The sequence below is a fragment of the Neoarius graeffei genome, chromosome 1 (genome assembly GCF_027579695.1).
Source record: "Neoarius graeffei isolate fNeoGra1 chromosome 1, fNeoGra1.pri, whole genome shotgun sequence".
Taxonomy (NCBI): Eukaryota; Metazoa; Chordata; class Actinopteri; order Siluriformes; family Ariidae; genus Neoarius; species Neoarius graeffei.
The window spans coordinates 21,493,813-21,628,108 of record NC_083569.1 but is presented as its reverse complement, the minus strand read 5'-3'; the positions used below and the strand labels follow the sequence as shown (position 1 = coordinate 21,628,108).

The 134,296-nt window shown below is 41.2% G+C and overlaps 1 protein-coding gene, 20 non-coding genes, 3 pseudogenes and 1 gene segment (V, D, J or C); 16 read left to right on the top strand and 9 right to left on the bottom strand.

Annotated features, from left to right (window-relative positions):
• Positions 1 to 20,693: 20,693 nt before the first annotated feature.
• On the bottom strand, positions 20,694 to 22,720 carry LOC132883945 (T cell receptor alpha variable 12-3-like). The segment is given in 3 exon segments: positions 20,694 to 20,888; positions 22,278 to 22,570; positions 22,678 to 22,720. Coding segments are annotated over 3 exon segments (531 nt in total).
• A 1,516-nt stretch (positions 22,721 to 24,236) lies between these two features.
• On the top strand, positions 24,237 to 24,309 carry trnat-ugu (transfer RNA threonine (anticodon UGU)). The gene has a single exon. It is a non-coding gene; the product is annotated as a tRNA-Thr (tRNA).
• A 3,061-nt stretch (positions 24,310 to 27,370) lies between these two features.
• Positions 27,371 to 27,443, top strand: trnat-agu (transfer RNA threonine (anticodon AGU)). The gene has a single exon. It is a non-coding gene; the product is annotated as a tRNA-Thr (tRNA).
• Positions 27,444 to 32,990: 5,547 nt separating this feature from the next.
• Positions 32,991 to 33,063, top strand: trnat-agu (transfer RNA threonine (anticodon AGU)). The gene has a single exon. It is a non-coding gene; the product is annotated as a tRNA-Thr (tRNA).
• A 3,915-nt stretch (positions 33,064 to 36,978) lies between these two features.
• LOC132898759 (U1 spliceosomal RNA) lies at positions 36,979 to 37,142 on the bottom strand. Its single transcript, XR_009656579.1, has one exon. It is a non-coding gene; the product is annotated as a U1 spliceosomal RNA (small nuclear RNA).
• A 4,092-nt stretch (positions 37,143 to 41,234) lies between these two features.
• Positions 41,235 to 41,349, top strand: LOC132899166 (U5 spliceosomal RNA). Its single transcript, XR_009656654.1, has one exon. It is a non-coding gene; the product is annotated as a U5 spliceosomal RNA (small nuclear RNA).
• A 190-nt stretch (positions 41,350 to 41,539) lies between these two features.
• LOC132898083 (U2 spliceosomal RNA) lies at positions 41,540 to 41,713 on the top strand (annotated as a pseudogene).
• A 9,218-nt stretch (positions 41,714 to 50,931) lies between these two features.
• On the top strand, positions 50,932 to 51,122 carry LOC132897061 (U2 spliceosomal RNA). The gene has a single exon (XR_009656230.1). It is a non-coding gene; the product is annotated as a U2 spliceosomal RNA (small nuclear RNA).
• Positions 51,123 to 51,467: 345 nt separating this feature from the next.
• Positions 51,468 to 51,582, bottom strand: LOC132896191 (U5 spliceosomal RNA). Its single transcript, XR_009655963.1, has one exon. It is a non-coding gene; the product is annotated as a U5 spliceosomal RNA (small nuclear RNA).
• A 1,502-nt stretch (positions 51,583 to 53,084) lies between these two features.
• LOC132897116 (U2 spliceosomal RNA) lies at positions 53,085 to 53,274 on the bottom strand. The gene has a single exon (XR_009656245.1). It is a non-coding gene; the product is annotated as a U2 spliceosomal RNA (small nuclear RNA).
• Positions 53,275 to 58,902: 5,628 nt separating this feature from the next.
• On the top strand, positions 58,903 to 59,079 carry LOC132897225 (U2 spliceosomal RNA; annotated as a pseudogene).
• A 7,452-nt stretch (positions 59,080 to 66,531) lies between these two features.
• LOC132883928 (uncharacterized) lies at positions 66,532 to 68,490 on the bottom strand (the record flags this gene model as incomplete). Its single annotated transcript, XM_060918022.1, has 2 exons — positions 68,456 to 68,490; positions 66,532 to 67,267 (listed from the first exon to the last, which is right to left on the bottom strand). Coding segments are annotated over exons 1-2 (771 nt in total), but the record flags the coding sequence as incomplete, so codon positions are not given.
• Positions 68,371 to 68,442, top strand: trnaw-cca (transfer RNA tryptophan (anticodon CCA)). Its single transcript has one exon. It is a non-coding gene; the product is annotated as a tRNA-Trp (tRNA).
• A 13,679-nt stretch (positions 68,491 to 82,169) lies between the features above and the next one.
• Positions 82,170 to 82,252, top strand: trnal-caa (transfer RNA leucine (anticodon CAA)). Its single transcript has one exon. It is a non-coding gene; the product is annotated as a tRNA-Leu (tRNA).
• A 140-nt stretch (positions 82,253 to 82,392) lies between these two features.
• On the top strand, positions 82,393 to 82,474 carry trnas-uga (transfer RNA serine (anticodon UGA)). The gene has a single exon. It is a non-coding gene; the product is annotated as a tRNA-Ser (tRNA).
• A 1,014-nt stretch (positions 82,475 to 83,488) lies between these two features.
• On the top strand, positions 83,489 to 83,571 carry trnal-caa (transfer RNA leucine (anticodon CAA)). The gene has a single exon. It is a non-coding gene; the product is annotated as a tRNA-Leu (tRNA).
• A 130-nt stretch (positions 83,572 to 83,701) lies between these two features.
• Positions 83,702 to 83,783, top strand: trnas-uga (transfer RNA serine (anticodon UGA)). The gene has a single exon. It is a non-coding gene; the product is annotated as a tRNA-Ser (tRNA).
• Positions 83,784 to 97,102: 13,319 nt separating this feature from the next.
• Positions 97,103 to 97,175, bottom strand: trnaf-gaa (transfer RNA phenylalanine (anticodon GAA)). The gene has a single exon. It is a non-coding gene; the product is annotated as a tRNA-Phe (tRNA).
• A 3,996-nt stretch (positions 97,176 to 101,171) lies between these two features.
• On the bottom strand, positions 101,172 to 101,313 carry LOC132896945 (U1 spliceosomal RNA; annotated as a pseudogene).
• Positions 101,314 to 102,769: 1,456 nt separating this feature from the next.
• Positions 102,770 to 102,841, bottom strand: trnad-guc (transfer RNA aspartic acid (anticodon GUC)). The gene has a single exon. It is a non-coding gene; the product is annotated as a tRNA-Asp (tRNA).
• Positions 102,842 to 103,235: 394 nt separating this feature from the next.
• On the top strand, positions 103,236 to 103,350 carry LOC132899201 (U5 spliceosomal RNA). Its single transcript, XR_009656663.1, has one exon. It is a non-coding gene; the product is annotated as a U5 spliceosomal RNA (small nuclear RNA).
• A 188-nt stretch (positions 103,351 to 103,538) lies between these two features.
• Positions 103,539 to 103,726, top strand: LOC132898463 (U2 spliceosomal RNA). Its single transcript, XR_009656522.1, has one exon. It is a non-coding gene; the product is annotated as a U2 spliceosomal RNA (small nuclear RNA).
• A 10,211-nt stretch (positions 103,727 to 113,937) lies between these two features.
• On the bottom strand, positions 113,938 to 114,010 carry trnaf-gaa (transfer RNA phenylalanine (anticodon GAA)). The gene has a single exon. It is a non-coding gene; the product is annotated as a tRNA-Phe (tRNA).
• A 5,735-nt stretch (positions 114,011 to 119,745) lies between these two features.
• trnat-agu (transfer RNA threonine (anticodon AGU)) lies at positions 119,746 to 119,818 on the top strand. The gene has a single exon. It is a non-coding gene; the product is annotated as a tRNA-Thr (tRNA).
• A 7,790-nt stretch (positions 119,819 to 127,608) lies between these two features.
• Positions 127,609 to 127,681, top strand: trnat-ugu (transfer RNA threonine (anticodon UGU)). The gene has a single exon. It is a non-coding gene; the product is annotated as a tRNA-Thr (tRNA).
• The last annotated feature ends 6,615 nt before the right edge of the window (positions 127,682 to 134,296 follow it).

Below are 134,296 nucleotides of genomic sequence, written 5' to 3'. Positions count from 1 at the left end.
ACAGGCCGAGTGCTTGGGCTACACAGGTCGCTTGAGACTCAAACCCAATGATGTGCCAACAATATTCCAAAAAACATCCACAGGAAATGGATTCAGGCAATGTGAGCTGATTAGCTAGAATTGTATAGACATATATAAGGCCGAACACGTTGACTTGCCTCCCTGACTTTATGCTTGCAACGCACCACTGATTTCATCATTAGAATCATCTGGTGATTTGCTGCTGAAATCAGTTCCCAGATGTGGATAGTCCTTTTTGTAGGTTATGTAGGTTCATACAGATATCCAGTTTCTCTGTTATCCATACTGACTTGAAGATAACTCTTTTTCATCTGACTAAATCCAGGCCAACAAGTATGTTTACATCGGCCACACTTAACTCCCGGTATTTGGCTATCAACAATTTACATCACATCCTGGATGCCATATTTGTTGCCCATGTGCAATAAAACTTGATGTGCTTTTGGACTTTTAAGCTTATGATCATTAATCAGGTCACTGCATTTGTGTACATTATTTATAATAAGGGTTTGTAGTATCAATATCAATAATGTGTCAATACTTTAATGGAGCTTTACAGAAACCAGAAAAAATTACAGCTTTGATCTATAAATTGCACTAACTTTGAGCTAAAAGAAATCAAACATGAGCAAATTGTTATAGTTGAAGTGTAGTGCTTTCCATATGCATATAGTAGCAATATATTTATGGTCTTGAAGCCCATAAGCAAATTGCTTTAGATGTGGTTTTTGCCTGTAGGTCACATCATGTACCTTTTGGGTTTTTCTGTACAACTTTGAACATTAAATAGTCTGACCTTGGAATGCATTTGCTGGGACACCCACTCCTGGGAAGTTTGGCAACTGTCTTGAAGACTCTATATTTGTCAACAATACTCACTGTAGAATGGTGAATTTCAAATTATTTTTTGATGGCCTTGTAACCCTTCCCAGATTAATGCTCAGCAACAGTTGCTTCTTTGAGGTCATGGCTGATTGTTCTTTCTTTTTGGTATGATGTAGACACATATGAGTGATACAGAACACCAAACTGTTAACAGTTGTGCTTTTATGGAAGTGGTCAGTGTTCTTGATGATTGGTTAATCTTGTGGATTTTCCATTCCCTCCATCTCATCATCATCCTTTATTTGGCCAGGTAAAAACTCATTGAGATTAAAATCTCTTTTTCAATAGTGATCTGGCCAAGAAAGCAGCAACCATTGTTATAACAGTAAAATTAAAAAATACAAAATCATACAGCCTTTACAAATATAAGGGAATATCCAGTTTCTATGCAAAAAAAGATCATGGATACAGGGGCGTCAGAAGCATTTTTAATGGGGGGGGGGGGGGCACACTGGCAGGGGGTCCTCCCCCAGAAAATTTTTAATTAATTAGATGCCATTTCCTGCATTCTGGTGTATTTTTAACAGGTTGTTAAACACCTAATTTTACCTACAAAAGTCACTTAATTGAATGACTATTTTAGAGACTCAACAATAAGTCCTCATTCAACTAGTCCATATATTCATCAGCCACCACTGAATGTGAAGGGGACATGTCCCCCTCACATTTCATAATTCTTCGTTTGGACCCCCCCATATTTAACATAAAATATTAGTTCACCCAGCGCCGTTTCTATTGCTTCGTGAAAGAATCCATTCCACTTGATTAATAAGAGAATACACATACCACTGAAAATCCACTCCGGGTTTTCCGGGCATTACCTACAACAACTCACCGCACGTAAGTGAAGTGAATCTCAGTGCAAGCAGAGACATTTTGGTGCAGCTGCTCGAAAGTGGAGGAGGTGACGTCAGCCCCATTGCCACCTCACAATGTCTAGCTTTTGCTAAAACCTTATTCTTTTGTTATATGCCCTCAAAATTAACCCTAGGCCATGTTAAATTAATGTTCAACTAAACAATGAAATAAGCTTAGCCTAATAGGGTATTCTTGGTTGATGATGAATTGTTTGCAGTATTTGCTCCCTCCCTAAACACAATGGACATGAGGAAATTCTTTACAAAGAAGCGGAAAGTCAGTCATTTCCCCACAGGGCAGGTTTTTTTTGTCCCATTGGAAATGTTAGTGCAGTTAGCTGACTAGTCAATGTTAGGAGATGTATCAGCTAGCTTAATGTTAGCTATCATTTAATTCAAAACCAGTAGGCCTCCCTTACTGTAATGCCAAGAATGAGGTCAAGTCTGCTCTGATGATATTTATTGATTCCCTGTTTTGTCTGGTCTTTGCCAGTTTTCTGGAAAGTAATATGGGAAATCAGTGTATGGGGAAGGAATAGTAGAAAGGAAAACAATGGAGAGAGATGGATGTTATTCCAGGTGGATTGTGAAGGAAAGGGGGATAAAAGTGATGAAGTGGTAGAAATTGTGGTGGCACCAATGTAAGAAGGAGTGATATCTATAAATCTATTTGTTATACTAATCTGTAAATGTTACTGTAGTACCACCATTGCATGTAGGTTGACAAAACTGCACTTGTTCATTGTGTGAAGTTCTCTTTTATGTGTCATTACACAGTGTAATTTTGTGTTATGAAGACTGCATGATGCCGTGTCATTTTTGTTATGAGTATCACTAAATCGGAAAAAAGTAAAACACACCCACTAAAGTCACTGTTGGTGGTGAACAAAATTGCACCTGTTCATTGTGTGAAGTTATTTTTATGTCTCACCATTGCTTGACACAGTGTGATTTTGTGTTATGAAGTTTGCATGATGCCATGTCATGCCTGTTGATTGTGTGAAATTATGAATATTCTTATTTTTAAACACACAGTTGAGTGTCACTATCGCTTAGCACAGTGGCATGTTGTGTTACATCTAAAACTAAATAAAAAAGGAAACACAAAATAAAAAGTAAAATGTACTCATAAAGTCATTGTTGGTGATAAATTGTGTCACATTCATCTCATTATCGTAGGCAGAGCAGTGGGTTTAAAAACAGGCTGATGAATATATGGACTAGTTGAATGAGGACTTATTGTTGAGTCTCTAAAATAGTCATTGAATTAAGTGACTTTTGTAGGTAAAATTAGGTGTTTAACAACCTGTTAAAAATACACCAGAATTCAGGAAATGGCATCTACTAATTAATTAAAAATTTTCCGGGGGAGGACCCCCAGACCCTCCACCAATGTGTCCCCCACGGGCAATTGCTCTAAGACAACGAGGGAGGCTCAGCCTCCTCTAAAAATGCCCTTATAACTTTAATGTGTGCGTGAGTTTTTCCCCCTCGTGACAGCACGATGCAGCGGAGCCTCAGTGGACTTCAATGGCATTTGGGAGCTCTGCGCTTTTCAATCTCAAAATGCAAGACAATTATTGGACAAATACTGCGAAAACACGCGCCCACGGACTCCCACGGACTCCCAGCCTCAGTGGACTTCAATGGCATTTGGGAGTGCTGCACTTTTCAATCTCAAAATGCAAGACGGTTATTGGACAAATACTGCGAAAATGCCCGCCTACGGACTCCGAGCCTCACATGGGAGGGACATGGCAGTTTCCACGAGGAGACTGGTGATTGGTGAAAGCGGCCGGATATTTTCTTTGATTGACAGCTCGTCAATTAATGGTCACCATGCAATAGTATTGCACCCATGCAACAGTGGAACAGCTGTGCCCTACTCTTCACGGAGACATGGCTAAACGCTAACATCCCCGACTCGGCTATTCAGATTGCCGGCTGGACTGTATACCGGGCCAACCGAACTGCTAACTCCAGCAAGGACAAAGGTGGAGGTGTGTGTACTTATGTGAGTAACTCTTGGTGTACCTCTGTTATTATCACAGAACAACATTGCTCTCCGGATTTGGAGTTTATTTCTTTGCAGTGTAGACCGTTTCATCTTCCAAGAGAATTCACCGCGGTGTTTCTCCTCACTGTTTACATTCCTCCCCAAGCTAATGCTAAGATGGCACTGAGCAAACTTTATGACAGCATCAGCGACTTGCAAAACTCTCACCCCGACGCTGTGTTCATTATAGCTGGAGACTTTAACCATGCTAAATTGAAGTCTGTTCTGCCTAAATTCTATCAGTTTGTGGATTTTCCAACCAGAGGAAAGAATACACTAGATGTTGTTTACTGTAACATTGCCAATGCATACAAGGCATCCCCCTCCCCCCACCTCGGACGCTGCGACCACATTCCTCTGTTCTTAACCCCTGCATATACTGGTAAGCCTCTCATTGCCAGGTCAAAGCCCACTAGCCAGATCATCAGAGTCTGGCCTGAAGGAGCTATTGAATGCTTGCAAGACTGTTTTGAGGACACTGACTGGGAACTTTTTAATTCGATCTCTACCTTGGATAGAATAGACAATCAGACCTAAATACATATGCATCTTCTGTTCTGGATTACATTAGCTTCTTTGTAGACAATGTTACCACCAACAAGACCATTTGCACCTTTCCAAATCGCAAGCCCTGGATGAACAGACAAGTCCAGAACCTGCTGGCAATCAGAGACAAGGCTTTTCACTCCGGCGACCAGGCAGCCTACACAGTAGCCAGGGCCAACCTGAAGAGGGGCATCAGGGAAGCTAAGCACTCCTATAAAGAAAAAATAGAGCAGCACTTTGTGGACTCTGACCCCAAACGCATGTGGCAGGGCATCAAATCCTACACCGACTACAAGAGCACCAACCCCTGTCTGCCCAGCTCTCACAACCCAACCCTCCCTGATGACCTCAACAAATTCTTTGCACGGTTTGATGAGGGACCCATTCCCCAACCCCCCACTGAACTTATGGACACTGCATCACATGCACTGGTGCTAAGCGAACACAAAGTTAGGCGGGCCCTCGGCAGCATTAACCCTCGCAAAGCACCAGGACCAGACGGAGTTCCCAGAAAGGTCCTAAAATACTGTGCAGGCCAACTAAGCACAGTCTTCACTAACCTGTTCAACATCTCCCTGGACCAAGCTGCAGTCCCCACCTGCCTTAAAACCAGCGCCATTGTTCCTGTCCCCAAGCAGGCAGCCATCAAGTCCCTGAATGACTATTGCCCAGTAGCACTCACGCCCATTGTGATGAAGTGCTTTGAACGACTGGTGCTAGCTCACATCAAATCCAACACCCCCCCATCCCTCGACCCACATCAGTTTGCATACAGGACTAACAGATCAATGGATGACAGTATTTCATTGGCCCTTCACACTGCCTTCTCACACCTGGAGGAACCAAACAGTTATGTGCGTATGCTATTCATTGACTATAGCTCGGTGTTTAACACCATCCCCCCTCTCAAGCTGGCCACTAAGCTGTACAACCTCGGCTTCAGTCCCCAGCTCTGCAGATGGATACTGGACTTCCTCAGTAACAGACCTCAGTCTGTGCTCATGGGCAAACTCCACTCAAGACCCATCACCCTGAACACAGGCGTGCTGCAGGGATGTGTGCTCAGCCCCCTTCTCTACTCCCTCTTCACACAAGACTGTGTTCCTAAGCACAGCACGAACACAATCGTGAAGTTTGCTGACGATACAACTGTGATTGGCCTGATTTCCAACAACAACGAGTCAGCCTACAGGGAAGAGGTGGAGCACCTGGCACATTGGAGCCAAGACAACAACCTGGCCCTGAACTCCAAGAAGACGAAGGAGGTGATCTTGGACTTCAGGCGGCATGGCCAGGGTGACCACCACCAATCCATCAGCATTGGACGGGGGTCAGTGGAGGTGGTGCAGAGCTTTAGGTTCCTAGGAGTTTACATGAGCCAGGACCTGTCATGGGCCACCAACACCTCGGCAATAGCCAAAAAGGGGGCCCAAAGGCTGCACTTCCTGCAGACACTGAAGAAGGCCCAATTACCACAAAATCTGCTCATCAATTTCTACCGCTGCACCGTTGAATCAGTCATTACATACTGCATTACATCATGGTACTCCAACTGCACCTCTGATAACAAGAAGACGCTACAGCGCATCATTAAAACAGCACAGAGGATCATTGACAGTCAACTCCCCACACTTGAGGAGATCCATCACACACGCTGCACAAACAGAGCAATAAACATACTGAAGGATCACACACACCCCGGTCACAGGCTCTTCACCATGCTGCCATCTGGCAGACGCTTCAAGACGCTGCGCAGCCGCACTACAAGACTGAAGAACAGTTTCTATCCTACTGCCATCAGACTTTTGAACTCCATGCATCACCTGCCCCCCCTCATTACTTCAGGATGTGCTGAACTGTGAGATGCCAGTGGTCCCCCCAGGCTGGGAAACCTGGAGGTATGACTGTGTGTGCCTGTAGCCGCAGGCTGTGTGTGTGTGTGTGTGTGGTGGGGGTGGGGGTAGGGGGGATGTCTGTCCAATAGTGTGATCACTGTACTAGGACATTACTGATACTGACCCCTGCTTTCCTGGACTGTGTAGTGGGGACTGTGCAATAGGACCCTGTGCATTGGTCTGGGTAACTATACTGCATTCTGTGGCTACAGCTTTGTAATGTAATATGATGACTCACTTGCACCTTATTTATTACTATTACTATTTATACCTCTATTTTTAACTTACCAACTGTGTGTGTGTGTGGGTATGTGTCCCATACCAACATTAATCTACCTCTACTGCGCTGCTAACTTGGTCAGTGAATACCTGAACCCTGCATCTATTTATTATTTATCTTAATTTTATATCATCACTTCCAACCTTACCAGTACATTTGATTGTATATATTTATTGTGTATCTTATATTTTCTATATATATTTTAAATATTGATGTACAGTACCTATATTGTTTAAACTACTTAATTTACTTATTATTTTTATGGGCATCTGTGGGCTGTTTCTAAATGACATCTCACTGTACTTGTATGGTGACAATAAAGTACTACTACTACTACTATCCCCGTTGTCAAGCCAGTCCATAGCAACAAAAGAAATGTAACTTTGCGCCATCTGGTGGTTATTTTGGGTAAAACAGTCCAGGGCCTTTTACCCCACGGGGGCGTATTACCCCACTCTACTCTAACTGAATATCTGAATATAAGCTGTGTGTGTGTGTGTGTCAGTAGAGGAGAGTGTGTGTGTGTGTGTGTGTGTGTGCACCTGTCTGTTTATGTGCCCTGCTGTCGGTGTGCCCATCTATCAGTCTGGTTCATGCTCGTTGCGAGACGAGTTAATTTGTGATGCTGGTGGTATAATATCGATATCTCTACGACTACCACTGCAGCTAGCATTGCTGTTGGCAAAACCCAGCTCATTAGATGTGCTGGCCCTGGGTTCTTCTTCGGTGGAAGAACTTGTGTGGAAGAAGGTTGTTAATTTCAGTAGCTTTTCAACAAACTGCTCGCTATCCTTTTTCCTCTTCCTTTTCTCACTGCCACTTAGAAATCGTTTCATTCTGATTTTACTTTAACAAAAAATTTTACGAGGGCTCTGCAGCTAGAGCTAGATGGTGGTGCATGTATTCAGCCCGCTCGCGTCGTTGCCTAGGTTACTTCAGACACTACGGCTCTGAGAAAGAGCGAAGCCAGATAGCTGTGCGGGACATCACGTCACATACTGGTGGTTTTGCTTGTGAATCTAGCTGTAGGATTACACGTGAATCCTGCTTTATTGCTTTTATTATTTTCGTAGCAATATGGTTCATGTCGAGTGGAAAATATGTATAATCACAATGAATTATTACATAGTAAATGATGATGTATAGCATGCAGGAAAACAGGAATACCGTAACGCGACGACGAGGCCCCTGATTGGACGAGGTTCAGGGCAATTGCCCAACTTTGCCCAATGGAAAGACCGCCTATGGCTGTAACCGATGAGTAATTTCATTTCTATTAGGATTTCTCAGTGTGGTTGGCAGCTGCAGCAGTGTTGCGCTTCTTTCAGAAAACATATTCAAACTCGCTGTATGAGCGCATTAAAATCTTATGGCTTTTTAACTCCCGGTGAAACTCCTCCGGGTTGAATTAACTCACTGAAATCAGCTGTTCTCAGCTTTTGATAAACCTGCTTTGTGAAACGGACAATCAACTGCGCCTCCCCGTGGACAAATGAGGGATAGCAGCTGGTTTTCACACAAGCTGCTTAGGGGCGTCACCAGTCAGGACTGCATTGACTACGTCATTGTGGGGATAAATTATCTGCACGGACCAATCGGCAGACAGTCACGAACCAGTCAGGTGCTGGCCAAGGGCCTGCTGAGGGCCAGTCATGGAAACACGGGAAAAAAAACAATGGCTCCTAATTAGAAATTAAAAAGCAGGAGTCATAATTATTTAAATCAAATCATTAAAACAAATATTGAATGTAGATAATACAGTTAATCACATGCAGGTTAGGTTAACTGGTGACTCTAAATTGACCGTAGGTGTGAATGTGAGTGTGAATGGTTGTCTGTGTCTATGTGTCAGCCCTGTGATGACCTGGTGACTTGTCCAGGGTGTACCCCGCCTTTCGCCCATAGTCAGCTGGGATAGGCTCCAGCTTGTCTGCGACCCTGTAGAACAGGATAAAGCGGCTAGAGATAATGAGATGAGATGAGTTCATGAGTATAAGGACCTTCTGTAGTTTATGTGATATTAGCAGACAGTGCGATAATTTTTTTCTCTATGGAACATTATAGGCTCATTAATGCTACACATGCATTGAACTAATAATTAAATAATTCAAATATACAGTAACTGTTTATTTTCACTTTATTTAACAAATGCATTCCATTGCATTTCAGTGGAATTACATGGAATTTCCTAAGGTATGACATGCATTAATCACAAACAAACAAATAAAAAAATAAATTAGGAAATGTACACTGCTTGCTGTTGAGGTGATCTGCTGCATAATAGAATTTAACTACCACAATTTAACTGTTCAGTTTTATTTTAATGAGCCTATTCCACTGTATATCAAACTCACTGCATCAATATTCCTAAAGTGTTTCCTGTGTTAGTCAACTGGGTTGTGATTAAATACATGGTTAGAGTTTGATCAGCCTGCTGACTAGTTAAACTGTTTATTCTAAAGATTAAATATGATTAAAGATGATTTAAAATGCTGATGAGAATTTTCATCACCATTCCTGTTTTGCAGTGATTCAGGTTTTCCAAAACATCTGCACTCTCATTTATTAACCTTGTGGACACATAGTTTTGTGGATAAATAGTGCATACATTCCACATAGAATGTGCTTTATCAAGTTGTTCTTGTGTGTGAAGATGACCATGTGTATGCAGGAACCTCTAGTGGTAGAGAAATACAACTGTAGATAAACTGATTAAAAGCAGCTCATCCCATTTACTGTCAAACAGTGTAACTGTCATAATCCAGTACAACCTCAATTCCAGAAAAGCTGGGAAGCTGTGTACAACGTAAATAAAAACAGAAAACGATGATTTGCAAATCATGAAAACTCTATATTTCATTGAAAATAAAGGTTGACGGCTAATTTCACTGGTACTTGTGACTAGTGACAATAAAGGGTTCATTCATTCATTCAAAATAGTACAAAGACAACATATCAAATGCTGAAACTGAGGGTTTTTTTGTTTGTTTGATATATATATATATATATATATATATATATATATATATATATATATATATATATATAACAAACCAGGTAGAGGACCCGAGCTTGAGGATGACATGGATACCCCCAACCCCCCCCCCCCCCCCCCCCCCCCCTTCTAAGGAAGAAAATAATATTTTTGCTTCTGAATTAAGGTTTATTAAACTCCTTACTGCTCAGCCTGAACAACACACAAAGTTAAACATCATTAAATATGAAAAATTAAACTTTTCTCTACTAAAGGTCTCATCAGAAGAAGAGAAAGATCAGTAAAGAAAGAGTTACAGACAAGTTCACTGTTTCTGACACAGCAAGTGTTTTATCATAGAAATGGAATTAGATGAGGATTTATTCTCATGAAAGTTTAGTCATCCGTGGACAGTTATGTTGTTTTATTAGAATGGTGTCTCTGAAATTAGATACTAAGAGTAACCGGAGCAGGGGTTCAGATAATATATATGCAGTGTGTATGATAGAAGAGCAGGTATACTCTGTCACAGAGGTTTTATTGTGAAAAGTCGTGTTCTTCATCAAAGAACTGAACATCTCTGGAGGATGTGAGCAGGGCTGTGTGGTTCTCAGTACTTTGCCCACAATAAGATAACTGACTCCTCCATCTAGTGTTCACCAAGGAGAGAAACCTTTATACATTCATCAATGTTTACAACACATAGTGTATACATTACAGAAAGACAAAAGAGTTATGAGCTTTCAAAGATTATTTTAATTTTGCAAATTAATATCTGCGCAAAAAAAAAACAGTACAAATAAAAAAAATTGGACACACCTTCTAATTCAATGTTTTTTCTTTCTTTTTTTTTTTTTTTACAAATTAACATAATCTCTTAAAGTAATGATGGACTGTCATTTCTCTTTACTTAGTTGAGCGATTCCTGACATGATATGGATTATTACCAGTGTTGACTTGAGCTAGTTACTGTATTTTTATTATTTATGATTTACTGTTTGATCTCAAACACATTAAGAAGGCAAGAAATTCCATGAAATAACATTTGATGAGGCAACACATGTTAACTGAAAAGCATTCCAGGTGACTGCCTCATGAAGCTGGTTAAGATAATGCCAACAGTATGTAAAGCATCATCAAGGTAAACAGTGGCTACTTTGAAGAATCAAAAATATGAAACATGTTTGTTTTTTAAACACTATTTTATTTACCACATAATTCCATGTGTCATGTGTTATTTCATAGTTTTGATGTCTTCAGTATTGTTCTACAATGTAGAAAAGAGTTAAAATACAGAAAAACCTACAGTATTTATAGGAGTTGGTGTGTCCAAACTTTTGACTGGTACTGTGTATAAAAATTCATAAGGAAATAGTTGTTGAATACAATTGTAAACATCAACAACTAAAATTAAATATTCACATGATATACTTTCTGATCTATCTGGGGATTAAAAATGCAAAATTCTTTTTCCATAAATTTACTTAAATGCTTGATCATTCATACTTTTAAAAATGATTTTTAGTCTTTGCTTCATGCTTCATACTGAAGACTGTGTGGAACAAACAATGCATTAATAAATAGGCCAGTTCTATTCATTTGGTGAAAATACAACTAATTGGTTTGTAGTGTTTATACTAGCTGATACGTGAATAAGAAGATGTGGAGTACAGGCCAGTCATTGGTTTCCTCTGTAAAGCTTTAATATTTAAAACAAACAAATCAAAGTACATGCCATATAAATTAATGTGACAAAACTTTAAATCACACACACTGCAGTGGTAAATTACACTGATAAACTCCATCCCAATAGAAGTGCCAAAGTGTGTGAGGTTTACCCATCCAGTGGCAGTTCTTGCTTGTATGGTGCCCTGAGCCAAATAGTAGAGCAGCAATCATAATCCGGAAACGAGCGAGGGTCAGTCAATCAGCAAACAATGCAACAGAGAGCAAGCAAAAGACAAATCAAAAAATCAAAGTCCTTCCCACGCCCAGTACCTGGTATTCCTAGGCAGTCTCCCACTCAAGTACTAACCAGGCCCAACTCTGATATGGCGCATAGGGCGGCGCCGATCTCCGTTTCCGTAGCCCTCGGCCTCTCACATAGCTAGGGTTACAGTGGGGGGCTAGTCCTCTGGTAACCACGAGAGTTTGACTCCCCACTCACATCTGTATTGCAGCGTGCCTTGCCAGATGGCAGTAGGTACCATTTTTAAGATGGTCTTTGGTATGACCCGACCGTGAGTAGAACTCGCAATCTCCCGATTGAGAGGCGGACACGCTAACCACTAGGCCACTCCCCGGTACAAGCAAAAGACAAGGTCAAGGATAAATGTAAACACGGGTCATACACTGGAAATCAGGGGTAAAACAAACAGCTCGGTAAAATTAGACATGGGGTACTAGACAATACTTTGCGAAGTGGAGAAGTGAGAGCTAAGTATATGTAGGAGAGAGGAGGGTGTATGGGTCTCTCACCCATAGTCAGCTGGGATAGGCTCCAGCTTGCCTGCGACCCTGTACAGAATAAATGGCTACAGATGATGGATGGATTAATGGATGATAACAGTGACCCAGTGGGCAGCATTGCTGCATCACAGCTTCAGGGTTCTCAGTTGGATGCTGAGGTCAGGTTGCTGTCAATTTGTGTGCAGTTTTACATGTTTACTCCGTGTCTGTGTTAGTCATATATAATAATAATAAAAAACAACAACCTTGCAGTTGGAAGTTTGCTTGGAGAAATTGCCTGAAGGTGTGAATGAGTGTGTGAAAGGGTTTGTGTATGGTGCTCTATGAAGAACTGACAGTCCATCCAGGGTGAATTCCCACCTCACAGCTGGGAGCCCCAGGACAGGCTTTGTGTTCACGACAACACTGACCAGAATACAGTGGTAACCAAAAAAAACCCAAAACTGTTTACTAATAATGGAATATGTGTCAATAATATAACTCTTCATAAATTTTGAAAAAGAGAGATTCCCACAAAAGTGTATGTCAGTTTCTTAAAATCATCAGCAGAACAACCAACAATACAACAAAACTGTGTGAAAGTTTTTGTACAGTGCAGTTGGATTTCCTGTCACTGTGGGCTGCAGAGCACAGTAGTATAGTGCAGAGTCTGATACAGCAGCAGAGGAGATGAGCAGATCCACTTCTTTCTTCTTTTCATCAACTTCAGCAGACATTCTTGGAGGAATGTTGGGACTTAGATCTCCACTTTGGTAAATATAAAGAAGGAACTCAGGTTTAGATTTTGGATATTGTCTGTACCAGTGCAAGTAGTTGTTTATACCACTTGAGTCATAGCTGCAGGACAGAGTAACATCACTGCCTTCATATCTCACTGTCTGAGTGAAAAGTGGCTTTATTGACGCTGCCATGGAGTCACCTGTCATAGAGAAGAGAACATAATGTGTTTAACCTTTACACCATCAAACCAGAACTACATGTCAGACCCACATTCTGATTTTTCTAACCACCACACAGACTAATTAATCACTCATTCTACAATTAATATTTCTGAAATAACACAAAAATAAATAAATGGATAACTCACCTAGTGAAAGCCACAGACCCATGAATATAACAGTGAACATGATGAACGGTCTCAGCTGAATGAAACTATTATTTGTGTCTCCAATATTGTTCACATCATGCAGGTTGATGAAGCTCCGCCCCACAGCATCACATGACAGTGACACCGACAGAATGAGACAGGCTGATTTTGGGGGTGTGCCTTTCAATTTAAATATGTAAATATATCCACTGTGATTGGCTAACAGAATCCGTGTGTGGATGGCAGAGTTGGATATTAGCCAATCAGAGTGAAGCTATGTACTTACTTTGAGAGTTCAAGCTGCAGCTGCATAATCAGCCTGGAGTGTTTCCATCCCATGATAAAACACAGCATGAGGCAAAAGAACCAAGGTGCTTTTTCAATAAAAACAATATCACAAACTTTACAAAAGCACCTCAGAGAATAATATAAATTAATTGAAAAGAGTATGGCATGTCCCTTTGAACACTCAATCAATTTATAATAATAATAATCAGCATGGTCTTGGAACATATGAGACACTGGTTTTGAACCTCCTGTGTGAAGAATAAACATGTCAGGGTCTGTCCATTCTTCATCAAAATTGATTGATTTTTTTTTGGTCCATGTTTCTTTTTTCAGAGCACCATGTGAAATTACTTTCCTCTGTTTCTCTGACTGTCTCTTGTCTTTCCCCTGTGTGTGTGTGTGTGTGTGTGTTTCACTGACTCGAGTCCTTGACTTGAGGACTACACAGATTTCATTGGCCAAAGAAACACACAGCATAATTATTTTTATATCCTTATCAGAAATTGCTGTGAATAAGTCATGATAAATAATTTAGTATAACAAGTTATTATTACTATTATGAGAATCAGGGGCGATTCTAGCATCTGATCTTTGGGGGTGCTTAGCCCCCAGAGCTGACAGAGGCACCTGGCTTGAACGACAGTGTTTCCACGTTTATTCCGCATTTAGACTAGACTTAACTAGACAAGAAGACTAGACTAGACAAGACTAGACTTATGCAATGTTTTAACAGAAGCTGACCCAATAAACTATGATATCTACACATTTACAACCACTGACACAAATATTTACGTTATATTTTTAACTAAACAAGACCTACTACTGCATTTGTAACGTTGGAGCTATTCATTTTGAACAGTGGTAATTGTTAATTAATGTGTTATTGTGTATTGTGTAATAATAGTGTGTATTATTATGATTTTACATTAGTTTACATTAGTTTATATTTTTTGTTATATTTGTTATATTTTGGTCGTGTTCTTTTGATAGTCATTTGTTTAATTGTTTGCTTCGTGCATGTACGTTTCAGTGTCTGTTTTGATTAATTTGCTAATTATTATGATGTTATTTATGATAAATATATAAATATAAATATATAAATGATAAGCAAACGTAAACGCTATGTTACATTAAATAAAATTGACTAACACACGGTGGTCTAGCACCGTAGCACTTGTACAGCTCTGCACAAAAGTATCTCGATATGGATGATAAATGTCGTTTTTATCATTCTGTTCATAGACCAGGGAACATCAGTATTGCATTATGCATATTATTGTGTTGTGTTTAACAACTGTAACTCCAGTCCGTACCTTCACATCTCGCTATGCCAGTAATACTCAGGTGCTACTTCGAGTTCCTCATCGGCGTGGAATCCAGTTAAAAAAACACCAAGCACTCACGCAGACAGGCAACCCAATCAGAGGGGAGGCAAGGAGGAGAGGGATTTTACTGCTCATAGAACTATCACCTAACAGGTGAATTCAAGAACACACACACGGCCGCGCACACATTCATTGCGCAGTGCGCAAGGGCACTTATTTCTGAAAATTACATCCAAAAGCAGTGTTTTTGAGGGTGCTGAGCAAGGGGGTGCTGAGCTCATTTTTGGGGGTGCTTGAGCACCCCCAAAAATAGGCTAAACACGCCCCTGATGAGAATGTGATTGATTTATTGACTCTGTAATCACAAAGCCTGTTATTTCACTGAGGTGAGGAACAAACCAGCTGCTGCTCTTGGTAATAATATTAAAGATGCCAGTAAGCCATTAGGCCTTAAGGGAGGTGATGCATTTTGTGTGTGAAGTTTGCTGGATCGAGTGAAGGTTGCAGAGAGAGAGAGAAACTGGGTGTTTTATTTATTTTGTGTTTCTCATTTCCTCTCTGTAGCCTCGTGTTCTGCCTGGCCTACCTGTCCTCTTTCTCTTTTTATTTATGTTATCAATTTGCCTCTAAAAAATAAATCTCATGATTGCTCATTGTCATTTAAACATGAAACAATGTAAGCACAATAAAGTATTTACATTATCCAATCACAAACACCTCCATTACAAGTGAACCTGTCCAGAGCCCATTTTATTCACTGCAGCTGTAATGTGCTTGTCCATGCTGGACACAAATATATTACACATCACACATTAGTAAGAAACTGTATTTATAGCCCAACTGCAATTTCAGTTTTCTTCATGAATTAAGAGAAACAAGTCATTTTGTTGATGATGAGTTGACAATTATACTTTACAGCTCGATCGAATAATCAGATCTGATGCTGAAGCTCCAAAGATTGGAACACAAAGTTCCAATAAGTGCAATAAGATCTCACATTTGGACAAAGTGTTTTTTGTACAGTACTATAAATACTATGTATGGTTGAAGAGAGTCTATATTATAGTAAAAAGTAGTACTCATAATCAAAGAAGTTGAACTCTTTGGGGATGTGATCAGGGCCCTCGTGCTTGGCCCACAGTAAGATAACTGACGGTGTCATCTTGTGGAGAAAGGTGAAAGACTTTAACACACCAAGGTTGTTTTGTTTTCTTAAAATGAACCTTGTCCCAGTTTACCCTGAAAACAAAAGTGTTGCTGGGAAAAAGAAGTCTTTTTTTTTCAATTCACAAATCATTACAGCAAATAACCTAACTTGAAAAAACTCATGAGCTTGTACAGATCCTCAGCTCCATCACTCAGGTTCAGTATTGGTCTCAACCACAAACCCTGTGGACCTTTCTGTAAAGCCTTCTGTCTACTGTAACTGAGTAAGCTAGAAAGTCTTCATGTGTCCACAAAACCAGGAAATCTTTATGATTTTGACAGTGAAAATTGGTCCATGCGGACATCAGAAGTTATACTTGAAAGTTTTGGCACAAGTCTATAAAAATCAAATTTCTATATTTTGTTTTAATTGTATTAATATATTTACATGTTTACACAGACAACTACTTTACACTTAAAGTGTGTAAGTCAAAATGTGCCATTAATCCAATCACGCAAAAAAATGTGTTAACCACCATGAGATAAAAGTGACGCATTTGAGATCAGTTATTGACTGACCTGAGAGTTATATTCACTATAGATCATCCCTGAAGCTTTTAGCAACCTGAGACCTTTAGCTGTGAAATGTTACCATCTAATAAGATAATCTGCTTTGGAAATCCTGAGTAATGTGTATTCGTTTTTCCACAAAAAGGATATAATTCATAAGTATTGAAAATGTGTCTAATCTAGTAGCCTGCTGAATGTGTGTACATGCACTGAATATGGCAATAATTCAACTGGGCATTTATATGCACAGCAATACCATGATTAGAATAAAAAAACAAACAAACAAACAAACAAACAAACAAACAAAGTGGATCAGTGAAGTAGAGTGGCGGCTACAATTATCGACACCTTAATGATCTTTTGACTGTTGCAAAAGTAGAAAAAATTTTCAATACATAAATTGTGCATGAATAGTTACTCAAACTTCCACTGGAAAAAAAATGAGTTGATTCCCGATTACTTAGCGTATGAGATCATGTGACACCATTCCACAAGTACTGACACCTTTGTCCACAGTTATCGACACCGTTCCACAATTATCAACACCCAGATGATTATTTATTTTAAAAAATAATCAGTATGTGTTATTAAGTTAACAAAACATAGTTCTTATTTAAAATTTGTTTTACATAGACATATTTCGTACCAAATATATATTTATATAAATATATAGATGTCGGTGCTTACACAAATGAGGAAGTAATTCTAATGTTTGGAAACAAATGAACTGATAATGTTTAACCTGTCAGAAAATATTTTTGTTCCACTTTCTACCCACTTTCTAAGTATTTTCGTAGATCACATTTTGTTCATCATTTGTTGTTGTTTGTATTAATTTCTAGTTTTGTAGCTTACCAATAAATGGCAACAGGCAATTGACATTGTAACTGCATGAAACTCCAGGTCAAAGGTTGCATGTCGTTCCTCGAACCAAAATATAAAATGTTTACTGATATTGTAATATGTGGTAGATATATACTGCAAAAAAAAATTTTCTGAATGGAATAGAAAAATCTGAACATTTCAAGCATGTCATCTTTTTTTTATATGCTAGGAATTTAATTCTGGTCTAATTCTATTTATTGCAATAGGATTCCAAATACTCTATAAACATTCCATTCTGTTATGAATCAGAAAAAAAAAATTATAAATCACAGCACTTTTTTTTTTAAAGTACTTCATCTACTTCAACAATGCTACATGAAGATCGATCCATAACAGTTGTAAATGTCACTTAATTCCACAGGGTGTCGATAATGGTGGACACCAGTGAAAGTGATCACTATTATCGAAACATCACGTGACTTCTCAAACACGTGTTTAGATACAAAATGGCGACTGTCAAATGAAAGAGTAAGAAATAAAGTAGGTTTAGACAGGATATCATGAAATATCTGTGAATTTGATGAGTAAAAACATGTCCATGATCTTTCCACCATGCTTACCTGTGATAATAACATCCAGGTTTTTCTCAACTTGCTGATCGCCTAAAAAAATTCCATCTCAGGTAATGAGCATGTCATCAGATGACAAGATCAAAGGGTGAGGGGTGTCTTCCGGTTGATTAATTAACCAATGATACCTGTTGTAACTGAAACTCATCTCATCATCTGTAGCCGCTTTATCCTGTTCTACAGGGTCGCAGACAAGCTGGAGCCGAGCCCAGCTGACTACAGGCGAAAGGCGAGGTACACCCTGGACAAGTCGCCAGGTCATCACATAGACACAGACAACCATTCACGCCTACGGCAATTTAGAGTCACCAGTTAACCTAACCTGCATGTCTTTGGACTGTGGGAGAAACCAGAGCATCCGGAGGAAACCCACACAGACACGGGGAGAACATGCAAACTCCACACAGAAAGGCCCTCGCCGGCCACAGGGCTCGAACCCGGACCTTCTTGCTGTGAGGCAACTGCGCTAACCACTACACCACCGTGCCGCCTGTAAAACTGTTTTTTATTGGTAAATCTGAAGCGGCGTCAATACTTATGGACTGTTTATAATTTTAGCCATAAGAATAACAACACAAAAAAGTTAGGATAGGGAAAACAAAAGACTGGGAAAGTTGTGTAATGTTTAAAAATAAAAATTAAAAATAATAATTAAAAAACGAATAAGGTTAATTGGCAACAGGTCAGTAACATGATTGGGTATAAAAAGAGCATCCCAGAGAGGCTGAGTCTCTCAGAAGTAAAGATGGGGAGGGGTTCACCGCTCTGTGGAAGACTGTGTGGGCAAATAATGCAACAATTTAAGAATAACATTCCTCAAAGTTAAATTGCAAAGAATTTGGGAACACGTCCTCCACGGTACATAATATCATTAAAAGATTCAGAGAACCTGAATAAATGTTTGTCTGCAAAGGATGAACATACGCTCATCGTATGGTCAAAGGCATCAAAAATCAGGCCAATGCATTACCATATTCTCTTAAGTCTGGGGCTGCGCTCTGCTATAAATGAATAAAAGTTGATTGGAATAAATCATGGGGTAAACTGGGCAACAAAGTAAACTACAATGAATTTAAAACAGGATGCAGCAGTAACACCTGACACACTCCCTCTTTAATTTTATTTTCTGTTATTCAGCTGCATCTGTTACCACAAATGTTTATATCTGTGGTTAACTGATAACAAGTTGGTAAAGGAAGTATCTTTGATAAAAACCTTTTAACTTCACATGTACTGTTCTTAGGTTTTTGTACAGCCTCTCATTGACTCTGTATTACTGTGAGAATCCTGTTCTCAGTGCGCAGTGATAGAGTGCAGAATCTGAGATCTGTAGATCTTTAATAGTAAGTTCAGTCGAGTCTGAGGATGTTTTTGCCTTGAATCGAGCGCCAGAAGGGTTGCGCCCATCAGAACTTCGTGACTTTGCGCCTTTAAACAGTAAAAACTGTGGTGCGCTGTTAGGATATTGTTTGTACCAGTAAAGCCAAATGTTATTGCTGCTTGACTGATATGAACATTTCAGAGTAACAGTGTCTGTTTCTTTCCCCACAATGTTGGTATCTTTGTCCATCGGCCCAATGTTATCTGCAACACTGCCTGTTTGCAAAGAAGAATAGAAATAAATAGATCTGTGAAATATTTCTGTCAACAAAATACTGACTTACAAAAATAAGAAGTTAATATATTAATACACACATGAGCATTAGTTAATACAGTGAATGAGCTGATGAAGGTTAATTACCTGTTGCTACAGTGAGAATCAGTGGGATGTATCTCACTGTGTACAGTAAGTTGTATAGTTGAGCCATTTCTGAACACAGCTCTGTGAGGATTCTGTATAATAGTGCTGTATGTGCTGAAGCTGAGGTTGAAACAAGGTTTACACATGAGGGAACATGTGTCTCTAGAAGGCCACACCCAGGAAGTGCAGCTGTTGTAGCAGAACGTTACACAGATCATCACTTCACAGCATCAGTGACAGTGAACTGAGTCACCAGTACAACACAGAACAAGTCCTGCTGCTGATTAACCCAAAACATGCTTTTTTTCCCATCGCAATTGTAGTTCATGATGATTTTATCCATGAAATTGATGGATGATCATGATTTGACTCTTAAACAGCATTATTTAAAAAAAAAGCACACATCCAGAACTGAATATCTCCGCCTCCATACATCCCTTTATCTTTACTAAGTGCACAGTGGATCTGGAACCTTTTCCTGAACACACTGAGCGAGTCGCAGGAATTATCTTCATTTTATTTCAGAGTTTTTGGAGCTTCACAAAAGAAGACTTTTTTGTTGCAACTTGAGGCACAAGCACCTCTGCCAGTTTCTCTGAAATTAATTTTTCCGAACAGGACTTAAACAAGGTGTGGAAAAAGGTTTACACACAGTGGGTTAGTAAAATGTATATATTTTTTAAACAAGTCAAAATATTCTTGGCAGTTCATCAGTAGATATCGCCGATGGGGAATAAACACCAATAAACAAGATTTCAGCAGATAATTATTGTACAACAATCCTAAAATACCCTAATGATACCCTGAATATGCTGCTGGTGTGAAATTATTTTTCTTGTACATTGCATGTACATCAAGTTATTTATTAAATAAATATATGCAAAACATTATGACTATATTTCAATGTGTTATGGAATTATGTATGAATATTGTAATATCACATTGATATCACCACATTTTAATCAAATTTAACTCCATTAGCCAAGTGATTATCTCATTTAGTGTCAAATTTCTGCACCTGTAACATTGTGTGTGTGTGTGTGTGTTTATATATGGGAGACCATTGCCAACTTGGCATTGTGAATAACAGTTGAAATAATCATGACTCCGTGAATCCACTCTGAAGCTCCACTTCTCTGACCAGCAGGTCTAGTTTTGCCTGTTTAAGGCCCATCCGCTCCTGATGGTGCCACTCATACAGGTCTCGGAGTAACTGGAGCCGCTCCTTCTCAATGCTGATCAGCTCCCGGGTGCACTGACGCTCTCGGCCAGCTGTAATCTGGCTGCCTGCAATCTGGGAAGCGGCACTGCGGTCTGGGGAAGTGATGAGATCGATACTGTACTTCCTTCATATGCCAAACACCACTCAGCTGCAGGCCAGTGTATAAGGGACATGAAGCTCTTGACTGGGTAACAATGAAATGAGCAGGCAAAAGAAAAACATTTTACTGAACTATTTAACTTGTTATTTGTTCATAAATTTGTGTGAATGTTTGCTCATTTAATAAAAAGTATAAAAATAAAAATACAAGTTATTGTCCAAAAATTTAAAAAAGTTTCAGTTATTCATTCCCACATTATATATGTAATGCTTAACAACAATACAATATATTAACATATTTTGACACTTTATATCTCATTGTTTTTTTTTTATTAAAAACAAATACCACGTGACCTCATGGACTGGATTTATCAACTACTATAATGCCTTTAGCAACTACAGTACAAATACCTTTAGCAGTTACTAATGCCTATTGCGAGGATGCGCATTGCAAAGATGCTCTGGACAAAGTTGCACTTAAGATTCCTTCTTACGAGTGAGTTCAGGAAAACCACTTACAGAGACAACGTTCATTGCTTAAGAATGTCTTTAAACTTGCTCTTTAGCTCTAAAGTGCAACGTTATCAGGAAACCCACCCCAGATCATTAGATAAGTCTATGTTACTGGTTTTAGCAACATAATTGTAGTCTTTGTTCTCTTGTACCATAGCCACAAAGTGCACAGAATTAACAAATTAATGGATAATTAACATCCAAACATGAAGAGGAAAGGAGAATCTTTACCAGTTTCTTCTCTCAGTTAGTGTTGCTGTTGCTCTGCCCCTCCTCTCTCTCTCTCTCTCAGCTCTCTTTTTCTTGCATCCACCAACAAAAAAGAATGAAGACATTTCTGCAGAATCAATTAATAAATAAAATGTGATTTTTTTTTTTAATCAGAAAAAATTATCCTTGGGGCATCATCAGTATATCTGGAGCATGCAAGTCTCACCTGTGTGTGAGAAACACTGCGAGGCTTTCAGTGGATCATTACTGTGCTACAACTTCAAGAATAATTTTACAGGCTATATGGTGGCCATGAATATATTTTGCACATAATTATTGTTAATGAAGTAAATAATCATAAAAAAGCAAGTAAAGTTTTAACTAATCATTAATATTTTTAAGAAGTTAGATGTGAGGATTAGTATTTAGGTCTAAGTCAAAATTAAACATTAACAGTTAATAATCAGGACAAAAATGATGGTTGATCATCCGAAAGCGAATTGACATACAGGCAGTTAGAATGTGCATGTGAACATATAAATAGCTCCATCTTATGAGAAAAGCACAGCTCTGCTCCAGTCATGTGTAGTGCTTTTTGTACAGTGTAGTTGGGTTTCCTGTCACTGTGGGCCTCAGAGCGCAGTAGTACAGTGCAGAGTCTGTCACTGCAGCAGGGGAGATGAACAGATCCACTTTCTTACTCGTTTTATCAAGCTTTATGGAAAATTGTGGACGAGGCGGTTGAGGCTTTGTGACACTTTCAGTAGCTTCATCAATCAGCATCAGAAACTCTGGTCTTGATCCAGGCTTTTGTTGATACCAGTGGAGACGCCAAACTGATCCAGTATATGTGCAGGACAGTGTGATGTTGCTGTATTCAGTTATAGACATGGTGGTTTGGTCTGGTTTAATGCTGTTGTCAGCAGCCTCTGCTATAAAGATGTTAAAATAATCATGACCATTTATTTTAATCATAGTTTCAAGCGGAAACTGTGTTTTCTTTTAATAAAAAGAATCATGCATAATGTATATGACTTACCAATATCAGCAATAGTGAAGAAAAGCAACAAGAGGGGTGACATTGTTATCCTGAGTGTTTAGTTCAGACCTCGAGCTTTAGAAATAGCATGGAGCTCACAAGTAGCTCCACCCACTCCACGTATATTTATTCATATTCATAACAGCTTCATCACATACTACAAACTTATTTTCCATGAATAATAAAATATCATCCTAAGAAGCCATGGATTTACATATTTCCTTGACTCAATTTTCCTCTTATATTAAGTTAAATTTAATTTCTTTCAATCTGAAGGTATTTATTTCATTCTCAGAACATAACTGATTCTTGTTGGAACCATTTTCTTGAGATCTTGACAGAATGAAACTTTTCATTATGAGATCGCACCATCATTTGCGATCATATCATTCTGTGTAAAATTCAGCACAAAGGAATTAATGGTTTAAATCAAAAGAGTTGACTGTCTACATACCACATTCATCATATTTTACATAAATAATAAATAAGGGACTCTGTTACATCTCTGGACGTATTTCTCTCTCTCTCTCTCGATACCAGATAATTGGATTTGCTGTGAATGTTTGGAAACTGTGGGTATAACTGACATTTATTTTGGGACGTTACTCCTGGATTTCATAGACATTTCTCTTCATGAAATGTAAATAGCTTTTATTCTGTGTTGGATTAGAGTGTTCCCCCCGTTTCCCAAGACACAGGAGAACAATTTTTCAAAGCCAAAAACCTTTTTGGGAGCAGTTGGGAGTTAGGTGCCTCGCTCAAGGCCATCCCATATTAACCTAACCGCATGTCTTTGAACTATGGGGGAAGCCAGAGCACACCCACGCAGACACCAGGGGAACATGCAAACTCCACACAGAAAGGCCCCCACTGGCCGCGAACCTAGAACCTTCTTGCTGTGAGGTAACCGTGCGAACCACTTCCACGCTGTCCAAAATTAAGCCTACTCAGATAGCTTTTTTGCCATGACGCAGATTCAAACCGGGGTTGCTGCAGCCATAACGCAGAGTACTAACCACTATATGATCACGGCAAACTACCCAGAGGTAGTCACATATTAACTTTCAAGACTATATCACTCATAGTTTTCAAGTTCTGCTCCGGAAACAAAACCTCCCCCTCAGACTAACCTGAGAGACTAAGTCTGAAATTGTTTCCATGGAAACATGAAAAATTAAAATTTCTCAAGTTTCTTTGTATGAAAAGGCACATCTACATCACCTTGTTAATATGTATACCAAGTTTCAAATCCGTATCATGAATAGTTTTGGATATATGCTCCAGAAACAAACATTGCTCTTAGAAACAAAGTCAAAATCTATTTTTTATGTAAAAATTTGAAAAATACTTGAGAAAGTAGCCAGAATGTACAGTCCACAGCCCACTCTACGATTAACACACTGCATTATTTAAAATGCGTGTCCTTTTTTGTGAGGCAAATAGTAAACAGAAGCAAACTACAGCTAGGAACTAAAGTTGTGAGTGATGTTACAGCAGTTTCTGTGGGCTGTTTTGAGGATCAGCGCAGGGGCTTCAAGGTTCTGCTGTGAAAGATTTAAGGCTCCATAGCTCAGTGGTGAGAGCACTGGTCTTGTAAACCAGGGGTCATGAGTTCAATTCTCATTGGGGCCTATAAGGGACTTTTTGAAAGTGGAAAGATGATCCAGAAGTAAACAGGGTTTGACAAAACTTGGGCCCTGTACTACGAAGCGGGTTTTCTGGCTTACCAGGGTAACTTCAAGAGCAACTTGATCATGTGCAGCGTAACTTCCCAATTAACCCATACTACGAAAGTTGGCTATGTTCAAACCGAGGTATGGTGCCATGGCAACTTACGCTGCATCTCAAACCTGCTCGTCTCAGGTTATGTTCTTGGTTAACCCGAGGTTTCCGATTAACCACACCCTTTTTAAACACCACCTCTCCACCGACATTTCCTCTAGAGACAATGCCAGCGTACCTGGATGACCCGTGCGATATCGGAGCGCAGATTAGAGATGGGATTTATGGCTCTTTGATGGGATCCGCATCTTTGTGATCCATTCTTTGAAAAGAGCCGTTCAAAAGACTGGCTCATTTGGCTCTTTTTAAATATTTATTCAGTTTTAAGAAGACAGCGTCTAAAGAAGCCAGATCCCTCTGCTTACACAGTGACATCAATATTTCTGGACATACCTTTTATATAAAGCAACCTAGACTTACATTATTGTAACCCCTAAACGCTCATAAATAACCATTAAAAAACAATGAGGGCTTCAATGAATGTCCATGCAGAACGGCTTTTCTGTAAAAAAAAAAAAAAAACACTCAAGAACATAGTTATCAAGAACGCAAGAATATCTCATCTCATCTCATTATCTCTAGCCGCTTTATCCTTCTACAGGGTCGCAGGCAAGCTGGAGCCTATCCCAGCTGACTACAGGCGAAAGGCGGGGTACACCCTGGACAAGTCGCCAGGTCATCACAGGGCTGACACATAGACACAGACAACCATTCACACTCACATTCACACCTACGGTCAATTTAGAGTCACCAGTTAACCTAACCTGCATGTCTTTGGACTGTGGGGGAAACCGGAGCACCCGGAGGAAACCCACGTGGACACGGGGAGAACATGCAAACTCCGCACAGAAAGGCCCTCGCCGGCCCCGGGGCTCGAACCCAGGACCTTCTGAACGCAAGAATATTTTATAGAAAAACACTTGTTTTACAAAAACATTTAAGTCTGAGATACAAAATAGATACAAAAATATAACACAAGAACTAGTTATCACACAAGAACATTTTAATAGAAAAAAACAAACTTTCCATATTAAAAATATTGAAATTGTAATAAAAATAGATACAATTAAACAGTCAGATAAATAGATAAAGTTATAACAAGAACACAAGATTATTTTAATAGGAAAAAACAAACTATTAATGCAAAAAATATATTATTAGAAAAATAGATACAACTAGACAAACAGATAAATAAATAAAATACACAAAAATAGAACAAACAAAATGACGATAGAATAAATTAAATGAACGTCCGTGCAAAGTAGTTTTCCCACAATATTATCATTAATATCACACAACAACATTATAAACTATATACAAAACAATTTGAACTATTAGGCAAACAGATAAAACTTGAATAAATAAAAGGCAAATGAATGCTTGCTTGCACGCGCGCACACACCCCATTATGAATGATGTTTTTATATTTCATTTTCACCTGTTGCCAGGTGCGTTTGGCACTGCTGTTGCCTCTGAAATGTTCACAGGACATACACCAACTTAATCAAAGGGACTGAACAGTCAGTCATCCTAATTCATGTGACTCTGTGCACATATCAGCTTAAGTAGGCTACTGCATGAATTCACCATACCAAATTTTATTCAGGATTTTTCGGATAGGGTGGCACGGTGGTGTAGTGGTTAGTGCTGTCGCCTCACAGCAAGAAGGTCCTGGGTTCGAGCCCCGGGGCCGGTGAGGGCCTTTCTGTGTGGAGTTTGCATGTTGTCTGCGTGGGTTTCCTCTGGGTGCTCCGGTTTCCCCCACAGTCCAAAGACATGCAGGTTAGGTTAACTGGTGACTCTAAACTGACTGTAGGTGTGAATGGTTGTCTGTCTATGTGTCGGCCCTGTGATGACCTGGCGACTTGTCCAGGGTGTACCCCGCCTTTCGCCTGTAGTCAGCTGGGATAGGCTCCAGCTTGCCTGCGACCCTGTAGAAGGATAATGAGATGAGATTTTTCGGACATTAAACAAGCTATATATAACTGGGGCCACGTCGAAGGACCATTTTCTGTGACTTGTGATTGATCATGAAGCTTTCTCTCATCCTATACTTCTGTTCTGGAACATGTAGAAGGGAGAATGTACTTACGCATTTACCCGATCGGCAATTCGTTGCCAACATGCTTGCCGCTCCTTATTGGCAGCCGCTGTGTTAGATTTTGCTCTTAATGTTGTTTTGAACTCCTCGTAGCTTTGCATTATGACAGCGCATTCTTCCTCCGTGAAGTACGGCGACCGTGCCATTGTGAACAGTGGTGATTTGCGCTGATAACCTCTCCTTTAACGTGAACGCGCATTAACCCTGATTAGGTTAAACCAGGTTCAACAAATCAACTTCATAACTGGCGTCGTAGTACCGTTTAACCCCAAACAAGATAACCAGGTTTTGTCAACCCCGGTTTAGCGGGGGAACCCTGGGTTACTTCTGGGTAGGTTAACCGCCGTTCGTAGTACAGGGCAATGAGAGACTAAGTCTGAAATTGTTTCTATGGAAACATGAAAAATTTAAATTTCTCAAATTTCTTAGTACGAAAAGGCACATCTACATCACCTTGTTAATATGTATACCAAGTTTCAAATCCGTATCACTAATAGTTTTGGATATATGCTCCGGAAACAAACATTGCTCTTAGAAACTAAGTCAAAATCTTTTATGTAAAAAATTTGAAAAATACTTGAGAAAGTAGCCAGAATGTACAGTCCACAGCCCACTCTACGATTGACACACTGCATTATTTAAAATATGTGCCCTTTTTTGTGAGGCAAATAGTAAACAGAAGCTAACTGCAGCCAGGAACTAAAGTTGTGAGTGATGTTACAGCAGTTTCTGTGGGCTGTTTTGAGGATCAGCACAGGGGCTTCAAGGTTCTGCTGTGGCCCCAAGCTTCAGCAGCTGTGAAACAGGTAAGGCTCCATAGCTCAGTGGTGAGAGCACTGGTCTAGTAAACCAGGGGTTGTGAGTTCAATTCTCACTGGGGCCTGGAAGGAATGCTTTGAAAGTGGAAAGATGATCCAGATAAAAGAGGGCATATTGAGAACACTGACACCAGAAGGTGAGCAAGTGCTGCTTATGATATCTTGTCACCTGAAGACCACTTTCTACTGGTGAGAATGGTCTCATATGGACTGGTTGAAGCTCACTGAGGATCTGAAGGTATCTTTGGTGTGCAATTTCTGTAAAGCACTTTGCCCTCAAGTCTCCATCAACACCCATCGTCAGGTGGTATTTGTTTATATTTGGAGGCTACTTTGCAAAATTTACCAAGTCTTGTTTTTGGTGGTAATATACAAGTTCAGATATAAATTCATAAATCTGAATGTCTACTCTTAAATAAGTGGAATATTGGCTTAAAAATCAAAATGTATTTATCTACATTATTATTTATCATAACTTTTTCTTTTAGTCATCTTTACCAGGGGTGCCAATAACTATGGAGAGCACTGTACAAATCTTTTCACATTCTATGACATGTCTGAGTTTCTATAAATTGAAGATTTTCATACCAGATGCTTTGTATAAGAGCCATCCTCCTTTGATTAGCTTCAGTTTCGGGAAGGCTCTTTCAAATAAATTGGAAACCTAAAAAGTTTACATAATGGGTTTAAGTGGGTTCTTTGATCTGTGTGTCAGACTGTCAGGTGTCAGAAATCTGAATTGTACCTCTGAGTGTGTCATGTTTACATCCATTGACAGAGTTCTTTTGCCGAGACCCGCCTGCATATGCTGTAGATTTTGTGCAGCTGAGGGGGTCATATCAGAGTTTTTGCTCAAAAGAAAAACTGAGAAAGTGAAAGGCTTCCAGACTTTGGCCACCTTTGGCGACTTGAAACCTATGGCAGCTCAGTTAGGCCTCCGTTTATAATATCCTGGGAAAGACCTGCAATGTATAATCAAAAAATGTCAGTGCAATGTCAGAATAAATGAATAATATTGTTTTTTATTACCTCTGCCAATAATAATAACAATTCATTACATTTATATAGCTATTTACAAGGCACCAAAAGCACTTTACAGTGGAAGGCGATCTGACTAACTAACGCCAATGCCTAGCACCCGTCTGAGTGATGCACCGCAAATATTATGCAGTATTTTGCTCACCACACACCAGCTTGGGGTGGAGAATGGTGAATGAGCCAATGGCAGCAGCCATTTTTCCAAGAAGTCGCAGGGTAAGCACAGGTGTTATTAATGACAGCCAATAAGATTCCAATTCAGTGTAGCAGAATCAGATCCTTATTGGATGTCATAAATAACACCTGTGCTTACCCTGTGACTTCTTGAAAAATGTCTGCTGTGAAATAGGCCTATTTTAGTCAAGTTTTCAAATGTCACACCTCCTCATCTCATGATCCATGCTTGGCCCTGGTCCCTGGCCTGACCTCTGACACTGACTATCTGTGGGTTGTTTTCCCAGATTTTTCTGCAAAATTGAGAGAATATTCTGCACCGCTGCTGTGGCAGCCTTGTCAGCAGGGGTAGACTCCTGCAAGAGTGTGAAATTAGCCATGCTGGTATTACAGCTGTGACAAGTTTTTTATAGTATTTAATTACAAAGCGACTTGTTTGCAAAACATTGTAAAACATTACAGTAAGGCCTGCAGTTTCACTGGGACATCAATACATTTACTTCCATTTTGATTAAATTAACGGAGTCATAAGCAGTCCATGCCCTGCCTTAACGTTACCTCGGATTGCATCCTGAGGGGTACTGGCTTGTGAGGTCCTCTCTGAAAAATACAGCATATCACGTTAGAATAACTATCGATAGATGATTGAAATGTCTCTAGCAGAACTTGAACTATGGGTACCATGTATATGTATGTTCGTTAACTTATAGGGCAAACTATCTTTTAAAAGAAAACGGAACATGTACAAGTTAAGGAGAAGTGTGCTGCGTTCACGTTCATGCACAAGTACTTGGGCTACTAGCATAGCCGAGCAATGAGATGCCCGCTAATGAAACGCTAACGAAAAAAAAATTTCCATACTCACTGACAAACACTGCAATCTATCATATTGACAAACAACTCTCTCACTCTTACACACAAATACACACCCACAAACAAAACCATCCACAGCTCTGCCAGTTAGACCACCAAAATAAGATTTATGTCAAAGACCCTCTGCTTCAACCCTCTCTCGGTCAACGTGTTTAACGTTAGCAAGACAGCTATTATAGTGGAGCTAAGTCTAACATTTGACTTGCCATGAAACACCTGCATAATGTGTACTACTGCAACACATACAGTACAACACATTTGTCCCATACTTACACTTTGTTGAGTTAATTCAATATCATAGTCGCCACTGAAGTCCATGCGATCCTTGTTTACCATCAATGGATTGGTCACTCGTCAAACAGTCCACCAAAATCCGAGTAGGAAATGGCCGCAACAGCTTCCGGGGGAATCGCTGAGCGTAGCTGTCAGTCAAACACAAGTTAGCCAATGGGAATGCATTCCTGGACAGCCCACCCACACGTGAAGTTTGTGCCAAAACTGCAAGCAAAAAGTCAGGGAGCGCAAAAGAGAAAGCTGGAATCGCAACCAAAATAAATTACGTCAAACAAAACTGAGAAAGACGCGGAACAAAAATAAAAGGTTTCTGAAGAGTAATAGACTGATATTTTGCACGATTACACGAATAATTTGTTTGCCAGTCAATTGACTTTTTTTTTTTTTTTACTTTTTTTTATTTTGATTTATCGTTTTTATTGATATTTCAAAAGTATTGTATGAACATTTTGGCACAAAATTGATTCCATATGAGCCAAAGATGCATGTGCCACTGGAGGAACAGACCCTCAGGCCCTCAGCCTGCACCTCTGGTTCTCGGGCCTTAATAATAGTCCTTACGGTTGCAATGTGAATTCAATCGGGTCCTTGCACCGCAACAATGAACTGCTATAATTCCTAAATGGTTAAAAGAATATTTTTGTTAAATGCCTTGAATTAAAGCCAAACAAAACCCAAAAAGTAAACTCCTTTATACTGACAGATAATATCCATACAAGACATGTTTGAGTGTTCACTTGTTCATATTTGTACCTGTATACTGTGTACAGATTTTATTTTAAAAGGAAAACAGTGTTCCTGTGCACCGCCATCTTCCTCTCTCCAAGGTTCAAATATCACATTCTGAGGACAAATCGTGACGTCACTGACTCCAAACCACTGAGCTCTCCGTAAAAATCTGGAGCGTTCATAGCCTATTCCCTGCTGTTGAGACGAGTGAAGCCATCTGACTGCCATCTTACCACTCACATCGATAGTGTGTGATCATTTGGCTTCTGTGTTAAACTGTCATGTCTGATCAAATTTGCCCCAAGAAAAGTATCTCCTGACTTTTTTCCTTTCATTACCTCTTCTTATTTTCTCAACTTTACCCACATTCCTTACATATCTTTATAGCACTCCCCTTCACTGTTATTGTTCGGGGTTTTTTTTTCTTTTCCAGTTCAGTCTCTGATCATTTTTTCGAGTGGCTCTTTTACTACTATAATTATTTTTACAGAGATTATTTCACTTTTTCTTTGTACAGGAAATCATATATTGGACGCCATCCGGGAAATAAGCCATTGGCCGGGAAATATGACCAACCCTGATTTAAGAGTACTTATCAGTATACTTGGACTTAATTTAAACTAAAATCATGTTTTAACAGCCAATCATGCCCATTTTCTCAATTTGTGCAAGTGGGTGTGACGTGTGTAAATGATCGACATTGTCATTTGTGCTTATAATAATAATAATAATAATAATAATAATAATAATAATGCTTAGCCTGAGGTAAATGAAAATAACTACTGACCAAACTAGAACAACAACATCTCTTTTTATTTGCATCCCTCACTGACATTTCTGCCTAAGGCTATGGTCCTTCTGTCATTTAGGCTACTGAGGCTAATTTACTCAGTTCATTTTTCTTTTTGAGTTTGAGCCGTTGAGCTTGAGTTCTCACATTCAATATCAAACATGTCTAGACTTTGGCTTTGATCTAGTCTGGGACATTTCCATCAAAAATCTGACACAGTCACAGTGTTCATCCCAGATATCACTGTCAGATTTTCAACAAAAACAGACAAAATGATGAGACAGATTTTCTGTTATTTTGCTCTTGCAAACCATCATAAAATGCTGTAGGTGGGTCCACGCAAATGGCACTGCGCACACACTGGTAAAAATGATCACACACTATCAATACTCACAGGTGAAATGTCCGTCCACAACCTTTGACTGGACAGTTTGTACAGTTCACTGCTGCACATGCAGGCATTTTTCTTGTAATTTTTCTCACCAACTACATCAATAACTTGACCAGTTTTGTTTAGCTTCCAGTAGCCTAAATGACCAGCCTTTATTTGTTTCACATACACTCAAGCACCGACTGAATCACACAGTGAAATTTCTCCTCTGCATTTAACCCATCTGAAGCAGTGAACACACACAAGTGAGCAATGAGCACACACACATACCCACAGCAGTGGTCAGCTATGCCACAGCGCCCAGGGGGTAAGGTGCCTTGCTGAGGGGCACCTCAGCCCAACCTCAGGCCATGGCTCCTATATACCTAACCACGTGTTTGAACTGTGGGGGAAACTAGAGCACCTGGAGGAAACCCACACAGACACAGGGAGATCATGCAAAGTCCACATAGAAAGGCCCCTGTCAGCCGCTGGGCTCAAACCCAGAACCTTCTTGCTGTAAGGAGACAGTGATAACCACTGTGCCACCCTAAATGTTGAAATGTCAAAAAATAAAAAAAATTAAAAATAGGAACCCGTAACACCATCTTGTTAACATGCATACCAAGTTTCAAAACTGGATCATGAATAGTTTTGGATATATGGTCCGGAAACGAACATTGCTCTGATAAACTAAGTCAAAATATATTTTTTATGTACGGTAAAATTTTGAAAAATACTTTTTTCAAAAATCCAAAATAGCAAAAGGCACCAGTTCACATGTTGCTTGATATGTATATAAAGTTTCATGAAGATATCTTCAGTAGTTTTAAAGATATGGCCCAGAAACAAAAATGTGACCGGACGGACAGCCGGCCGGACAGAACCCATTTCTATATCCCCCGCCAAAATTCATTTGGGCAGGCGATCAAAAAAGAACCAAAAATACTGGTTGAATTTTTTGCGGGTTGCAGTTCTCATCACCGGAAAACCACTGGCTGCTACTGAGGATGGCCCCACATGAAGAGCCTGGAGATCAGTGAGGTCACTCATGGTGCTTATGGTTTGTCTCTTGAGGTCTTGGCCTGTCCAGTGTTTTTGTTAACTCAGATGAGAAAGTAGCCAGAATGCACAGTCCACAGCCCACTCTACGACTGACGCACTGCATTATTTAAAATGTGTGTCCATTTTTTGCGAGGCAAATAGTAAACAGAAGCTAACTGCAGCTAGGGACTAAAGCTGTGAGTGACTTTACAGCAGTTTCTGGGGGCTGTTTTGGGGATCAGCGCAGGGTCTTCAAGGTTCTGCTGTTGTCCCAGTCTTTAGCAACTGTGAAAGTCTTATGGCTCCATAGCTCAGTGGTGAGAGCAGTGGTTTAGTAAACCAGGGGTCGTGAGTTCAATTCTCACTGGAGCCTATAAAGAGTTAGTGAAACTGTCTCTGAATCTTACTTTTGTTGGCTAGGATGATACCAGTTTTAGTATCGGGTGTAAACAAACCACAGCTGATGGATTCTCAATCCTCCCTGCCCTTCTTTTTCAGTAAACGATACGTTTTTGTTTTTTTTTTTAATTATTAAAACAGAGCAAATGCAGTGAGAAGGTACATTCCAACATCCATGTCGGTAAACCTAGGCCAAAAATAGACATCATCACTCCAATAATTTTGAGCAATTTTGCACACATCATAACCATAAATAAGCTAACTTCTGTCTGTATCTATCCTCTGCTTCTCTCTGACTTAGATTATCCAAGCACTCTGGTAGTAAAGCTTTTCTAGTGGTAGCTTTCTTCGAACTGCAGACATCTGACATCTTCAATATTGCTTGCCTTCAGTATGTAAACAAAGTTCGCTTTTCCCCCGGGATAATGGCAGTAACGGTTGCTAATGTAAGTGTGAGATCAGTGCAAGGGGTCTGTTGCAAATTTTGACAATGTGGCACAAAGTTATAGAAGGGAACTTCTTTATAATCTCACTATCTGGTGTGACCCAGATGAGGATGGGTTCTCTTTTGAGTCTGCTTGCTCGGCTATTGGCTCCAAATCATCCTCAAAAAAAAAAAAACAAAGATTGAGGATGAATTTGAAGAGCTTTTGTGTCTTTTTCAAAAGAATCGGTATCAAGAATTCACGCCACTGAGGAGAATATTATAGAGTCCGTGTGGAAACAAAAGAAGGTACTGGTGCAAATAATGTCAAGCGTACAGCGCCGTCAATCTGTAAATCGTTGCGATCTAATAATGGCAGGCAAGCTTTTAGTGATTTTTGGAACAGGATTCAGATGCAAAAAAGTATTTTTCAAAAACGTTTTTTATTTATTCGCTAACTTTACAGTGTAATTGAGCACAGCACACACAGAAAACTGGGGATTTTCTGACGTAACTTTCATTAGACTAGCACTTTAAGAACGATGCAGCCAAGTGAAATCTGCCTACCCGTCAATCACTGCGATCTAATAATGGCGGACAGGCTTTTAGTGATTTTTGGAACAGAATTCAGACGCAAAGAAGCATTTTTTATTTATTTGCCAACTTTACAGTGTATTTGAGCACATCACACACAGAAAACCAGGGATTTTCTGATGCACCTTTCATGAAACAAGCACTTTCAGAACGATGCAGCCAAGAGAAATCCATGTCGCCAGCAGTTCAGGTCGACTATTTAAGGCATCCATTAAATTAGCTAACTCAATTTTCTGATATTTACCTAAAAGCTAAAAACACAGAAAACAGCTACAACTTAGTAAATGAAGATAAAATATGACAGAACTACAGACAAAAAAATCTGAACTTCAGCAAATGGATGCATGAATTTTTCGACGAGCATCCTGTCTGTCAGTGTTAGCTAACGCTACTTATGTCATCTGCTGCACTAGTATATTTTGCCTGAGAAAGTTTCTCAACTAAAGACAAAATAAACAAAAGAACCATGACTTACCTCTGTCTAATTTGCTAAGGCATCGTGTTTAGCAGATAGTTATAACTTCGCACGACACAAATCCTCATAAAATATAAAGTATGACGGACTGATAGAAAACAGTGTCGCCAGTTTCTCGAGTTGAAGTCCATTAACGTTAACATTAAACGTATGATGATGCTGTGTGATGTCACGCATTCTTGCAGCGCATGCGCATTCAATGATAATTCCAATGAAAATGTTCTTTTAAAAATTGATGGGTGTAATTCACTTTAGCTTATTTTTTTGTTGTCTAAATCATTATTGACGAACTCTCATATTGATGGTGTTTTTAGAATAGATGAAAATGAATAAAAGTATTATATTATAATAAACACTGAAGCAGAGGGAGCTCAGCTCCTGCTGGCTGTACTGCCGAGGCGAGGAGGCGGAGCTGAGCTCCGGAGGGCTCCGGCCTAATTTAATCTCTGGGTTCGGAACCTGAAAAGTCGGTCCCCTTCTAGATAGAAGTTTTGTTTTTTTGTTTTTTTCCTGGTGCGAACCGTGACGACATCAGAGGGCGTGTTTTTAGTTTAGGATAAGTTTCTACATCTTCTTATGATTACTAGTTGGTCTGTGCTTGTATTTTGGAAGAAAGCAAATATCTGCTATGTCTGCAAGTCTTATGAAGACAAGGAGGCTCAGGCACCAAAGCGCAGCGTGTGGAGAAAATGTACCTGGCTCCGCATGTTGCTGGTGTTTTCGTTCTGCTCGCACGGCTTTCTGACCACCAGGGAAGAAATAACAGAACAAAGCTTGCAGGCAAGCAATGTGATCCACCATCTCCGGACTACTGTTTACTTCTGCTGTGCACTGTGCAATGCCTTCTGTCGATGACGCATTCTTGATGACAAATTTCTGTTGAAAACTCATGGAGACCAAGGGCATCACTAGGCCTTTTTTTACTGGGGCACGTGCCCCAGTAAAAATCAGCTGTGTCCCAGTAAGAAAATGTTGAAAGATTTTTGTAACAAACTAGTTTCTTTGGCGGATCATTTATCTACTGTAAGTTGTAGGACAGAGTGTGTTTCAAACTTCTATCGTCTCTTCTTTCTAACTAATTTTCTGATTGGTCTGGGAGATTCTCACTGTAAACATAGTGTGCATGTGGTGTGCCATGAGTCCATTTAGCCTACTGGAGAGATGAGTCTACTCTTTGGATGAGTCAGAGGATGGGCTCTGGATGAGTTAAGGTAGCACAAAGTTTTTGCAACAAAACTAAGCAAACCATATTCTAACAAACCCATTAAACTACATCGAATTAAACGATATTAAATTACTTTTCCAGATGGATATCAGACAATTCTTCTCACGAAGCAGAGACAGGGGCAGGGAAACAGTGACAGATGAGGAGGAGGGTGAGAGAGGTAAGATTAAGGTTGTAGGCTATGTGCTAGTCAGTCATAACTAACCAGCTAAGTTCGTGAATCGTGAGAGTTGAGGTGACACATTTAGCATCAGCATGCATTAAAAGCCCAAATGCCAACAATAATTTTTTTGGGGACTGGGATGTGTTTTCCGTCTAGTTGGCCTATTCCTTGCATAACTTAATCCACGAGAGCATAAGAATTATCCACTTTGCATAGGTTGTCCAGGAACGTTAAGGTGCATTGTGCGGGTGGGGTGCAGTGCCCCAGTAAAGCTTAATTCCTAGTGATGCCCCTGATTGAGACCCTTGCTCGTGCCAAGGTTCCCAGAAGCCTGACCTAAACCTGTTCAAGAACACGTTCCCTGGTGGTCGGAAAGCCGTGCGAGCAGAGCGAAAATAACAGCAACATGCGGAGCCAGCTACATTTTCTCCACATGCTGCACTTTGGTCCCTGAGCCCACTTGTCTTCATAAGACTTCAAACACATCATGCAACTTGCACTCCAGCACACAACATCAGGGGAGAGGAAAGAAGGAAGGAAGGAGATAGATAGATAGATAGATAGATAGATAGATAGATAGATAGATAGAAAAGCCACCAGCTCTATTTTTGACTCTGTCAGGGTTATGGGAAAGAGAAGAGAGCAGGAACGCATTCCCCCACTTTCAGAAATTATGCAGTCGATATTCCCGCATTTGAGGAATTCGCAAAGGTCTGCATGACCCCGGTGAAATTCCCTCCGTCAATGGTGCATCCTCAACAACCATTTTCTGCTCAAAACTCATAAACCCTAGCCGGACACAAAGAATAAAAGAAGCCTGAACAAAACCTGTTTCCTACTGCTCAGAACACAGCAACCAGAGAATTTTTTTCCACGTCACCCTTAAGAGCATAACCCTTCTAGTTCCTCAAAGATTTAAAGCAGCTAGTAGCTCTTGATGTAAAACATCTGAACACAAAGAAAAGAAAAACCAACAGCTCTATCTTTGACTCCCACAGAATTAGGCAAAAGGGGAGAGCGCGAACGCAGTCCCCCACTACCAGAAATTATGCAGTTGAGATTCCTGCATTTGAGGAATTCACAAAGGTCAGCACAGACTGAGTGCAATGGCTGGGCCTCACTTTGGGCAACCCACCTTCTTGATCATGGTGTTGCCCCTGCCAGGTAAGTATGAGTTTTCTTGCCTGGCTGAGATGTAACCCTGCAAGGGTGTAGGCTGCTCCATGAGGGTGGGCAAAGCGTCTGAACAGGGTTTTGCATAATTTTTGGCCCTTCCTCTTCCAATTCAGCACAAGACACTGGTGGTGATTTCATGTGCGCTCCCTCTACTGGTCAGACAAGATATGGACCCGAAAAGACTTTGCACCAACCGGCACGTAGCCCTTTTCCACCAACAGGGAACGGGTTCCGTTCTGGTTCGCGCACCAAAGTTTGATCCATTCAGAGCATTTTGGTCAAAAATCCATTGGTTCGGACAGTGGTTAAATTGGCTTTTGTAAGGAGGGGGAGCTCTTCTTCACTCACAGTGGTCAATATCTCTCAAAACATTTTTATTTATCGCACCATCAGTTTAATACATATTTTATCAGCTTATGGCCTACTTATTTATATCTCACATCAATGCACATATTGGTAACTTATTAAGCCTATGTTTCACCATCAATCTACACTGTAATTTGTAATACCTATTCACAATATACACCACCAATTCACATATTAGCAATAGTTCTTTACATCTCACACCATAAATCTACATCAATCAAATCAATTGTTTGCTACACTTAGGCCAAGTTTACATTAGACCGTATCTGTCTCATTTTCTTCGCAGATGCACTGTCCGTTTACATTAAAACGCCTGGAAACGCCGGGAAACGGGAATCCGCCAGGGTCCATGTATTCAATCTAGATCGTGTCTGGTCCGGTGCTGTGTAAACATTGAAAATACGTGGATACGCTGTGCTGAGCTCTAGCTGGCGTCGTCATTGGACAACGTCACTGTGACATCCACCTTCCTGATTCGCTGGCGTTGGTCATGTGACGCGACTGCTGAAAAACGGCGCGGACTTCCGCCTTGTATCACCTTTCATTAAAGAGTATAAAAGTATGAAAATACTGCAAATACTGATGCAAATACTGCCCATTGTGTAGTTATGATTGTCTTTAGGCTTGCCATCCTTCCACTTGCAAGTGGTAAGTGACGCGCATGCCTGACATGCACTGAGATCACACACACAGCGGCTCAGTCCCGAATCACTGCTCGTGCGCTATACTCGCGCGCTCTGTGAGCTGTGCAGGGCCGGAGTGCGCACCCTCCAGAGGGCACTCGCTGTTCAGGGCGGAGTGATTTGGAGCGCAGGATGCCTGCGGAGCCGAGCGTATCCGTGTATTGGTGTTGCTGTGTGCACGCGAATCGTGTATTGGCGTTGCTGTGTGCACACTAATCGTTTTAAAAATGTTAATCTGATGATCTGCTGATACGGTCTAATGTAAACCCCACCTTACTTACATGTCACAACATCAAACCACATATCAGCAATAGCCAGTCATTACAATTTAATTTACAACTTTCCAAATAAGACTTAGATCAAGTTTCTCCTGCCTTTCCTGTCTCTGTCTACATGCTCCTGGGGAGACTCCCAGATCGTCCGGGAGACTAGGGATGTCTGAATTGTTTAATTTTGTTATTTAGTCTAGTCTTAGTACCCCACAGCAACCTCATAACTTTGGCCAACCAAAGCAACATTGGATTGGGGGTCAAGCGCGCGAGCCAATGGAAAAATCCAGGCTGCCAGTTCTCACTATCACAAGGGAGGTTTGCTAACACTCCATGCACAAAGATAGGTTAGTGGGCGTCCATTAAATTAGCTAACTCAATTTTCTGATATTTACCTATAAGCTAAAAACACAGAAAACTTTTTTTTTGTCTGACTTTTACTAGACTTAGAAATAGAATATTATTAGAAGAACATCATCAGAGGGTCTACCATTGGCAATTCATAATATTGACATTAACATTGACTTTAGGCATATTAAAGTATGGTCTATAGTCACTGGATTTATCTAGATCTGTTACTATTAATAAGATTTAATTGACATAATATGTGGTTATTCATACACACACACTTTATATACATATGCTAAAGAGCACTTCAGCCCAACACCACCCCATGTTAACCAAACTACATGTCTTTGAATCGTGGGGTTAACCAGAGCTGACACAGAGAGAACACGCAAACTCCACACAGAAAGGCCCCCACCAGCCGCTGGGCTCAAACCCAGAACCTTCTTGCTGTGAGGCGACAGTGCGAACCACTCCATCCCCCTGCTGCATAAGTTAATATATTTTTAAAGTCTCCCCGTCGGGGAATCGAACCCCGGTCTTCCTCGTGACAGGCGGAGATACTGTCCACTATACTAACGAAGATGACGCAACAGCCCTCATTTATCAATAAAAAATGTGGTATGGAAAGCACTTACTGCTGGGCACAGGCGTAACTTTAATAAGGACAGGTGGGGACATGTCCCCACCAACTTTGACAGGGCAGGGGACAGTCCCCACCAACATTTCACGCCTTTTCCGAACGTTTAGAGACACGCGCGACTGTTTTCCCCTGTTTTATCCCATGAATGATAAGCCCCGCTGTCGCCGCCGCTTAGCTGCTGTTTTGAGAGCTGTAACCTGATTGGCGGCAGCAACCAACGACTCATTGGACCAAACTGGACAATGTGAACATTAAAGACATTTGTCAGCAGTTTGCGGAAGTAAGTGAGAGGAGAAGGAAGGTGTTTGGTACTTTTAAATGAATACTGTGGTGCATAGTCTTACATGGAGGGCAAGGGAAGTTTCATTTTTTTGTTTCTTTTTAATTATTATTATTATTATTATTTAAATAACTGTAAACTGGAGGCTTTTTTACATTATTGTGATGTTCGTCCCTAATGTTGAGATGTTCGTTTCTTTTTGAAATGTTTTAAATTTTGTAATAATTTGAATTGAATTGTTTGACTTGCAAATACATTTTGTGGTTTGCAGAAATTACACAGATTATAAAATCACCTAGATTTCCTTTATATGTAAGATTATATTATTAATTTGTGCCTTGTTGAAACTGCTACACCTGTTTCTTCCCAGACCTGGTGTAATCCTGGTTTAGTCCAGGTATAATCTAGTTTATTATTATATTAATTCTAGTTTAGTTTGCTCTTGTTTGTGGTTTAGCCTTGGTTTAGTCCTGATGTGATCCGTGTTTGCCCTGGCTGAAACATTGAAGTTCTGGTTTAGACCATAGTCCTGGTTTAGTTTTGAGTAGTCCTGTTTATGTGCTATCCCTTACCCCTTAGTTTGTATCTGTTTTGACTGAGCATTGTTGGTGGCCCTATTGTTTTTTTGTGACACTAGAATCAACAATAAAAAGATGGCAATGAATGTTTTAAGATGATACTGTTTATTGTGTATTTTTTCATATAGCGGTTGTACTGCAGGACACAAGTCCTTCCACAGAATCTAGTAATAATGTGTAGTGTGTATATAGTTCATATGTAAAGTATGTTCAATCAACCAGTGTGCAAGAGAGTATTTGGTAGGTGTATTTTACCACCTTTTACCCATCAGAGTGCATCAGATTGCTTTATTTATGTGTGAAGATTCACAGAATTTTCTGGGGCAGGATCCCCCCCAGTTCTACATTTGTTTGGTTCATCATGTTTCCAGCCTTTCACTGCATACCCATTGACAGCCTGCCCTGAAATGGTTTTCATAAATGTAGTGAGGCCATAGTACGCATCTCAAAATGCATCAAAATTAAGCCTTAAAACGGGATCTTTCTAAATTTTCTCCAGGGGGACCATGCCCCCTGACCCCCCTTGAAGGGAAGTATCGTGCCTGGAAATGTCCCCACCAACTTTGAACACAAAGTTACGCCCTTGCTGCTGGGGTCAACAGCGTTCCTGTCAATAACCAAACTCCAGCTGATGTTTTCATATTTAATTTATAGGCCTACATCCGTGATATTGGACAGATCACACAGCACTCAACTGTTCCTTTTCAAAATTCAACACCCCCCACCCCGCTTACTTATCTTTCTTTCTTTCTTTCTTTCTTTCTTTCTTTCATTCAAAAAAGCTTGTTGGTCAGACATTTCTCTGCCTGTGTGCAATGGCTAATAAGGCTGTAAAGGTGTGAGAGATTGGTCCAGGCCACCTTACCCTATACCAGCTTTCTGCACCTCCAATCCAGTGTCACTAACCTGATCCAGTGTTAAGTGCAGCTCAGGTTTCTCTTCATTGACGCATAAATCTTTCGCCTTTTACTAAAGATTTCCGTGGAGAGAAATGTTAATGAGTTCAGTATATTTTTGCAGGCTTTGCTCTGGCAGAGCTGGACGTTTTTAGTCAACAAATGTTAAAATTATTGACCTTTTTGCATTAAAGCATCTCCCACACGCGCCCCACAAAGCGATGTCTCTCTTCAAAAGGATCCAGCTGTTGGGGGCGGAGTCTAGCTGTGTTTACCTTTCTGGAGTTTAATATGTGTAAGTAGTATATTTAAAGCCATTAGTTACAGTAAATTATCATTTTTCCGCATTTTGACCAGGATCAAGTGTAGTATTTATTCTAATCAATTTAACATTGATTTGTTCTCTAAATGAGAGCGTTATATCAAGCAGATTTTTTTAGAGCAAGGAGCTGTGATAGGAGTTCGCTCTTTCGGCTCCATATACCAACCTGATGTGGTAGTATTTTTTTGTTCTAGGATTTTTTTTTCTTTTTAAATGAAGCTGGTGAATGGGTTTTTTTAGAGTAAAGAATAAAGATAGGAATTTGGTCCTTTTATTCTATACTCTCATATGGTATTATAGTAGATTTAGGAATAGTTGCCTTATTTTAAAAAAAAGAAAATTTTTTTTATTTTGCCTGCCCTAACTTTTTCCCTATTTTCTGGTTTTCTCCATGCTCAACAACACAGGTGTAGAATTGGGTGTGGGCGGTGTGGGCGTGTCCCAACCAATATTTCTGACTGAAGAGAAAAAATCCCGCCCCGTCCGCGGTACACAAAGGGTTACTGTAGGTTTCCACTGGGCGAAACACCACGCCCAGTTCGCTCATGAATATTCACTATGGAGGCGTGGTCGCGAAAACAGCCCGCACTTTTGGCTACCGTGTCAATTAGCAAGTGCGGTTGCAGTGATGATGATGATGATAGTTTATTTCAAACATGTAAACATATGCCGCTTTTCCACTACCAACGCGGCTGAGTCGGGCTGAGCCGTGCGGTGCTGAGTTGGGCTGAGCCGTGCCGTGCTGAGTCGGGCTGAGCCGTGCCGTGCTGAGTCGGGCTGAGCGGGGCTGTTGGAGTTGCATTTCGACTACAACCGCGCTGAACCGTGCTGGCTGGAAGTGGGTGGACACATTGGGTGGAGTTAGCGAAAGTGGGTGGACATCACGTGATGTCGTTAGGCGGCGCAAACAGGGACATCAGTGATCTTTTAAGCGGTAGTCTCACAACCCGGAGAGTAAACAATAAACATGGAGGACATGGAGTCGTTAGTGTTGCTGGTCTTGGTGCTGTGGCTTGTTGTCACCGACAACGCCAACAGATACTGGCAAGAGCGTATAGATGAGGCGAGGCGCATAAGGCTTCAGAAAGAGAGGGAACTTCTTCAATTCCTTCTCAATGAAGACGACGAGGACACAGACGATACAGACACAGACGATACGGATGACACAGACACGGACGATGGAACAGTTTCTGACACGGAGTTCGAGCTCGCTAGCAAGAGACGACGTGTAATGGTAAGCTAACAGTTACATTTCTAGCTTTCCACCCTGTCTCGTATAGACCCCTTTCACTGACGTCACCCGAAACCAGAAGTAAACAGACCCTGCGCCATATTGGAAGACCAACAAACTCGTGATTGGGGGAAATAACGGCAGCGGTATGTGAACCCACGACAATAAAGTGGAGTGGCAAACGACTTAAACAAAAATCTGAGCTGTTTTATTTATGATTTATTGGCCCAACAGTAAACTTGAAAGAAACCTGTGTGAGACTTGGCAAAAAACTGTGGATATAATGGATAAGTCTGTGCATGATCTGCGGACACTTTGAGGTAAGCAAATGCAAGAAATTCAGATTTAAAACATGCTAAATTGGCCCCAAGTTGATAACTGTATGAGGAGCAAGCCTCCCAGACTTCTACAATTTAATAATAATAATAATAATAATAAAGGATGGTTTGGGGCTTGCTCTCCCTCCTATTATATTAATAAAGCATAGTTGTTGTGTAGGCATATATCATAAATACATATGTATAATTTGGATAAATTAACCTAAATTATGGATACCTTAATAGTAACAAAAAGTATTAATTTTTCAACTGAAAATATATATTATTAAAAGATAAATATCAACAAGATTACCTTGGCCATAACTATGTGTAGGTTATTCTTAATAACAGCTGTAATATCACGACCCAAGCCAATAACAACATAATTGTAAGCCTGTAGCCCTTTGTAGGCTTTCAAGTCATCAGCAGTGTAGGCACTGGGTGTAAACAACAAATAGTTTACAATGTCTGGGTAGCAAACAGATGGCAGAATTGGTGTCAGGTCCTCCTTATGTTTCCATTCTCCCTTGCCGCGAGTCTTATCATATGGGTCAAACCCATCAATCACAGCCAGTTTCTCCACATACCGTGCCCTTTCTGTAGCTGGTAATGTACTCACATAACCTGAATTATCATCCATCGTGTCACTTTACTCTCGCTCGTACTTTGTTTTATATTGTGAGTGCATGTACTTGGTCTTCCTATATGGCGCCTAACAAAATCTCGCGGCGCGGTGACGTCATGTGAAAGGGGTCTATAGAGGGCTATCGCGTGACGTCACCGTACCGCGAGATTTTGTTAGGGCGCCATATTGGAAGACCTCAAGTACATACATACTCACAATATAAAACAAACTACGAGCGAGAGTGAAGTTTTTATTTATATATCTTTGAATTATTTGGACATGGGGAAAAACTATATTTAAAATCCAAAGAGGGATGAAGGGAGGAAAATTAAAACAAAAGAAAGAAATGAAATATATAACATAAATGTGATAAAATTAAGGATGTTTTTATTCAGTAAACATTTTAAAAAATGTTCTACAACACTCTAGCCTAGTGACTTACCAGTAACAAAATGGTCTGAACATATTCTGTACTGTTGTAGATTTGAAGTATTCAGATCCGCTCTGCATAAAGCAGCTAGATACTCTCTCTGTCTCCTGGCAGAAAGCTCCTTGGTTTGCTCCCCTTGTGTCTCAATCACAGCTGGTATTCTGTAGAAAGACTTCTTTTCACCTTTCCCATCAGCTTTGTTAGAACCCTAACACAGCACAAAAGTTTACCATTGTAGGTTGTTTGATGAACCAAGTGCATGAAATTCTAACGAAAACACCCTCGTCATTAGACGCACTAAATGTGTCAGTGGCTGGCTGTAATAAACGCAGCCAAGGGACAAAACCATATCGCTTCCTTTCAGCAGGCTTCAGGGTTTTGAAATAATCTGCCATGTCCACAGATCATGCACAGACTTATCCATTATATCCACAGTTTTTTGCCAAGTCTCACACAGGTTTCTTTCAAATCTACTGTTGGGCCAATAAATCATAAATAAAACAGCTCAGATTTGTTTGTTTAAGTCGTTTGCCACTCCACTTTATTCTCGTGGGTTCACATACCGCTGCCGTTATTTCCCCCAATCACGAGTTTGTTGGTCTTCCAATATGGCGCAGGGTCTGTTTACTTCCAGTTTCAGGTGACGTCAGTAATATCCCTCTATAGCGCAACAACATTGTAAATCAGCGTGAAGTACTAAAATGTGTTGTGTTGTGTGCATTTCAGGCGGTTATTGGAACACACCGCACTCCTTCAGTGTGATCTCTCACTGGTGAGGTCTATGGTGGTGACTTGCTGTGCTCTTCACAACCTATGTGAAAGTCATGGTGAAAGATACGATACAGAGTGGGACCCTGCAGCAGTAGCATTGCCACTGCCAGGTGTTGCAGGACCACAAGAGGTTGAAGAGGAGGGCAGAGATGTTCGGGAAGGGTTGATGCGTTACTTGTTGTCAAACAGTTAAATGTGAATGTGAAGTAACACTTCCTGTATGTATATAGTAAAATTTTTGTTATTGCTGATGATACCTGTGTTGCAGTTTTCCTGCCCTCTCCTCAGTGATGTTGTCCACCCACTACTTGCGCATGGAAACAGCCCCTGTTATCTGTAATGTGCCTTCAATCTTTGAATAAAACACCAATGCAATAGATCCATCTGCGTTTTGATTTCAGCTTTTAGTGACATCGCAACATATTTGGTTTGTCTCATAGTGCAGCATTCACGATACACGAAGAGGCAAATATCAAGTGCACATATGAAGCATTGTTTTCATGGTCAAGTTTTCACCAGCTGTAACTGTTGGGAGTGTCAGAGTATGTTTACAGACAATGAGCATCCCATGATCTCATAAACCCATACTATGATTTTCATTACAGATGTAGGTCTCAATTACTTGTACGTACATGCAATCTTGGTCATTCAATATTTTTATGTAATAACTAATGCCTCCACATCTTCAATTCTGATTGACTCGGTGCCTCTGTGATGGTCTTTAATCATGTATATTTATGTTGGCAGTCAAAGCTGCCATTTTCCGGCGCTTATGAAATGCATGTGTAACATGCACATCATCACATACTATCTCAATTCAAACATACATACAATGATATTAAAACATATTCTACACAAACACTTTGTATTTTGTCCCCTGGGCTCATTACAGGGGTCGTTCATAAGGGGCCTCATAACCCTGTGGTCAGGTTACCTGGAGTCAGGTGAAGTGTGAGGGCCCCCCTTTGTCTACTGAAAATGATGCAAATGACACATTACAGGGACATTAGGCTGGTTCATTGTGAGTTAATCTAACAAATCCACAAAAATCAGGATAACAGATGAAGAAAATACATGGATGTAGACAAAAATAAATTAAGCAGAATAACTAGGCCTATAAAATTAATAAAACAGACAGGATAAAAAATATAAATAAATAAAAGCCAAATAAAAAATAAATAACCTCAGCAATGCAGATGTTATAACCCTGGAGTCAGGTCACCTGAGGTCAAGTGTGAGCCACACCACCCCTTTTTGTCTACTGAAGATGATGCAAATGACACATTACAGGGACATTAGGCTGGTTCATAGTGAGATTGGTAACCCTGAAGTCAGGTCACCTTGAGGTCAAGCGAAAACATGATGAAGAACCTACCAATTGAGCTGCTAAAATCATGTCTAGAACAAGAAATAAGTTGTTGTCTTTGCATAATTCTCCAACTTAAGTATGGGTTGAATGTTTTGGGGTTGTAAATGACACATTACAGGGGTATTAGGCAGGTTCATTGTGAGATTGATAAGGTCAAGCGGTCAGGTCACCTGGGGTCCCCCCATTAAGTAATGGATGGTTCATTGCAAGATTCAGAAACCTGTTGTCAGGTTAGCTGGGTTCATTGCCACATTATGAACCAGGTCAATACATTTATGATACAAGGCATTTTGTTTTTTTTCTGTAAAACACAACTGTTTATTAAAACTCTCACCAGTGACCATAACACGTGCAATTAAAAATAAGGTGCAAAATTTAAGTGATTCAAATGACACAAACATACAATAACAACGAAACACAACGACGATGGTGAATAGTGCAAACTATATACATGGGCATGGGTATGAACTATATACAAGTGCGTTGTGCAATAGTCAGTGGACTATGTATTATGCAAAGGCAGTAGTCAGGGATCAGGGAACCCAGAGTCAGGGGTTTGTAGTGCCACTACAGCTGCGATGTCCAGTTCCTGTCAGCCATCGCCTGCGCCATCCGGTCCAGCACCCCGAGTAGTGCTTGCCCAAAGGCTTCAGACTGAGCTGCCTGGTGGCTTCATGCGGCGAATTCTAACTCCCTCGCAGCACGGGAGTCTTCCAACATCAGCTCAAAGAGGCGTTCCCGATGGGCCTCACGCCGGGCCTCACGCTGTTCTTGCTGGGCCTCAGGCCGTGCCTCACGCTGTTCGCGCTGGGCCACACGCTGCGCCTCATGGCATTCGCGCTGGGCCTCTGCGGACGCCTGCAGCTCACGCAGGACAGTGCCCTGTTCCTGGAATAAGCTCCTTTTCCTCTTTCCTAAACAATGGAGATATTCAAAGAGAAACATATAAATGGGGGGCAGTAGACATTTTTCATGCAGTGATTCCTTTGCAACCAGTGAGACCATACCAACCATAATGTAGGCTGGCCAGCTCACTTTTGTTAGAGATTACAATGCTCTATGTCTTCATGTTATGCCTGATTTTTTACAGGAGTGGCAGAGTGTTTCTGGTGGTGTGACTGGGTTTGATTTGAGTACCCAGAAGTATTGTGATGACTTGTGAAGTGGCTACTGTTGAAATGCGTTGTGTTGCAACCCAAAATACAAGTCAGTGGAATTGTACACGTAAAATTATTCAGGCAATTCATTGTGACAGCAAGACAAGATGTATGTTTAGTTTGCACATACCAGCGTGAGGACGTGGAGCGCTCACAGCCAGCACTTGCGGTTCCGACGCCGGTGTCGAAACTCCTGCAGGTGTGGAGTCTGTGGACGGCGAGGGAGGAACGTTTTCAGACTGTTCTGAGGTAGGCGCCAGTTCTGAGGTAGACGCCAGTTCCGAGGCGGACTCCTCCTCAACCAAGTCTTTGGGAGGAGAAAAAAAGGTGTATGAAAATAAGGCAGAGCAAAAGACACACACGTAATTCTCACATGGCAACATTGCAATACTGCTTGGTATGTAGTATCCTATGCATTCGTTGTTAATGTGTTAAAAACCGCACCAACGTGTAACAGCTATTGCTAACTCAAAATTGCAGAGCAAAAGACACACACGTAGTTCACACATCACAACACTGCAATACTGCTTGGTATGTAGTATCCTATGCATTCGTTGTTGTGTTAAAAACCGGACCAATGTGTAACAGCTATTGCTAACTCAAAATGGCAGAGCAAAAGACACACACGTAGTTCACACATCACAACACTGCAATACTGCTTGGTATGTAGTATCCTATGCATTCGTTATTAATGTGTTTAAAACCTCACCAAGTCTAGCAGCTATTGGTAACTCAAACGTGACTTACCATTATCTATCGCCTCCAACAAAGACATTGTGGTGTCAAGACCCGTGTCCCTCTGGTTTGCCAGACGGTGGCCGTAGATAGCGTCCATCTGATCGTACCATTTCCACCGCTTGCGGCTAGCCCCACTTTGTGCGTTGTGGTCCTTCACTTGCCTATATTCACTCTTCAGTTTCTTCAGTTTATCCCGGCACTGAACCACGGTGCGGGGATAACCGTGTTCCGACATCAGCCGGGATATCTCCTGGAACACCTTCTCATTACGCGTAGCACCGTCGAGATTTTTCTGAATGTGCTCCTCAGCCACAACACAGAAAAACGTCTGTGTCTCCACGATGGACCACTGGCTGGCCTTTCCTTGCTTGGGTTAGTCTTCCATCTTCTAGTTTTCTGATCTTCTTCTTCTTTGTCGTAATTCTTCTTCTTCCGGGTTTACGGTGTTTACAGATGGTGGTTAAAGATCCCAGCGTACTCGCGGGGCGTGTGTGGGCATGTGAGAACACTCCTCCTCACCAATCAGTGCACAGGGGAGTGTCTCCTCACGCCCCTAGCCCCACTCGGCTCGGTTGAGCTCACTTCAGCCTCACTTCAAAACTGTGCAAGTTTTGGGTGCTGAGTAAGGCTGAAGTGAGCTCAGTCGTGCTGCTCTGAGGTAGTCAAAACGCGAGCCGTGTTGGGCTGAAGTGAGCTGAAAAAGGGTAGTGGAAAAGGCCCATAATAAAGGGAAACAGAGGTTGTACCTCCTATGTAGGCTGAAGCAGTTTCAGTTACCCATACAGGACCTGCTTACAGTCTACACATGTTTTGTACGACCGGTCCTGGAGTATGCAACACCCCTGTGGCATCCAGGCTTAACGAACAGCCAACGGATGAAGATAGAGAACATCCAAGTGCGTGCAACTAAGATCATCCTTGGCAATAACTTTCACAGTTACTCTGCAGCTTGTGAAGCTCTACGACTCCAAAAACTTGAGGACCGACGTGTTACGCTGTGTCTGAAGTTTGCCCAGAAACTGTACAAATCTGAGCAGTACAAACATTGGTTTCCACGACTACGGGGAGAGATAAGTGGTAGGGAAACTTGACAGAACAAAAAACTTGATCAGTTGCCAGTTCGCACTGTACGATACTCTAAAAGTCCACTTCCTTACCTTGTTCAACTTCTGAATAGTGCATTGTAATTGGAATGGCTAATCATGATGTTTTATTTTGTATATATATTTGTTTGTGATTTTAACTCTAAATATGTTTGATTTGTCAATGTACCTTTTATCCAATGTACAGAACATGTAATTCAGCTCTTGGGCTGCCAAATGTTCTTTGAATAAAACCCATTTGAACATTCTGCTTTTTGAGTTAGCAGTTGATCTAAAGCAGATCTGGCTGCTTCTAATTTCTTCAACACAGAACTGGAGAAAGACACTTTAAAATCTCTTTCCAAGATAGCAATGTCTCGTTCAAGTTCCAACTGTTTTGCTAATATATTCTTCCTCTTCGCAGTTGTGTAAAAAATGATAGACCCTTTGAGGAAGGCCTTGTCTGTTTCCCATAAGGTCGAGGCTGAAACCTCAGGTGAATCATTTGTAGAAATAAAAAGTTCCCATTGATTTCCTAAATATGTAAAAAATGCAGGATTGCTAAGAAGAGATGGATTTAAACGCCAATGTCTAGATAAAGGGTCATAGTAAGGAGGCAGGCGTTCTATAGCAATTGATGAGTGGTCTGAGAGAATGCATGTGTTAATGGAGCAGGCTCTGGTTCTGTCAAGGGCCGATCTAGAGATGAAAATATAATCAATTCTAGAAAAAGAATGATGGGGATGTGAGGAAAAATGTGAAATCTTTCTCTCATGGATTAGTGACTCTCCATGTGTCAAATAACCCGAGGTCTGACCAAAGCTCTGTTGTTGTTTTTGCCATTTTTGATAACAAAATATTATTTCCAGATATTATTTGTCAAGACATTATTTGTTTATTGGTGACCTTGTTAAATTAATAAAGAAAAAATATTTCTTTCTTTGCCCGACCTAACTTTTCCCTATTTCCTGGTTTTCTCCATGCTCAACAAGCAGCTGGACTGTTAGTCTGCAGTAATTCTTTCCCCTACTTTTTCATTAGACAGATCACACAACACTCAGCTGTTCCTTTTCAAAATTCAACAATCCCCACTCCCTAGTTACTTACTTACTGACAGCTGAATCCTTTTGAAAAGAGACATTGTCTTGGGGGCGTGGGAGGGGGGTCCATGCAAAAAGCTCAATATTTCTAACATTTGACCACCAAAAATGTTACCTATCTATCTATCTATCTATCAATCAAAAATGCTCGTTGGTCAGACATTTCCCTGCCTGTTTGCAATGGATAATAAAGCTGTAAAGGTGTAAGAGATTGGCCAAGGCCAAATTACCCTATACCAGCTTTCTGGACCTCCAATACAGTTTCACTAACCTGATCCAGTGTTAAATGTAGCTCAGGTTTCTCTTCATTAACACATAAAGCTTTTGTGGTTTACTAAAGATTACTGCAGAAAAGCATATTAATAAATTCAACTGTTTTTTTTTTGTAGGTTCTGCTCTGGCTGAGTTGTACATTTTTGGTAGTCAAGTATTAGAAATATCAAGCTTCTTACAAAGAATCTCCTCCAACCATTTCGTGCACCCCTGAGACAATATTTCTCTTCAGAAGGATTCAGTTGTGTTTACTTTTCTAGATTTTAATATTTGGAAGTGGTACATTTAAAGCTGTTAACTGCAGCCAGTTATTGCTTCTCTGCCTTTTGGCTAAGATCAAGTGTAGTATCTGTTCTTATCAGTTTAATATCTGATATGTTCTTTAACTAAGAACGTTATATTAAACAGGTTTTTAGAACATGGAGCTGGATTAGGGGCTTGCTCTTTCTGCTCCATGCATCAACCTGGTATTGCAGTGCCTCCAGGAATAGTGCCCTTCTTGAAAAAAAAAAATCCTATGTCACTTTCATGTTTGATGTGTTTTCTGAATGATGATCAATTAAATTTATCATTTTTTTAGAGCAGAGAGCTGGAATAGGGGCTTACTCTTTCTGCTCTATACATCAACATGGCATTGCAGTAGCTCTAGAAATGGTGACCTTATTAAAAAAAATTACAGCCGAATCCTTTTGAAAAGAGACATAATTTTAGGCGTGCAGGGAAAGAATAACTGCAGGCTAATGGTCCAGCTGCTTGTTGAACATGGAGAAAACCAGGAAATAGGGAAAAGTTTTGGAGCTATACCAAAAGCTTCATATTTCTCATCTTTGACCACCAAAAATGTTCAGCTCCCCCAGAGCAAAGCCTGTAAAAATAAGTTGATCTCATTAACATTCCTCTCCACAGAAATCTTTAGAAAAAGGCGAAAGATTTATGTGTCAATGAAGAGAAACCTAAGCTACACTTAACACTGGATCAGGCGAGTGAAACTGTATAGAGTATTTTCACATGATGTCATCAAACCGAAAGTCAGCCATATTAGAGGCATTGGACACGAACAGCAAAGCAAGCTTTGTGAATTTTTCAATAAACAAACCAAATAATGGTGAATTACTGCACAGTTTTGGGTTGCCACAATCGCTCAGATCTTGAGAAACATCTGCACTTCTACCGATTACCTAAAATAATCAAAAATCAGGGAGAGGAAACCAGAAAATTGTCAGTGTCATCATGTCTGGCTTTCCAAACTAAACCAGGATCTGACCGACAAAAATCCGCACAACATAAGAGTGTGTTCAGTTCACTTTGTATAAGGTATGAGGTTTTTTTTTTTTTAAGTTTTAATCACTGTCTTAAAATTAAGCATGACACCATATTTCTACTGTCTAGCCATGATGGTGCTTCTGTATGTTCTCTTGAGAGTAAGCTAAAGTTAAAAATCACACTCAGCCATCTGCTGTCAGCTGAGGTAGGCCCACAGGGGATGTGCACACATGATCTACAGTATATCACTGTACATGTAATGCACACAGTACACACCTTTGCTTTCACCAGACATTTGTCACCAAATTTCCGTGCTTTTCATTACCTGACCCAGCCACAGCACATCTGGTTATAGGCTTCTAGTCCCTTGAAACACTTCAGATCCTCAGCAGTGTATGGACTTGGCAAATAAATTAAATAGTTGATGATGTCTGGGTATATTACAGCGGGCAGCAATGCATTGTCTTCACTAAGTTTCTCTCCCATTTCATATTTTTCCAGGCTGTTGATTAACTGCAATTTCTCCAGATAGTAGGCTCTTACACTGGGCTCTAGGCCTTCTACATGCTTTCTAGCAGCTTCTGTCTTCTTATTGCAAGTTTCTTTAACCAATACCATTACAAAAAATGTGATTTTTTTTCCTGGATGAAATGCAAGCACTGTTTATGGAAATCATAACCACCAACATGGCACACATCCAGAACTTTTGTGTTTTGGTGATGTTGGTGAAAACACTATTGGAGGTCCAGAAAGCTGGTATAGGGTCAGATGGCCTGGGCCAATCTCTTGCACCTTTACAGCTTTCTTAGCCATTGCAAACAGGCAGAGAAATAAATAAGCCAATAAGTAAATTAAAAGAAAAAGAAGATAGGTGGTGTTGTGTGATTTCTCTCATGAAAAAGTAAAAGAAAGAATTACTGCAGACTCACAGCCCAGTTGCTTGTTAAGCAGGGAGAAAACCAGGAAATGAGGAGTCAGACCAGATCAAGCAAAAAAAAAAATATATATATATATATATCTTTCTCTTTTAAACAAAGTAACTTCTAGAGCTACTATAATGTCATACAGACACATAGAATAAAAAAAACAAACCACAATTCTAGCTCTATATTTTTAAACACCTATTTATTATTATTTAGAAAACAAAATTAAATTGATTTACTGGAAAAAAAAAAGTAGCTCATCTTTTTTTAGTTTTTAAACAAGGGCACCATCCTGGAGATACTGCAATACCAGGTTAATGCATGGAGCAGAAAGAGCAAGCCCTTATTCTAGCTCCCTGTTCTAAAAATCTGTTTAATATAGCATTCTCATTTAGAGAACATATCAGATATTAAACAGATAAGAACAGATACTACACTTGATCTTAGCCAAAAGGCTGAGAAGCGATAACTTACTGCAGTGAACAGCTTTAAATAAACCACTTCCAAATATTAAACTCCAGAAAGGTAAACACAGCTAGACTCCGCCCCCAACAGCTGGATCCTTTTGAAGAGAGACATCGCCTTGGGGGGTCACAATATTCTGCTTCGTTGTGTTCCACCAAAAGAGATCCATCATCTCTCCAAAGCCCAGACTTTTAAAATGTGAAGTTTAGAACTGTAGTAATTCATTAATAATAATAATAATAAATTCATTTGATTAATTGCAAATTTTGCATGTGATGATGAACTCATTCTACCAATTTGCAAATGTGTTTTATTGCCTGTCGGGAGGGTGTATGTTCAGTGGCGGTTCTAGACCAAAATTACTAGGGGGGGCGTGGTGGGGCCAGTGTTTTTTCAGGGGGGCACATATGGACAAAACATGGCAATATTTAAGCATTCAAAATGTTTAGTTTAGTTTATTTAAAACCAAAACAATTGAGCATAAATACAATGAGATAAACATTCTGTCTCAATAGCCTAAACATAAAATAAATTGTGCTCAATAAATCTTAAAACCATGTTTCTCTTTTTTGTAAAATAAGATTTCTATTTTTGCATACAATGAATCTTTTCTTCAGATGTGGCTGCACTGGAGTGTCGTCCAAGCACTTGCTGATATCTGGAGAAAGATGAATACAGTAAATATGAGAGTGCTACTGAGAACAACATTTATTTATCATTATTCATTTATTAATTTATTATTATATCTATTATTTATATTTTATATTTATTAATTATTATTCAGACTTCACACTTTCAGGGTAGGCTATATGAATTGTAGGCCAACACTGCTCACACACATGCACTTGTTCAACATCACAAACCTGATGGTGCTGTACTTGATATGCATGGTGAACCTGGTTGTCCCAATGACTCGTTGGGTTGTCCCTCATTCTGTCCCTCAATCTGATCCTGAATGTCTTCATCCTCACTCTCAGATTGCCTTTCAGATGCCTCACTTTCCACCTCTCCAACCACCACCTCTGGCTCTCTCTCCACCTCTGGCTCTCTCTCCTCTTTCATAATCTTCATCTTCCTTACTCTCTCTATGTTGCTTTTTGCCAACAGGGGCAAAAAGGACAATGTCCTTCTTGCTCCTTTCCATGATAGCCTACAGTAGGTCTATACTAAAAAGTAAACGGAGAGGAATGTAGCCTCTACATATCACAAGGGCATTCAAGTTTTACAAGAAGGTTAAACACTGTCGGTTATTTTACCCATTTCCCAAAAATATTAAGTTAGGCTACTTATTGCTGTGCAACGCACTTTTAAGAAAGCGCAATAAAACTGATTTATTATTGTAGTGAACAACAACAGTAAAACACGGATATGTGCAAACACTGACATTACGAAACTGAATAATTTTCCTTACCTTCGCCTCTTTGCAGTAGCGTAGTCCTTGCAGGGCTGCAGCTGTTATCTCTCACATCCGAAGTTTACAATTCGCGCTGCTGCGGGTCTTTCTGCTGCAGGTAACAGTGTGCGTGTAGCGCTTTAAGGAGTCCGTGTAGAACACTCTGTCATGTCAGTTCCAATCTTCGAGCCAGCGCACGTCGAAATTAATAAAGCTTATTATCTGTTCAGCACAGGGGCCACAACAGGGGCCAGGAGCAATTTTACAGGGGCACTGGCCCCCGTTTAAAACCGCCTATGTGTATGTTCCTTTCCCTCATAAATGGCAGTAAAACCCATCCGGAGCCTTAAACCCTGCGTTCCATGAGGCTGCAGGGGGAGGCGCTCTCTTCTGGGGGAGCTGCAACTAGTTTAGAATGCGAGTTTAAGCTGAGATGTGATTGGTCTAACGGTAAAACAGCACGAGCGCTCGAGAACTTTTTGATACGTTGAAAGGTTACATTTTTACTTGGCAACAGAATGTATTTGAATTCTGATTAGTTGTTGTATCTGAATTCTGATTGGTTGTTGTATCTGAATTCTGATTGGTTGTTGTTATATTATTGCCCTTCTGTTGTTCATGTCGTAAAGTCAAGGAGCCTCTAAACCGATAATATTTAGGATTGTGATATTGAAATGACAATGGTTTTCACCCACCACATTTATCAATGCCCAATCATTCTTACGCTGTGATTGGCAAGATGCAAACGTTTCATGAATCACACGTGAACCCTGTCATACGGTGATTTCTACCCTTTCGATTGATAAATGAGAGCTTTTACATCATCCTCGTTAGTGTAGTGGACAGTATCTCTGCCTGTCACGCGGAAGACCGGGGTTCAATTCCCCGACGGGGAGGCTTTAGCAATTTATTAACAGGGGAATGTAGTGGTTCGCACTGTCGCCTCACAGCAAGAAGGTTCTGGGTTTGAGCCCAGCGGCTGGTGGGGGCCTTTCTGTGTGGAGTTTACGTGTTCTCCCTGTGTCAGCTCTGGTTAACCCCACAGTTGAAACACATGTAGTTAGGTGGTGTTGGGCTGAAGTGCCCTTGAGCATATATGTAAAATGTGTGTGTATATATGAGTGACTCACCACATTTCATGTCAATTAAATCTTATTAATGGTAACAGATCTAGATAAATCCAGTGACTATAGACCAAACTTTAATATGCCTAATGTTAATGTCAATTATGACTATTATAAATTGCCAGTGGTCGACCCTCTGATGATAATGTTCTTCTAATAATATTTTATTTCTTAGTTAGTAAAAGTCAGACAAAAAAAGTCAGACAAGTTCATTAGAATCTAACGTCTGGTCTGGTGATCTGACCTTGTCAGATATAGGGTCGTCTTGCTGCCGTCCAAAATAGTCCGCCATTCGTCCCTGGCGACCATCGTGACGGGCGATCCGAACTTTATCTCGGTGATTTTCTGATATTTTTTCTTCGTAGTTTGGCTTTCGCCATTTCCACCAACGGAACTTCATTTCATTATCTCATTCAAGAGAACATAAAATTAAGGACAAGCAGGCGATAAATGCAGAAGCAAAAAAACCCCAAACAAAATGGTTGAGTGTCGCAGGTTTTCTTGTCCTCTCGCGCTTATCATTAATAGTGCCATCTGTATGCTTTATTGGTAACTGCTAAGACATTGGGCGGGCTCAAGTGTGTACCACGCGGCGTACCAAATTCCGCTCGATTTATATGCGGGCTTGATCTGCGCGCGCATGCCACCGGCATTCACTCCAATCCCCCCGTTACACCGATCGGTGTACTGACCGGGGAATCAGCATATACTGCGGGGTACACACTTGAGTCCACCCATACAATGCCAGACACACGAAAAGCGGAAAGTCAACTATTAATTTTCGTCAACATACTGTAAATGTATCAAGTTATATATATTTTTTAACTAATCATGTGTAGTAAGGGCGAGTGGGAGATTTTTATGTTGTCAGTGGGAGGTCAGGAGGATTTTCGAAATGTTCCCTAAAGCGGGAGATCTCCCGCCCACGGCAGAAGAGTTGGAGCATCTGTATATAGATTGAGGCACTGCACTCTCAAAAGAGATGTGTTAAAAACAACACATATTTAACACATCAGCGTGTTTATATAAGGACAACACAGTTTGTGTTAATAAATGTGTTGAACTCTATAACACAGTAACTGTGTTGAACTATTTAACACACTAGTGTGTTAAAACAACACAGTTTGTGGTTTTTTTATTTATTTATTTAAATAAATAAGTCACAGGACTCACAGTCACAGGACTGTGCGCCTTACACACAGCACACACACCTCAGGACTGTGCACCTTACACACAGCACACACACCTCAGGACTGTGCACCTTACACACAGCACACACACCTCAGGACTGTGCACCTTACACACAGCACACACACCTCAGGACTGTGCACCTTACACACAGCACACACACCTCAGGACTGTGCACCTTACACACAACACACACACCTCAGGACTGTGCACCTTACACACAGCACACACACCTCAGGACTGTGCACCTTACACACAACACACACACCTCAGGACTGTGCACCTTACACACAGCACACACACCTCAGGACTGTGCACCTTACACACAGCACACACACCTCAGGAATGTGCACCTTACACACAGCACACACACTTCAGGACTGTGCACCTTACACACAGCACACTCACCTCAGGACTGTGCACGTTATACACAGCACACACACCTCAGGACTGTGCACCTTACACACAGCACACACACCTCAGGACTGTGCACCTTACACACAGCACACACACCTCAGGACTGTGCACCTTACACACAGCACACACACCTCAGGACTGTGCACCTTACACACAGCACACTCACCTCAGGACTGTGCGCCTTACACACAGCACACTCACCTCAGGACTGTGCACCTTACACACAGCACACTCACCTCAGGACTGTGCACGTTACACACAGCACACTCACCTCAGGACTGTGCACCTTACACACAGCACACTCACCTCAGGACTGTGCACGTTACACACAGCACACTCACCTCAGGACTGTGCACCTTCCACACAGCACACTCACCTCAGGACTGTGCGCCTTATACACAGCCCACACACCGCAATAATTTATAATGTGACTGTCACTGTGCAATACTTTATATGTGCAATACCTCACTCCATAATATGTAACACAACACCCCCCCCTTTTATTTTATTTATTTTTCTCCCCCTTCCCCTCTCTCTCTCTCTCTACACGCTGTTTGCACTGTTATTGGAGATGCTTTAAGCTCATTGTACATGTGTATAGTGACAATAAAGGCATTCTATCTATCTTCTATTCTATAATGGGGTGTAGGTGGGTGTGTGAGAGAGAGAGAGAGTGTGTGTTTGTGTGTGTGCGAGAGAGAGAGAGGGGGTAGAGAAAGAGAGAGGTATGAGTTTTTAAAGGCTACAGCCAGTACATTACTGAAAAGTCCTTAATCTCCAAATGTCCATTGTTCATCATAATCATATGAGAAAGAAAGTCCTACTTGAAAGTCTGCCTCCTCCACACGAACACATTCCTCAACAGAGTCAACAGCGGAGGTTGCAGACTCAGGCGATTTGAAAAAGGTAGTTAGTTTCAGAAGTGCAGCTGCATTCTTTTTGCTTTGTGCCCTTTTTTTCGTTTAGCGCAATCACTCTCATAACTGCGCTTCATCTTGTTTACAGTTCCCTCTGCTTTGGTTTGAATTTCCGTCGCGCACCTGTCTACGTCTTCAGATCATGGACTAGTCCAATGTAAAACAATCAGGGTGTGTGTGTGTGTGTGCTGGGACAAATACTATATACACATGAATTCGATATTCTGATGCTATTTTGGTGTGTTTTTCCATTTATATCGTTGACTACTTAATATCAGAGACAAATTAAGATTACATATATATTGTTTGGTGTTTACCGTGACGGGGCTGACCGTTAGGGGCCCCCAAATTTTGGGGGCCCTAGGCAACCGCCTTGGTTTGCCTAATGGTAAGTCCACCCCTGCGGGGCCCTACGCAACGTGCGTAATGTGCGTATTGGGTGAACCGGTACCTACACACACACACACACACACCAAGACGATGTCTCTCTTCAAAAGGATCCAGCTGTTGGGGCGGAGTCTAGCTGTGTTTACCTTTCTGGAGTTTAATATTTGGAAGTGGTTTATTTAAAGCTATTGACTACAGCAAGATATCGCTTCTCGGTCTTTTGACTAAGATCAAGTGTAGTATCTGTTCTTATCAGTTTGATATCTGATATGTTCTCTAAATGAGGGCGATATATTAAACAAATTTTGGAATAAGAGCTTGCTCTTTCTGCTCCACGCATCAACCTGGTATTGCAGTATCTCCAGGAATGGTGCCCTTGTTTAAAAACTAAAAAAAAAGGCAAACTTTTCTTTAATATGTTAGTTTAATGCTTGTGCTTTCTATGTAAGAGTAGATGTTTAACAGTAGAGAGCTAAAAGTGGGGTTTGCTTTTTCTGTTCCATGTATCTGTGTGACATTATAGTAGTCCTAGAAAGAGTTATTTTGCTCAAAAAATAAAGAAAATTCTTTTTTTTGTCTGATTTTTCCCTGTTTTCTGGTTTTCTCCATGTTTAACAAGCAACTGGACTGTTAGTCTGCAGTCATTCTTTTTCTTACTTTTTCATGAGACACAATATTTCCTATCTTCTACTTTCTTTTTATTTACCTACTGGCTTATTTTTTTTTCTCTGCCTGTTTGCAATGGCTAAGAAAGCTGTAAAGATGCAAGAGACTGGCCCAGGCCACCTTACCCTATATAGACAGGGCTGAGCCAGGTAAAAACTGCCCTTTTTTCCTGTCAAGGTTTTCTCAACAGATTCTGGTACTTCAGACCATACTGATCAAATTAAGATTTTGCGCCATCTTGAAATTTGTTCAGAATCGAAGATGGCCGCCAGGATACCTAAAATCGGTCCTATGTGGGAGGAAATTGTCCAAAGATCTGTTTTTTGGCCTAAATTGATGATTTATGGTGAGAGAAATAAGATTCCATGGCTTTCAAATCCTTACCCAGTGTTTTCATCATGCAAATCCAAGATGGCCGCCGTATGCGGCCCCCTAAACTACAAAGTATCTTATCTCCTGTTCTAGAAGGACTACAGCCGTAATTCTGGTGTCTATTCATAGGTTTTCATGGTCAGGGAATCCATTTCTGAAGGTATTTTGCAAATCTGACCATTTGGTCAATCAGAAAATCCAAAATGGCGCCCCACCATGGAGAAATGGTCTTGTGTGATTTGTGATCAAGGGACATAGTTTGTTGAATTCAAATAAATTGTGTGATCTTCTCATGTTCATGTAAGGTTTCATGTCCTGTTTCTGTGTATTAGATAACTGCAGGATAACTGGTTATCTCTAATTGACATCTAATCTATCTCTAATCCCAGTTTTTAAAAAACTAAAATCATAGAAATATCACCCAGTTCACAAATTTTAATGGGGATAAATAACTGTGATTTCTTTTCCAGCATCATCAGAGTCTCTGTGATGCTGCTGGCAGGCAAGCAATAGACTTTTGTGTAAACCACAGTAATGGCAGCAAAACCGCTTTTGAGCCAGGGAGCCAGTGACGGAGAATTGTGTGTTCTTTGCAATAGTTGCATTAAAGCGAAAGAAGATTTTTCCAAAGTGGCAAAAGATGGGCTGAAACGGTATTGGGAGTTAGCAGACAGGTGGTCAAGAATAGATAGCAGTTTGGATGAGGAATAATTTCTGCAGACCAGAATACGGATGTACAGCAAGCAGAAGGTTAAATCGAGTTCAGGGATCTTGCCAGATGAGAGCAGTGCTGATGAGCACATAAAGAGGAGTAACTTCCAGGCACAGATATGGTACCAGTGTCTGCAGCCAAATATAGAGTACCCATCCATCGACAGTGGCAGCGGTTGGGAAAGAACAGACGAGGGTATCCGGCCAATTTGGTTTACATGTCCACAACTGCCACCAAGTCTCTCCAAGAAAAAGACCAAGAGAAAGGATCAACAGAAGGGTAAGCAGTGTTTCTCTAATTTGATCTAATTCTTTTCAAATTCAAGAACAAAGTGCATTTACATTGAATCCAATGTTCTGTCTTGCAGGCTCAGCTGAATATGATGAAGATCTTGAGACAGTAGATGAGAGTGGCCCAGCTCGACCAAAGAGCAGGAAATCCTCCAGAAAACGACAAGTTTATGGTAGATAAATTTCTTTATCCAGGTCCAAGTCAGTTCTTTTCATTTTTCTTCTCTTAAATTTTCACCTTGCTCAAAATGTTAACATCACTTTCAGGTTCAACTGATTGTACAGATGAGACCCTGGAAGAGAGTGAACCACTTCATGAGGAACAAAGCGAAGGAGAACATGCTTCAAGAACTGGTGACGAGTGCTTTGGTGACGATGAAACGTCTGAAACAGAGGATACAGATACGGAGAATATTTCTGATAGTGACATTTCTGAACTTTTAACATCTGAGAGTGATGACTTTACTGATCTTGACATTAGTGATTAAGGAGACAGTGCATATTCATAGTTAACAGATGGAATATCCCAAAAGAATGGTGTACTTAATACTCAAGGGCCTTTGGACTTTTAATAGGACAGCAATGTTAGGGCTATTTTGTGCATAAGGTGTCCTATGATTACAAGAGCACTGAATAGACATTACCCACTTTTTGTTTTTTGTATCAGTTGAATCAACAGGTCTTGAGTATGGTTGAATCAACAGACTGCAGCAATAGCCCCAATCAGGGGCGTATCAAGCTTTCCAAAAGTGGGGGTGTTCTGGAATGGGGAAGCCATATCATTAGAAATCGGTTTATGGCTATATACATGCCCGGCGTGTACACTGTGATGTACTGTCAATGACCGATATGGAACTTTTTCATACCCATGGTCCATGGATGCAAATGAAAGGGAGGACAGCAGAAAGCCTATAAATCTAGCTGACTTCAGCCAAGTTCTGCATTTCATGCAGAGATCTATCATGTTGGGTTTTGGTGTTGTTACTGCCAGGGCTATGTAATTATTCAGTAAGTGAAGGCAAAAAGTATTGAGTGATAATTCTAGGTAACAGGATACTGTTCTATAACAGAGATGTCAGTATTGCTGCCTACACTGGTATACACTGATATAAACAAAACCAAAAACTTCACATAGCCCAAGAAGTCATACACAGTGTATAGATCATACACCATCATGCATAACAGTTTGGACTGGGATCGCTTTGTGTGAGCAGGAGGCATGGCTAATCAGTTCATGTTGGAGAAGCGCAGCATCCTGGAAGGACCTCTTTAGTATAGCATTCAAATAAGACGGGGCAGTTCCTGCTTTTAATGTCTTTAATTATTCAAACTCGTGTACAAAACTTGTTTGCATCATGCATTACATCAGGTTTAATGCATAAAATTTGAAAATGATGCAATAGACTACACATACAACAAACACTTAATGGCCAAATAACATTACTGTACAACAATTATTGAACATTCATTCGATTTGAAATGCCTTTAAATCTCAATTGAAAAACTCTTCTAAAAAGTGATAAACAGTAATAATGCATCAAATCAAATCAAGTTTATTTGTACAGCGCTTTTAACAATAAACATTGTCGCAAAGCAGCTTTACAGAATTTGAACGACTTAAAACATGAGCTAATTTTATCCCTAATCTATCCCCAATGAGCAAGCCTGTGGCGACGGTGGCAAGGAAAAACTCCCTCAGACGACATGAGGAAGAAACCTCGAGAGGAACCAGACTCAAAAGGGAACCCATCCTCATTTGGGCAACAACAGACAGCCTGACTATAATATTAACAGTTTTAACAGGTATAACCCTCAACTGTCCTCATGGGGCCGTCCTTCACAGGAGTGGGGCGATAAAACTCCGACCAGACACAGGGAACCAGGATGGATCAAGCAGGTCCGAGGGGCAGAAGAGGCCAGCATCTCAATCCCAGGATCAACATGTAACTCAGAGGGACAGATGGGGGGGGGGAAGAGAGAAAGAAAACGCGTTGTTAGGTATGCCCTAAAAATGACAAGTATTAAATCTGTGTGGTAGGCTCGCAGAGACGAGAGTCTTTACATCAGGCATAACACACAATGGCATGTTAATATGGTAAAAAATACATCATGACCTGCTCTGGCTGGATGCTTGATTGGGTGATGGGAGCACACTCCTCAGCAATGATGAGATGCAGATGGGACCCTTAGGCCTGGCCAAGACAGTTCAGTTACATTTCACCGGGTCTGGGACATGCGACAGAATGTCTGACGGCCGATTCCCTGCAGGCTACGATAGCCAGTCGAGGTCCCCACCGTCTCCACCAAAAGATTTCCTGTTGACTCCATGTAACTCAGAGGGACAGATTTGGGGTGGGGGGGAGAGAAAGAAAACACAGGTGGTTAGGTATGCCCAATGTCACCTGAATAAGTAGGAACAGTATACATATTGCACCGAGTACAAGCAGGGACTCCGGCAACTAACTATGACAGCATAACTAAAAGGAGAGAGCCAGAAGGTAACACAGGCATGAGGGAGCCCCGGGACATAAAGCAGCCAGCCACTACACCGTCAACAAACTCGAGTGAGCAAGCGAGTGGGGACTGACAGCATCCATACATCCCAGTTTACCAAAACACTCTATGTCTGAGGACCCTCCAGATCTACTCCTTTACCTCATAAACACCATTAACAAAAGGCTTGACTAAACAGATATGTTTTCAGCCTAGACTTAAATGCTGAGACTGTGTCTGATTCCCGAACATTACTTGGAAGGCTGTTCCATAACAGTGGGGCTTTGTAAGAAAAGGCTCTTCCCCCTGATGTAGCCTTCACTATACGAGGTACCAGCAGATAGCCTGCATCTTTTGATCTAAGTAGGCGTGGCGGGTCATAGAGGAGTAGAAGTTCACTCAGGTACTGTGGTGCGAGACCATTTAGTGCTTTAAAGGTCAATAGTAGTATTTTATAATCAATACGAAATTTGATTGGGAGCCAATGCAGTGTGGATAAGACAGGCGTGATGTGGTCATATTTTCTAGTTCTAGTAAGGACTCTTGCTGCGGCATTTTGAACTAACTGGAGCTTGTTTATGCACTTATTGGAACATCCAGACAGTAAGGCATTACAATAATCCAACCTGGAGGTAACGAAAGCATGGAATAGTTTTTCTGCATCATGCAATGACATTAAATTTCTTATCTTTGCAATATTTCTGAGATGAAAGAAAGCTATCCGGGTGATGTTATCAATGTGAGTTTCGAATGAAAGACTGGGGTCAATAATCACTCTGAGGTCTTTTACTGCTGCACGTGAAGAAACAGAAAGGCCATCCAGAGTTACTGTGTAATCAGAAAACTTACTTCTAGCTGTATGTGGTCCTAGCACAAGTACTTCAGTCTTGTCAGAGTTAAGCAGAAGGAAATTTATAAGCATCCAGTGTCTAATGTCCTTAACACATTCCTCAATTTTATTAAGCTGGTGTCTCTCATCAGGTTTTGCAGAGACATACAACTGTGTGTCATCAGCATAACAGTGGAAATTAATACAATGTTTACGAATAATATCGCCCAGAGGTAACATATATAGAGAAAAAAGCAGTGGACCCAAGACAGAACCTTGTGGAACACCAAACTTTACCTCGGTACGTCTAGAAATATCACCATTTATATCAACATACTGAAAACGATCAGTTAGATAAGACCTGAGCCAGGAGAGGGCCATTCCCTTAACTCCCACAACATTTTCTAGTCTATCCAGAAGAATGGAATGATCAATGGTATCAAATGCTGCACTAAGGTCAAGCAACACAAGTAGCGAGACACAGCCCTGATCAGACGCCAACAGTAGGTCGTTTACTACTTTAACCAGTGCTGTCTCTGTGCTATGATGAGGTCTAAATCCTGACTGATACATTTCATGGATGTTATTCCTATGTAAATATGAGCATAACTGCTGTGCCACAGCTTTTTCAAGGATCTTGGAGATAAAGGGGAGGTTTGATATTGGCCGATAATTGGACAGCTGACAGGGATCAAGGTCAGGTTTTTTAATCAGGGGTTTGATAACTGCTAGTTTAAAGGATTTGGGTACATAGCCAATCATAAGAGAAGAATTTATTATTTTTAGAAGCGGTTCAATTACTCCAGGCATTATCTGTTTGAATAGATGTGTCGGTAACGGATCTAGTACGCAAGTTGAGGCTTTTGATGTAGAGATTAATGAAAGTAATTCAGTTTCTTTTAGGGGAGTAAAACATTCTAACTGATGATCTGATACAGTTATATTGTTAACTACAAGGTCACTTTCATTGTCTAACCTTAATTAATAGTTTGAATTTTTTGTCGGATATTCTCAATTTTGTCATTAAAATAATTCATGAAGTCGTTGCTACTACATACTGCAGGTGTGCATGTGTTGATAGTGGACTTATTCCTGGTTAATTTTGCTACAGTATTAAATAGGAATCTAGGATTATTTTTGTTATCTTCTATTAGGGAGGAGAAATATGTTGATCTCGCAGCACTAAGAGCTTTTCTATACTTCAGGAAGCTCTCCTTCCAAGCTAATTTGAACACTACCAATTTTGTTTGATGCCATTTACGTTCCAATTTTCGAGTGGTCTGTTTTAATGTGCGAGTGTCATCATTATACCAGGGTGCTAATTTTTTGTCTCTGACCATTTTCCTTTTTAGAGGAGCTACATTATCTAAAGTATGGCGGAATGTTGACTCTAAGCATTCAGTTGCCTGATCAAGTTCTGCAGGGGCTGACAGTGACCCAATCAAAGTTGACAGCTCTGGGAGATCATTTATAAAGCTCTGTGCAGTAGTTGACGTGAAAGTACGTTTAATACAGTAGCGTGGTGAGGTGCATATATTATTACTCAGACATATTTTGAATGAGATGAGACAATGATCTGAGATAACTTCAGACTGTGGAAGTATGACCACACTGTCTACGTTTAATCTGAATGTTAGTATTAGATCAAGGGTGTGACCACCATTATGGGTCGGTCCTATGACATTCTGCTTAATCCCGACTGAATCTAAGATGGACACAAACGCTGTTTTTAAAGGGTCTTCTGGGTTATCGAAGTGAATATTAAAATCTCCGACAACTAAAGCTTTGTCTAAGGAAATAACCAAATCTGAGATAAAATCTGCAAATTCAGAAAGAAACTCAGAATATGGCCCCAGGGGCCTGTAAATAATAAGCAATGGAATTAACTGGGTAGACTTATTTTTCGAGGCTACATACATTATATGAGTATGAAGAACTTCAAATGTATTAAATTTATAACCAGGTTTGTGTGTTACACCTAGATAATCGTTATAAATAACCGCGACGCCTCCTCCTCTGCCAGTTAGACGAGGCTGGTGTATATAACTGTATCCAGGAGGACTTGCTTCATTTAATGCTATATATTCATTTGGCTTAATCCATGTTTCTGTTAAACACAGTACATTAAACTCCTGATCAGTAATGAGTTCATTAACCATTAGCGCTTTAGATGTAAGAGATCTAATATTTAATAGCCCCACCTTTAGATCAAAGGTGCTGGCAGCAGCTGTACAGTCAGTCTGATCTAATTTTATATTGATTAGGTTACTGGAACAAACTCTCTGAAAATTTCTACCTTTTTGTTGAGCTCGGGGAACAGACACAGTCTCGATGTAGTGGGCCCTGAGTGACGACTCTGTGCAGCTAGCAGACAGTCGGTTTAGCCTGTTTGTCTGCTCCCTGGCCTTGGCTCTGGATTGTCAGAAATTAACTAGGCCTGTTCTAAGACTATGACCTATGCTGCAGGAAATGAGAGCAGCACCTTCCCGAGTGGGATGGATACCATCCCGCCCTAACAGGCCAGCAGTGCCCTCAAAATTAGCCCAATTATCTATAAAGCCCACACTGTTTTTAGAGCACCACCTGGACAGCCAGCAGTTCAGCGACCATAACCTGCTGTAAGCTACATCGCCACGCCGCATTGGGATGGGACCAGAGCATACTACAGCATCGGACATCGCCTTCGCTAATTTAAACACCTCTACAAAGTTACTCTTAGTAACCTCAGACTGACGAAGGCGTATATCATTAGCTCCTGCATGGATAACTATCTTTGAGAACCTGTGCTTGCCTAGGACCCTAAGATTACCTGCTATGTCCGGCGCCCTGGCTCCCGGTATACACCTGACTAAAGCTGCTGGTGCCCCTAAAGGCTGAGCTAATTTCACGTGCCGTATGATAGAGTCCCCTATAACCAGAGCTCTTTCAGGTTTCTCAGTGGGTGCATCACTAAGGAGAGCAAACCTGTTTGACACGTGACGCGGAGAGGAGTGGTGCTCCCGTGGGCGAGCCTCAGCGGTAGCTTTGGCTCTACGCTTATGCCGCCGAGCCGTCACCCATTCGCCCCGCTGTAAGGGCTCTAATGCCGGAGTTGGGGGATTGCTAACTCCACCTAGGGCGTCCAGACTTTCCCTAACAGAAACTACACTGTTCTCACGCTCACTAACCTGCTCTAAAGCCTGGACACGCGCTTCTAGCACTGTAATCTTCTCTGTCAGAGAGCTAACTAATCTGCACTTATCACAAGTAAAGCTAATAGAGCTATCGCTAGTGACGGAGGAAGAATGACTAAACATCCTGCACTCAGCACACTGAACAGGCTGAAGGTGTGCCATGATGAAAAGATTCACGTACCTTAAATGAAGATCTGTTGATATTAAAGCAGATCAGATGGCCTCCGCTTGTGGACTTTACACAGGAGGAGAGAAAAAGAAAGCTTCCGGTCTCGGCGTTCTTCCGAAAAAAGAAAGAGAAAAAACCGGGAAAAAAAACCAGACAAAGGAAAGCGAAAGTGAAAAGTACAAAAATGAAAGCGACAGTATAATAAAAATGAAGAGGATACTGGAAATTTATTTATAGAAAAAAAGTTTAAAAAGGATTAGTAATTAACGCCGGCACTCGCGGGAAAAAGGACTCGGCGCGAACAACTCCATGAATGCATGAAAAGTAGACTTGGTACAAACACACACACTCGTAATAAAAAACTTGCCTCAACTGACTTTACAGCTAGTAACTACTACTATTTAACATCACTGTCAACCTTACTTTACCCTGACACACTGTGTTTGAAACAACCAAATGTGTTTTTTCTTTGCTCCTTATAAGAAACAAATTGTTGAGCAATCATTTGTCTGTCCAACAGGTCAAGTTTGTTCTTCTGAACATGACACACAGCTACACTATTAAGACGTGTTTGTGTCATGCTACTTCGCAGCCATGTTTTCAGCCTTCTTAGAACAGATCATTCATACATTACTCACTTTTTAATATTATACAGACATTTAAGTGCACATGTCAAGCAAACCTATCCAAGTTGCTTTGGATAAAAGTGTCTGCTGCTACTAAGTATAATGTAATAGAACTTAACATTTTTGGATGACATAATCAAGAGCAGTAATATAATCAATGTAGGTTCATATAATCAATCAAGGTTTTGGAGGTTGTTGATATAGACATGCATCATTAAAATGGTGTACCCCTACTTCAAAACCAAAAAGTTAGCTACTCACAGGAGATTGAGGAGGACTCAATATGGTTCTACAAAATAGCTTAATTATCCCCAACATGTTCTACTTCTCCATGTACTCAGGGACCTTGTGGCGCAATGGTAGCGCGTCTGACTCCAGATCAGAAGGCTGCGTGTTCAAATCATGTCGAGGTCAAGCTTTTTTGGACCTTCCGGCAAGATGGCGTGCTGAGTAGTTGCACATTTGGTATGCTCTGCAAGCCTAGTCCCAAATTGCAACAAAATTAAAATATTCTCCCAACATTTACCTCGTTTTTAGTCAGCCGAAGCCAGAAAAATGATGTTCGAGGAAGTTAAAGCCTCGGGAAGTGAAATAAAGTCGACACTGGAAATAGGGGCCGAGCTGAGCCTAGCATCGGCTAACGAAACTAACATTAACGTTCGCCAAGAAGAAACAGAGGATATGGAGGCAACTTTCTCTGTGGTAAGAAGAAGACAACACAGCCCTCCATCCAATGTCACTGTCTCTGCTAAGAAACAGAAGGGAATGCCGAAACTACAGCCGGAATTTGTGTCTAATGTGGACGTCCTAGCTGCTACCCAGAACTTAACGGCATTAGTAGAGGACTTCAGTGCACAGCTAAAACAGAACAACATCATGATAGCTAACGTCGCAAAGGCAGCGGAGTTTAACGCTGCGAACATCAAAGAGGGACAAGAAAAGACTAAAGTGCTTGAAAATGCAGTGCGGGAGCTTCAGAAGGAGAATTTGGAGCTGAAAGAAAAAACTGAGGAATTGGAGCGATATCAAAGAAGATGGAACCTCCGTCTAAATGGGCTCCCCGAAACTGAGGGCGAGAATACCCGACAGGAGGTAGCAGAGCTAATAACAAGGATGATACCAGAATGGTCACACAAAATGGACATAATTCTGGACACTGTTCACAGACTGGGGAAACCGAAACCAGGAAAGACTCGTCAGATCATCTTACAATTCACCTCAAGAACCCACCGCGACGCACTTTGGAAACAAGCGAAGGACGACAGGGTGTGCGCCGAGAGGAAGGTACGCTTCAAAGAGGACCTCACCACAGCGGAACGAGATGCTCGCAACGCGCTCTGGCCAAAGATTGAAAGAGCGAGACAGCAGGGAATGAAGGCATTCTTCAGAGGACCCTTCGGATTCATCAACGGACAACGCATTCAGGAATAGGAAAGGTGATCGGGTATACCAGCTGACTACGATAAAATGTAAAGGGAGGAAAATGTTTATTGGGGCGTTGCTGAAGTTAAAAACTTACCGTTACTTTTGACGGCAGGTGCTTAATTTAAAGCCACTAGAGTAGCCTGTTTGGCTCTTTTCTTTTATTTTTTGTCCATCATTCTTTTATTTATGTCGTTGTTTACCACATAAGTTTCAGTTACATCTCTAAATGTAAGGGTTCTTAAAGACAACACGGAAAGGAAAGCTTTGTTTTTGTTTTGCAAAGGGCAGAAAAATACTTTCACGTTTATGCAGGAGACACATTCTATGAGGGAGGATGAAACGTTTTGGACACAACAATGGGGAGAAAAGATTTTTTTCAGTCATGGCACAGAACGGTCAGGAGGAGTGGCAATTTTGCTAAATAACTGTTCTGGGAAACACTTGTATGTGAAGGCAGACGAACACGGACATTGGTTGATTGCAGTGATGGACTTAGTAAGTAAGTAAGTAAGTAAGTAAGCTTAATTTGTATCGCACATTTAAACACAGCATGCACTGACCAAAGTGCTGTACAGAGTCAGTATTAAAAGACAAATGATCAAAAAGAAAAATAAAAAGAAATAAATAAAATAAAACTATAATGATAACAACAATAACAATAAGGTTAGGGAAAGGCCAAGGAATAGAGATGGGTTTTTAGCCTAGATTTAAAGGCAGAGATGGAGGGAGCAGATCTAATGTCCGGTGGGAGCTGATTCCAGAGACGTGGAGCAGCAACAGAAAAAGCTCTGTCACTTCTCTGCTTCAGCCGCGAGCGAGGTACATGAAGAAGCCCTGTGTTAGAGGATCTTAGAGACCTTTGGACTGAGTGGGGCTATAAAAGGTCATTGATGTAGGCTGGGGCCAGCCCACTGAGTGCTTTAAAAACAAATAATAAGACTTTAAATTGTATTCTGAAAAAGACTGGGAGCCAGTGCAAGGAGGCCAGAATGGGAGTGATGTGCTCACGTCTCCTGGTGCCAGTTAACAGACATGCAGCTGCGTTTTGGACCAGCTGTAAACGTCTAAGTGAGGTTTGAGGGAGGCCAAGATAAAGGGAATTGCAGTAATCCAGTCGTGATGTGATAAAAGCATGGATGACTATTTCAAGATCGTTATGAGATAGGAAGGATTTGAGGCGGGAAATCACTCTGAGTTGGTAAAAACTATTTTTGAGTCACTTAAATGACTCAAGGCTCATTTTGCTGAATGTGTATGGGTACAACAACAGACAGAAGAATTTGGACTTGTTAAAAGACATGACAAACGAAATAGAGAGATGCAAACTATCTTACCAATGTAAAAATGTATTAATAGGAGGGGATCTTAATTTGGTAAATGATGAATGGTTGGATAGGTCTCCCCCAAGAGGCCATACTTATTCACCGAATAAGACATTTCAAGAATTCTGCCATTCAAATGCGCTACAAGACGCCTGGAGGCACTACAATGGTAACAAAGTACAATTTTCTTGGTTTCAACCAAATGGGAGTCATCTGTCTAGGTTGGATTACTGGTTGCTATCAGACCCTCTTTTAGGACTGGTGTCTGATGTAAGAATGTCAGCAGCTCCGTTAACAGATCATTCAGTTATCTCTCTGGTACTAAAACCCCCTGAACCACAATTTCATTCTAAGGGTTATTGGAAATTCAACTCAGAGTTACTTTCACATGATTACTGTACGGGTATCAAGCAACTTATAAAAGAGGTTATGGATATGGAGGATTTTTCCTCATACATACTGAAATGGGAATTCTGTAAGTATAAAATAAGACAATATTCAATCGCTTACAGTAAAAATCTTAAAAAGTCTCAAAGACAAGAGGAACTGCAGCTCATTAAGGAGCTGAATGCCACATGCAACAAGCCCACACTTACAGATAATGACAAACAAACTCTATTGACTCTGCAGACAAAGTTGGATGATATGTATGCAAGAAAAGCCAAGGGTGCTTGTGTTAGATCTCGGGCTAGGTGGATAGAAGAGGGGGAAAAAAACTCAGCATATTTTTGTTGCCTTGAAAAAACCAGACAGCAAAGGAATGAAATACGATCTTTACTGATTGATAATAACCTATGCAAGGATCAAAGGGTTATTTCTAAAGAGATTCTAACCTTCTATAGCCAACTGTATACTTCCAAGTTCTCAGAGAACGAGACACTCACTTTCTTTGAAGGTATTAAACACCACATTCCACAAATTACAGAAGTATTCAGGGACACTTGTGATGGAGAGTTACAGATTCAAGAAATGGATGCAGTTATCAGTAAAATTAAAATTAACAAATCCCCGGGGGTTGATGGCTTAACTGCCAATTTCTACAAACATTTTTGGCCAGACGTGCACCATTTTCTTTTCCATACATTCCTTGAAATATTAAACAGCCACACACTTTCCCCATCCATGAAACAAGGTATTATAATACTAATTCCCAAACCAGGGAAAAATTCACTGGTTTTAGATAATAGAAGACCTATTACACTTCTCACAACAGACTACAAGATTTTAACTTATGTTTTTGCAAACCGTCTTAAAACAGGTATTGAACAATGTGTTAGTGAGTCTCAGTCAGGCTTTATGAAGAATAGATCTATTCATAATAACATCAGGTTAATTCTGGACATTATAGATTACAGTGATATGATAGAAAATGAAGGTTTTATACTATTTCTAGATTTTTTCAAAGCATTTGATACTTTAGAACATAACTTCCTCTTTCAGTCTCTTGAATGCTTTGGTTTTGGGAATGGATTCTGTAATTTTGTCAAGACATGTATAAATAGTGTGGTTGCTCTACCCAGCGGAACAACCACACGTTTTCCAATTCAAGTAGGGGTAAGACAAGGCTGTCCTATTAGCCCATACCTATTTATCTTGGCAGTAGAAATGTTGGCTATTCATATTAAAAATTACACAGAACTAACAGCACTCCGTGTGCTTGATACAGATATAGTCATAAGTCAATTAGCGGATGACAACAATTTTTCTGAAGGATAAACATCAAATCCCAGTGGCGATTAAAGGGATTGAAATGTTCTCCAAAGCCTCAGGTTTATGCCTTAATATCACCAAATGTGAGCTCATGCCTATCAAACAATGTGAAGAGTTGGTCATTAATAGTATACCAGTTAAAAGGGAAATAAAATACTTGACAAACAGAGAAGAATCAAGCTTAATATAACAGACACCATTCAGAAAGGGAAAACAAGGCTGGACATATGGCAGCAAAGAGACTTGTCTGTTTTTGGCAGGGTGTACCTAACAAAAATGGAATTTTTATCTAGGTGCATCTATCCTTCACACTCCTTAGCCATCCCAAAAGATGAAATTAAAGCTGTTAATCAAGCTAATTTCAGCTTTATATGGAGGAATAAAACTCACTATTTACAGAAAGCATACATTGTCAAGGACTTTAAAGGGGGGGGGGGGGGGGTTTAAAAGTTATTGACTTTAACTGTTTAAATGGCATGATTAAACTTAACTGGATTAAGGAGTACTTGAAGAAGAGTGAAGCCTTTTGGTACTGTATACCCAGACTGATCTTTAGTAGAGTTGGTGGCTTGCCTTATCTCCTGTCATGTGACTTTGCCATTTCAAAATTACCAATCAAATTGTCAGACTTTCACCAGCAAGTTCTAATGTACTGGAAACTTATCTACAAGCACAATTTCACACCCCATTCTTCCCCTATTTGGAACAATAGATATGTTACATTGAGTCGTAAATCCTTGTATATAAAAGAATGGAAAGAGAAGAATATTTGTTCCATATTGGATATTTTGGATGATGAAGGGAACATTTTTTCTTATAATACATTTTGTGTTAAGTATGGTTTTACCCCCCTGAAACGACAATTTCATAATGTCATTAAAGCTATCCCTGAAGGTTTGATTAAAACTATCCAAAACTATTTGAAATATGACAGTTTACAACCCAGGTTGCCTGATTTAATTGTGAAAGGTGTGCATCTACTAGATATTAAAAGTACAAACAAGTTTATAAGAGAATGCTTACGAGAAGAGTTTCACCCGGTGAGACCAATAAGAAATACAACTTCTTTTACTGAAAGCCAGTTAGTCTCACTCAGAACTAAATATTTGAAGTTCCCAATTCCACCAAAAGCAAAAGAGGTGCATTTTAAAACCATTAATAACATATATCCATCAAAAGAATTGCTACACCACAGATTTAATATTGATTTAGAGCTATGTGTGTTCTGTAAGAAAGAAATAGATGCAACTGTACACATTTTCAGTGATTGTTTGGGAACACAAAGTTTTTGGGTTGCTGTGAAGAACTGGTTGGCAATATCTGGACCTAGACTTACAGCTGAAGAAATTCTTTTTGGCACCACAAGGAGAAACTCAGAAGAGAATTACATGGTGAATGTTGTTATAATTTTAGGTAAATTCTTTATTCATAAAACCAGATATCTAAAAACGTTCCCTCACTTTATAGTATTTAAAACAGAATTTAATACATACTGGAATTCACTTAATAAAATGACAAGTAAGAAAGCAACTGTCCTTAAAAATATTATCTGCAATTTTATCTAACAGCCCTTGTACATGTAGAAATGAAATTACTGTCCTATTTGTATTGTCTGTGGTAGTTGTGTTAGTACAAAGAGACTTGGCTATGTAGATGGCAGTGTTTTTTTTTCTTTCTTTGTTCTTTTCTTTCTCTTTCTTTCTTTGTTTTGTGTTTGTCTTGTTTGTTTTATGTTTTTTGACTACATGTGAGATGTAATGTTAAGTTCTTTAAAATACTCTTATATGAGCATGTAACATGTACTGGGTTATAATCTTAAGTGTACACATGCTTTGTATTGAGATTGAATTTCAATTAAAAAAAAACTTCTCCACGTACTCGATTGGAATACTAAATACTGGCCTCCAGTGGTAACACAAACAAGACAGTTTTGGTGACTGAGCGAGTCCGCCAAGTTCGGGTGAGAAAAACTGTTTTGAGTCCGTTGCGTGGCTGTTTTTTGTCTAACGTTATGGCAATAGTTTACTTCCTTGTTACACATTTTATAGTAGCTGTATAATTTTCATAATGATGTCATTTTAATCTGACAAAAGTGCGGGGGATGAAATTGTGTTTCAACAAAAGTGGGGGGGATGAAACGTACGCATCCCCCGCGGGTGATACGCCCCTGATCACAGGTGTTCAGCTGAGGCTTGTGCACTGAAACTCCTCCATATTCCTTGAATAAGTTAATGATATAATGCAATGTAGAGGGTGAAATATCCAAATCCCTTCCTTTATTTCTTTGAGGAACATTTGTTTTTCAACATTTCAATAATTTTCTCACGCATTTGTTGACAAACTGGAAATCCTCGGCCCATCTTTACTCCTCAAAGACTAGACCTTTCCTGGATATCGATTTTGTACCAAATCATGAATACAATCACCCAGGGGCGCAGATAGGATTTTTGAACTGGGGGGGACTGAGCTGTCAGCAAATGATTCCATTTTGTGTATATATGTGTGTGTGTATATACATATACACACACACACTACCATTCAAAAGTTTAGGGTCACTTTGAAATGTCCTTATTTTTGAAAGAAAAGCACTGTTCTTTTCAATGAAGATCACTTTAAACTAATCAGAAATCCACTCTATACATTGCTAATGTGGTAAATGACTATTCTAGCTGCAAATGTCTGGTTTTTGGTGCAATATCTCCATAGGTGTATAGAGGCCCATTTCCAGCAACTCTCACTCCAGTGTTCTAATGGTACAATGTGTTTGCTCATTGCCTCAGAAGGCTAATGGATGATTAGAAAACCCTTGTACAATCATGTTAGCACAGCTGAAAACAGTTGAGCTCTTTAGAGAAGCTATAAAACTGACCTTCCTTTGAGCAGATTGAGTTTCTGGAGCATCACATTTGTGGGGTCGATTAAATGCTCAAAATGGCCAGAAAAATGTCTTGACTATATTTTCTATTCATTTTACAACTTATGGTGGGAAATAAAAGTGTGACTTTTCATGGAAAACACAAAATTGTCTGGGTGACCCCAAACTTTTGAACGGTAGTGTGTATACCGGTACATGTTATTTCACCTCCCTCACTGCCATCACCAGGAACTACCTGCAGGCCAGGGCAATGATAACATTTTAACATAGCCTATGGAAATCCAAAGTTTACACATTATCATCACGCACAGAAATTGCAAAACTAGTTTTAAAACCGCTAAATTCCAACTGTTAAACATAGCGAGAGGCTGGGCTACGCGTGTGTGTGTAAAGTGTAAACCAGTGCATCCTGACTTTCTTACTATGCCTGTGTGTTGCGTGAGCGGCAGTCAGTCAACAACTCTTCACAAAGTTTCCTTATGAAACAATAAGCTCGCTGAAATTATGGCAGGGAACGCCAGATTAAACATTAAAACTGCCTTCTGAGCACTGTATCTACAGGCTACCACCGAAAGAAGGAGGCTACCAGAAAGGCTTCTCTACTCCGTACGATTTTACTTTCACTCCGACATTACTTTGAACAGACTATCAAAAAATTGCAAGGTGATATGATAAAGTAAGGCACAGTTTACTTACAGTCGTTGTTTTTTGTTGAAAAAACGATGCAATAGTTTTCTGCCTTTTGGCACCCTTCATCATGCTGTGTTGGGGTCCTGAACTAAGAGGCGCTGTCCCCGATATGCCTGTCAAACTTGTAACCATAGCAACCAAGCTCGAGCTCGCAACCTGTGCAGTCTGCGCAGTTGCAACTATGTCTGTACTGCTGTGCACCTCAATAAACCGAATGGTAATTAGTCTTTTGATTTTTCCGTGAGGTTTGCCTTATGCAAAGAAATAAGACAGCATAGACGTTTTTTCCTCCCTATAAGTGGGGGGGACCGAACGAGGTGAATTTAAATCTGGGTGGGACGAATCCCCCCCCGTCCCCCCCTCTATCTGCGCCCGTGCAATCACCTGTTGGCATCATCTGTTTCAAATTACATCATTGTTTAATTGTTTTACCCCATCACTAGCCCTAAATTTCCCTGTCCCAACTTTTTTTTGGAATGTGTTGCAGACGTGAAATGCAGGAATTGATGTATATTAGTAAATGAAATGAAGTTGATCAGGCACATGCTCTCTCTCACAGCTTGTGGTTCCTTGGCTCTGTGGGTGGCTGCAGACCAGTTTGTCTAGCTGAAGGCTGAACACCACTGCTGCCTGAAACATCATGAAAATGAGGAAATAAGAAACTCCACAACTGTATAATTTTTGTGGCTTGTTTGAGATCTGACAATTATTTCTTCACCCACATCTAAAGATTTGCGATATAAGCTAGTATATCCTTATTATTATGGACAGAATATAGGCTATATATCTCATGGATATATAAATTAAATAATCAAACAGCTGGATTTCAGTTGTTGATGGCAAAATGCTGTTGACCGCAGCAGTGATTTCAATACTGCGTTTTTCTGACTTTCTATGATGCTACTTTTCTGGCTGCCAAATATAAATAATCTGTTCAATTGGACATTTGAGCTTCTATTTGGAGGGTGGAGAAATGTTTCTTCTTGAACGTATCATGCCTATCCATGTTGGAAAGTCTTAGGCACAGGCTCTAAACCGAGAATATTTAGGGGTGTGATATTTAAATGACGATGATTTACAGATGCTACATTTATCAATGACCGATCAGTCTTATGCCGTGATTTCCTCCGGGTGCTCTGGTTTCCCCCACAGTCCAAAGACATGCAGGTTAGGTTAACTGGTGACTCTAAATTGACCGTAGGTGTGAATGGTTGTCTGTGTCTATGTGTCAGCCCTGTGATGACCTGGCGACTTGTCCAGGGTGTACCCTGCCTTTCGCCCGTAGTCAGCTGGGATAGGCTCCAGCTTGCCCGCAACCCTGTAGAACAGGATAAAGCGGCTAGAGATAATGAGATGAGTATTTGTTTTACTGGCAGCACTGTGACGCGTGCAGTTTTATATGTTCACCCCACATGGGTTCTTCAGTTTCTTCCCACCTCCAAAATAAACAAGACTGTAGGAAATTTGCTGGGATAAAATGTCCCTATGTGTGAATGAGCATGTGAAATGGTCTGTACATGGTGCTTTGTCAAGTTATAGTTATGTTAGCTAAGTTATAGGGCCAGTGGCGCAATGGATAACGTGTCTGACTACGGATCAAAAATTTCTAGGTTCAACTCCTTACTAGCTCGAAAACTTTAAAGGGTGGCATAGTGGTTAGCACTTTTGCCTTACAGCAAGAAGGTTCTGGGTTCGAGCCCAGTGGCCGGCGAGGGGCTTTCTGTGTGGAGTTTGCATGTTCTCCCTGTGGGTTTCCTCCGGGTGCTCTGGTTTCCCCCAAAGACATGCAGGTTAGGTTAACTGGTGACTCTAAATTGACCGTAGGTGTGAATGGTTGTCTGTGTCTATGTGTCAGCCCTGTGATGACCTGGCGACTTGTCCAGGGTGTACCCTGCCTTTCGCCTGTAGTCAGCTGGGATAGGCTCCAGCTTGCCCGCGACCCTGTAGAACAGGATAAAGCGGCTAGAGATAATGAGATGAGTGTTTGTTTTACTGGCAGCACTGTGACGCGTGCAGTTTTATATGTTCACCCCACACGGGTTCTTCAGTTTCTTCCCACCTCCAAAATAAACAAGACTGTAGGAAATTTGCTGGGATAAAATGTCCCTATGTGTGAATGAGCATGTAAAATGGTCTGTACATGGTGCTCTGTCAAGTTATAGTTATGGTGGTTAAGTTATAGGGTCAGTGGTGCAATGGATAACGCGTCTGACTACAGATCAGAAGATTCTAGGTTCGACTCCTTGCTGGCTCGAAAACTTTAAAGGGTGGCATAGTGGTTAGCACTTTTGCCTTACAGCAAGAAGGTTCTGGGTTCGAGCTCAGTGGCTGGTGTGGGCCTTTCTGTGTGGAGTTTATATGTTCTCCCTGTGTCTGCGTGGGTTTCCTCCGGGTGTTCCGGTTTCCCCCACAGTTCAAAGACATGCAGTTAGGTTAACATGGGGTGGCCTTGGGTTGAAGTGCCCTTGAGCAAGGTACCTAACCCCTGACTGCTCCCTGGGCACTGTTGTGTGGCTGCCCACTGCTCTAGGTGTGTGTGCATACGTTCACTGCTTCAGATGGGTTAAATGCAGAGGATAAATTTCACTGTGCTTGAAGTGTGCATGTGACAAATAAAGGTTTCTTCTTCTAAGTTAGCATATAAATAAAAAATTGGTTTGAAAAATAAATATTTGCATATGAATTCTGCTCCAAAAATCACTAAACTTTTCCACCATTATTAGATCGCAGCGATTTACAGGTTAGCGGTGCTGCATGCATGAAGTCATGTGCACCAATGCCTTTTTTGTGTCCACATGGACTCTATACTATTCTCTGCAGTGGTGTCCGTTCTTGAAACCAATTCTGTTGAAAGAGACAAAAAGGCTCTTCAAATTCGTCCCCAATCTTTGGTTGGCTGTCTGAGGATGATTTAGAACCTATAGCCACGGAGAAAGAGGAGGACAAATATACAAGCCAAGTTGCTTGTGAAGAAGAAGAGCAACAGGGGGCAGCCAACATGGTGTCAGTGTAATATGTGATTTGTGGAGCTCCGCAACATGATAAACGAAACCTAATGTGCTGAATTGCTAAATATGCTTAAGGGCTGATTAGAATGAACCTAATTGATAAACTAAATAGCTACTACAAGGACCTCACTCAGAAACAATTTTTTAATCCTTGTTTTCTTTCATTTTATTCACGGTTATCCAACTAGCGCCTCAAGTTAACCATGCAGTGAACCTGCTAACTAAAGGAGAAGTGAACATATCACTATACGAACTAAACCGACAGGAGTTGGTAAGCATACTTGCTACTTTTTTCAGGTTATCCATCAATATGGAAACAGAGGAAGGTAGCTGCGCTGTAATGCATTTCTATGCCAGAAAGTCTCTGAGTGAAAAGTTTGAACCAGATGCTTTACAAGACAAAATGGAACAGTGTTTGGTGCCACTACCAGAAACTCCGAAACCATGACCAGCCAAAAGGTCGAAGACACGTGCCAGTGACGAGGATTATAAAGAGGCTGTGCCCATCTCGCTTTTGCTAATAATAATGGAAAGAATTGAAAAGATGCAAGAAGAATCTCTCAAACGGCTGCAGTCACTTGAGGCAAAGGTTAAAGATAAGACAAATTCCATTAAAAGTGTCACTGACGTCCCTGATTCTATGGGGAAACAGGTAGAAGATGTGACAAATCAAGTCATCGCCTTACAAAGTAAAGTCCACATCTTAGAAACAGAGAACAGTGTCCTCAGAAACAATGCAGTGACCTGGATGCCTATAAAAGAAGATGGAATCTATGAGTGTCTGGCATTCCGGAGCAAGCAGGTGAGAAAGTGAAGAATATCATTGTTGACATTTTCAAACACGTCTCCCAGGACATTGTGAACCAGCTGGCTTACTCAGTAGACACTGCTCACAGATTAGGTCCCTGCTCTGCAGAGGTGCGCTCCAGCCGTTGCATCATAGTTCAATTCCTGTCACGAGCACACAGGGACATTGGCAGTGGCATTTCCAAAACCCAAGGGCTGTCTTGAGATCACTGAAATATGCACAACTCACAGCAAACCCAAGGAAGTGTGCAATTTGGTGGGTGGAAGTACAGTATCTGGGCTTTCACTTGGGTCATGGGCAGGTGCGTCCCTAAATTGATAAGAATGCAGTGGTTGTGGCCTGCTCAAGACCAAAAAGGGGGTGAGGCAGTTCCTGGGGCTGGCTGGCTATTACAGGAGGTTTTTCTTAATTTTTTGGACTTTACCAGCCTGCTGACTGAGCTCACTAAAAAGGGAGCACTAGAGCTTATCTAGTGAACAGAGCAACTATGCAACGGAGGACGGATCAATGCAAACAGGCTTTTTCACAGATTGAAATATTGTTTCTCCAAGACCCTCGGTGTAAACATAAATACACAAACAAAACAAGCATTGATCTTAAAAAAAAGCATACACATACAATACCACACAAGCAGAAATAGTGCAAATTATATTGGTGCAAATGGTAATTGTAACAGTGCAAAATGGCTAAGGATATGGGAGTATCTGCAATATGCAAATCATGATCCATTTACAGGATGAGTAGTGAGCAGATGTTGAGGTGAGGAAGTGTCATAAAGTGACAAGTGCTTTATTACTTGACAATACTACAGATGAATTGGAGTAACAGACTGAGTTATTTGGAGATAGGGGAGAGAGAGAGAATTCAGCATCCCAACAGCATGGTATATAAAGCTGTTCGCCAGTCTGGTGGAGCTAGCTTGGAGGCTCTGGTACCTTTTTCCAGAAGGCAGAGGACTGAAGAAGGTGTGTGAAGGGTTAGTAGGTCGATGTTTTGGTTGTACATGGCTGCCTGCATCACTGTCCCAGTCTGTAATGTCAAAACAGTTCTGAAGTGCAGAAGTAGCACCTCTGGCTGCACACGTATCTCTTTCAGAACTGATTTGGTCACTTTCACCCTTGGCCTGTATGCTGGCTTTAGCATAACTGTGATGTGGTCAGAGAGTCCGAGGTGGGGGACGGGGGCAGCCTTGTATGCTCCTTTGTTGTTAGTGAAAACAAGGTCCAGTGTATTATTTCCTCTTGTCGGGAAATCAACATGTTTGTGTAGCTTGGGTAAAACAGACTTTGGATTGGCAGAGTTAAAATCCCCAGCAAGACTAAGAAATCTATCTGGGCGGGCTGGCTCTTGCTCACTGATAGCTTGGTACAGTTCACTTAGTGCTGCCTCTCTGTTGCTGTTATTAGTGCTGGGTGGAATGTATACAGTTACTAACAAAATAGCTGTAAATTCCATCAGCAGGTAAAAAGTTCAGCACTTCATGATCATAAACTCCACCAGAGCTGAACAGTGTTTAGAAACCACTATCGTATCCCGACACTGAGCATTGCTTGGTCTTACCTCCCACTTCCCAGGCTCCGTCAGCTATGTGGCACATTAGCCAGTCTAGCTGTATGGCGGAGTCCGGGATGGTGTTATTTAGCCATGTTTCTGTGAAAATACAAACACATTTTCTTGTGTTGCACTGTGTGGCTCTCAGAAGGTGTACATGGTCCATCTAATTGTCTATGGAACGAACATTGGCGAATATGATGGTACTGCCGGTCTATTTGGATGAGCCGCTAGCCTAGCCCATGTCCCTCTGCACTTTCCCCTTTCCTGCTTCCTCTCACAATGCCTGCAGTGCCCCCTCTCCTGATAGGAAACAGTACTTGAAGTCAGTGATGTTGTGTTCTGGCAGAGTCGGCTGAGGCTCTAGAGTTTTTGTTCTTGTGCTGCTTGTCAAGCTGTGTTCACTTGTTCTGCCAATATTCACCAGAAACTGGCGACTGTACTTGTGTCTTAACGTATACGGACATGTAGACATTGATGAAGAAACATTTCAAAACACCATGTTATTGGGTTTGCGAGGGGCTGCTGCATCCATACATGCCGCCATCTTGAAACCATCTAATAACCATTAGATAAACCACCTTTTTTTTTTTGAGTGTGTTGCAGGCATCAAATTCTGAGTTTGTTTATATTTACAAAATACAATTAAGTTGGTCAGAGTATTGCAATAGTGAGCCAAACGCATGGCCCACGCGTGAGAGCAGCATGAGACCTCAGCATGTTCCACGCTGGATTCGGGCTAGGCGTGGTGAGTCAGGGTTGCCGAGCGGTCTAAGGTGCTGTGTTCAAGTTGCAGTCTCCTCTGGAGGCGTGGGTTAGAATCCCACTTCTGACATTTGCTGCAGCGGGTTGTTGATGGGCCTTGTGGCCCATGCGTGGTGTGAAAACGGAGGCTTTGGCTGGTGTGCCTTTGCAAAAGAAAAAAAAAAGTTGCTCAAAGCGATTTTTTGCCGCACTTGAATTTCGGCGCTTCCAGTAGTCATGGCCGAGTGGTGAAGGCGACGGACTTGAAATCCGTTGGGGTTTCCCCGCGCAGGTTCGAATCCTGCTGGCTACGTGCGGTGTGACATTTGGGGCCCGTCGAGTGTTGCCTGGCTGGCGGCGGATGGGTTTTGCCAGGGCCCCTGTGCTCTCGGCCTGAAACGGGGCGGCGGTCTTCCTTTGATCAGCGAATATAGGCATTCAAGACCTGGGCGTGGTCAACGATGCCTCTCGCTTTGGTGTCTGGCCGAGCGGACTAGGAGCAGCGTCCGGCTAGCGGTGTCCAGTGAAGAAGCGTTCTTCTATCCTGAGGTCTGTTGAGTCCTGCTTACTGATGTTCGGGATGGTGTACTGATAGCACGCTGAAATCCAGTTTTGCATCTTAAGGTACTGAAACGGATGCCTTGAGGTTTCCCTACGCGATATAGCATGCTTACGAGTAAGTCTGAGATTCCGTCTGCCGTACGATGGGTGAAAACTGGTCATTGCAGTCCATTCAGGGGTTTCATTTTACAACCCTGGCTTTATTTAGCAGCGCTGCCCACAGACGGTTGTACGTCCAGTGAATCAACGAGGCCAGGCCGTAGACTCGTTCACGTCCAACCTGAGGATTTTGCCTCCCTGAAACGTATGCGTTTTGAAACGAAGTGCACCGAAGCGTCTCCTGATAATTCGTCCACGCTGTCCCGAGGCCCCGTGTGCAGTCGTGGCCACCTACTTAAAGCGATGTCCTCGACGTCCGCTCGACGTCTCCCACGCTGCTTTGAGTGTGCTGCCGACGCCATCTGAAATCGGGTTTGTTGAAAGGCAGCCGGAGCCTTGTTCTGTGGCGGCTTTTACCCGAGCTTGTCTGGCAAAAGACGGAGCGGGTCCAAGTCCAGGAATCTGCCCGAAACGGAAAGGGCTCCTCTCCCGGACAGGTCGAGTCAAAGCACGGCCGTAAAACGTTTGCCGGAAAGTCCGTGTTTTCTGCAAACTTGTAAAAGCACTGCCCAGACTATTGCAATAGTGAGCCAAGCGCATGGCCCACGCGTGAGAGCAGCATGAGACCTCAGCATGTTCCACGCCGGATTCTGCCTAGGCGTGGCGAGTGAGGGTGGCCGAGCGGTCTAAGGCACTGCGTTCAAGTTACAGCCTCCTCTGGAGGCGTGGGTTCGAATCCCACTTCTGACATTTGCTGCAGCGGGTTGTTGATGGGCCTCGTGGCGTGAAAACGGAGGCTTTGGCTGGTGTGCCTTTGCAAAAGAAAAAAAAGAAGTTGCTCAAAGCAATTTTTTGCCGCACTTGAATTTCGGCGCCTCCAGTAGTCATGGCCGAGTGGTGAAGGCGACGGACTTGAAATCCGTTGGGGTTTCCCCGCGCAGGTTCGAATCCTGCTGGCTACGTGCGGTGTGACATTTGGGGCCCGTCGAGTGTTGCCCGGCTGGCGGCGGATGGGTTTCGCCAGGGCCCCTGTGCTCTCGGCCTGAAACGGGGCGGCGGTCTTCCTTTGATCAGCGAATATAGGCATTTGAGCAGTGACCCAAGTGCATTGCCAACTCACGTGGCCGGCTCAAGACCTGGGCGTGGTCAACGATGTGTCTCGCTTTGGTGTCTGGCCGAGCGGACTAGGAGCAGCGTCCGGCTAGCGGTGTCCAGTGAAGAAGCGTTCTTCTATCTTGATCCTGAGGTCTGTTGAGTCCTGCTTACTAATGTTCGGGATGGTGTACTGATAGCACGCTGAAATCCAGTTTTGCATCTTAAGGTACTCAATGAATAAATGACCAAGTATAATATTTTTGTCTCATTTGTTTAACTGGGTTCTCTTTATCTACTTTTAGGACTTGTGTGAAAATCTGATGTTGTTTTAGGTCATATTTATGCAGAAATATAGAAAATTCTAAAGGCTTCACAAACTTTCAAGCACCACTGTACATGTAAAAAGAAATTGAATAAGTTTAACTCACATTTCATGGCACTAATTGGCAAGTTCAACTCCAAGCATAGGTCAACCATCACCGCTTCAGCACGTGTCACGTTCCGTGTCTTTTCATCCACAGATTTCGTAAAAAACTGCTGGATACCCCCAGATTTACTTTCCGCCTGACTCGCCATTTCAGCATACTCCATGTTTTTTTTGTAGTTGACATGCCGCGTGCAGTCATCGCAACCACCATGAGTGATGTTAATGTCAGTTCTACACAGTTTGCAGTGCGCGTATCCATTGCCCTTTTTACACCCAGTCATGCACGGCCATTCTACCGCATCGAAAATAGCGCGAACAAATGTGCGGAATCTGCGCATGTCACACACAGCATGTGCAGTTGTCGGAAAAATAAATAGCCTAGCCGTGAATCGCGCATGGATTGAAAAAGTCGCTTGGACATTTAAAAACAACTCACTGGAATTTAAGACTTTATAATAATTCCATACAGAATAACACTGTTTGCCGTAACATCGTATTTACGTAACTTTTCCGTACAAAATACGGCCAATCCGTACTAGTAGGCATCTCTGGTAAAAGAAAGAAAGAGTACCTGGTGGCACTTTGCCTGTCCCACTCAGGTTCGCTTGCCTGTAAAACAAAGAAAGAGTACCTGGCTGCACTTTACCTGTCCCACTCACATTCGCTTGCCTGTAAAACAAAGAAAGAGTACCTGGCTGCACTTTGCCTGTCCCACTCACGTTCGCTTGCCAGTAAAACAAAGAAAGAGTACCTGGCTGCACTTTGCCTGTCCCACTCACATTCTCTTGCCTGTAAAAGAAAGAAAGAGTACCTGGCTGCAGTTTGCCTGTCCCACTCACGTTCGCTTTCCAGTAAAACAAAGAAAGAGTACCTCGCTGCACTTTGCCTGTCCCACTCACGTTCTCTTGCCTGTAAAAGAAAGAAAGAGTACCTCGCTGCACTTTGCCTGTCCCACTCACGTTCGCTTGCCTGTAAAACAAAGAAAGAGTACCTGGCTGCAGTTTGCCTGTCCCACTCACGTTCGCTTGCCTGTAAAAGAAAGAAAGAGTACCTCGCTGCACTTTGCCTGTCCCACTCACATTCGCTTGCCTGTAAAACAAAGAAAGAGTACCTGGCTGCAGTTTGCCTGTCCCACTCACGTTCGCTTGCCTGTAAAAGAAAGAAAGAGTACCTCGCTGCACTTTGCCTGTCCCACTCACATTCGCTTGCCTGTAAAACAAAGAAAGAGTACCTGGCTGCAGTTTGCCTGTCCCACTCACATTCGCTTGCCTGTAAAAGAAAGAAAGAGTAACTGGCGGCACTTTGCCTGTCCCACTCACATTCACTTGTCTGTAAAAGAAAGAAAGAGTACCTGGCTGCACTTTGCCTGTCCCACTCACGTTCGCTTGCCTGTAAAACAAAGAAAGAGTACCTGGCTGCACTTTGCCTGTCCCACTCACATTCGCTTGCCTGTAAAACAAAGAAAGAGTACCTGGTTGCACTTTGCCTGTCCCACTCACGTTCGCTTGCCTGTAAAACAAAGAAAGAGTACCTGGCTGCACTTTGCCTGTCCCACTCACGTTCGCTTGCCTGTAAAAGAAAGAAAGAGTAGCTCGCTGCACTTGGCCTGTCCCAATCAAGTATGCTTGTCTGTAAAATAAAGAAAGAGTACCTGGCTGCACTTTGCCTGTCCCACTCACAAATGAGCGTTAACTCAATTACTGAGAGCGTTTCCGCCTGTTCACTGCTATTTTTGACCCTTTTTGTAATAATGAGGTGTTTAAAGTGCTTGTTGTTGAAGTGAAAAGGAAAACTGAGAGTTCATTGCTGCCGGTGCGGGAATAAACCCAGTGGTGCTGCAGGAATAACCGCTGTGTCAGAGTCGCTGCTGGGATCCTGATCTCGCTGCTTCTACAAATGAGCGTTTTGTGGGGATTTCCAAACATTTAAACTAGTGCTGTCAAAAATGTCGCGTTATTAACGCGTTAACTTGACTCAATTTTAATGGCGATAATTTTTTTATCGCGAGATTAACGCTCTGTGACATGATGTCGGTTTTTCATAAGCTTTTGAAACTGCCAGGAACTTAGAACAGAGACTTTGCTTAGAAAAACCATAGCAGCTAGACTGTAATGCCACACCCCGCACAGCCAGAGTCCTCTGCCCTCCCCGAAGAGCCACGGTGCTCGGCTTAGGTTTCGTTTTCCCATTGGCGGCTCCAGCCCCACTTTGCAGTGGCTCTGACACATTGGTACAACCAGTGTTCGAACTACGCCAATATTTTCGGGGGGTCCCTTTTTTTCCCTTGGGGGGGTGCTTGTGCTTGTCTCAGAGCGCGGATCTCCATTGCGCGCTCACTTCGGATATGCAAATGCTTCCCGTTACACACGATTGCTATGTCAATAAACATCATTTTGACAATATTTTAGAGACCCCCCAACATTTCCCAAATCATGTTTTCAAGGGATCTCATGTCTGTTTCAGGGGATCTCGGATCCCCCAAGTACCCCCGTAGTTCGAACAGTGAGCAAGCCCATTCACTTTTTTATGCTGATAAGAGAATTACATGGTTTTTCATGTGACAAAAATGTGCGATTAAATTGCGATTAATCGCGAGTTAACTATGACAGTCGCGACATTAATCGCAATTAAATATTTTAATCGCTTGACAGCACTAATTTAAACACAAACACTTTTCAATTTCAGCGAGGTGGGCGGGGACTTCATGAATATTCATTAGGAAAGTGCCGCCTGATTGGCCGGTGAAGTCTTTCTGTTCCACCGCGTTACTTTATGAGGAAGCGGTTTTGTTTGGTTCCGAACCCATCAGTCCGAGTCCAATAATTATTCTACCATCAGGAAAAGCAGCACAGAATTTACTGCGATTGGTTTCAAATGCATGTTGTTGTGGTTCGTGGATTATTATCCGTGAATAAAGTTGGACTTTTCTTCAAAAGGAGCGAAATCAGTGGCGGATTTAGCAAATTGGGGGCCCCAGGCGAAGGTATGTATGGGGCCCCCCTCATCCGATCCGAAACAAAAAAAAAATGTACCGACTGCATGGTGGATAGGTAGGTAAAGCTAATCTATAGGGAAGTAAAGGTTGGAGAGGAGAAAAAAAACATTCCCCTTTAAACCCTGCATACACTTCTTTACTCCAAAATGAAGATGGAAAGCAGAGAACACAAAAAGTGTAGCACTACACAAACTAATAGTCATGATGGAACCCAACAGAGAATAAGATTTCAGATAACATCTGTCTTTGCCAAAATGCCAGGAAAACCAGCACTGTTTATTTTTTTTAAAGATCAGAACATTTCAAACATTCTATAAATAAAACTATGTACATAGTTGTGTGTGAGTGAGTGAGTGAGTGTGTGTGTGAGTGAGTGAGGGGAGATAAGAAGTGTGGACTGAGGAGAGATGAGGTGGCATTTGGCTCTAAGCAACTCCATATCCCTGTGACTGTATGTGTCAGTGAGTGAGAGAGAATGAGACAGTGTGTGAGAGAGAGAGTGTTCTGTGTGTGTGAGACAGAGAGAGGGTGAGTGAGTGAATGAATAAATGAGAGTCATTTTCTTCGTGGTGGTCAACAGAAACGGGACACGCGCTCACCACCTCCGCTATGTTTTTTTTTTTTTTTTTTTTTCAGAATGATTAGTCTGCTGCTCGTCTGCTGTGTTGGAGCTTGATGCCGCTCGCTCCCCTCCTGAATCAACAGCAGCTCCTCCTGCTCCGCTACAACATCCGAGTCAACCGACGCTGTTGACACATTAAAGAAAGTTGTAAGCTTGGGAAGTGCATCATTCTTTGATTTCGCCTCATCCCGCTTCCTCCTTTTCGTAGCACCACTTGGAAAGTGGCGCTTCATTTCGCTGATCACAAGTTCAAAACAGTTCAGCACAGTCGCTATTAGAAGTTCCCTGAATTCACTCACTCAGGTTCAGTTCACGTTCGTCGCGCAATGTTCTCGGACTCGCGCGATCATTGCATGGAATAGTCCATTTCAACACAAACGGGGGGTGTACAAATACTCATTCCTTTGTATTTTAGTTTTTTGTCTTTGTTTCCGATTTAAACATACGAAATTACAATTTACAAACACAATGGCTTAGGAATGGATCGCTGTCCAAAGGCCCCCAAATCCCCAGCTGATTCGGGAAGGGGCAGCTGGTCTGGGGCCCCTGCCGAATGGGAAAGTTGGAGGGGCCCAAGGCAATTGCCTACTTCGCCTCTATTGTAAGAGCGCCTCTGAGTGAAATAAAAGATTTGTACAAAACACAGGTTTATGGCCCAAACCAGCATTATGTAATAATTCATTTACTGTGTTTTGATCCAATCCTATAAGGGGGGTTAGACCAAAAAATTTTTTCTACCCCCTCCAAAATATGGAGATGATCTATCTATGGAAATACCAATATTTGGCCAACTGAAAAACGCTAACCCCCCTGTACATACCCTCTGAAGTTAATAACCCCTCCAAATAGTCAAAAACTGCCTTTTTCACTAATATAAGCATTCCTTAATGGAAATAACTCTTAAATATAACATCAAAAATCACAGTAATAACATTTATTTCTCACAAAAAGAGTTGTTAGAAACCCTCATTTTGTCTCTGTTTACAGGTTTGAATCAGAGTAACAAATTCTCCATAAAGTTTCAAGAGATGCTTCTTTATATGTCTGGTGTGGATGGTGTATAAGTTACAAAATAACCAGTGCTCTTGAACAAGTTCTGCCAGCAACTGAGCAGCAGCATCCCTGGATCTCTGTGCTTGACCAGCACGCTTCGGCCGCAGCAGATCGAGCATATTCTGAATGATGTCCTTCCCTGTTGGAAGCATCCCAGAAGGGAACTCAGCCTGCTCTATGTACTCGACTACACCTAGTATCTTCTTAGCTTTTGACCGTGTTGCAACAGAAGCCATTATTTACCTGCAAGAATACAAATAATGACTATTTAATACACTGGGAGATATAATTCAGATATGAATCATTTGTGCATACTGGTTCTTAAAACTAAATTAGTAACCTTAAGTAATGATCCTCTGTGCTTAAAAATAGTTCATATTTGAGGTATTACTGAAGAGTGTGACATTCATCAATAACTTTAAAACTTGCTGAAAAAGAACAGAATTACCATATGTTTAATTTACTTGAATGTAAGGTTACGGTACTTACCACTAAGCTTATTACCTTAAAATAATGATCACCTGCACTGAAAATGTTGTAGTCGTACCTAGTGGCATACCTGAAGAGGTTCACATTCATCAATAACTTTAAAACACATTAAAAAAAGCAGCATTCTAATATCAAACAGCACTGTAATGTATTTTGTCATGAATGGAAACTTTCAGAGGGTATGTACAGGGGGGTTAGCAAGGTTCAATTTAATACAATTTTACATTTTCCCACATAGATGGACCATCTCCATATTTCTAGGGGGGTAAAACATGGAAAAGTCAAAATTCTTAACCCCCCCCCCCCCACACACACACACACACACCACCTATAATTAGCCTCTGATCAGGAAAAGGAGCACAAAATTTACTGCGATTGGTTTCAAATGATTATAATTTCATTTTCAGTCAGACTTCAGATGAGGATTTTAGACGGATTTATTTTTGAATATGTAGTTTTCACATTTTCATAACAGGCTTATTAAATAAATATACAGCAACAATGTTCCAACAAATATTTTAATGAGTCTGAGTTTTGACTTTGACAGAATTACTCACTCTGTCAAAGTCCAAAGATCATTGCATCATACAAAATAGATAAACACACACATAAATGTGGGTGAGGTGGCTGAGAGGTGATGGCCTGCTAATCCATTGTGCTCTGCATGCGTGGGTTTGAGTCCCACCCTCACCGCATGTCTGTTCTTTTGGGTGGCATGGTGGTGTAGTGGTTAGCACGGTCGCCTCACAGCAAGAAGGTTCCGGGTTGAACCCAGCGGCTGGCGAGGGCCTTTCTGTGTGGAGTTTTCATGTTGTGTCTGTGTGGGTTTCCTCCGGGTGCTCCGGTTTCCCCCACAATCCAAAGACATGCAGTTGGGTTGATGTGGGGCGGCCTTGAGCAAGGTGCTGCTCACTGGGTGTGTGCGCATGTGTTCACTGCTTCAGATGGGTTAAATGCAGAGAATGAATTTCACTGTGCTTGAAGTGTGCATATGACAAATAAAGGTTTAAAAATAAATATTAACATAGAGTATATAAAATGCAATTTTAACAAACAAAGGTTTAGGAAAAATGTAAACACCTGTAACTTAATTCATGACACCTTTTCTCGTTATCTGTGCAAAGATCTGTACTATTAATTCAGATTTATTCCCTTTGCAGACTTTTTAATTCAAATCAATGTCTTTAAGTGTCAGATAGAAACACATCCTGGCTGATCGCTTCATCAGGGGGAAATGGGGGAACTGTAGCCTGGGCCCGCCCATCCTAAGCGTGACGCAACACGAGGGCCTGTTCCGAGCTTAGTCTGGCCAGGCAGGCTATCTACAGCATTTCCAAGCTCCCGAAAAATCGGGAACCAATCAACTTTGAGCATCTCCAACGGCCCTGGGTAGAGGCGTGTTCAAGGCAGTGACGTAGTAGAACTGCGACCAGAAGCCATAGATTGTTTACATAATCTATGCCAGAAGTGCTTCATTCACATCACGAACATGGAGCAGCGGCAAGCCTTTAACACAGGGGTAGATGCTGTATTGAAAGCATTCAACGGGAAGTTCTCATTGAAAACGGAGCAAAGAGCAGCCCTGGAGGTATTTATTGAAAGGAAGGACGTTTTTGCCTTGCTCCCGACCGGCTTCGGTAAGAGTTTAATCGACCAGTTAGCCCCGTCGCGTCGCATACGTCAGAGGAAAGAGTGATGTGATTGGTTTAAGCTTCATCACAGCCTTTTCTGGCTTCGATCAGTAGCAAACTGAGGCATTTCAGGGAGGCGGGTCAACCACGGGCTCTGGGAAATGGTTTGGCTTAATAGCTTGGCCAGACCAAATGCTCGGAGAGCTTTGAAGTCGCGTTAGCCAGGCTAGGGGAACTGTCCTTAGATTGCTCACACACACAAAATACATTATGATTTAATGCTGTGACAAAACACAGACAGACAATAATCAGCAATTATTGGTTGGTAGTGATGGCCGTCTGAAGCCGAGGCTCCGAAGCGCGTGTCGAGTATAAGGGGGTGTGGCAGATGAAGCCCCGCCTCGAGGCATGGATCGTTCGGAAGAAAACCACGTGAGGGAACCACGTGAGGCTGGGGAGGGAATTTCGAAGAAAAGGAATCACCTCAATCCAAACACAGTGAAAAAAAATCTGTTCCTCAACAAAAATCAATAAAGGTTCCCCTAAAAGTTACTCTGTGCACTGCATGGCTGCAGTAGCACTCACAGTCCCATCACACAAGCACTGGACACAAAGCTTAGTCTGTTTATGTACACCTTTTTATTGTGCAGACAAAATTATACTGATCATTAATCCATAGAAAGACACAAAGTGTGTGTGTGTGTGTAAGAGAGAGACAGAGGGTCAACATCAAATAACATACGGGCAAATAAGTAAAACAAACAAGCAAAAAAAATCTGATGACATAAGTTATTTTAAAATGGAACATTGTGCAAATTACTGTACATGCAAATAATAATGTAAAGTGGCAGAACATTGACGCGAGGTAGAAATTAAACATGCTGTACATTTCTCTTAGCAGTAGGTCGCAAGTGAAGTCTGCTGAATGAGAGTCTGAGTAATGAACCTTTTAGTGAATCACAACCGAGGCCTTGTTTATCATGGGTCATGTGGTTTTCTGCTCAATGATACAAAGCCTCAAAGCGGGGCTTCATCTGCCCCCTTATTCTTGATACGCGCTTCGAAGTCTCATTTGACCATCACGATCTTTAAACAGTGATATCAATGAAAACTATGGTCAGGCAAGGCAAGACTAAAATGGCCATTATGAGTCTTGAAAGTATTTGTGTGTGTGTGTTTTGAATATATTATGAAGCCACTGACAACAATAACAAAAATCTACGAAATCATTGTACTTAGCAACCAAAAAGTGTGATCCTGAGTGTGAATATAGATCTGGAGCAGGAGACAGAGCCAAGACACCTCATCTCATTATTTCTAGCCGCTTTATCCTGTTCTACAGGGTCGCAGGCAAGCTGGAGCCTATCCCAGCTGACTACGGGCGAAAGACAGGGTACACCCTGGACAAGTCGCCAGGTTATCACAGGGCTGACACATAGACACAGACAACCATTCACACTCACACCTACGGTCAATTTAGAGTTATCAGTTAACCTAACCTGCATGTCGTTGGACTGTGGGGGAAACCGGAGCACCTGGAGGAAACCCATGCGGACACAGGGAGAACATGCAAACTCCGCACAGAAAGGCCCTTGCCAGCTACGGGGCTCAAACACAGACCTTCTTGCTGTGAGGCGACAGCGCTAACCACTACACCACCGTGCCGCCCCAAGCCAAGACACACTGAATATAGATTTTATTGACTGATCTAACGCCCCATTTATTTATTTTAACTCATTATATCATTGATATTATATCATCTGGAATTATGTAACTTTGACAAGTGATCAGCCTTCAGTATAACATAACTGTGTGAAAGTTTTTGTACAGTGCAGTTGGATTTCCTGTCACTGTGGGCTGCAGAGCACAGTAGTATAGTGCAGAGTCTGATACAGCAGCAGAGGAGATGAGCAGATCCACTTGGTTATTCTTTTCATCAACTTCAGCAGAGAGATGTGGTGGGATTGAGTCACTTTTATATCCACTTTGTGATATATAAAGAAGGAAGTCAGGTTTAGATTTTGGATATTGTCTGTACCAGTGCAGGTAGTTTCCTTTACCACTTGCTTCGTAGTTGCAGGACAGAGTAACATCACTGCCTTCATCTATAATTGTATGAGTAAAAAGTGGCTTGATTGAAGCTGCCATGGAGTCACCTGTCATAGAGAAGAGAACATGCACATACATTCTGATTTTTCTTCCCACCACACAGATGAATAAATCACTAATTCAATGCTTAATATTTCTGCAATAACGAAAAGTCAAAGTTAACTCACCGAGTGAAAGCCACAGACACATGAATATAACAGTGAACATGGTGAATGGTCTCAGCTGAGTGAAAGTATTCTTTCTGTACTATGATATGTTCACATCATAAAGGTTCATGAAACTCCAGCCCACAGCACCACATGACAGTGACACCATTGTTACTGACAGATTGTTGATTCTTACTGAAGCTCTTACTGGCTTTACATTCAGCCTCACATGGGGAACCTGTTGTAGGTATCATGCCGCCATCTTGTGTCAGAACTACAATTCCCAGGCAACTTCCGCGTGACCTACGTCACGTGTGGGTGGGATCATCTACGTCAGTCCGCCATGCGCGCATAAGTCCAAGCGGAAGCTCCGCCATTTTGTCTCTCGCGTCCGGTTTCCGAGGAGTCTGGACGCATAAAGAAATGCTCTCAAACCCGAACACTTCTTTCTTGCAAGATTCACCATCCAGCGCGTTCTGTGCCTAACCACTGGCCAAGGTAAAAGTCCAGAATAGCACGATCTTTAAACTCAACCTGAGTTACAACCGGTTTATGCGTATTAGAAGTGACGTCATGACTGCAGCCCAGGCAGTTAAAAGTTAAGAAGCGATTGAATCCTTTTTAACTCACAAGCGCTGTGCATCTTATTCTGATCAGAGGCTTTTCCTCACGAACGCTGAGGTTCAGACCAAGAGTCCTCTGCTTTCCACGGGAACCACCCAAGTGCTCTGCCGGACCCAAGAAGACTCTGCACTTTCTACACGGGCGGCTCACGTGCTTCATGAACAGCGAAGCTCTGCAACGGCAAATAGTTCTTCATATCTTGCTAAAGGCAGGATTAAGTAAGATTTTGGCATTTGGGCATAATTAAGATAGTCTTAGGAATTTGCTTTTATTTGAAATAGTGTGAATTTAAACCCAGGTTTATCTGTTACACTGTTAAACACGCAGCATGTTGATTTATTTTGGTTCTATGTTCTCTCAATTGTTTGATAGGCTGTGCATGCTCCTTCTCTCTCTCTTATTCTGACTAACACTAATTTCCTTATCATACATTTTGACCTTATCAAGGTTTCAGTGAGTTTGGTAATGTTATGTGTGGAATCTTTTTGTTACTGAGAAAACGCGTGCTCAACAGGCCTGACCAGGCCTGATACACTTTAGATAGCTTCCCTTTGTCTTTAGCTACCTCGTGCTCAGTAGGCCTCACCAGGCCTAACAAACACACTTTAGCTAGGCCATAGGGCCTTTCACAAACACACTAGCAACACAAGGCTAATCTAGGCCTCCACCATGTGTAGTTAGCTACACGAGGCTAAACACATGGTCAAGTCCTTCACACACACACAAGCACACATTAGCAACAGAGCTAATCCTTTGTTCTATTTAGATAACATTCCTTTGTTTTAGCTAGCAACAAGCTAGGCCATACACACACACACCTCACTACTTGTTAGGGTTGGGCGGTATTACGGTAAGAAGGTATCCCGAGGTATCCAAAAGTACCAACGGTATCGGTCTCATTACCGTCATTTTAAAAAAATATATAATATCTAAATAAATATGGAGTACATGAGGTCATAATATAAAATAATAAATTGAAGATCATCCCGAATAACTGTGTGATCGTATTTTCACTAATTCTATCAATTTCCTAAAGAAGTTTTCATCGCGTGCAGGGTTGTTTATGTCGTTACCATGGCAACCCTGCGTGACATTTTGGAGTCTGACAGAAATAAATTCATTTATTAAACAAACTGTGTTTATTTGTGTGAACAATGTCTTAAGTCCCCAATCTCTCAAAGAATTCAAAAAGGTGCATAGAAGTTATGTAATATGGTAAGTGATCGTAATAATTTGGAAATATACCATAATTTAGCTGTTTGGTAATTTATTATTAAGCACCAGGATTAATGGTACGATTCACTAAATGATTCACTAAATGATTCATTGAACGATTCACTATATGATTCACTAAATGATTCATTGAACGATTCACTGAATGATTCACTTCAAATGAGACTGATTCTATGGTATGATTCAATTCAAAGGAGTCAAAGTAAACGATTCAATGGGATTGATTCATTTTAATTATTAACCTTCAAATTTAATGAGACTGATTTAATGAGATTGATCACTTAATTTCAATAATTAACTGATTGCACCCACACTGTCTTCAACTCTGACTGTCAGCAGAATTCATATAATTATGAAAACTCAATCATTCTGGTCTGTAAAAATATACCGTAATTGAATAAATAAATCATTAAATTTTTAAATTTCATGTTGCATTTGTTTTATAAGTGGTTTTGCTGCATTAGGGACTTTAGCCTTATCAGAAATTGCTGTGAATAAGTCATGATAAATAATTTAGTATAAAAGCTATTATTACTAGTAATAATGAAGCCTGAGGTGAGGAACAAACCAGCTGCTGCTCTTGGTAATATTATGAAAGATGCCACCAAGCCATTAGCTTATAATCAAAGGCTTGAATTTAGCTTTTCCCTGCTATTAAAAAACACAACCTAGTTACTGTTATTACATTACTGCACCGACGGTTAATGGAAAAATAGTGAATTAAAGATTATTAAACTCAGCTGGCACTGATGCTGCATGAAAAACTCACGCGTCTCTCGACAATCCGTTTTTCCAGTTGCACTCAGTACAGACAGTGTTGTAGCTCCGCTTATTTTAACAGGCCATTATTAGGGAAATAGTCTTCTTCCACCGGTGGAAGAAGTCCCTTCCTGTTTACTGCAAAATGTGTATATTTTGGATAGAATTCGAAATATGACTTATCTGCAATGTATTCCCATTCTTCAATGTTGCCTTAAAGACACTGCAAACAGTTGTTTTTTTTCTGTAGCTCCCATCCCCCATTCCCGCCTTATTTTTCCTCTCCTTTTTTCCAACTGATGACTTACAAACCCAAGTTCAATCAGATCTGACAAATTCCCAAATAGTCAACAAAATGAATAAGTTTTAATTTCCCGCCTTTTTTCCTCTCCTTTTTTTCAACTGATGACGTACAAACCCAAGTTCAGTCAACACATACAAATCAGCGAAATTCTCAAATAGTCAACACAATGGATAGCAATAAGTTTTACTTTCTAAAACTCATAAAGTTGAGTTCAAAATCCAAAAATTATCAGGGCTCTTTGTGCTAAAGAGAGGTAGTAAGTGAACATAACTAAATGAGGCTACAATTTTTTACAGTGTACGGTTATTCCGCAGTGCCAAATGCATTACTGTTTCTGAAATGTGATCAGGAAATTTTACTGGATCACAGCAGATATATACTGGGGCATGTAACCCAGTAAAATGGGTCTGACGCCGCCGATGGACAACTCATAAATTCAAGCAACAGGTTAAACACAAGCTTGACCCTTCCTGTGCGGTGAGCTCTTTGGGATGGCGCTTCTGACTTTTGTTTCCAGATCATAGGAACTGCTCCGCGTACAAGACATCAATCAAATCCTTCTATGTGAATCTGCCTCACAAATTTATCTTTTGCAAAATGCATGGAGCAGACACCAAACTGTCCTGTTGGCTTGAAGTTACCTCTCTTTGTTGGTACAAATCAAACCCATTCATTCTGCAAGTGTCCTGCTGACTTTGGGCTACAATGGATCAAAGTTCTGCTTTTTTTCATCAGCTACACTTGAACGACACACCTTTTAAGGTGTCAAAGGCTTAGATGAACACACCCCACAGTGCCAAAACCCCGGATTGAACCAGGGACCTTTAGAGCTTCAGTCTAACGCTCTCCCTACTGAGCTATTTCGGCAAGATCATGCCACCGTCTGAGCCAATATAAACATGAGTAGTTGCTAAATCCAATCAGTAAGGTCACATGGTGTTCCTTTTGAACCAAAATCTCTCATCTCATCTCATTATCTCTAGCCGCTTTATCCTTCTACAGGGTCGCAGGCAAGCTGGAGCCTATCCCAGCTGACTACGGGCGAAAGGCGGGGTACACCCTGGACAAGTCGCCAGGTCATCACAGGGCTGACACATAGACACAGACAACCATTCACACTCACGGTCAATTTAGAGTCACCAGTTAACCTAACCTGCATGTTTTGGACTGTGGGGGAAACCGGAGCACCCGGAGGAAACCCACGCGGACATGGGGAGAACATGCAAACTCCGCACAGAAAGGCCCTCGCCAGCCCCGGGGCTCGAACCCAGGACCTTCTTGCTGTGAGGCGACAGCGCTAACCACTACACCACCGTGCTGCCCTGAACCAAAATCTAATGAAATATAAAGTGTTTAAAATAATAGATAGTATCATCTGGAAGCATGACATATGTAATTAATTAATGAAACTCTTTTATGTTGTTGGCAATTTGTTTTATTCCAAGCATAATCTCACTATCTGGTGTGACCCAGATGAGGATGGGTTCTCTTTTGAGTCTGCTTGCTCAGTTATCGTCTCCAAATCATCCTCAAACAAAAAAAAAACAAAGATTGAGGACGAATTTGAAGAGCTTTTGTGTCTTTTTCAAAAGAATTGGTATCAAAATTCACGCCACTGAGGAGAATATTATAGAGTCCGTGTGGAAACAAAAGAAGGTACTGGTGCAAATAATGTCAAGCGTACAGCGCCATCAATCTGTAAATCGCTGCGATCTAATAATGGCAGGCAAGCTTTTAGTGATTTTTGGAACAGGATTCAGATGCAAAAAAGCATTTTTCAAAAACGTTTTTTATTTATTCGCTAACTTTACAGGGTAATTGAGCACAGCACACACAGAAAACTGGGGGTTTTCTGACGTAACTTTCATTAGATTAGCACTTTAAGAACGATGCAGCCAAGTGAAATCTGCCTACCCGTCAGTCACTGCGATCTAATAATGGCGGACAAGCTTTTAGTGATTTTTGGAACAGAATTCAGATGCAAAGAAGCATTTTTTATTTATTTGCCAACTTTACAGTGTATTTGAGCACATCACACACAGAAAACCAGGTATTTTCTGATGAACCTTTCATGAAACAAGCACTTTCAGAACGATGCAGCCAAGAGAAATCCATGTCGCCAGCAGTTCAGGTCGACCATTTAAGGCATCCATTAAATTAACTAACTCAATTTTCTGATATTTACCTAAAAGCTAAAAACACAGAAAACAGCTACAACTTAGTAAATGAAGATAAAATATGACAGAACTACAGACAAAAAGATCTGAACTTCAGCAAATGGATGCGTGAATTTTTCGACGAGCATCCTGTCTGTCAGTGTTAGCTAACGCTACTTATGTCATCTGCTGCACTAGTATATTTTGCCTGAGAAAGTTTCTCAACTAAAGACAAAATAAACAAAAGAACCATGACTTACCTCTGTCTACTTTGCTAAGGCATCGTGTTTAGCAGATAGTTATAACTTCGCACAACACAAATCCTCATAAAATATAAAGTATGACGGACTGATAGAAAACAGTGTCGCCAGTTTCTCGAGCTGAAGTCCATTAACGTTAATATTAAACGTATGATGATGCTGTGTGATGTCACGCATTCTCGCAGCGCATGCACATTCAATGATAATTCCAATGAAAATGTTTTTTTAAAAATTGATGGGTGTAATTCACTTTAGCTTATTTTTTTTGTTGTCTAAATCATTATTGACGAACTCTCATATTGATGGTGTTTTTAGAATAGATGAAAATGAATAAAAGTATTATATTATAATAAACACTGAAGCAGAGGGAGCTCAGCTCCTGCTGGCTGTACTGCCGAGGCGAGGAGGCGGAGCTGAGCTCCGGAGGGCTCCGCCCAATTTAATCTCTGGGTTCGGAACCTGAAAAGTCGGTCCCCTTCTGGATAGAAGTTTTGTTTTTTGTTTTTTTCCTGGTGCGAACCGTGACGACATCAGAGGGCGTGTTTTTAGTTTAGGATAAGTTTCTACATCTTCTTATGATTAGTAGTTGGTCTGTGCTTGTATTTTGGAAGAAAGCAAATATCTGCTATGTCTGCAAGTCTTATGAAGATAAGGAGGCTCAGGCACCAAAGCGCAGCGTGTGGAGAAAATGTACCTGGCTCCGCATGTTGCTGGTGTTTTTGTTCTGCTCGCACGGCTTTCTGACCACCAGGGAAGAAATAACAGAACAAAGCTTGCGGGCAAGCAATGCGATCCACCATCTCCGGACTACTGTTTACTTCTGCTGTGCACTGTGCAATGCCTTCTGTCGATGACGCATTCTTGATGACAAATTTCTATTGAAAACTCATGGAGACCAGGGGTGTCACTAGGCCTTTTTTTACTGGGGCATGTGCCCCAGTAAAAATCAGCTGTGCCCCAGTAAGAAAATGTTGAAAGATTTTTGTAACAAACTAGTTTCTTTGGCAGATCATTTATCTACTGTAAGTTGTAGGACAGAGTGTGTTTCAAACTTCTATCGCCTCTTCTTTCTAACTAATTTTCTGATTGGTCTGGGAGATTCTCACTGTAAACATAGCGTGCGTGCCGCGTGCCATGAGTCCATTTAGCCTACTGGAGAGATGAGTCTACTCTTTGGATGAGTCAGAGAACGGGCTCTGGATGAGTTAAGGTAGTGCGAAGTTTTTGCAACAAAACTAAGCAAACCATATTCTAACAAACCCATTAAACTACATCGAATTAAACGATATTAAATTACTTTTCCAGATGGATATCAGACAATTCTTCTCACGAAGCAGAGACGGGGCAGGGAAACAGTGACAGATGAGGAGGAGGGTGAGAGAGGTAAGATTAAGGTTGTAGGCTATGTGCTAGTCAGTCATAACTAACCAGCTAAGTTCGGGAATCGTGAGAGTTGAGGTGACACGTTTAGCATCAGCATGCATTAAAAGCCCAAATGCCAACAATAATTTTTTTGGGGACTGGGATGTGTTTTCCATCTAGTTGACCTATTCCTCGCATAACTTCATCCACAAGAGCATGAGAATTATCCACTTTGCATAGGTTGGGGACAGGAACGTTAAGGTGCATTGTGCGGGGGGGCATTTTGTGTGTGTGTGGGGGGGGGGGGGGGTGCAGTGCCCCAGTAAAGCTTAATTTCTAGTGATGCCCCTGATTGAGACCCTTGCTCGTGCCAAGGTTCCCAGAAGCCTGACCTAAACCTGTTCAAGAACACGTTCCCTGGTGGTCGGAAAGCCGTGCAAGCAGAGCGAAAATAACAGCAACATGCAGAGCCAGCTACATTTTCTCCACATGCTGCACTTTGGTCCCTGAGCCCACTTGTCTTCATAAGACTTCAAACACATCGTGCAACTTGCACTCCAACACACAACGTCAGGGGAGGGGAAAGAAGGAAGGAAGGAAGGAGATAGATAGATAGATAGATAGATAGATAGATAGAAAAGCCACCAGCTCTATTTTTGACTCTGTCAGGGTTATGGGAAAGAGGAGAGAGCAGGAACGCATTCCCCCACTTCCAGAAATTATGCAGTCGATATTCTCGCATTTGAGGAATTCGCAAAGGTCTGCACAACCCCAGTGAAATTCCCTCCATCCACGGTGCATCCTCAACAACCATTTTCTGCTCAAAACTCATGGAAACCCTAGCTGGGTGCTAAGAATAAAAGAAACCTGAACAAAACCTGTTTCCTGCTACTCAGAAACGCAGCAATACACAAAACCAGAGAGATTTTTTCCACATGTTACCCTTAAGAGCATAACCCTTCTAGCTCCTCAAAGATTTAAAGTAGCTAGTAGCTCTTGATATTAAACATCTGAACACAAAGAAAAACTTCAGAAAAACAAACAGCTCTACCTTTGACTCTCACAGAATTAGGCAAAAGGGGAGAGCGCAAATGCTAGAAATTATGCAGTTGAGATTCCTGCATTTGAAGAATTCACGAAGGTCAGCGCAACCTGAGTGCAATGGCTGGGCCTCACTTTGGTCAACCCACCTTCTTGATCATGGTGTTGTCCCTGCCAGGTAAGTATGAGCTTCTTTGCCTGGCTGAGATGTAACCCTGCAAGGGTGTAGGCTGCTCCATGAGGGTGGGCAAAGCATCTGAACAGGGTTTTGCATAATTTTTGGCCCCTCCTCTTCCAATTCAGCACAAGACACTGGTGGTGATTTCATGTGTGCTCCCTCTACTAGTCAGACAAGATATGGACCCGACAAGACTTTGCACCGACCGGCACGTAGCCCTTTTCCACCAACAGGGAACGGGTTCCGTTCTGGTTCGCGCACCAAAGTTTGATCCGTTCAGAGCATTTTGGTCAAAAATCCATTGGTTCGGACAGTGGTTAAATTGGCTTTTGTAAGGAGGGGGAGCTCTTCTTCACTCACAGTGGTCAATATCTCTCAAAATATTTTTATTTATCGCACCATCAGTTTAATACATATTTTATCAGCTTATGGCCTAGTTATTTATATCTCACATCAATGCACATATTGGTAACTTATTAAGCCTATGTTTCACCATCAATCTACACTGTAATTTGTAAAACCTATTCACAATATACACCACCAATTCACATATTAGCAATAGTTCTTTACATCTCACACCATAAATCTACATCAATCAAATCAATTGTTTGCTAAACTTACTTACATGTCACAACATCAAACTACATATCAGCAATAGCCAGTCATTCCAATTTAATTTACAACTTTCCAAATAAGACTTAGATCAAGTTTCTCCTGCCTTTCCTGTCTCTGTCTACATGCTCCTGGGGAGACTCCCAGAGCGTCCGGGAGACTAGGGATGTCTGAATTGTTTAATTTTGTTATTTAGTCTAGTCTTAGTACCCCACAGCAACCTCATAACTTTGGCCAACCAAAGCAACATTGGATTGGGGGTCGAGCGCGCGAGCCAATGGAAAAGTCCAGGCTGCCAGTTCTCACTATCACGAGGGAGGTTTGCTAACGCTCCATGCACAAAGATATGTTAGTGGGGATCCATTAAATTAGCGAACTCAATTTTCTGATATTTACCTAAAAGCTAAAAACACAGAAAACTTTTTTTTGTCTGACTTTTACTAGACTTAGAAATAGAATATTAGAAGAACATCATCAGAGGGTCTACCATTGGCAATTCATAATAGTCATAATCGACATTGACTTTAGGGATATTAAAGTATGGTCTATAGTCACTGGATTTATCTAGATCTGTTACTATTAATAAGATTTAATTGACACAAAATGTGGTCATTCATATATATACACAAACATTTTATATATGCATACACTCAAGGGCACTTCAGCCCAACACCACCCCACGTTAACCAAACTACATGTCTTTGAACTGTGGGGTGAACCAGAGCTGACACAGGGAGAACACGCAAACTCACCACAGAAAGGCCCCCACCAGCCGCTGGGCTTAAACCCAGAACCTTCTTGCAGTGCGAACCACTCCATCCCCCTGCTGCGCACGTTAATAAACTTTAAAGTCTCCCCGTCGGGGAATCGAACCCCGGTCTTCCGCGTGACAGGCGGAGATACTGTCCACTATACTAACGAGGATGACACAATAGCTCTCATTTATCAATAAAAAATGTGGTATGGAAAGCACTTACTGCTGGGGTCAACAGCGTTCCTGTCAATAATCAAACTCCAGCTGATGTTTTCATATTTAATTTATAGGCCTACATCCGTGATACTGGACAGATCACACAGCACTCAACTGTTCCTTTTCAAAATTCAACACCCCCCACCCCGCTTACTTATCTATCTATCGATCGATCGATCGATCGATCGATCTTTCTTTCAAAAAAGCTCGTTGGTCAGACATTTCTCTGCCTGTGTGCAATGGCTAATAAAGCTGTAAAGGTGTAAGAGATTGGCCCAGGCCACCTTACCCTCTACCAGCTTTCTGCACCTCCAATCCAGTGTCACTAACCTGATCCAGTGTTAAGTGCAGCTCAGGTTTCTCTTCATTGACGCATAAATTTTTCGCCTTTTACTAAAGATTTCCGTGGAGAGAAATGTTAATGAGTTCAGTATATTTTTGTAGGCTTTGCTCTGGCAGAGCTGAACATTTTTAGTCAACGAATGTTAGAACTATTGATCTTTTTGCATTAAAGCATCTCCCACATGCCCCAAAAGGCGATGTCTTTCTTCAAAAGGATCCAGCTGTTGGGGGCGGAGTCTAGCTGTGTTTACCTTTCTGGAGTTTAATATGTGGAAGTGGTATATTTAAAGCTATTAGCTGCAGTAAGTTATCGTTTCTCCGCATTTCAATCAGGATCAAGTGTAGTATCTATTCTAATCAATTTGATTTGTTCTCTGAACGGGAGCGTTATATTAAGCAGAATTTTTTTTTTTTAAGTAAGGAGTTGGGATAGGAGTTTGCTCTTTCGGCTCCATATACCAATCTGATATTGTAGCATGTCTTATGGTCTAGGAAATAAGTTTTTTTTTTCTTATTTAGCGCGCTTTTTAAATGAAATTGAAAAATATGGGTTTTTTTTTTAGAGTAGAGAATAAAAAATAGGAATTTGGTTCTTTAATTTTGTACTCTCATATGGTATTATAATAGATTTAGGAATGGTTACTTTATTTTAAAAAAGAAAGAATAAGACTTAAAAGACTCGTATGTCAGAATGCTGTTCATAGATTTTAGCTCAGCATTCAACACAATCATTCCTCAGCAGCTCATTCACAAACTGGACCAGCTGGGACTCAACACCTCCCTGTGCAACTGGCTGCTGGGCTTCCTGACGGGGAGACCACATACGGTACATGTTCGCCTTATGTGGTAACCTCGCATGATTTATTGTACACAGCTAATTACATTTTATACATGCATACGCTGTCTTTTGTTAGCAACGGTCGGGCAGAATAGCAGCGTGAATCCCTTAGTCAGGGGCGGTCCTGGGGGCGGGCCAACCGGGCAGCCGCCCGGGGCGGCATCGCGGGGGTGAAAAAAAAAAACGGTCCCGCCCCCCCCAAAAAAAGGTCCCCCCCAAAAAAAACCCCGAAAAAAAACCAAGACGGGCGTGTGTGTGTGTGTGTGAACATTTTGGATGGGGAAGCCCAATATACCCTTTTCACTGACGTCACCGGAAACCGGAAGTAAACAAACCCTGCGCCATATTGGAAGACCAACAAACTCGTGATTAGGGGGAAATAATGGCAGCGCGCGGAATTTAAACCCACGAGGCACTTGATTCATCATAAACCTACAATGGTAAACTTTTGTGCTGTGTTAGGGTTCCAACAAAGCTGATGGGAAAGGTGAAAAGAAGTCTTTCTACAGAATACCAGCTGTGATTGAGACACAAGGGGAGCAAACCAAGGAGCTTTCTGCCAGGAGACAGAGAATAAGTGCATTACTGAGTGTCTCTGAGCAAAGGAGAGCCTGAACGTTGCAGCCTCCCTATTGGCTGTTTATTGGTTGTTTGTAAAAATGTATCAGTTGTTGCCCTTCCCACGGGAATCATCGCGGACTCGAGAGACGAGCCCTGAGGAGTGAGTTCGTTGGTAGCAGAACAAAATGTCTGGACACAAATCGGGTTTTCAGAAAAGGAAAGAAAATAAACGGAGGGTCGAAAATACAAAAAAGGAGGGAGAAAATGCAAAACGAGTTTTAAGGTAGGACAAATGGTTAGTTTTCTGAGGCAGCCCGCCGTGGCTGCCTGCAGGCTTATTTATTATAGCCATTTAGTTAAAATAGTTGGTATACAATGTTCATAGTTATAGTTATGTGATGGTTGTCCTGATTTAGACTGGTGTTTTTTTTTGGGGGGTGTTGCGCGATGTTGCACCCGGGTCCAGATTAGGGCAGAACCGGCCCTGGCTACATTTCAGGTGTAGTTTGTTTTATGAATGTATGTACTTGCATAGATGTGTACTTGGTCTTCCAATATGGCGCTTAACAAAATCTCGCGGCGCGGTGACGTCATGCGGTAGCCCTCTATACCAAAGTTGCGCAGGTGACGTCATCAGTGTGTGTGTGTGCCTAACTTGTCGTAGCCCCATAATATGCACAATCCCGCCAGTGGAACGTTGTACTAGTCATCAAAAAGACTTTACTACAATAGTACTACCAGCAGGCAGTGTTGCCAGATATTGCTAACGTTTTCCACCCCAAAATATGTTCAAAACCAGCCAAAAAGCACCTAAACCCGCCCAATCTGGCAACACTGCCAGCAGGGGGTTTCGCCCGGGGAGTAAATCACTCGAGGATCGCCACTGCCCTTAGTATAAGCTCTAGGTTTTGCCTTTGGTCTGCATGTTAGCGAGTTAGGGACCCATCTGCATGACACGTGACTTCAAGCCGCTAGTTTCCCCCCCCCACACACACACGGACATCACTCCACTCAGAGACGGACTCTGCTCTCGGGTTTGCAGATGGTGCGCCACTGGTCAGTTTTATAGTAGGCCTATATATAGTGAGTGTTGTGTTCGTGCCTTATTACAAGTAATTGTTCTTAAGCTAAATGGTAAATTCCTACACTAATTTTTGTGCTTACAGCATGCTAAGCGGAGATTTAGCAATCAGCATTGGGTGGTGTAATGTTATATCTGGTGCATTTCTTTCCTCGGTTTGGCGAAATCCAATTGGAATGTTAATATCTTCGAATGTCCCATGTTGACAAACCAGAGCCATTCTGTGATTACCTAAATCAAACATGTCAATATCACGTTGAGAGTGAATGAAGCCAGTTCATGGCGAAACTTCTTTTGCGTCCTTGACCACGCTTTGGTCGTTTTCGGTCTGAACATACAATTGATTGTTTTGAGTAACTGTACGTGTACACCAGAAACGACCAAAGCGACCAAGTAGCTGAGGTCGTTGAAGAAGTTTCGCCATGAATTCGCTCTGGACATGATATTGAAATGTTTGATTTAGCTAATCACAGAACGGCTCTGGCTTGTCAGCCTGGGACATTCGAAGATATGGACATTCCAATTGGTTTTCGCTGAACCGTGTCATAGTTCATTACATAATATTAACTGACTTTTAACTTCTGAAATTCGCTCTGGTCGCCCATTTCGCTTCGCCCCCGGGGAATTCGCTTTGGTCGCTGAGTTCGCCGGCCCTCCATAGAGAAATAATAACTTCCGTCGCTTTGGTCGTTTCTGGTGTACAGTAATGCGGCTATACTCCGACTTACAGACATGCTGTATGTGTCAAGTGTTAATTGGATACTTTCCCCAAACAATAATTCTGCCTGGTTAAAAATCCGATAGGGTGACTTTGCACTATTCTCCGCCCAATGTATGGCTTGCATGTTTTGAAAAAGATGGTAAATTAGTGTCTAAAATGAGTTGTCGAAAATAAACTGCTTTGCTCACAACAGGAATATGGATGTCATGGAAAAATTAGACAGTGTGGCCATCAACATCTTAAAAGGTAAGAATGATAATGCTTGAATGTAAATTAAGTTAATGTGGTGTAGCTTTACTCATCTGTGTACCTGCTAATTTCATTTAAAATTAATGTTCATTACAATTATAGCTCTGTATGTTAAAACATGAGTTGTGTTTACCCACTTTTTTTGCAATAAAATGCCTAGGTTCTTGATGAGCTGCGACGAATAGTTGTGAAGGACAACATGCACTACGTGAAAGAGCTGAGGGAGCGTTGGGCAGACTTCAGAACCAAACTCACCTTTTATGGTGTCTACAAGAAGGCACTGAAGCCCCCGCTGGGACTTCCTGCTGGTAAGGGTTTGGAATCCTTCTGAAATGGCCAATTTCATGATGATGGCTTGTCACTGTTTATTGTTGAGTAATTGTGAGTAATTCAAATTACTTCCCCCCCGTAGATGAGCAAGCCATCTAATCATCTCACTGCCAGCTATGTTCCCTTCCGGTTACCCCGCACCAAAGAAGATGGCATCTCTATCAGAGGCACTCATTCATGTTCTACCGGTAAATAAAATTTATTCCATAACCTTCTGCAACTTTCTATTTGTTATTTCTATTTGCAGGTTTGAGTTAATCCAGTATGTGTCTGGAGGAGGTTGGATTTAAGTAATACTGTGTGTTAATGTTCAGCCCACAGAGGACCCAGGCGTATACCTAAGAAGACGGCCACTCGCCACACCGTTTGTCCTAGTGGGAGAGGGAGACTGCTTTTTCTGCGCTGGAAATGGTCCTGTCACATCATTCCCTAGGAGCAGTCTTGGGGAATCCGTCCTATACATCATGACGTACTACTACGCTTTTCATATGACGTACCCGAAATGTGTGGCATCTGTTCTTTCGATCCTTCAGACCGAGGTCTTGGGTGATAAGATTCATGAGAAAGACCAAACCATGGCCTTTAAATGTGCCAAAGCTGACTGGTAGGCCTTTCTTAGCTAGTGCATGTGAGTGAGGTGTGCGTGCCTGAGACATTCATTGTGTGAAACAGAACAAAGTTTTATTTTTGTGTTCATTGAAGGCCCTCTTCTAATTCCTTGCTGCCCCACAGCCTGCTATGCCTCTCATGCCAACTTGTGTTTTGCAGCATTTTGTTGATATAATAAAAATAAAAATGCAGATCTGAAGTTCTTGTCCAGTCTATTTTTCCCCTACATTCATCACACCTAAACAGGAAATTTATTCTAGCTAAGAAAAACCAACTTGTTTTGAGCCTTTAAATAAGCTGGAATCAAGCACATTTGCCTTGTTTTTAAGCCTATTAAATTCTAATTTTGAGCAATATTTGCTCAGATGAAATTGGTTTCTAAGCAATAATTACTGAAAATCAGAAGAAATGGCTTATAATAAGAGAGAAAATCTTAACAAGTAAAATAAAAACTAGCTTTTTATGCTTAATTTAAGATTTTTGGTATGCTTACTACTTGCATATTTTTTCTTGTTTTAAGAAATCTTACCAAGTCCCATTATCTTGCTGCACTGGCAGATTATTTTGCTTAAAATAAGTGATTTCCCCCCTAAAACACTATATATTTTTCTTATTTTTTTAGAGGGCATTTTTTGCAGTGCTGGGTCTCAAATACAGAAGCAATGGCACTTAGGCATGTGTCCCCAGGGTAGGCATGCAGCGTTGGTGGTATAGTGGCTGGCATAGCTGCCTTCCCGGCCAGGCGAGGGGCATAATGGACTGTAAGAAGGGGGGAAGAAAAGAAAAAAGAAAAATAAGAAAATGGGGGAAAGAAAGGGGAAAAGAAGAAAAAATAGTGTCAAGTGTCTTGTCCCCTTTCTCCACCCCTGACCCAATGTTGGTGTACAGTTGCACTCCTGGTGGATCCTGGATGCAGGCAAGGTGTTTCTGCTGTATCTCCCACACTCGAGGCATGCTCTTGTGATTGATGAGATGCAGTCCAGTGCTGTCCACCAGCTGCCACATGGAGTCAAGCAGACTTTTGATGAGTGCACAGGTCTCTTCTACCCCTCGGGTTCTCCTGCGGCAGTGCCTCGCTAGCTCACTTGTGCTGATGGTTGCCAACACCTGAGCATCTGTTGGCTCATAGCCAGGATGTTTCTTCTTCAGCTCTGCCTGCTTGGCCTCCTTCAGATGACAGATATCCTGCTTGTCCCACTCAAAAATTGTGCTTGACAATTTAGAACAGAACGTACCATACAGTGGATGGTGTTCTGTGGTGAGACCGTCAGCGAACCGCCTCATGAAGTGGAACACATCCAAACGCACAGTGGAGGACCACGGCCGAAACCATCCTTGGCATGCACTTCCTCAAACCACAGGGGCAGGGGATGGAAGGCTGGTGGCGGCGCACAAACATCCTGGGGCTGGCTGAGGCAGGATTTCTTGTGTAGCTGACAATCTGTTAAATAATCAGAACATCTCCTTGCCCACTCCTCGCCTGCAATAGCTGTCTTCTGGAAAACATTGGAGTAAAAAGACCACCAGCTAGCAGAGGATGGTTTCGATCCATCGGCCTCTGGGTTATGGGCCCAGCACGCTCCGCCACTCTGCTGACCTCACATGCCAGGTGGGACTCAAACCCACAGTCCCTGACTTAGGAGACCAGTGCCTTATCCATTAGGCTACTGGGGCTCTGCCATGACCGGAGGAAAAAGGGCAGCCACTCAAAAATAGCTAGGCTCGTTCCTCGGCCGTCTCTCATCTCCGTGACAGAAACTTCTTTTGGGTTTGCTCAGTTTGAAATAATTTGCTGGGTCTGCACCAAAGTCAAACGCTTGCAACATCCGGCTTTAATGTCAGCACGTCCTCATTCCAGTCACAAATTGCTCACAAGGCATTTTACCCCGGCTTAAGTAAGTAGACTTTTCTTTGGAAGCATGTACACTGCCAGTCAATGTACACAGTCAGCATGTACACTGCCAGTCAAGCAATTTTACACTGGAAAGCACAGCTTTGTACTGAATTTACATAGGACGCATAATGTTGCGGTGGTTAGCAGTGTCAACTCACACCGAGCAGGGTCTGGGCTTGAGCCTAGTGGGTGACCGGCAGCCTTTATGCCTGGAGCATGCATGCTCTCTTCGTGCCTGTGAGGATTGGCACCGGGTGCTCCGGGTTCCTGCCCCAGTCCCTAGACCTAGAGAAGGTCAAGCGAAGACTCTGAATAGCCCAGAGGTGTTAATGTGTCTGGGTTACCCCTGAGATAGCTCATGGGTACAGAAAATGAACGACTGTATGTGTACAATTCAGGGCACTTGATTAATTACATTTTATGTCTTGTGCTTAAGAAGAACATGTGGAAAAAAGTTAGAAAACCATGAAATCACTCTGATTTTTCCTGATTCACTGATGAGGATCTTTGCTACCCAAAGAGCTCTGATCTGTGAGTCGTACACATGGGTAACATACTGTGACAACAATTGGTAGATGCGGTGGGCCTTATTTCACTCCCATAATGCCTATTTGCCTGTCTGCGTGATACAAAGCACTGACCAATGGCAAACTAGTGACAGAGCACTGAAAATCAGGCCTCCTGATGGACAATTTTTGAGGCCAGCCACCAAATTTCTAGTAAGACAGATAGATGACGTTTATTGCCTCTGCTGGGAATTTTGGGAAGAAAAGTGGCTAGAAAGAGCAGCGGACTGTGTCGGCGTCTGGGCTCTGGGCCCAGCGCGCTTCCGGTGCGCCACTCTGCACACCCCACACGGGTCTCGAACCCACAATCACTGGGTCACGGAAAACGTTGGAGTAAAATTTGGCAGACTCGACAGAAGATGGTTTCGATCCATCGACCTCCGGGCCCGGCACGCTCCCGCTGCTGACCTCTCACTTTCTGTGGGTCTGGAGCCTGCAATAGCTGCCTTCTGGAAAACGTTGGAGTAAAAAGACCACCAGCTAGCAGAGGATGGTTTCAATCCAGCAGCCTCTGGGTTATGGGCCCAGCACGCTCCCGCTGCACCACTCTGCTGACCTCACACCCCAGATGGGACTCGAACCCATAGTCCCTGGTTTAGGAGACCAGTGCCTTATCCATTAGGCCACTGCCACAACAGGATGAAAAAGGGCAGCCACTCAAAAATAGCTAGGTTCGTTCCTCGGCCGTCTCTCATCTCTGCGACAGAAACTTCTTTTGTGTTTGCTCAGTTTGAAATAGTTTTCTGGGTCTGCCCCAAAGTCAAACGCTTGCAACGTAATGACATTTCAGTATTATGGGTAGACCATAATATTGGTCTCACGGTAAAATAGCTCGTGCTATTTTACCGTTAGACCATTCACTATACACTATGTGTATAGTGATTGGTCTAACGGTAAAATAGCATGAGCACTCGAGAACTTTTTTGATATGTTGGAAGGTTATAATTTTACTTGGCAACAGAATGTATCTGAATTCTGATTGGTTGTTGTTACGAACAATAGTGACGCGTGCTGTGCCCTAATAATCACTAATAATAACTAGAGACAACAGTTCCCCTGGGGGAACTGTGAGAGTGATGCAGCGCGCTTAGCCAGGTTTTGTGAAGACACGCCAAAGGGCGGGCGAACGGTTCAAAAGCTACAAGCAGAAAGTGTATATTATTGCCCTTCTGTTGTGTCCTTGAGCCCAGAGCGGAGGGAGGGATAGGGTTCTGCTGAAGCGCACATAGTGTTCTGGTCGAGGGAAATTGTGTAAAATGTGTTTCTTCAATTCAGAACATGCTTAAAAAAGTTTTCAAAAGAGAGGCGGAGGAACCAAACATTTCTGATGAAGAAGGCGGAGGCTGTTTTGCTGATTCCGTGAAAATGTTTGATTTGATTAAAAGGTGTCTGGGCCGCGAACAATGTCCACATCACCATCGGGTTGTTGTTGTTGTTGTTTACATGTGTCATGTTACAGGAACTTGGTCAGGGCTCTGCAGGTCTTAACTGAAGTGTTTCAAATTCAGGGTTAGCGGGCTGCTAAAGTTTGCAGGCACTTCACAAACAAGACTCGGTGCAATATTAGCCAACATTAGCACAATCTTATATGATTTAATAATGTCTTTGTGACCTTAATGAACTCCAGTTTTTGTCGGATTGTTATTTACATGCCACACAAACTTAGAAAACAGTCATATTCGCATGTTGTCGTTTTTACACACTGAATCCGAACTGTTGTTCACTGATTCATTTTACAAGCTAATCTAATGCTACATTCCTCAAGGACAGTTTGCTCGCGAGCAGCCGCTCACTGCACTGCAACCGCACTTGCTAATTGACATGGGCTTGCTGTTTTCGTGACCACGCCCCCAGAGTGAATATTCATGAGCGAATTGGGCGTGGTGTTTCGCCCAATGGAAACTGACAGTAACCCTTTGTGTCCCGCGCATGGGGCGGGATTTTTTTCTTCAATCAGAAATATTAGTAGGGACACGCCCATACCACCCACACCCAATTCTACACCTGTGTTGTTGAGCATGGAGAAAACCAGAAAATAAGGAAAAAGTTAGGGCAGGTAAAATAAAGATTTTTTTTCTTTCTTTTCTAAAATAAGGTAACTATTCCTAAATCCACTATAATACCACATGAGCATATAGAATAAAAGAACCAAATTCCTATTTTAACTCACTACTCTAAAAAACCCATTCATCAATTTCATTTAAAAAGAGTGTGTTAAATAAAGAAAAAAAAACTTTTTTTTGAACAAATATGCCGAGCTCTATGTGACTCTGTACGAGTCACATAGAATTCAGAATTCATGCAGAATGCAGAATTCATGGAATTATGAAAAATCAATCATTCTGGTCTGTAAAAATATAATTGAAAAAATAAATCATTAAATCTTTAAATTTCATGTTGCATTTGTTTTTAAAAGTGGTTTTGCTGCATTAGGGACTTTGGTCTTATCAGAAATTGCTGTGAGTAAGTCATGATAAATAATTTCGTATAAAAGCTATTATTACTATTATTATAATGTGATTGATTTATTGACTTTGTAATAATGAAGCCTGTTATTTCACTGAGGTGAGGAACAAACCAGCTGCTGTTCTTGGTAATATTATGAAAGATGCCACCAAGCTATTAGCTTATAATCAAAGGCTCGAATTTAGCTTTTCCCTGCTATTAAAAAACACAACCTACATAGTTACTGTTATTACATTACTGCACCGACGGTTAATGGAAAAATAGTGAATTAAAGATTATTAAACTCACCTGGCACTGATGCTGCATGAAAAACTCACGCGTCTCTCGACAATCCGGTTTTCCAGTTGCACTCAGTACAGACAGTGTTGTATTGCTCCGCTTATTTTAACAGGCCATTGTTAGGGAAATAGTCTTCTTCCGCCGGTGGAAGAAGTCCCTTCTTGTTTACTGCAAAATGTGTATATTTTGGATAGAATTCGAAACATGACTTATCTGCAATGTATTCCCGTTCTTCAATGTTGCCTTAAAGACACTGCAAATAGTTGTTTTTTTCTGTAGCTCCCATCCCCCATTCCTGCCTTATTTTTCCTCTCCTTTTTTCCAACTGATGACGTACAAACCCAAGTTCAATCAAATCTGACACATTCCCAAATAGTCAACACAATGAATAAGTTTTAATTTCCTGCCTTTTTTCCTCTCCTTTTTTTTAACTGATGACGTACAAACCCAAGTTCAATCAACACATACAAATCTGCGAAATTCTCAAATAGTCAACACAATGGATAGCAATAAGTTTTACTTTCTAAAACTCATAAAGTTGAGTTCAAAATCCAAAAATTGTCAGAGCTCTTTGTGTTAAAGAGAGGTAGTAAGTGGACATAACTAAATGAGGCTGCAATTTTTTACAGTGTACGGTTATTCCGCAGTGCCAAATACATTACTGTTTCTGAAATGTGATCAGGAAATTTTACTGGATCACAGCAGATATATATTGGGGCATGTGCCCCAGTAAAATGGGTCTGGCGACGCTGATGGACAACTCATAAATTCAAGCAACAGGTTAAACACAAGCTTGACCCTTCCTGTGTGGTGAGCTGGGATGGTGTTACTGACTTTTGTTTCCAGATCGTAGGAACTGCTCCGTGTACCAGACATCAATCAAATCCTTCTATGTGAATCTGCCTCACAAATTTATCTTTTGCAAAGTGTATGGAGCAGACACCAAACTGTCCTGTTGGCTTGAAGTTGCCTCTCTTTGTTGGTACAAATCAAACCCATTCATTCTGCAAGTGTCCTGCTGACTTTGGGCTACAGTGGATCAAAACTCTACTTTTTTTCATCAACTACACTTGAACAACACACCCCTTAGGTGAACACACACTACACACCTCAGTGCCGAAACCCGGGATTGAACCAGGGACCTTTAGATCTTCAGTCTAACGCTCTCCCTACTGAGCTATTTCGGCAAGATCAAGCCCCCATCTGAGCGGTCACGTCACCGATATAAACATTAGTAGTCGCTAAATCCAATCGGTAAGGTCACATGGTGTTCCTTTTCAACCAAAATCTCATGAAATATAAAGTGTTTAAAATAATATATAGTATCATCTGGAAGCATTACATATGTAATGTGGTAATTGATTAATGAAACTCTTTTATGTTGTTGGCAATTTGTTTTATTCCAAGCATGTTTTTAATTAAATGAACAAATGTTCACACGAAAGAATGAGCAAATAATAAGCTAAATAATGAGGTAAATGTGTTCTCTGTGCTCGCTCATTTCACTGTTACCCCCCAATCATGCAGTCTTGATTATTTCAACTGTTATCCACAGTGTCAAGTGGGTAATGATCTCCCTTATAAGTGCACACATGCACACAGATCAAAATCATCAAAATCTTTGTCTCTCTCTCTCTCATACACACACACAATGTTAGATGTGCAGGAGCGATGGCATGAGGTCGTTGCAGTGCAGTTCAAGGACAAAGCTGCGCACTGGTGTTGGCTCTACTCTCCCGTTTGCTGCCCTGTGTTTGGTCTGTCTGGGGTCCTGGGTGCGGTGATGTGACCCATCGGTGGTTGCTGTGTCTGTATCGGGCCCCTGCCTGCTTCGCCGGTGGCTGGTGGGCTGATAGGGTTTTTGCACTATCTTTTACTGTTCTTTTGTATTGCAATCATTGTGTAGGTATTGTGTAGGTTTTGTCATTGCTCTTTTCTTTCTATTGTCCCTGTTGTTCTAATTTTTGTATCCCCTTGTTTCTTCTGCAGTCCTGTGGGAATTTTTTTTAAACTTTTTTGTATGTCACATACCGGTAGTTCTGTGTGTGTCCCATATGTATTTTTCAAAGTTTTGGTGTCTCCAGTATTGTTCTGCGGTGTAGAAAATGGTAATAGAAAAAAAAACTGATACAAATCACTGATACTGTATAAATCACTTAAGGATTTAATTTGCACTTTTGAAAATCTACCTATTCGTTTGGTTCATTGCACATCTTGTGTTCATTGTTTGTGCACTGTTGTCTTTGTCTATTGTCTTTGTTTTGTTGTACTTTATAGCTTTTGTGTTGGTATAAAAAAAATAGATTATGAAAAAAAAACCTGAAAAAAGAATATAAACCCCAAATATTCAAACTCGCTTTTAACAGAAGTCATCAAGGAATCACTGAACATTTTTGTGAAACAGTATTTTTTCATTGAAAAACTGTCATTAAATATAAGAAGTACATTCAAAGGATGACTTAAAATCCAACAATCAAGACAATTATGGAATCAGTTTTCATGCTCTCATTATGTTAAAGAAGAGTATTGCTTACACTCTAAAAAATAAAGGTGCTTCAGTGGTTCTTCAAATCTCTGGATGGTTCCATGGAGAGTCAAAACTCTGTGATGAACCATTACATTATGCGAAAGGTTCTTCACATTGGAAATGGTTCTTCAGAGCCTGGCATTCTCTTACCATTTGCTGGTCAATGCACATAGGCTATGTTTACACAAATCTGTCTTCACTGCTCAAACAAATGGTTTAAATGGTTCTTTAAAGAACTGTTGCATGAACGGTTCTTTGAAGCCCTGAAAAAGGTTCTTCTATGGCATCGCCCTGAAGAACCGGTACTGGCCCCATTATTTTTTAGAGTGTATGGATCCTCTCAGAAATGAAAGTTCGTATGAACAGAACTGGTAACTGGTGCCAATGTTCGGCTGTTACCAATGTTGCTGAAAGATTTTCTCTCATCGTTTCGTCTTTGTTCGCAGAAATATTTTTACAAGCCTTGAGACATATTGAAGCATTTTAGAATAATTCACCAATAAACAGGTTATTATAAAAAAAGGAAACACTGAAAGTAGATTGCACACAAGCATGACAATTTTCTCATTTTTAAGTAAATATATAAAAGGTATAAGATTATATTACTGTATGTGTAATAGCTGTTCCTAGTTGTACTGTGTATCCAGCAGGCTAATATATATCAGAAATTCTCAGTAATGACTTCATTTCACTAAAACACACCTCACTATGTAAAATCACTGTGGATTACAAAAAGCTAACACACAAATATCATTGTAAAATTCAGACTCTGCAGGATCTTGACTTTAGAAAGTGGGATGTATATGAACTTATTGAAAACTTGTTTAGTGCTTTTAGCAAGGATATCGCAACTCACAGCAACTCTTTACAACCATGGTGAGCAGAAAAGCAGCTCAGCAATCAACAGCAGAAGACCACACTGGGTTCCACTCCTGCAGCCAAGAACAGGAATCTTCAAATCAAGAACAAGTTCCGATTACACTGGCAGGTGAGTGTATATTTTTACTGACCTCTCAAACCATCCATTTATTTATTTTTAACTGATTATATCATTGATATTATATCATCCGGAATTGTGTAACCTTAGCAGTTGATCAGCCTTCAGTATAATATAACTGTGTGAAAGTTTTTGTACAGTGCAGTTGGATTTCCTGTCACTGTGGGCTGCAGAGCACAGTAGTATAGTGCAGAGTCTGATACAGCAGCAGAGGAGATGAGCAGACCCACTTGGTTATTCTTTTCATGAACTTCAGCAGAGAGACGTGGTGGGATTGAATCACTTTTATGTCCACTTTGTGATAGAAAAAGAAGGAACTCCAGTTTAGATTTTGTCTGTACCAGTGCAGGTAGCTTCCTGTACCACTTGATTTGTAGCTGCAGGACAGAGTAACATCACTGCCTTCATCTATAACTGTATGTGTGAAAAGTGGCTTTATTGAAGCTGCCATGGAGTCACCTGTCATGGAGAAGAGAGCATGCACATTCTCATTTTTCTGACCACCACACAGAAGAATAAATCACTAATTCAACATTTAATATTTCTGCAGTGACAAAAAAAAGGTCAAAGTTAACTCACCGAGTGAAAGCCACAGACACATGAATATAACAGTGAACATGATGAATGGTCTCAGCTGAGTGAAAGTATTCTTTCTGTACTATGATATGTTCACATCATAAAGGTTCATGAAGCTCCAGCCCACAGCACCACATGACAGTGTCACCATTGTTACTGACAGATTGTTGATTCTTACTGAAGCATCCTGGCTTTACATTCAGCCTCACATGGGGAACCTGTCTTCAACTCCGACTGTCAGCAGAATTCATATAATTATGAAAAATCAGTCATTCTAATCTGTAAAAATATAATATAGTTAATACATTATTAAATGTTTAAATTCCCTGTTATATTTGTTTTAAAAGTGGTTTTGCTGCATTAGGAGATTTGGCCTGATCTGAAATTGCTGTAAATAAGTATAAATCATGACAAATAATTTAGTTTGACAAGTTATTATTATTATTACAATGTGATTGATTTATTGACTTTGTACTAATGAAGCCTGTTACTTCACTGAGGTGAGGAACAAACCAGCTGCTGCTCTTGGTAATATTATGAAAGATGCCAACAAGCCATTAGGCCTTAAGAGGTGTGATGTATTTTGTGTGTGAAGTTTGCTGGATCAAGTGAAGGTTGCACAGAGAGAGAGAAAGAAACTGGGTGTTTTATTTATTTGTGTTTCTTATTTCCTCCTTCAATCCTCATTGGGGCCTTTGACAGACCTGAAGGGAGAAAGATCACGTCTCAGGTTCTGATCTAAAAATATTGGGACCTGAGAGAAGTGGTGCTTGTGAGTTCTTGCTGCTGAGGAAGGAGAAGTTTCTTCAAAACATGTTACACTTAAGTCTCTATCATCGAGCCTTTGACACCAACAAAAATACTTCAATTAAAGCTCTAAAGGATTCTTATAATGCTGAAAATATTTGTAAGTTCCTGGTTACATAGCACTAGGAAACTCGGGACAAGAACTCCATGAGATGTACATGGAAAAAGCATGAGGTTGAGAAAATTACAAGTTAAAAAAGACAAGAAGACAGAGTCATCTATATCCCTCACCCTATATACCAACTATGTACCAAGTTTCAAGATATTATTTGTCACATTTTTCAAGTTCTGCTGCAGGAAACCAACCCTACCTTTTTACACTGACCTCAGCAGCCCATGGCATAAGCCCACCGGACCTTTGGTCCAGGTGAGCTAAAAATTAAAATTTCTCACATTTCTTCATCTCAAAAGGCACATATACATTACTTAATCAACACATAAAGAAAAGAAAGCAAGCACAACTTTATTCATCATAAACTTGTGAAATTTCCTCTCTGCATTTAACCCATCTGAAGCAGTGAACCCACACACGCACATACCTAGAGCAGTGGGCAGCCATGCTAACAGCGCCCGGGGAGCAGTTGGGAGTTGGGTGCCTCGCTCAAGGCCATCCCATATTAACCTAATCGCATGTCTTTGAACTGTGGGGGAAACCAGAGCACCCAGACACAGGGAGAGCATGCAAACTCCATACAGAAAGGCCCCCTCTGGCTGCAAACCCAGAACCTTCTTGCTGTGAGGCAACCATGCTAACCACTTACACCACCATGCCACCCAAAATTATGCCTACTCAGGTAGCTTTTTTTTTTCTTGCCATGACCCGGATTCGAACCGGGGTTACTGCGGCCACAATGCAGAGTACTAACCACTATACGATCATGGCAAAATACTCAGAGATAGGCATAGACTAACTTTCAAGACCATACCACTCATAGTTTTCAAGTTCTGCTCTGGAAACAAAACCTCAGACTAACCTGAGAGACTTAGTCTGAAATTGTTTCCATGGAAACATGAAAAATTTAAATTTCTCAAATTTCTTAGTATGAAAAGGCACATCTGCATCACCTTGTTAATATGTATACCAAGTTTCAAATCCGTATCATGAATAGTTTTGGATATATGCTCCGGAAACAAACATTGCTCTTAGAAACTAAGTCAAAATCTATTTTTTATGTAAAAATTTGAAAAATACTTGAGAAAGTAGCCAGAATGTACAGTCCATTGACACACTGCATTATTTAAAATGTGTGTCCTTTTTTTGTGAGGCAAATAGTAATTCTCATCATCTCTAGCCACTTTATCCTGTTCTACAGGGTCGCAGGAGCCTATCCCAGCTGACTACGGGCGAAAGGCAGGGTACACCCTGGACAAGTCGCCAGGTCATCACAGGGCTGACACATAGACAACCATTCACACCTACAGTCAATTTAGAGTCAACAGTTAACCTAACCTGCATGTCTTTGGGGGAAACCAGAGCACCCGGAGGAAACCCACGCGGATAACATGCAAACTCCACACAGAAAGGCCCTCGCCGGCCACGGTGCTCGAACCCGGACCATCTTGCTGTGAGGCGACAGCGCTAACCACTACACCACCGTGCCACCCGCAAATAGCAATTATGATTATAAAATAAATTCATTGAAAGATGTGTAAAGTACTTTTATATAACAATAATTAATAATTAATTAACAATTATAATTATTATTACAACAATTGTTAAGCAATTTATTGTTATATAAAAGTACTTTACACATTTTTCAATGAATTTATATTATAATCATGATTTATTTCTTTAATATACATGTATTTATCAAAAGTGAGGTGATGTTGGGTGCGGGAGGTTTTTGCATGACCCAATAAAAATAACTTCAAAAAAGTAATATATGAGTAAAAGTTCACCAAATGCAACATCAGGAAAGTAGAAATTTTGAAAACACTTTCACAGTCATAACCCCAGTGCAGGGGCTTCAAGGTTCTGCTGTGGCCCCAAGCTTCAGCAGCTGTGAAAGAGTTAAGGCTCCATAGCTCAGTGGTGAGAGCACTGGTCTAGTAAACCAGTGGTTGTGAGTTCAAGTCTCACTGGGGCCTGGAAGGAATGCTTTGAAGGTAGAAGGATGATCTAGGTAAAAGAGAGGATATTGAGAACACTACTACCAGGAAGTGCTGCTCATGATTCCTCATCACCTGAAAACCACTTTCTGCTGGTCAGAAGGGCCTCATATAGACAGTTTGAAGATCAGTGAGATTGCTGAGGATCTGAAGTTGTCTTTGGTGTGTAATTTCTGCAAAGCACTTTGCTCTCAAGTCTCCATCAATGCCCATTGTCAGGTGGTATTTGTTTATATTTGGAGGCTACTTTGCAAAATTTACCAAGCCTTGTTTTTGGTAATAATATACAAGTTCAGATATGAATTCATAAATCTGGGCTTGTTGTAATGTTTGTAGGCTGCTGTTTCATAGTTAATTATGCAGGGGAACTTTGCACATAAAAAGAGCCCTGAAACCACATATAGGAAATTGGTATAAAAGTATTACATAATTAATATGCAATTATTATATCCATAATAGGTGTTATTTGTGGCACGCAACCTTTTTACTCAGGTCAAAAGCATGGTTCATACATTAGATACCCATTTAACCCTAAAAGGACCTAAACTACTGAGTGGGATCAGTTAAAACCTCAGAGGTGGTGTGCTGCTCAGTCTATTCAACTGACATAACTTTCTGCTTTTTGGAGTTTGTTACTCTATAGATTCTTTATCTAAAACATGGGCAATTGCTCTAAGACAACAAGGGAGGCTCAGCCTCCTCTAAAAATGACGAACATCGTGTAGGACGAATTGCGCTAGGCTTATGTTATAGCCGACCTTATAACATTGCTATTTCAGATCCAGAATCATAGAAATATATGTGCTCAACCCACTACAGTGCAAAACCATTCCCTTATAACTTTAATGTGTGCGTGAGTTTTTCCCCCTCGTGACAGTGCGATGCAGCCCAGCCTCAGTGGACTTCAATGGCATTTGGGAGCTATGCGCTTTTCAATCTCAAAATGCAAGACGATTATTGGACAAATACTGCAAAAATGCCCGCCCACGGACTCCCAGCCTCACAGTGGGAAGGACATGGCAAAGCTTTCCGCGAGGAGACTGATAATTGGTGAAAGCGGCCGGATATTTTCTTTGATTGACAGCTCGTTTCAAATATAGGCAGGCAGCGGTGAATTTCAGTTCAGTCCCATGCAGATTCACAAGTGCTGTGGTGTATTGTAAGAGATCAGCTTACATTTCGATTTCATTCATTACATACGGTTTCTACCAGCTTTTTTAGTTTGTATATATTTTCATTGTAAATAAAGTGTAAATATAGTGTTGTCAAGTTTGCTATCTTAGTTCCAGAAATTTCGTTTATTTGAGTGACTGAACTTGAACTTGAGGGGGCTAGTCAGCTAGCAAGAAAGCTGCGCACGGATGCCAAGCATTGCTGATTTAATTTTGGCGAAGCCATTTGCCAGTCTTCCTTTCGAGGAAAAAATTAAAATTTAAGAGCAGGGTAGACCAACGCCTCAAATTGACTTGGTGAAAAAGGTAGGGAATAATACTCGTTCCTTTCAGCTCTCCTGGTACGAGAAAGTGAATTGGCTAACAGCAAGTGACCCACATCAACAACAGTAAATAGGCTACTTTAGTAATATGTCATGGATGGACCAAAAATATAGAATCTATTTAAAATGTTTATGCTGAGTATATTATATTGGAATATATATTTTTCTGGATATGAATTAAACACCGCTACAATTTGGAAAACATTTTTAAACAAAAACATAGCCAAGAACATTTCACACTACAGACCTGGATTAAAAGTGAAGGGTTATCAAAATTGTCAATAAAACATTTCTCAGTCAAAATAAGTAAAATATAGGGAAAGTGTCATTGAATGAAATGTGTGGCACCCAGCTCTACTGCTGAGGTTCCTGACAAAGAGCTGCTTTCAATAATGATCAATTTTTAAACAACATGCCACAATTTTAAAATATAAAATGTTAAAATATACCCTTCCCCCCAACACCACCATCATGTATATTGGACAGTAGGCTAATGGGCCAAAAGAACCTGTTATTTCACAGTTTGTGACGCTGCCAACAATCAGCCAGATCAGAGGCAAGAGTATGGGCAAAATTGATGTTTTTTCTTTTAAAATCTGGAAATATCGTAACCAACCAGCGTCCCCTGTTTGAAAGACTACCAGCCACCACTGATCTAAAAGTACGTTTGTTTCAAGATTGATGAAAAAAGTGTTTAACAAGGTGACTGATTTTCTGTTGGGGTCCCATAACTGTGAGATTTGTTGCAAAAAATATTTCAGCAAGTTAGTCACTTCTTTGTGTGTCTATCTTTGCCTATCTGTATGTTTGCATGCTTGTCTCAGATGTCTGCCATAATTAAGAATATAACTCTTTCTTACAAATTGTAGATAACTAGTGAACCTGTTAGTTATAGAGTTACTGAAATGTCCGCTGTCTGATGCTTATCTGTCCATGCACTCTCCATACAGAACAACAGATAGTCCAGCAGATACAGAGGAAACTGACTTTGTCTAGTTGTGAAAGTGACATTGTTTACTTTTGAAAATAGTCCAGTGGCTGTTCTGGTCATAATATGTGTTACCAATAACTGCTTTTATCTTTGTGTTTTGTGTTTGAATCCTTCTTGATGTAGTTTGGACATAAAAAAAATAAAAACTGCGAGCAGCTTAGTAATAAATGTATCACAGAAATTTCTAAAATGAGAGATTGTGGGCGGCACGGTGGTGTAGTGGTTAGCGCTGTCGCCTCACAGCAAGAAGGTCCGGGTTCGAGCCCCGTGGCCGGTGAGGGCCTTTCTGTGTGGAGTTTGCATGTTCTCCCCGTGTCCGCGTGGGTTTCCTCCGGGTGCTCCGGTTTCCCCCACAGTCCAAAGACATGCAGGTTAGGTTAACTGGTGACTCTAAATTGACCGTAGGTGAGAGTGTGAATGGTTGTCTGTGTCTATGTGTCAGCCCTGTGATGACCTGGCGACTTGTCCAGGGTGTACCCTGCCTTTCGCCCGTAGTCAGCTGGGATAGGCTCCAGCTTGCCTGCGACCCTGTAGAACAGGATAAAGCGGCTAGAGATAATGAGATGAGATGAGAGATTGTGAGCTGAGTTCTGGAATGTAGATAAGCTATAAATATTCTCAAGTTCTGTAGCAATAGTGTAAAATATTTCTGGCTTTTTTATGTTCTCTATGTACTTAAATGTCTCATTTTAAACTTAACTTGATAATATCATGTACATATATGATTTCTATTCATATAAAGTTAGTAAACGGGTAAATAAAAAAATACAGATGTTATAATGGATTTAAAGTGCTGATGACACGAACATGACTCTATGCAATTTCTTAAATAAACTATACAACATGGCAAACATGTTAGATTTCTGTTATAATTACGTGAAAAGAAGCTGTTGTTACGCGAATATCCAACTTTTAATTGCACAGCGCAAGAAAACTGGGTCCGTGGCTCGCGGCCATGCTGTGACGTCAGCGGAAGAACACGCTGCGGTTCACTGGCTGTTCTACTCAATGGAAATGGTGCATGAAAACACCGGTGAACTCTCTAGTGCTAGCTCTTCAACAACCAAATACTGGTACTTTAAGCAGTGATCATGATGGCATGATTTTATCTGATTTTAAATAAATGAGATTGATAATAATGTGAATGTTCACAACTAGTACATACAAACTCTGCAGCTTCTGATTCAGCAGCTGCGTCATACTCCGCAAAAACATCAGCAAGAACCTACAATATAAATGGAAATGCAATACACTAAGCTCAAATGACTTTTGGAAAGTATAATTTCTAAATTTTTTCTACATATTCTTGAAGTCGGTCATCGGGGTACTTGCTACCGTTCCCTAACAACGCATGGCAAAGGGTAAAGTGTAGCGTTGCTACGAGTACTTGCTAAAGCCTCCGGTGGAAGATCCTCGATGTGCTGATAAGACATATAGTTCTATATAGAGGATTTCGGCCTACGTCATTGTTTCCATAGTGACAATATTTATGCCACCATTTTGACAGTCACAAATATGGCGACTACTGGTAGCGATACACTGTTGATCATGACGAAGTCTCATTGTCGAGTATTTTATCCGGCCTAGATGACGCGAGTAAGAAGCGATATCACCAGAAAATCAATGATGCTGGTGTACGTGATCCGTACACGTTACCAGGCTATCTTTTTCTGGCTTTGCAGCGCTGCAGCGCGGGTGATCTTCCTGACCTGCAGTCAGGCGTGTGGGAAATACCAGGGAAAAAACATAAAAGAAAAAGGAGCGAGATGCAGAAAACACCTTCACTATCCAGCGACGTAGGGCATTTACAGGGCGAGCAGAGGGAGAGGTATTTGCAAAAATTGAGGTTAGCAGGCTTAGAGAACGACGTTTACCTGCTTCCACCAGGATTGTTCACTGACGTACGGAAGTACACGAAGCCCTCGTCTTTACCTGACTTCGGCCCACATGATCTGTATACCTATGTCGTTAAAAACCAGGCTGGGTAACATGCCTACATCAGCGGGTCGTCCCTGGAGCCGGTGGTCGCCATCTTATTACAGCTAAGGTTTGTTCACATTTTCATTTACTTTCGGTCCTCAGGATGAACAAAATGTTATTAAATGTCATTGAAATAACTTCTTAGTCTGTTGAGACATGGCCCGTTATAAATTTGCTGTTACCAGGCAATGACCAAGAACTGTATTATTAGGGTCGGTGTAGTTGTAGCAGTGCACTAGCAGCTAGCTGTTAGCACTAGCTAATGTCAACAACAGTAGCTAGTATGTTACTGTAGCAATGTTTACATTCAGTCATTTGGATGACTGTTAAAACCTTTCAGTCTCAAGTTTTTCCTTTACTGTATTTACTAGTTTACTGAGCTAGCGCGCTCGGGCAGGCTGGGAGCTAGCGCGCTTGCTCCCAGCCTGCCCGAGCTAGCACGTTCGCTCCCAGCCTGCCCGAGCACGCTAGCTCAGTAAACTAGTAAATACAGTAAAGGAAAAACTTGAGACTGAAAGGTTTTAACAGTCATCCAAATGACTGAACGTAAACATTGCTACAGTAACATACTAGCTACTGTTGTTGACATTAGCTAGCTTGACCTTCAAAATGGCAGACACCAGGGCGTCACGTGACCTGTGACGTCACGTCGAAATCCTCTATAACACACAAGTGTCACGATAATCACAAAAGAGATGCAAATTGTTAAAATACCTAATGCAAGCATGTGTTGATCTCTTCCGAATAGAATCTATGATAGCCTACCCTCTTTACCCTTTGCCTCTCATTGCTAGGCGGCAGTTACATGAAAGCCGCAAGCTTTCACAAGCAAATACATGACTGATATTACGCTGACTTTATGATTACATTTATGATTATCATGAATGTGTACTCTATGATGTGTACTCTATGAGCGCTCTGGAGCGAGTCACTTCCAAGATGGCCACGCAGACCGCATGGTTACTATTTTTAGCATCATGTTGGAGCACTCTATAGCTCTACGTACCTTTATCTTATGTCGTTTGTCAACACATGTTCTGACAGGAGGACTGTCTTTGGAGGAGTCGGCTTGTCCCAGGTGACTGCTGGATCCGGCATAGCTACTAGTAGACCCCCTCCGGAATACTGTAGGCACTGCTGATGGTAGCAGTACACGTTTGTGCTGAACTGAACACCCAAGAGATTCTTTTAAGCTGGGAAGGGTGTCAAAACAATCCAAATCGAAGTGTTCAGAGCACAGGACGGATGTTGGTGAGGGCTTCCACTTGTCACGAGTGTGCCTGACTTGCCTCACCCACTTCGCATGCAGCTCGGGATCTCTGGGAAACTTGAATAAACTTACCCCATCCTTGTGGGTTTTGGAGCAAAAGCCGGCAACACAACACGAAGGCATAATAACTATATATATATATATATATATATATATATATATATAATAATGTATAATAATAATACTAATAATGATAAACTGAACACCTGCCGCATCAACAACAAACTGGTAAGTTAGGAGGAAGGTTCTTTCGCTGACGTCATATAGCTCCTCCTCCTCTTTCGTCTCCTGGGTGCTGCAGCCCCGTCAAATTTGCCCAAATAGCCGCGTTTTTTATCATAACTTGTAAAATAGGCGCCTTCGTGAATTAATATATGGATCATCGGGAATTACTTTTTATGTTATAAAATATCGCCAAAGATGTCAAAAACGTGTCATCAGCACTTTAAGTGATACGGATATATGGTTGTTGTTTTTTTTTTTTTTTACGTTTTTACATGCGATATTTAGCATTTCCTTTTTTTGGTGAAAATGGTGATTGCTGACATTACAACAAGTAAAAATAATTTGTTTGGGATGTAAATAAAGGGTTAATACTGAGAAACCAGACTTGGCAAATTTTGCAAAGTAGGTTACATATGCTCCCTGACTATAAAGTTTCTTCAAAACATGTTGCACTCAAGTCTCTATCAGTGAGCCTTTGACATCATAAACAAAAGACTTCAATTAAAACTCTAAAGGATTCTTATCATGCTGCAAATATTTGTATGTTCCTGGTTACACAATTCCAACTTTTAGCACTAGGAAACTCGGGACAAGAACTCCATGAGATGTACACGGAAAAAGCATGAGGTTAAGAAAATTACAAGTTAAAAATGACAAGAAGACAGAGTCATCTATATCCCTCACCCTATATACCAACTACATACCAAGTTTCAAGATATTATTTGTCACATTTTTCAAGTTCTGCTGCAGGAAACCAACCCTACCTCTTTACACTGACCTCAGCAGCCCATCGCATAAACCCACCGGACCTTTGGTCCAGGTGAGCTAAAAATTAAAATTTCTCACATTTCTTAGAATCAAAAGGCACATATACATTATCTTTTTAACATACATACCAAGTTTCAAATCTGTATCATGAATAGTTTTGGATTTATGCTCCGGAAACGAACATTGTTCTTAGGAACTGATTCAAAATCAATTTTTTATGTAAAAATTTGAAAATTAATTTTTTCCAAAAATCCAAAATAGCAAAACGCAGCAGTTCACATGTTGCTTGATACGTATGCAAAGTTTCATGAAGATATCTTCAGTAGTTTTAAAGATATGGCCTGGAAATGAAAACATGACCAGATGGAACCCGTTTCTATATCCCCCACCAAACTTCATTTGAGCGGAGGATAAAAAAAAGAACCAAAAATACTGTGGGTGGTAAAAGAGAGCAACTGGACTTGCTTGAAGATTCTTGAAGACATTTCACCTCTCATCCGAAAGGCTTCTAAGACAGAAGAAGTATTTGGATGAGAGGTGAAACGTCTTCAAGAATCTTCAAGCAAGTCCGGTTGCTCTCTTTTACCACCCACAGTTTACTATGACCTGGATGACTGAGAATCTTCACAGACATACAACCAAAAATACTATTTGGATTTATTTTTGGTTGGAGTTCTCATCACCTGAAAACCATTGGCTGCTGCTGAGGATGACCCCACATGAAGAGCCTGAAGATCAGGAGGTCACTCATGGTGCTTATGGTTTGTCTCTTGAGGGCTTGGCCTGTCCAGTGTTTTTGTTAGCTCAGATGAGAAAGTAGCCAGAATGTACAGTCCACAGCCCACTCTACAATTGACACACCACATTATTTAAAATGTGTGTCTTTTTTGTGAGGCAAATAGTAAACAGAAGCTAACTGCAGCTAGGAACTAAAGTTGTGAGTGACGTGACACCAATTTCTGTGGGCTGTTTTGAGGATCGGTGCAGGGGCTTCAAGGTTCTGCTGTGGCCCCAAGCTTCAGCAGCTATGAAAGAATTAAGGCTCCATAGCTCAGTGGTGAGAGCACTGGTCTTGTAAGCCAGGGGTTGTGAGTTCAATCCTCACTGGGGCCTGTAAGGGATACTTTTAAGGTAAAAAGATGATCCAGACAAAAGAGGGAATATTGACAACACTGACACCAGAAAGTGCTGCTCATGACTTCTCATCACCTGAAGACCACTTTCTGCTGGTGAGAATGGCCCCACATGGACAGTTAAAAGATCAGTGAGATTACTCTGAATGAGACTGAGGACCTGAAGGTGTCTTTGGTCTGCAAAATACTTTGCACTCAAGTCACCATCAATGCACAGATGATAACAACAACAAAAAAAGACTTCAAATTAAGACTAATATATAGATTGAGGCACTGCCTAAAAGTGGAGCGCCCATCTGTTTCTGGTTTGTAGAATTTTCTTAGATCATAGCCAGCCTTTCTTTTGTTTTATTTCTTTACCATTATAGTTACTATACTGTTTCCTTATGTTGCACAAAATGTCAGGCGACAACAGTGACAAGTTACTCACTACTATACTGTCCCGACTACTACTCTACTTCACTAGTTCTTGGCTTTCCTGTGGTGGCAGGCATGCACACACAGGACCGAAACCATCAGAAAACAACTCGATGGGTTTCTTTATGTCTCCACACTCTATGCCTATGGGGCTCCGCTCACATGGGCCAAAGGAGCGCCACTAATATGAAGATTTAAATTTTAATTACAGATAGGAGTGTGGTTCAGTTAAAGATTAAACTGATTTCTGTGGTGAGTAAATACCGATAGAGCTAGTGTTGGTGTGGGGATGTTCTAAAGCAGCCTGCAAAGCATGTCATTTAGAATGACGAATCCGCACGACTTGCAGTTGCTGCTCTCTAACAGTTCCAATACAGCCAGTCAGCCATCTGTCACAGAACACGACACATCTGGAGTGTGTCATTTTCATCTTTGGCACTGTGTTCATCTTAGAAACTCACTGCGCTTGCGAGATAATCTGCTCTCTGACGTCATTTCTGTGGATTGAGCGGGACAGAAACCACCCCTCCCCCACCCAGGTTTTTCTTCTGCTCTACACCAAAATCATAGGTGACATGCTTTCTTATTTTGAACACAGAATGGCAAATTTCACCGAAAAGTAAGCAAAATATATAAAGTTTTCAAGGTCTTTGGTTGAAATGTTTCCCCTCGTGGGCCAAGTTGTAACAGGAGCCAAACCGTGCAGGCGATATTAAAGCTAAGCTAACAGAGCATGCGCAGTGCGCAGGCAGCCTTTTGCCACCACTTTACCATCAGCTGACCTGTCGCTAGTGTATTGCTGTTTTCTTTCTTTGCCCATACTGTTTGAATTGATCAGTATAAATGGTTTCATAAGCCATGCTCGGCATTAAATCACTGTTTGCCATCACTTCATTCTCATGCATTTAACTGTGCTATGGGGAGAGCGGGGAAAGGCCGAGCGGCATTTTTTGGATACCAAATGTTTGTCATCAGGGTTGCCACCCGTCCCACAAAATACAGAATCGTCCTTTATTTGGCAATTAAATCTTGTGTCCCGTATTGAACCGATACGGACGCGATTTGTTCCATATTTTCATAAATGTCCAATACACATGTCTGTCTCACACATATCAACACTAAATCTAACAATAATGAACAAAATAAAACAGGAAATACTCCGTTGCGGGATCTACCCAGGACACAAACCCCTCCCCTCTGTGTCACGCTCTGTGCGTCTGTGCCTGGCTGCCTGCGTCACTGTGTGTGGCGCTGGCACGGTTGCCAAGAGACAGACAACACACACCGGCGCTGCTCAAAAAACCCGGGCCTTTTAAAAATGTCTGCTGCACCCGGGACTCCACCACGTCCTCAAAAGCATAAACGCTTACAAAAATACAGACGTGAGTGGGAAGAGGCACATCCTTGGCTGGACAGCGTGAGTGGAGACAACTACACAGCAAACTGTAAAGTCTGTCGGCGAGTGTTTTCAGTGGCAGACGGTGGGCTGTCTGACATTAGACAGCATTCGTCGGGAGAGCAACACTGCAGATATGTAAGAACACAGAAGACACAAGCGTCAGTGTCACAGTTCTTTATACCCCAATCATCTCCTGAGAGTGATACGGTATGGGACATTATGTTATGATTGTCGTTTGTTTGATTGATTGTTTGTTTGAATTAATGATCATTCATCCGTCCGACTGGACGTGTTAAAAAGGATGACAGAGTTGATCCACAAATCAAGCTCTCACTAAATCTCAGCACCTCACTCACTCACACACAGGACCCCTGTCTTCCACACTCACCCCGCCCCCTCGCTTTCTCATCCAACCACGTACTTGCCCGTACTATACACATTCACTGACAATCAGAAAACACACAACATTATTATTATTATTATTATTATTATTATTATTATTATCACACAGCATTCACAGTATAATAGTAACAAATAAATAAATAAATAAATAAATTTCCTAGATTAAAAATTGTATTTTATTAGTGTGGTTTACTTTAACTTTTTGGATGACATGACTTCATTTCAAGTCATAAGACAGACAGGAGACAAATACCGTTCAATTTAATCTGTTGACTGTTTAAATCTGGTCTACTCCACAGACAAGAGAAACACAACAGTTCCTGATGAACTCAGGACTGTTGAGGGAAGGAGTAATGTTTTGCACTTTCTTGTTTTCTGCATTCTTGAATAAGCAGACATACATGTTTGTTATGTTTTTGTTCTCTTTTTTCCTAAGTAAAAATGTCCCCAAGGTTCACAAAGAGAGTCCCTACACCAAGAACAGTTATGCACTTACATTTACAGTGATATTAAGTTCTCAATATCTCATCTCATTATCTCTAGCCGCTTTATCCTGTTCTACAGGGTCGCAGGCAAGCTGGAGCCTATCCCAGCTGACTATGGGTGAGAGGTGGGGTATCAAGTAAAAATATCCGTCCATGCAGCAAGATAATTTCATTAGCATTAAGTAATTTTCTTCTCAAATTCAGTTTTCAACTTTTTGCAGTGTGGAAGCTCTCATAGAGGGAGAGTTGTAACGAGCTCCTTGTCATAACTTTTCCCTCAGCCCAGCAGTCCAGCTTCTGACAGCTCTGCCACTGGGAGATTCCTGCAGATGATTGCGGAGGGCTATGGCCTCAGTGTGGCTGCTGTATCTAAGGCTGTGCATTCAGTCACAGCAGCACTCCTGCACCATTGCCACACTTTGATCCAGTTTCTATGGATGCGGGAGGAGATCCAGGAAACCGAACAGGCCTTCCATCAGCTTCCAGACCCAGGATTTCCTCAGGTCATAGGAACCATAGATGGCACCTTGATCCCCATCCAGCTGCCATCCTGTGATCACCCTGTCTTTTTGTGCAGGAAAGGGTATACTGCCCTGAATGTGCAGGTTGTGCATGATGCCCCTGGTGTGATCACTGATGTCGTTGCCAAATGCCCTAGCAGCACACACAATTTAATCATATGGGCAAACTCCTCTCTCTGCACCTTGGCCAACAATGGGGAATTTGGAGGTGAATGATTACTTGGTGACAGTTGTTACTCCCCTTTTGTTCCTTCCTGCTCACCCCTTTTAGCAACCCACAAAATGAACTAGAGGAGAGATACAACACCACTCATGCTGAGGCCCGGAATGTGGTGAAGCAGACCATCGAGATGTGGAAAATGCGCTTCCGCTGCATCCACACGGGCACGGATTTAAGGGGGGCGCACTAAAAAATAGTTTTAGTAATGCAGATACCAAGATATGCCTGTCATTTCTTACTATTTAATAAGGTTTTTAAAAAAATTAACAAAATCAATCGTTATGTGGGATTGAGCTGAAAAGTTAATGGTATAAATTTATCTTTAATAGTCGGTCCTAGCTTAGGTTTTTTCATGATACGAATGGAGTGAAAAATGAGCTGGGTGAGTCCTGTTGGAGTTTTACAGGGCATAGGAACTTTGTGCATTGACATAATAACTGTGTGGGAAATAAGGTTGGACCGGCGGATATTGACTAGTAATTTTTGCATTTGTCCATCTGTAATTCAAAAGCACCAAACCGGATAGCCCATGAAAAATTGTAAATACGTATATGGGTCTAATCTACTTCTAATTTTCTTCCAAATGTTACACTGGGTGAATAATTACATTGTAATATGACCTGTGATTGGCCAATCACAGAAGTTCTCGATGAATGACAAGTCGCCTCTCATCAGTGAGTAGTAGTGCATTCTGTCATGACATCATGTGATGCTGTTATCAGCTGGGTAGGTATGCCACTAACATTCAAAGAAAATAGAATACTACAGGTTTTGGACCCTGACAAAGTGTTTTTTTTCCATCGTATTTTAACCCTCTGGGGTCGAGAGCTTCTCTGGCGAAGCCCGTCAGGTTTAGAATAAGTAGGTCATGTATTTAGATAAATATATTTGCGAGTTTTTATCATGCAAGCATGATAACCATATTGACAGAAACTTTACACTTTCCTATGTGCCCATTGCCAAATAATATTATAGTTCTCATCTCATTATGTCTAGCCACTTTATCCTGTTCTACAGGGTCGCAGGAGCCTATCCCAGCTGACTACAGGCAAAAGGCAGGGTACACCCTGGACAAGTTGCCAGGTCATCACAGGGCTGACACATAGATAGCCATTCACACCTACAGTCAATTTAGAGTCACCAGTTAACCTAACCTGCATGTCTTTAGAGAAAACCCACACAGACATGGGGAGAACATGCAAACTCTACACAGAAAGGCCCTCGCCGGCCACGGGGCTTGAACCCAGACCTTCCTGCTGTGAGGCAACAGCGCTAACCACTACACCACCATGCCACTCAATCTCATCTCATTATCTCTAGCCACTTTATCCTGTTCTACAGGGTCGCAGGCAAGCTGGAGCCTATCCCAGCTGACTACAGGTGAAAGGTGGGGTACACCCTGGACAAGTCGCCAGGTCATCACAGGGCTGACACATAGACACAGACAACCATTCACACTCACATTCACACCTACGGTCAATTTAGAGTCACCAGTTAACCTAACCTGCATGTCTTTGGACTGTGGGGGAAACCGGAGCACCCAGAGGAAACACACACAGACAACATGCAAACTCCACACAGAAAGGCCCTCGTTGGCTACGGGGCTCGAACCTAACCACTACACCACCATGCCACCCCTCATCCATAATAATATTTCATTTTCCTGTCTGAACAATTCAGAATACTAACTCGACAGAATAAACCATGTTTTCTTTTTCATAGTGTAAAAGGTTACTGTTATTTTTTATTTTCACTCACTTACCCATTTTATTTGAACACAGTTTAGCATGCATAAATGAGTGAAATATTCCAGTAGTTCGTCATGTAATGCAAGTGCAGATTTTTTTTTTAAATAAGACCAGGAGTACGAGCAATAACATAAACATGAGCATACAGTGAAACAAAACACAAGACAAGATAAACACGACAGACGCTTAACAATAATACCAACAAAACCTGCAACTTTACTAACGTGACTAATGTGTGAAACAAGGGGCCCCATTTTCAGCACTGACGTGACATGGTTGGTCTAATAAATAAACACAATCTTATTCAACAACAACAAAAATAAAGTGTCCACAAACAATGGATATATTTGTTGGTCCATTTTGGGTATTGGGGATAAATTAAGAAGTATTTAAAGAAATAACAAGAAAGGTGATTTTACATTTTTATAAAGATTATTTAAGCACAATCAGCACAGAAAGTCAAATATACTCGACATCAAAGACTGGACATTGAAACAGGGAAATTTATTTGAACTAACTAGCTAAATAGCGCCCCCTCCTGACAAAAAAGAAAAACAATTCACTTTTCTCATCTGCAGGGGTTTTTGTACAGTGTAGCTGGGTTTCCTGTTACTGTGGGCTTCATGGCGCAGTAGTACAGTGAGGAGTCTGATACTGAAGCAGAGGAGAGCTCCAAAACTACTTTCCTTTCAGTTTTATAAAGTTTGATGGATAGTCCTGGATGAGGATTAGGAACAACCTCTGTAGATTCTTGAATCATCAGAAGAAACTCTGGTCCTGACTGAGGTTTTTGTCGATACCAGTGGAGGAACATAGCTGATTCATCATATGTGCAGCTCAGTGTGGTTTTGCTGCCTTCAGTTGAAGTTATGATTGTTTGGTCTGGTTTCATGCGTTCATCAACAGCTTCTGCTGAAAACACATTGTAATATACTTTAATAACCACTCAATAGTACTAATTTAAGAACAGTAAAATGGTACATATTTGTATATTGTATGCCATGTTTAATATAGACTTATTGATATTAATTACAGCTGTTGTAACAGCTGGATAAGTAACGGTTTTCCTGAGTGTCAGTTTGGATCTCTCTTGTATAAATGGCAGATTTGTCTCTGTGTCTGTATCGTTACCTCCTACATCTACATTCAACATTTCAAATAAACCTTTTGTTATGCAAATAAAATTACCTAAAATAATACTAAATGACTTACCAACATTGATAACAACCATGAAAACAGAGAGGAAGAGTAACATGGTTGTTCTGAGTGTGTCTCTTGCAGTCGATATGAATGGGAGTGTTGTCTCTGTGAAACTGTGTAAACTGTATCTTACACATCTCGCTCCACCCACTGAGGATTAGATGGAGTCTTACAGATTGTGTTATCAGTCCCTTAACTAACAA